Genomic DNA, 139,905 nt, shown 5'->3' on the forward strand with positions numbered 1-139,905 from the left:
CTGATTTTAATTGCAAAACATCTGAAGGAATATGTGAGTGCTGATATCCGCGCTGTTACATTGTACGATCAGCTGTTGTGATTATTGTGTCCACTTCCTGTGGGATGAACGGCTCGTACCCGTAGCTGGGACTGCAGCGAGCGCTGGGCCAGCATGCTCTGGATGACGTTGGTGCGGTCCAGACAGTCCATGCAGTTGCTCCTAAACGTTCCCTCCTGGGTCAACATCACCTTCCCATCTGCGTCCACCAGGAAATATCTGGAGACACAAACACACAATTACTTCTGCTACAGAGACAGATGTAGATATCTTCCTGGCGCCAGAGGTCAAATAAATACTCACCCAAATTCGTCCTGCATTTCAGCGACCATATCCACTAAGATCTGAAGGCGGTGCCACCTCATCCGGCTGCACTCTTTGTGGAAGTCAAAGGCTATGTATCTGCAGGAACATGTAGGCGTTTACCAAAACGTAGTGATGACTTTGAGCTCATTTCAGGTGGTGCTAACTTACTTGATCATGCCGTTTCCCAGGTTGGTCACCAACTTGTCGAAGGCCAGCTCCAGTGGCTGTTCTGAGCCCTTTTGGTTGATCTGACCAGTGAAACAAATACAAATCCTTTCTTATGAGGGTCTGGTCATTGGATTGAACGGTGTGGAATCAAAACCTAGCTGGCACATTTCATAAACCAAGTGACATCTTACCAGGTTCAAAATGACTTGTCTTCCGTACAGGATAATCTGAGAGTCAAAGTGTCTCTGAAATCCGTCCAACTACAAGAGATCAGTGAACAGTGAGAAACTTTGTGGGGGACAAAAGGAAAAGTGTTCATTGTGTTATAGAGGAGAGGCAGCTTACGTGGTTCACTGTTTTGCTGATCTGTGGTTTGGGCTTGTACTTGAGATTGGGCCGTTGGGACCAGTAGAAGGGGATGGAGCCTCTCGTCTACAAGGAGACAAAACAAGGGACGCACAGCCTTCAGTGTACGTTTCTGCAGCTCTTTGCATCCTTCTCCTTCAATAAGGAACAATCTAAAGGATGTTGGTGGTTGTATGGACGTCATGACATAACGACAGTCGCGGAGTGCAGTAGGTCTCTCCTGGAGCACCAATGCTTGGCTCACCTGAACAAACGAGGCCTTGGCGCTGTTGTACTGCACGATCTGCTCCGTTTCCACATAGTTAGCAGGATGGCCTTCTGAGTCGATGCCTGCGGACAATAAAAAAATTGTGTGTGCGATTTTGAACAGTCCGAGCATCGTAGAATGGATTTCAACAGTTTTTTTTGGCATTAGCTCCAAATGTGTTTAACACATTGCAAAACATTAGTTGAAGTGTCTGCGATGTTTGTGAAATCATTCCCCGTAGACGCGAGGGCAGTGGTGTTACCTCGGACATAGTAGCGCACTCCGGCTCTGAAGCAGCTCCTCCTGGAGATAATGATCCAATCAAAGACCTTTCCGCTGATGCAGCCCGACTTCATAGTGATGACTGGTCCGGAGACGGTTAAGAAAACCGACATGGAATAGTGAGGACTCAATGTAACGCAATTCAATAAAAATGTTAAATAATGATGTTGGGACGGCCCCGGTCTGGAGAAACAGAAAAGGGTAACAGCACTAGAGCAAATCGATGTACTGCCGTTATATTGATTTGCTTCGCTCTCTTAATCTAAACCACGTAGTGTGGGTTGTACAGAGAGTTCATGGGGGAGACGGGCCCGACGTGAAAGAGCTAACAAAACCAGCAAGGAAGGATACAGCCATGGACGACAGGAAACACAAACTTGTGTAACTGTAAAAGAAGACCAGTGTTGGGGTGAATAAATGCTTTACATTGCTACCATTATATCACGGGAAAAAGCACGTGGGTTCAGCCTCACCTCCGGCTGTGCGATAAATTCCCTCAGCAGGTGGCCGTTCCACACAAAGCGCTGATCTGCCTGGAGCAGGGACAGTTAGCACCAGTTAATGCACGCCAGTGGAAAAAATACTATTGTTAATTATTAATTCAGATTTAGGGTTGTTTTTTTATTCTACACACATAATAATCCAAACCACTATATTTCAATGTGAATTTGGCTAATTTCTCATTTTATGGGTATTTTATTCTGTGAGAGACTGTATATGCTATACAACACACTTCTTTTCACTAAAAGACAGCACACAAACGACTCTCTTTGGTTTTGAACGAGAGAAGGTTTATCTCACCCTCTCCAGGAGGCTCATCTCATGGAACTCGGGGCTGGTGTTGGCCAGGCGCTGCAGGGTGTGGGTCAGGTCGTAGTCCGTTGCAAAGTAGAAGCCTTCAGTGTGAAGCACGTTATTGATCATGGACAGGAAAGCCTTGTTGTCCTGCATCTGAAACAAAGACACAGACCGAGCTCAGGAGTTCAGAGAGGGCGCTGTAGGATATTAGAAATAGCCGTTTCATAAGTTATCTATTAATAAAATGCATTTAGTGTACACCAGAGAACAGCCATGATTGTGGAACCAAGTGATCAATAGACTAATGGGGGGGGGGGGTCCGCGTTCTAAATGACGGAAAACATGGACGGACGAGCCGGAAAAAAAGACAAAACTCCGCTGCATTACAAAAAGTCCCTTCAAAATAAAATCACAGGATGAAATTCGCGACCCACCAGTTGAGAAAAACTGATCTAAACCCTTTAACTTTGATGACCAGCACCCCAAGATTTTTTTTTAAAATCTGCCCCAAGTGCAATGAGGACCCACGAGACACCCACCTGGGTGTCCGTCAGGTGCAGTATCGTCTTCTTGTAGGAGACAATGTCAAAGTCCACGGCCTTCCACACAGTGTGGCCCAGCAGGTCCCCCACCTTCTTCTTCTTTGTGATGACGACCAGGTACATGCCTAACACAGACAAGTGGTGTGAGATGAGAGAGCCCTGCTGGCACCTGCCGACGGCTGCCCTGTGCACGCAACTCACCTGCCACCAGGCGGATGGTCCCCATGAGGCCGCATATCGGCCGGGTCTCCGCAGACGCAGGGATGTCCCTCCTCACTGAGGACCAGAGCAGCACACAGCCAGGGTTACACAACAGATCTCAACTAGGCTGCTGGTGAAGAACAAATTCAAACGAATCGAGGACAAAGTGACGCCTTAAAACCGTGATCATCCAAAAAAAAAAAAAAGTCTACGGTCATCTTTACTTCCTACACCGGAACTACCGGAACAACTATTTTTCTGTAGACCTACTTTTGAAAAATGAAAAAACAGCACTGCCAAAGTCAAAGCACATTTGTTTCATTTCATACAGAACCTAATATTGACTTGAAGAGTGAACCAGCCCTAGTAGAGATACACTTTGATAAGTCACAACTTTAACTTACCCATGGGCACTGAATAGATTTACACAAGATAAGCACTTAAATAAAAGATAAATGACAGGAAGTAATTTAATTTAGAAAGCATTGACAGACTTTATCCATTTTCAATGAGTTAAACAAATGGAACGTTACACAAGATAATTAACTAAATGATTTTTACCAAGATGCTGGTGCTCAAAATATTATTTCGTAATGGAGTGTTTCCCCCACCATTATATCTATCATTATATTGGGCCCCCGGCTCCTAAAAAAGTATTTTGTCCGTTCCCTCCCCACAGGTTCCTGTGGACGGTGGTTATATCTGATGGTGGCTACATCTGAGGTTGTTCCTGCAGTGGTCCTGCCTCACTACTCAATATTTGAATCATTTCTGTCGTATTAATTAAATGTACATCTTATATGTTGTTCAATCTTTACACATGGCATCCTTTGCATTCTGTCCGTCCCGGGAGAGGGATCCCTCCTCTGGCGTTGTATCCTTAGATATAATTTAGATTGCTTTTTCTTCTGGGTAGTTGTTTGGTTTAGGAACACAGGATGCCACATGTTTACAGCTTGTAAAGACCTTTGAGGTACATTTGTACTATACTTAATGAATTAAAAAGATGATGAGTTTGCAAAAGATAATTAATTGTTTTAAATCATCAACCAAGATTTCATTAAACATGGGTGTTCATTCGTTTTAACAAACTGTATCTAAACACTGGCTAATAGCGCAGGTCGTACTGAGAGTTCTCTGCGTCCTCGTTACGTCACGTGCTGAAGCAGGGCTCACCTGTGAGAGTTGTCTCGGTCGACACCCTGTCGATGGCCAGCACATCCTCGGATCCCTCATCAAGAGCCTCGACGTAGAACTTCTCTGGTGTGGTGCGCCTAGTGTGTGTGAGACAGACAGATGTTTAAACCCCACGAGCTCCTTACCCGCCGTCAGCTGCTGTGTGGCACCGTCACTCCAACAGAAACCTGCGGACTAGGGTCAAGTGGCCGAAGACTACGCAGCGAGCCGACAGGAGAGCCCCTGTTAGCTCTGTTAGCTCCGTTAGCTAACATTAATGAAGCCGTGTAGCCGACAAGAAGCAGCAAGAAGAGCCGACTCTCTTCTATCTAACGTTAGCTTCACCCGGCAGCACGGGCCTCCTGCTACACGACGCGCCGCTGTCATATCCAACACGATTAAATGAGCTCGTTAGTGGGTGAAAGTTTGTACGGAATCAGGTGCATGCAACGTTAGCATTGTTTGTAACACGACGCCTGCGCTGACGAGGTGCTCTAAAGACGCAAATCTGCTTCGTCGCTTGGCCGTGTCGTCAGTATGGCGTCCAGAAGGAGGCTGCTCGCCTCTTCACTCCGTCCGAACGAAACACAAAGCCACGGTGTGTTACGCTGTTGATCCGCAGCACTTACAAGTTGAAAATCTCGTAGGTGCTCGCCATCTTTCCTCCCGTCTGACCTCAGTGACGTGTCATAGACACACCGGCTACTTCCGTCGATAGCTGGGAGCGCTGCCGCAACGAGACGCCAGGTGGCGCTGTGGCGATGCGAGTCGCAGTAATCATTTCACATTTACACGTCTAAATTCTTGACTCAACCACCATCCCTCCTGACAACTCCAAGTCTACCTTGCATAGATATGTGTGACAATATGTGTGTTTTTGAAATATGGAATGTAACCTGTAATATTATTAAAATTTGATATCTGCGTAAAACACATGCTTTTCCTGCACGTCCCCGCCGGTCATACGCACGTCCTGTCTTCATGCATGTTTGCCCAATCCCCCCTAAACCCGAAACTCCCAGGGATTTAACTGACGTCACCTGGTAAGTGATGGAGGGTGAAATGAATGAACATAAAAATATAAATTACAATATTTTAATAATTTTATTTAAAATGATAATATGTTTTACTCCTTGATTCGAACATCTTTCAGGCTCATTTCTCATTAAATAGTGTTATTTTTGACATTATTTTATATTTTATTAATACATGCATGCATGTGAAGTCTTCAAATGGACTCCTCCCTTTTTTATTTGTTTCTGAGAATGCTTATGCCACTATTTGTTCTTTAAGTGTGTTTGAAAAATTTCAAATTTCCCTACTTGTGATGATCAACGGTAATGTGTAATGTTACATTTTTTATATTCAAATAAGGTAACCAGTATGGTATCTCACGGGTACAAGCGGCCGAATTGGGTTTCCTCAGGTGAGTGGCTGGCGTCTCCCTTACAGATAGGGTGAGAAGCTCAGCCATTCACGAGGAGCTCGGAGTAGAGCCGTTGCGTTGAAAGGAGCCAGTTGAGGTGGTTTGGGCATCTAGTAAGGATGCCCCCTGGACACCTCCCTTGGGTTTTCAGTCCAGGTATAGTCTGAAGGGGTGTGTCTTAGTTTGTGGCGAAAGATGTAGAGTCTCTGCGGTCCTGATGTCATCAGAGAGCTCATTCCACCATTTAGGAGCCAGGATAGCAAAGAGTTGTGATCTTGTCGAGTGTTTTGCTCTCAGAGAGGGAGGAAGAAGCGGTTTTGCAGATGCAGGGCGGAGTGTGGGGTTGGGATGTAGGGTTTGACCATGTCCTGGATGTAGAGTGGACCTGATCCATTTACAGCCTGGTATGTGAGCATCAAAGTTTTGAACTGGATGCGGGCAGCCACTGGTAACCAGTGAAGAGAACTGAGAAGTGGTGTGGGGGAATTTAGGATGAGCTGGGAGTCAGGGAGAGTTGGCTGTCAAGTGTCACACCGAGGTTCCTAGCAGTCAAAGTGGGGGTTAACACGGAGTTGCCAAAGTTGACATTCAGGTCCTGGGTGGGAGAGTCTTTTCCGGGGTAGAAAAGTAGTTCAGTCTTGTCGAGGTTGATCTTCAGGTGGTGAGTGGACATTCACCGAGAGATGTCAGTCAGACCGGCAGAGATCCGTTCCGCCACCTGAGTGTCAGAGTGAGGGAAGTAGTGAATTAGCTGGGTGTCATCGGCATAGTTGTGGTAGGTGAAACCATGCAAGCGAATGACGGATCCGAGAAAGTTGGTGTAGATAGAGAAGAGGAGGGGACCCAGGACGAATCCCTGAGGAACTCCAGTAGTAAGAAAACAAGGTTCTGACACAGATCCTCTCCAAGTTACCCGGTAGATGTGGTCACCAAGGTAGGATGAGAGAAGGGAGAGAGCAGAGCCTGAGACACCAAGTTCCTGAAGGGAGGAAATAAGGATCTGGTGGTTTACAGTGTCAAATACTGCAGAAATGTCCAGAAGGATGAGGACCGAGGAGAGAGAGGCGGCTCTAGCAGCGTGGAGTTGCTCTGAGACTGCAGTGGAATGGCCTGCCTTGAAGCCTGAATGGTTGGCGTCAAGGAGGTTGTTATGGTGGAGATAGGAGGAGAGTTGGTTAAAGATAGCACGTTCAAGAGTTTTGGACAAAAAGGGAAGAAGAGAGACTGGGTTTTTTTCAGATGGGTTGAGGGTTTGTTTCTTCAGGAGTGGGTTAACTCCTGCCTCCTTTAGAGAGTTGGGAAAACAGCCAGATAACAGAGAAGTGTTAATAAATCAAGAGAGGTTTATTAACAACTGGCATCAGGTATACCCACCACCAGATGTAACCGGTCAGAAAAGTCAGTAATGTTGGGGCTATAGCAGCTTCTCTAAGGGCTGATCCAGGCGTATCTGAGCCAGGCCTAAGCATTATCAAAGAAGAAAGTCTTTGTACTCCATTGAACTTACCCATGGCGCCAGACGTTTTATCTGTACAGACGATGAATGTAGCTGTGCTTTCTAAAAGCCGTGTAGAAGTCTTGACCCAAATGTTTAGTCGCACGCCGCACCAGTAGGTGGCGCAAACGTTGTCGGCGCTGTGATACACGACGCACCTCCAGCAGTGTGGAAGCAGTGAGTCAACGTGCAGCTGCACATGTGGTCACACTGCGTTGTTTCAGCGAGAGCAGCAGGAGCACAAGTGTCTCGTTGGTGCCACCAATAAACTGCGTTACAACATACAACATGAGGCCAGGTAAGTTACCACAGATGTGGTAGAGCTTTAAGTATATATATATTTAAAACAATTTCAGTGTTTACTTTGTTTAGCGGTCCTCGGTGTTTTTACAGTTGAATACGCAGATATGCGCTCGGCCTACCCCGCCACTTCAGTTATCCGCCCGATGAACGGTGTTAAACGGAGGAACCATGTCCTCCATATTTGTAGATGCGTGTTCTTTTAATTTACGTCCATGTAGCAGCTCAAATGTAGTGTTGTAATGTAATTACGGTCGCATGGGAGTTTAAAGCGGCAGCACGCCTTGCAGCGCTCACCAATCTTTTAACACACGTGTTGAGCCCCGGTGAGCGGCAGCAACCCTCGAACTTTGCAACGCCATCCACGTAATGGGGTCTATGGCTAAGATATTACACTCAGCCATAAATGCATTGTTTGTTTAAAAGCCCGAGACGTTGGATAAGCCTGTCTCTTTATGTATGTGTACCGCTGACACGAGGCTATAGCTAACCCTAGCCGAAGCTAACGGTAGCTCAAAGCTAACTCGCTAACAGCCCAGATTGGAACCTCGTGTGCGGACTGATATCCGACCCGTTCTTTAAAACTCACTCGGCGGTGAGACGTGGAAACGAGTTTGTTTGATAAACGCATTAAGAGCTCCACAATCTGGTCAATACAGACTGACTACATCAATGTGGGGAATCGTTCCCAGGTTTGTTTAGTAAAACAAAGTAACTTCAAGCGCTACGGTAATGTTAATCAACGACACTCTTAAGGGTTGTCCTCCAGTTGCTACTGGCAACCATTTTGAGAAAATGGGAACTCGTATCAACATGTCGAAAGTGAATTTAAAGCATAACCGTAACCCTAAAATAATAATGATAAATGATTTGCAATAAATATGGAAAGATCAACGCTAACTAGGTTTCCTCCTGAGAATAGTCTGGATTACAGACTGTCCACATGGTGCACACAGACCACCCCTGCTTACTTCAGAGTAACATGTGCAGCCGTCCTTTTAATGGCCACAGCATGTCGTGGCAATAAATGCACGTTCTTTGACACTGCAGTGAGAGGTGTGTTTTTGCAATAGACCGTCTAATATGTTTTATTTCATTTTAAGGGTTTACTCCTCGTGGGGACCGTGGAGGAAGAGGACGGGGAGGATTTGGTGACCGCGGTGGACGAGGCGGATTTGGTGACCGCGGAGGACGAGGAGGATTTGGTGACCGAGGACGCGGAGGCTTCAGAGGGAGAGGTGACAATAACTTAGTAATAAATTAGTGTTTTCCGGTGTTTATTCACTGAATCAATATACATTTTTAAGTAATGCCTCACGCACATAACACAAAGTTTTTCTTTTCTTAAGGTGGATCATTCCGGTCTCCCGATGGTGGAGGATTTCGGGGTCGAGGAGGTGGACGAGGTGGCCCAAGAGGGAGGGGTGGCAGAGGAGGCTTCGGTGCAGGGAGGAAGGTCACAGTTGAGCCACACAGACATGAAGGTTTGTATTAATGACCCATCTATCATATATAACTTGTCGGTCTGTATACTAGTCGTGGGTTTCATTAGGAAAGTTATGGCGTCAGACCAGTCTTTGCAACACCACGAACGGAAGCAGATCCCCCCCCCCATGACTAGATTTATCATAACATTTCTTATTGGCTTAGAGTGTTTGTCCCCTAGAAACTGACTCCTGTGTTTTCCCACTCAGGAGTGTTTATCTGCAGAGGGAAGGAGGATGCCCTGGTGACCAAGAACATGGTGGTGGGAGACTCGGTGTACGGAGAGAAGAGGATCAGTGTAGAAGTAAGATTGTGGTTCCTTGCAACCCAGATATCATAACCGCAGACCTTTTGGCCGGTTGGAAATTATAAGTTTCATAAGATCAACCCGGAGGAGTCCTTTTGTGGCCAGGCCTTTCTAAAGTTCTTTTCTGTCTGGTAGGAAGGAGAAGTGAAGATTGAGTACAGAGCCTGGAATCCGTTCCGCTCCAAGCTGGCTGCAGCCATCTTGGGCGGAGTGGACCAGATTCACATCAAGCCCGGTGCAAAGGTCATGTACCTGGGAGCAGCCTCTGGGACCACAGTGTCCCACGTCTCTGACATTGTTGGACCGGTGAGTACCTTAAACTCTCAGTCTCAAAACTAAGTTGTCTTTCATTCAACACAAGTGTTATAAAAGTTGTCTTTGCGTTACAGGAGGGGCTGGTTTACGCCGTGGAATTCTCCCATCGATCGGGGCGTGACCTTCTAAACGTAGCAAAGAAACGCACAAACATCATTCCAATCATTGAAGATGCCCGCCATCCACACAAATACCGAATGCTGGTTGGTAGGTAGTCCCGATTCGCACACAGTGAAGATGCCCCAAAAACATGGGAAAGCACTTATTTAGTATTATTGGTGCCTGGGACCTGAATTAATTAAATGTTGAAATAGGATTGATAATAAATTCAAAGAGTCTGCTACTCTTAATGTAGTCCATCTCATACATGGGTTCATTGCATTTTGATGAAACTCTTCTTTCTGGTGTAAACAAAAACTGAACCGTGAATCCTGTTCCATGACACAATGACTTTATAAAGCTTAATGTATGTCTTGTATTAACAGAAATGAGTGAACAGTCCGTAATGTTCTCCCTCTTTCTTTAGGCATGGTGGATGTGATTTTTGCTGATGTTGCCCAGCCCGACCAGACAAGAATTGTTGCTTTGAACGCTCACAACTTCTTGAAGAACGGGGGACACTTTGTTATCTCAATAAAGGTATGCTGATGTCCATCTTCTTAATAGAATGACCTTTAAGGTGGACCAGTGATTTTCCTTGATGTGGCACCTGACATCTGCATTTTATTTCCTTGAACTGTTTGACTGAATAGGTTACAATACAGTATTCTATGTAATCATTCATTTTGCGTGTTCAAAGTGGATGTGATATGTATACGTTTTTTATTCTTCAGGCTAACTGCATCGACTCGACGGCGCCCCCAGAGGTTGTATTTGCCTCAGAAGTGAAGAAGATGAGTGCTGAGAACATGAAGCCTCAGGAGCAGCTCACGCTGGAGCCCTATGAGAGAGACCACGCCGTGGTGGTTGGCATTTACAGGTAGGCCCACAACAGACTGCTCATTAACGCGGCCTACTTTGACTGATCAAAGTTCGCACTCCCCAATCCACACCTAAATGGTCTTTAATGAAGCTGGCTGGCTTTAGAAGTCTGCCAAATTTCTCGTAAATCCATTATGAATCTATTTTGCTTTTGAGCTATTGTTCAACCAGGCCTGCAACATGCGTTGGGGAGCCGCCTTTGAGATTCACTGCTAAATAATTTTCCCAATTTCAAATAGTTGATGGTCATGTTCGCCCAAGTTTGTTTCTGCAAGGAAATCAACAGGCTCGTATTGTGTAGATGAAAGTTGGTGACAATCAACAGTGAAGCAGTCTTATCTTTGTTTAATCCCTGCTCAAATTCATCTTAATTTGTAAGTTTTGCCCATTCCCACATCTCTATTTGATGGTTAAATTTGGACTAGTTAGTCTATATCAAGCTACTAAGTTGGCACAGCTCCATCTGGTGGACTGTTTAAAATGTTACATTTCTTTACACATGACCTAGTATTGGACCAACATCTATGGATAACTTGGCGTGTTTGTACTGAGAACGTTCAACCGGTGGTGTTAGCTGCCTCCCACACAGTCCCCTGTTCATGTTAAAAAACTCCTGTAGGGTTTTGAAGGGTCTGCATGCTGTGGCAATAGGTCTTTTTGAAAATTCATTCAAATAATCTGTCATATCAACCAATGCAGCTGAAGGTCGCTGCTTAAAGGAATTTCGTAGATTTTGTTTAAGTTCAAATCTTTGAAAAATACTTTTGGCCATAATTTCAATCAGATGTGAAGCACTCACCATTATTTTGCCTAAATCTGTGTAAATAACTGATGGGGTACAACAAACAACCATCCAGTGTCTCCTTCCCTTAAAATATGCGGGCCATGGCAGTTTTATCAGTAATCCTTTAAGTCGTTCTACAGTATCGGCAGGTAAACATTAATAGTATCAGGTACTACGGTACAATGAGGTGGGGAGTTTAAATGTCATTGTAGATTAGGAAAAACTGATGTGAACAAATAGTCCACAGCTCGACGAACAAGTCATTTGAAGAGTTTCACCTTTCCTACTAAAATGTTTTCCCAGAGATGAGTTGTATTGACTGGGTTGACACACATCCATATAGTGCTTCCCCCCCGACATTATGCTAACATGTTTCTTTTGTCTCATCAGACCGACGCCAAAGAAGAAGTGAGAGGCTCCGATGAAGGCTGTGGGATTTTCAACACCACCTGCTTTTTATTCTTTTTCTATTGCTCTCCTGTACTGTGAGGCCAGCAGCTGGGTCAAACATGTCTGGGTACCATTCTTTTCAGTTAACTGACCGAACATCCCACCGCTGGAGTCTCTATTGCCGACCAGGTTTGGGAGGACACTGCATAACATTTGTGTGCCAGATTGGAGTACGTCACGTTTTTGTAATGTGTGTAGCGCTTTACCACCCGGTAACACACCTGTGAAGTGTATGTATTGAACTGATGCCAATCTGTTTCTGTGTAACTGCGCATCAGGAAGACTAAACCAATGGCAAAAACATCCAGTCGTGTGTATTTGAGATCTCATTTGGTTTCTTGTTTGGTCAGTACTTTTATCACTTCTCTCATTCTAGTATAGAATATTTTCTTCCTCAGGACTTACTTTTATCTGGATGCTTCTGAATTTGGATAGCCCCATCCCACTTTGGTAGATTATTATCGACCCATAATACAGCTCAGGTGGCTAGTAGTATTGTTGGTGAACAATAAGTCAACTGTCATCACTTGTGTACAGGCTCAATGTTGTGTGTGCTAATTGCGCAACACCCACATTTTGTAGCTGATAAACCCTTAATGCTGATCTGTTTCGTGGCGAGGCGGTGATCGTGTGTACAGACAAATAGAGATGTGCCCTTTTCCTCTGACTTGTAGTTTGACGGCACAGTCCTTTGTGTTGGCAGAATACAACAGTTGTAATTTGCAACAATGTATGCGTTGAACAGTTTATATATTTGTTTTTTTGACATATAATGCCAACTTTGTTTTAATAAAATGTTTATGATTGCTATTTCCTTCTGATCTGACTCTACAAATTCCTGACTGTTTCATCATTTAAAAGCCTCAGCAGATGTCCGGGTCTTACGTTTCACTTGGACAGTGCAGCACAAGCATGTCCAGCGTAAACGACCTGTAAGGAACTAGTAAAAACTCATGTATGGCTTCAACCCACTAGTTTGAGAAGTTTAATGTAAATAAAAGCAGTTTAGTCACGCACAGTTAGACCAGCCGGCTCACCACCAAACGCGTGTTTCCTCAACCGGAGACGACTTCTGGTCGGTTTATTACTATATGAAAACCAACTAAACCACGTTAAATTTAAACTTTTTGGAAGTTAAGGGTGACCGTCCGCGGTGGATTTGTTTTGGCAGCCATTTTGTGGGAACGTTCCTCTGGAGCGCGCTGGGCCGTACTCGGCTGGTGTCGGGAGTGCGCGCTCAATGCAGCCCCTCTCCTTTGACCGATATTACCATCACGGAGGGGCTGGCCAGCACACAGCTAGCTGTAGCTGAGCCTGCTAAAATACGTTTAGTTCTTCGTAACGCCTGCCGGTACCGCGCAGCGGACCATCGGCTGGACGTTGCCCGACTAGCAGCCTGCAGTGTGCGGACTGTCTTCCTCTTAATTCCAATGGCAGTGTTTTATTAGACAGCTAGCATGCTAGCTTATGGCTAGCTAATGTTAGCTTCTTGCCTTTTTCAAATTAATTTGAGAAAAAAAAGTAGGCGGGCTTGTTACCCCTGCGGGCCTACGCACTAATGGCATGGTAGTATATTGCATATCTGAGAATAAATCTCGGAACAAGTAAATTGCGTTCGCGCAGTGGAAAGAAGACCGAGTTGCGGTGTCGGTGGTCGAGGCGGCGGGCTGCCCACCTCCCCTTAGGCACGGCTAGCTGTGCTGCGCCGGCAATCTGTCCCCATCCACCAGCCGCTCTCTGCGCTCCGGAGAATAACGCACTTTTACTGGACACCAATTTCACCGGGATTTTATCGGTAGACAATTCTGCCAAACACATTACTCGGATTTCGAAAGAGAGGCGACTGGCCCGGGGGAGGGGGCTCGGTTCGTGTGGACGGAGGAGATAGGGGTTCCGAACATGGCTGCTACGCGGGACTTGGTTCGACACACCGCCTGAGGTAAGAAATAGCCGGTTGTCTTTTCCCGTTCATGTATGCATTTGGGGCAAGTTGGTTCTTGACTCTTAATTTTAATGTTAGAGGCGTGACAGTCAATCAGGGGTAACGGGGCTCGGTAGCATAATGTCACCCCTTCCTACGTTATTCGCCCCTGTCACCCGGCCTCATGTCCCCGGTTCTCCGCCGTGCAGACGGCCAATGGGAGGCAGGCTGCGGCGATATTACGGGTTAATGTCTGCGTTGGACACTGTGTCGTGTTGAATAATTACGGCTTGTAGCGGAGACGTCCAGTACGATGATGGACCACATAACGTTACCCCCTTTTAGCAGCATGCAATGTCCTCTACGTCTATGAGTCTCCGGCCCCTGCCCGTTCACCGTGTGACCGTGCGTCTCACGTTTAACAATCTGCCCACCTCAAGGCTTGGGTTGGTCATGAAGACGCTAGCAATGTAAAGTGTGTGTCTTCGTGCGCGCGTGCGTGTGCGTGCGCGCAAGCTTCAGTAGCTTAGGTACCGCGACCTGCCCTGAGTCAACGCACGACATCAAACAGAATGGGCAAAAGGATGCCTGTTAATCATGCGGGGAGTGGGGGGGTGCAATGGATGCGTTGCTTCGTATATGAATCCTCTGGTTCACAGCAGGTGGTTTAACCCCGATGTGACATGTGGATGGCCAGCCGGCAACCCCCGTCTGTCCTCTGCAGATCTGCAGCAATCATCTGCTACGGCAGCTAAAGGCTAGCGGCTAGCTTAGCTACCGCATCAGCCCCAGCCCCTACCCTGCCCTGGAGTACAGGGACACAGGCGCTCAGTTGCCGGGAGATGGCTGGAAGACATCTTGACATCTCCTCTCGGTCTGCCTATACGGGGTCTCCTCTTTCTGTTAATGAATAACTGAAGACGCTGTGGTGTGACATTTTGCCGATTTTGATACCGTTTGTAACAAACAATGCCTCCACATATACACACATACAGAGACACACTTGCTGGAATTGGGGTTACCGTCTTTCCTCAGGTGAACACATCTCCATCTACCTTGGTTTTATTCCATTTATTCTTTATCTTCTCAAATAATTTCTTGTTATTGAACCACTAGTAAGCATGATTTTCCACATGTAAGCCGGTATGGAGTTTGTCCTCTACATTCATGCAGTTGCATTGTCATTTAGCTGTATGTGACTTACTTGGCAGGGAATACAAGTTCTGAAAATGTTCTTCCCTACCACAGGCTGCAATAAGTCTTGATGTTTGCAGATTGCTGCTAGGTTGTCGTGTCGACATCCCATCACAGAGGAACCAGTTAAAACATTCTGTTTCACCTCTGCTCATAGGGAAGCTGAACCTGCTGCTAAGTTTCAGTCATGTATAAGTGGAAAAGCACCTGCGTCTACTTTGCGGATTTGCGGATTGGACGGAAAAAGGCACAAAAGTACAATGTCGTGAATTTCTATTTTACAAGAATGCAAATGTTAAAGTAACTGACATTCTTGCCAGCTCTAACAACACTGAGGCCAGAATGTGCACATGGATTGTATTGACACAATGTTACCTCAATTCTGTGTCTTTTGGACCTTAAAAGCCAATTTGATTAGTCCCCTGACTGACAGCACAGATGTGACAACAGGCTTGGGGGGGGGGGGTGTGTGAGAGAGAGACAGACAGACAGGTAGCTTTGACCCACTCATTGAAACATTTAAAACGTAATCACCAATAGACTAACTCCACAAGTTAACAGGGAACTCTTGTGTCTCTTATTTTTCTCTTCATCCTCTGCTTTCGGTCATGGTCCTGTTCTGCCTGGCCCCTGGCTCTGCTGTTACTTGAGATTAAACTATTTTGACTCGAGCAGATGCATGTAGCTCTGCTGCCTGGTGTGAGTCGGTATCTATTTGCCTCTGTTTGCATCTGTCCGTTGACTAAATATGTGTTTGTGTTGATGTTCGATGACTTGGAATACAAACAATTTTTTGTTATCTGTTTGTTCGATTCATTGTATCTTTTTGCACCCAGGTCCATGGAGTCCCATGGCCTCACCCCTTTTAGTCACTTTGCTTCTCCCACAATCACAGATAATGTTAGCGTTGTGCCACATCTCTAGCGAAATTATCGTCTGATCACATGACGTCAGTTTAAGAAGCCGGCCAGTTAAACTTTAGACTTACAACATCTGAATGGCATCAGCCATGGTTCGGAGGAAGGAGCTTCTGAAGTATAGCATGCCACAGCTGTTATCTGAATTGGGCAGACACATTTAATTGACATTTTTTAAACTATGCTGCTCCTCTCCGTTTCTGCTTGCAGGTACTGTGCCTTGCCTGTCACTAAAAGGGGAAGCCAATAAAAGGACATTTGATGAATGGATTTAGATTCAATGACATGCAATCAGATCTCATTCCTGGACCGAGCATGTTGCAACTCCTGGAAGGATTCACATTATTGTTGATGTTAGTCTTTAGGAGGAGATTCCATCTTTCGGACTCGAGGCACGAGGCAAAGCAGACATGGTTCCCTCTTGCTGCTCGGGCAGACGCCCTGTTTGGGGGTTTTCATGTAGATCAAAGATCTATGTATTAAACCTGCAGGACGAATAGGCCAATTATCACTATTCATTCTGTTCAATAGGACCCCAAAGTGTGTTCTACAGTCAAGCCTATAAAAAGGTCCACCAGCCTTCCAAAATGAAATGGATGAGGCCTCTTTTTCTTTTCTCCACATTACATTTTTAACATTTCTTCGGTCTCTAAGTAACCCGATGATAGTAGCCCGTGCATCCATGGCTACAGGAAGTGCTATAGCTAATTTGAAATACTTTTAATGGTGCCGAAAACAGACTAAAAATATTCCTGCACCTAATTAACTGACTCTTTCGCAACTTCATACTTCCATGTTATATCCACCATGTGATGGAAACCATAGTTCCAAAATGAAGAGCATCTCATCTCCACACAACCAAAGAAAAGAATGTGTGCATCCATGTCATAGTCATAGCCAGATATAGCCCACTGGAAGGTGGTGGAGGTCGGACCAGCTGACGTAGTTCCCTCCGCTAACATAGGACGCTGCAACTCAAGAAAGGCTGGTCAATAAAGAATAGAACTAACAAGTATGAATTTAAGTGAGGTATAAGCAGAACTCTTCACAAGGTTTCCCTGTCCTGTAATGACCAAGCTGGTCAACAGGACAGCCTTCTAGGGCTCCCCCTCCCTTAGTAAGGTTAACACTAATAGCAATCAGAATGGAGGTGGACTATTAGACAAACACACTCAGTCCTCAAGAGACACGCAGCGTGTCCAAGGATCTGTTCACAGAGCGGGGACGCTGAGATAGCTCAAATTTGTTTGTATGTTCCTAACAGAATATATATTTTTCTGTGTTCCAAACGTTTACCGCGTCCCATGTGCTGGTGACCCCACCGTGAATCATTTTTGCCTAACGTGTGCTTGAAAACCTGTAGCCAGAGGACACCTGTGTGAGGCGTCCCCTCAGCTAACTTCACAGAGTGACTGTCACGAGTCTTTCTCCGGCTGTCCGTGCTCCAGAGGTTGGGTCATGGGGATTTTCATCTGGATGTGGTTCCACACAGAAGACCACACAGTGTTTTTATCACAACTTGGGTTGGATGAAGGAATTCCTGCTTCCACGCGTTATTTTCGGAGACATTTTGTTTCGTTAATCTCTATTTACTCCTTTCTTTCCATCAACGTCCTTCTCCCCCCATGCACACTGATGTGTATGTTTCGACACAGTAAAACCATAGTATTGCTTTAATTTAGGGGAGGTTAAGCCTTGATTTTGAAACCACCTTAAGGGGAGGTCTCACGTGATGTTGACTTATGTTTCGTATGGGATGTCTGTTGACACTTAACTAAATTGTAGCAAATGAATGAATGTCTCATCACACTAAAGAAAAACCTATCATGTAGCATCTGTGCAGTTCAGCAGCTTCATTCTGTTTCGTTAGCAAAAGAAGACAATATGGAAGAAAACTTCTTCTCAGCAAACGACGGCCGATGCCTTTCCTCTCATGCCTGAGATAACGGAGGAGCCCTGCATGTGTTACAGGTGTGCCTGGCTACAGGCAGGGCCTGCTGTGGGAGCCTTCACATCCTCCATGTTGGCCATGCTTGTACATGATAAGATAAGGATGTTACACACCTCCATAATATGGATAAGAGGATGTGCGTGCTACTGAGGTGGAGATTTTCGGTCTGGGACCAAATTCATTTTGGACAAACGACCATTGAAAGACATGTACTGTCCTGTTGAGAGATTTTCAGGTGAACAAAGTTAACATTTAAAAAAAACAAAAACACATGCATTAAACTTCCCCCGAGGATTACTTGCACAAAGACAATTATTTTGAATTTGCTAATGTGGCATAAAAAGTGTAGTCATTTTGGATGTTTTGAGGCCAGGTTATGAATGCAAAATTGATCTGTGCAATAAAAAAAATATTTTTGTCAGAGCAGTAAGTTGTGTTGTCATTGTACCACAACTTCCCAGAACATTTGATTAAAATTACAATTGAAGACTTTTTTGTTTTTTTGTTGGTGATGACATCGGCAGCATTGCATTGCCAAAGAGATGCATAGATTGAATTGTGAGCTATTCCGCAATTCAAAAGAGGAAAAAGCCGCGATGGATGTGGGTTGTCTGTGGTGGAGCTTTCTCTGATATATGTGTAGATGAGTGTTTCTCCATGGTGCACAACTTAGGGGGGTCGACTAGTTGTCGTCTGCTGGTGCTCTGTGTCTGCAGACACATGTATGTGCACGTGTTGGGAAGGCAAAACAATAATCTTTTTTGTAATTTCCAAACTTTTCTAGGGAGGGGTGGGGGAGGGGGCTCATTGGTAGATTAAACAGCAGAATATAGGATGTGGTTGTATCTATAAGAAGAGATAACTGCTGAGGAGGAATATAAGATGTGGTGAAGAGCGCCAGTAGAACGCGTGTTAGTGCACGTTAGATGGAGTTAAGAGGGTTTACATCGTGCTCTCTGCTCAGACCTCTCGGCTTGTTTCTCCTTTCTGGCCCCTCCCTCTCTCTCTCGTTCTCTGTGTGGTGGTAATTTGGGAAAGGGGGTTGTTGCATGTGACCCTTCCACCTGTCCTTACTGGGACTCTATTTCTGGGTATCACACTGAACCTGACTGTCTCGCCTGGCAACAGTGCCTGCATGTGTGTGTGTGTGAAGATATTTATGTGTGGATGCACGCTGTGTGGGTGTGTACATGTGTTATTCAAGTCTTGACTTCAGCTGGACCAAAAGCTGTATGGGCTCATATGGACCGGCTGTAACAGCAGAACTGTGACCCGTTTTAACCCTTCAGCTATCAACAGGGATGGAGCTGGTTTCTGCACCATGTTTTTTAGTGAGCGGGAATTGTTGTCGACATGAGATAGGGTGGTGAATCTAAAAATGTTTTTTTGAAGATAAAAAAAAAATAGCATAATTATACCTTGTGAAACTTGCAGGATCGGGTTTGATCCAGGAATGAAGGCTTTTCTAAGCTATTAACCCTATTTGGTCAGCCAAGCTATTAGAGTATTAGAGTTATTTTTTTTCTGGAGAACAGTTACTTAAAATGAGTTTGATAAACATGATAAAAAACTCCACACCTTGACAAGCCACAGATAAGACGTCATGCACAGTGACATCAAGTCCATTTCCTTTAAAAAAATGCATACTGTCTACAAATGTAGTGTAAAACTGGCTCTCCCATTCACGTCAATTGATGGTCATGTGACTGATGGAGGTAAGAATGCCCCAAGAAGAACACCCATTATTAGAATTAGCCACATTGGATATGAGGAGGAACCAAAGAAATAAAGCTGTGGGCAGCGAAACCAAAGAGCCGTGGGCTAGAAGAGTCTCTACGGATCCGAGTTGATCACTGCCATACACCTTTGTTATTAGGCTCCACGGTGGCCTTTGATCTCTTGTTCAAATGGAAATATGAACGACTGCTGTTTGAAGTCTGAGCACAGCTGAAAGGCAGGTAACCGATCAGCAGCTGTTCACGCTGTCATAATCCCCCAGAAATCCACCCATCACATGGAAATTGCGCCACAGAAGCAACATCAGATATTTATTACCATAATCATAAATGTGATTGACATGTTATTATCATGCCAAAATCGCTAACTTCGGGAAGTTAAAGCCTTGTTTTTGACGAAAAGTAATGTTTCTCGAGCAGAGTCACTGTATGTTCACAAACCTCATCTTGGGCCAAATGTTGTGTGTTGATTTATCTTTGAAGATCTCCATGCAGAATTGTTCGTAGCGTGACAGAGCAGCAAAGGAAAATCAAAGCTGGTCAGTCTCCTTGGACCAAACCCAGCCACGGTCAGAAGTCCTGTAGCAGGAGTCTGTAGGAAGCCGGTGGAAGACGAGGAGCCACATTAACACCCAAGGCCAGAGACCATCAGTGGTCTCCAACCAGCTGCCATCATGTGACCTAAGTCTATTGTATGAAGACTGGGATGGGGTAGGCGAGTCAGTGGGTCAGCGGCGCTCCCAAGGAGAAAGTTGTTTCTGGAAGAGTGTGTCCATTATTCTTAGATGATCGTAAATGCTACGTTGACTCTTGACTAGAGATTCTATGTTTGTGACATCACTAGGGGTGCAGATTGCTTCGTTGAGAGTTTTACACTTGCACAATGCAGCAAAGACAGTAATGCCGCACACACTGTGGTGTCACAGTTATAGCATTTTTAACATGTAATATTACTAATTAGGACATGTCAAGTTATCAAGAAAAAAATGAACAAAACATGAGGTGTCTTTTGTAAAATGTAATATTTGGTCAGAAACCTGAATAAAGAGTAGCACTAAGAAGCTTATATGACATCATTAACACTTCATTTACTCAAATCAATGCTATAATTTACTTACTAATGATTAAAATTGTGTTTTTTTTGTGTAAATACCACAGAACAGTTATACATGATTTGGAATTGATGCGTCTTGAGTAAATGCACATTTAGCGATGCATTGGAGGTATGAGGTATCTCTTTATCTTCTATTCCCTCTGCTGTACTGGTTTGAATTTGTTGTGTTTTATCATCTTTTGACCCTGTAAGGTGAATATTAAAGATACATGTATCAACATCAGAACAGGGAGGGCGAGGTCAGGACAAAGGGAAGCGGACCGTGAGAGGATCAAAGCTCACAGCATCTTCCAGCCAAAAATGATAAAAAACTGTTCCCCCATAATTATGCAAGTTTATGCTTACCTCGCCCTTCACTGGTTGAGCTTAATTTGAATGTACGGTTAGCATATGTTAGGATATCTAGGAATCATGGTTAAAACCACCCAAAGTAAAACTAAGGATAAAACAACAATTCATCTGAACTTGATCAAAATTACAATTTAGCTTTGTGTAATATCCAAATTTCAGATGCAATCTTTGGTGTGTCGCAGAAACCGTCCCTGCATACAACAATTTTTATTTTGTAAGTTTATGAAACTTTACAAATAAACGTGGCTTAAGTAAAGAAGTTGGCCCCGGCGATGTCCTACAATGTTTGTACAATTTACTTTTTTATCATGATGTAAGCAATTTCTTAGTTAACAGAGTGACATATATGTGATTGTTATAGGTTATGGAAAACTGCATCTGCTGTTATGCACTAGAGCTGTGATGGGTCATGGTTTGGAAGAATTGATGCTAAAAGGACGTTTGTTTTGTGATGCTGTCGTAGTTATGTTTTGTGCTCCCGTCACAATCATGACAAAGGGAAAGCCCCGAGCCACAGTAAATGGTAATTGAGTAAGCATCATCGAAGGATCGGAGTGCACCGGGTCTGATTTTGTCCGACGCCCTTTTTCTCGCAGTCGGCCCAGTACGGAATGACCTCTTTCCTCTGCACTGGGGGCAAGCAGACCGCTGCACGCCTGCCTTGATCCATTGGGAGTCAGCAGCCACTTATTCCCACTGATCACTGACGATGTTCAACAGGAGGGTGTGTAATGTGTGTGTGTTCACATCGTGGTGAGAGTAGCTGGGAAGAAAACACTGCGTAACTATATACTGTACACACACACACACACTGTGTATGGTGTGATACAGGGATGTCAGCGAACTGCATGAGTCCTGGCACAGACCAACGCAATGAGAGCGGCAGTTGTCATTCTTTTGTATTAGCTTTCTCCGCTGTCGATAAAGTGGTATTTTAATTAAAAGGCAAATACACAGGCTTCACTCAAAATGTGTCATTTTCAACAAGCTCCATTTGAATCCCAATAAAACAAAACTCAAAAGAGCAGGACAACATGAGAATTTGCTGCTGGGCTTGTTAGAGTCTTCGGGTCGTGAAACATAGGACTTTTTGGTCTGAAATTGTTTGCTTACTGAAAACGATCATTGGACACAAACGGCATGAACAGGGACCTCGAAGGAATTGAACCTCCATTAAAAAAAATACAACAGGACCATATGAGCAAGCAAACAGTACTGTACAACGTGGATCACAATGGCTTCTTATAGCCGACTTAAGCTGCTCACTATCTATTAACTACAGACCTTTTCCAAGTCCTTTTTAATTTATTATAATATTTAAACCATTTTGCTGTTCATTTTTCATGTTTTATTTACATTAGTAGGCTTTTATTGTGTATTTGGTTTGGTTTTAGTGTGGAGGCAGCATTATAATAAACTCCCTTTTTAAATAATCATTTCAGTAAATCAGATGACTGAAGAAAAAAGTAATAGCAAATAGGTTGTTCGTTACTTGCTAGCTTCATGTGACGTTACATTAATGGCATGTGTACGTGTGGAACAATGGGAGCACAGTTCCCACAGGCTTTCACCCACTCTTTTTTTATTGTATTGCACTTTGTGGATGTCATACCCGCTTCGCTTTGGGGTTTTTTGTCTCTCTGGCACCGCCAAGTGAGAAGGGTGTCTCCGAGTGCGAAGCGCTCCCCGCTCTGCTCCTCGCTGAAATCACCCTGCAGTAGCAGCATGGCATTTCTGCTCCTCTATCTTTCCTCTGCATCATGTTTACCTAGCAACAAGCATCACCCGCGGCTGGCCATCTCATTGGTCATTTGAAAACGCGCCGGAGACCAATGGCAGGGCTGTTGCCATGGTACAGCGTATAGTTGCCGGGTGGAATTTTGCTGCAAGGCACGTGAGTCTAGAGTCTGCTTGCCTCCTCGTGCTGCCGCTGTAATCTCCGCTGTCTATGTCTGGTCGTTAGTACAGCTGAACGTGATATGGTGGAAGCTTGTCAGTAATTGTGTGAAGGGAAATACGTATGGGTAATACAGGCATTTCAGAACCAGCAACAGACAGGAGGGAAAGAAGCCGTTTACGCAGACCACAGGAAACGGCTGCATCTAATTCCACAGCGCTTTTGAGAAGCAGCTTTGCTTTTTTTTTCGGCCAGTGCAATATGCTGTATCACTACCCAACAATGTACTGAAGCAGGATGTGAGGTTTTTACCAGAATGGTGAATCAAACAAAGTAAATCATCAATATAAGTACAGTAATAAAAGATAAACTGAGGTTAAACTGCTGTTTAGAAAAGAAGAAAAAAGACCAAGACAAGAAAATTACTGATGATTTTGTTTGTAAAACCTGCACCAAAAAAATAACCTATTCTTCATATGGTCCAATTTCCTATTACTGCAATAGTTGTAGTAGTAGTAATAGTAGTAAATGTATACACCGATCCGCAAAAAGTTTTTAACTGTGGATTTCAGCAATTATGTCAAATTATTTCTGTTGTGGACTCCGATAATAGAACAAGTTATTTTATGCAGGACATTGGGTCAACAAGTACAGCACCGTATAAATACATCTGATAATTGCCAACATATTAGTTCTATGATTTCAACCCTGGATATAAAGAGTGCTTTGTTCTTTTCCACCATTTCTGTACTATTTATGTTCTTTTTATCATTTGTGTTGGAGGGCCTTTGCCTGTTAACAAGTTATTGTTTCGTACGAACTGCTTTATACTCAATAAAGAAACTAATCAACTGTGTGCAGGTCAGCCATTGTGTGTTTTTGTACTATACGAATGTGCGGTCATCCCCAAGACACACACACTAGTTCACCTGTTGCTTGTCAGTCTGTAATTGTGGAGCTGGTATAATTGTGGGCGACAGAAATGTGATTCTCCTTAGTGCAAAGAAAGCATCCGCACAGTAAGCCGGCGAAAAAGTGCCAGAGAGTAGTTTTAAGTCTTTTTATCTTTATGTGCCCAGCCACCTTCTTGCGTCCCATTGGCCGTGTATCGGACCGCGGGTCTGTCCATTCAGAGCACAGGTGAAACGGCCTGTTTGTGGCCGAAGATGATGTGTCAAATTGACACTGAAAAATCAGTCAGAGATTCACTTCTAGAACTGTTCGCTTCCATTTTTTGTGCACCTCAGAACATCCTTTTCTGCATGTCCTTGGAACCACATATTTTACAGTTTATGTCATTTGTTTACATTGTATTCCCGGCGTACAATTCATGCAATGTGTTTTTGGAAAGGCTATAGTACCAACATTCTATTTTTACTTGTCTAATTTGAAAATTTCAGTCATGAAATCAACAATTTTTTACTATTACTACTTTATTATGTCACTCTATGGTGTACAGTCAAGTGTACACCGTAGGTTTTTGTACACCTTTCTGTATGTATGTATGTATGTAAGTATGAAGATCAGCCATTTTTTAATAAGACAGAACTATAGGTACTGAAGTTAAGCCTGTATACTATGTAACCTCATTTTGGGGCATAAATCAACTTAGTAGTTGTATTTGTGTTTTGACTGTTTGTTGTGATGCTGAATGAAATGGGAGTGATTGTGTTTCATGAATACAAGGGATGGTAGATTCTAGTTTAAGGCAGGTCATGGTTCATGCGTCTAATGTGGTTTTAGAGTAACCCTCCATCCTGTCTCCCTGTTTGGTTAAGGGTAGAAAACCGTCTCCTTCTCTGTAATTTCATTTAATTTATAGCACTCCTTTACCATATTGTGGATTTTGTTTTGGGGATTTATTTATTATGTCCGCCAGTCCCTCGGAGTGTGCAAAGTCCAATTTTAGAGGGACATAGAGTGACCTCTAGATCTGATGATCATACTGGCATTTGCACTCAGCGTTGGTACGTCGGTATGTCAGTTTGATACTATTTGGGTCATAGCGGAGCTCCTTGTGGGCCAATCACACAGAAAGTCTCTACAAACGCAGCACCATCCATTGTCTTTCCAAGTGTGGCAACACGGGCTTCCAACTCGAAAAGAAAACATTCACACTATGCTTTTTTAAAGCAGACCACCTGTAGCAATGCATCTGCATGTGATTAACTTTATTATTGTACCTGGCCCCCATGCTGTATTGCTCTATAATTTCACTTCCTGCTTGGTTATAGCTTATCTCTTAATGCAAGGCCTATCATTATAGTATGTTATTAGGCCACCCTATCTTATTTTAGCTGTGACTGGTCAGCTGTTTTGTCGGGGTGCGATGATTTGAACCATGGGTTCTGGAGCCTTGACCTCGAGTAGATTACCATGGAAAGCTGCAAGACCTGGAGTCTATATGGGACATTATAAATACAGAATTCAGTAAAAACATGGTTTCGCTTGGAATTAAATTACATTTTGCAAACTATACTTGTTCATGTAGATTAAAGATGTTTTTTTGGAACAGTTATTAAAACATATCTAGACAAATTGTTGTATTTGTTGTACATTGTACAATACCATTATATTACTTTATGTGCAGTATTAGTGTATTACGGCTCATATACTGTTATTGAAGTCGTACTGCTGTTTCAGTCTGATGTGCATAACTAGAGGATTACCATGGGAGACTTTACCTTTGTACAGTAATAACACTAAGCAAGCGGGATTTTATGAAATATTACTGAGTGATTCATCTGCGCAAGTTGAAGCTAATAAAAAAATGACATTAAAAATAACTGGTGACACATTTCTCTGTGCAGTGTTAGTTGCGTTCGAGGGTACATTCTCCTTTAAGGAGAGTCAGCTGGTTTATGACACGGTTCGTGTGCAAAGCTGTTCCCAGGCAGCATTGTGCCGGATTTAGCCGTAATGGTTGGATAGCAACAGTAACAACTTTTAGCTTTGGCCGGTTCGAGAGGAAGGAGAAGTCGCACATCTCAGCTGTAGAGAGTCACTCAGTGACCATGTGCTCATGGAAGCCTTTCGCCCCGCTCTCTCCCCCGCTCCCCGGGCTATATCTCCACCCATACCCCGTCGTTCTCCCTCCCTCTCTTTCCATTTCCACCTGACATCTTCTAACTATTTCCGCGTCATTCCTGCCTCGCGCCGTTTGAAGAGAGACTGGGAAACTAAGCCGACTGCCCCTCCCACAGACTCGTCCGCTATCCAATCACGGCCAAGGATGGGACTTTCTTTAGCCAATGGCGTTACAGCTGCCACCGCGTCGGGTAGCAACAGAGCGCATAGCGGGCGCGTGCTGAGCGAGGGTAGAGGCTGCGTTTACCCGAGCACAGTAGAGTTCAAACATTTTCAAACACTGAATGGACCGAATGTGTCTTTTGTTTGATACACTGCGGCAATGATAGATCAGAGCTATCCTCTAATTATTATAGAAGGTCTGTCGTCTTTGCCTGAGTCACATAAAATGTTATCACAACAGCCTTCGGCGTATATCTATTGTCTTAAACTTCACTATAAACTAGCTCTTTCTTTTCCAAATATTTTGCAATTAAAAAGGCATTCTTATTTATTATATTATATTAGGTATGATTGTTTGTCAATCAGGCCTTTGTCCTCTTGTCCTTTTCTCCACTCCCTTAAACCCAGGTCTCCTTATAAATATTGCACAACGCCCATGCTTCTGATCACACCAGAATGTATATATTCTGGATCACGCTGTATTTTGCTTAACTTTATGTAGTGTATTCAATGTACTTTAGAATATACTTCTGCCTTGGATTGAATTAATACCTATTGTTGGGCTGTAGGAAGTGGTCATGTAAGTATGTAGCAACGCGTTTTTTTACCAGAGCTGTATCCACAAAACTGATAACGGGTTTAAGTAAAGGTTGTCTATGTATGTGTGAATATAAAGTTCCAGTATATATATCGCGCTGTTACTATAAATGGCCAGGACAGCAGAGGTCTGTTCGGAACAGACTACTGTGGTCTGAGGGAAGGTTACTGTCCCGCTTATTCACGTCGGTCTTTGATACGTGCAATAAAGTCTGCGTGAGCAATGGTCAATGGGAAATACCACGCGAAATGTCCCTAAAGTCGCGTTTTCGTCCCCTATGCATATCTGCCCTGGTCTCACCAGGACTACGCGAAGCTGCGCCAGACAGGCCGGCTTCGACCCCCACCACGGGCACATGGTACAGTCCCCATCGCAGGGTGGGGGAGCTGTGTGGGAGAAGGAGCACAGATTCCGTCTAACGGAGAAGCACGGAAAGGGAAACGGGCGAGAAACATGAGTCGAAATCGCCCTTGTGAAGGTTTCCACCTTGAAGGAATAAAACATTTCCCGCAATTCTAAGAAGGACGCGTACAAGAAGACATTGAATGTGAGAGAAAAGAGAGCGGAAGCAGACGGAAGAAGAGGCGCGTCAAAGGCGTCTGACAGCAAGCTCAGGAACTTCACTGGATCTGGGTTCTCTACTTTTGAGACGTGTCTTAAGTTTTGGTTCGGTGGCGTTTGGACGTTGTTTGTGATTTTTCGGGGGTGTTTTTATTTCGCCGAGATTACCTCAGAGGCTCGAGTTCTTCCTGGATCGTGTTACGCTTTGGTAAACAGAAGGCACCGTCGGAGTTTGGAAGTACGATGCAGGCCGCCCGCGGCTGGTCCTCTGCATTTCTTCAACACGGGGAAACATTTGGCATCTAACCCTGAACACCGGAACTAAACTTTTGTTGGGGCTTTGCCCCGAAAAAGTGAAGGAGGTGTGCAGTTAAGGCGCAGTGTCCCTGCTTGTAATGGTGCGTCACGCTGTTCCCGCAAACCGCCCCGGCGGCCCGTGAGTTGTGGATATCCGGTTGGCGGAACCCCTCCGCCCTCCTCGGAGCTGTACGTCTGCGTGGAATCAACACGTCGCGGCGGACTGGTTTGTTTACAGGCGTTTGTGTAAACTGCTCGTCGTCCCGGAGACGGCCCCTGCGCAGTGTACGGGGACTTCGCTATTGTCTGGCTTTTCTAAAAAGGGCTCCTTTTCACCCTGGCAGAGGCCAGCCACCTTCTGCTGTAGGCGGGTGAAGGGGAGCTGAGGCCTCGCGGAGCTGTGGCTGTCCAGGCCCTGTGACATTACCAGCAGGAGGGCCGCGTGTGTCCGTGTCACTGGGATTAATTCGAGCTGTGGCATCATTCCCCACTGGGTCCAGTGACGGGTCCACCCCCAGAAAGCGCCTGTAATCGGAGCTATATTTAGCGTAAGGGATGGGGTAAAAGCAGGCAGCTGGAAACCCAACTCCCCTCCACCTCCTTCTCTTGCCCCCCTTCTGTCACACTACCTCGCTCAGCCCCCCTGGCAGCATGCTGGGCGAGCCTGGTTAGCACAGACTTGACTTGCAGCTAGTTAATGTGTTTTCAGAAGTAGGGTGGAATGATAACAACAATTGGATGAACGTATCTGTTTGAACCATGCTGACCATGGTGTCTTGTTAACCTGGGAATACTAGCCGCACTGTATTCTACTGGTCAAGGCTGCACTGGACACACAAAACCCTGTACTGGATTACGAATAAGATGTCTGAAGAACTATTTGCTGTGTACTTTTGGTTCACAAGCAAGTAGAGTCTATGATCAAACTCTTACTCAGAGTAACCAACCATTCATTACCATACAAAGAAAGAAAAGGCCTACTTTTTTGACTAATTCAAAATATCAGTCACCAGCGCTCTGGAGCAGTACTAATCTCCAGCACACAGAAAGAATGCATGAAACTGCCGAAACCAACGAAATAAAAAAGCTAACCTGAATAACCAAATATTCTATCTTCCCAGACTCCCCATACCCACAGAGAAACATATATATGTAGAATGACAGATCTATATCTATAGTGTAACTCCACCGAAGACAGAGATTACATCCTTTTATATTTTTACTCCAGAGAGACAAGCTGCCTGTACACCAGTTGGTTGCCTTAGAAACCACAGTCACAAATAAAGGAAAAGAAAGAAGCCAGAGAAGAAGGTGCCTTTTGATTGGTCGGTCGGTTTCCCACCATTTCAAGATTCATTGATTCAGTTGGATGTAAACTGTTGAAGCGAACTCGGGGATTGAAGAAAGGCATCTCATGACAGACTGAAACTCCCTTCACAAGCCCCACCCACCCGTCAAAGCATTTGATTGACAGTGTTTCCCTGCTGGATTGATTGCTTGTCGAGCATCTCCATGGTGATCACATCATCATCATCCGTGGAGGACAAGCCCGTGCCCTCTCTCAGGATGGTCCAAACCGAACCCTGGATTGCCTCTGCCCTGCTCCGCAAGAACAAGAGTCAGTACACACACACACACACACACACACAATCCCATAGATAAAATCTTTCTTTCTTTTACATCCACAAGTGTGTGTGACTACTGTCATGGCTATCTTCGTGGTGATACCTGTGTGTGGGGGGGAGGGAGGTTATAATCTAGTTTCTCGCAGTAATGTAAATAGGTGCAATGGGTTTTAGTTGGCATTTTACAATGGTGTTCTGTGAGTCATAAGTCATGTTTCGCGGCGCTGTGCGTTTGTTGCCCGTTGAGTCGTAGTGCTGGAATTTTTAGTTTGACAGTTGGCCTGCCCGTCAACATTTATTCAGTCCAAAATGTAACAACCAGAACCCGGGGTGCTCTGGGTGTGGATAGGCCAGTGGATAGGCCAGTGGATAGGCCTGTGGTCCACGCCTGCGGTTGGAAGCACCCTCGTCGTCAGTTTGCAGTCAGTCAGTCAACAACACTTCCATTTACCTGTTGCATGAAGCTTCCCTACTTTGAATTGTGGATGAAATAAGACCCTCTACAGATCAGGGAAACATGGCGGATGGAAACATTTGACAACAAATTATGGAAGAAAAAAACAGAAAAGGTAAGCATAAATCAAATGGTCGCAAGAATCAAAAAGTTCTGTGTAAGCAGTTGAAAGGATTAACTAGAAGTGAGATGCACATACAACGAGCTGGCTCAAGGTAATTGCTCAATAGTTGAAATTGTAAGATACAAGTACACATAAAGGGTAAACTTGTTGAAATACTAGCAAAAAGGTAAGCAAAAAGCCAGACCAACAGCAGAGAATGTTAGCTTAATGTTAGCTCAACATAACGGGTCAACTTTTGGTATAGCTAGTTCAAAATTAGCTAAAAGTAGTAGTTGGCTAAATTGAGGTAAAAGTAATAGTTAAAGAGTTGAAGTAGCTTATTAAAAGTGGCAGATAAACAGTAGATATGATTAGCTCAAATGAATGGGTTAACAGTATAAGTAGTTTGCTAAAGGTTAGCTAAAAGTAACCAATACATAGTTGACCTTGAAAGCTAACTGACCAAACCGATTGTTGCCCTCACAACAAAGATCCAATTTTCATTAAGTCAGTCTTAATGAAAATATTTATGCAACAGAGCTGATAACTACACCAGTATAATGTGACAATCTGAGAAAAGTCTAAGGCTTTAGCTAGTCCTAAATTAATCCAACATTGTCCAGCCCTGTGGCACATAGGCCCAGATGATGTATTGCATTTTGACAAACTCATTCTCATATTTCTCAGGGATTCAAATTATTCTTGCCCTTTTTTAAATAAATCGGGGAGCTTTGTTGACGTGAAGCTGTGATCACAGAGTGTTAAGTGAATGAAACGGTCCGTCAAAAAGTCGTACAATTTCAAGCAGCACTCAGAACTTTGTTGTCGTCAGTAGCACTTACCAACAGGTTGTGCGTGAGCCCGTCTCCGCTACATCGCCTCTGTTCTGCACACCTGGCATGGCAGAGAAGGCTTGGTGTTCATCAACCGAGGGGTTTTTAAGGGACAGACGGGTGATTTTATCAGGGAAAACAGTGGGAGTCATTCAACTAATTTAGCGGATATCAATAGTGCAAAAGGTCCGCCTAAATCTTCATAGAGAACGTGAACGCGGGTCAATTCAGTAGCTGTTGTGGATCTGTCGATCATACCACATGATCTTCATTGAGAGACTGCGTTTTGGTAGTAGGCATGTTTGACATTTCTTTTGGTTTGTTTACAGCACCCAATGAAATAGGCCGCATTAATTGTTGTAGGAAGCACTACTATATTGAAATGTAAATTGTTTAATTCCTTCTGTTTTTGTTTAGTTCTGAATCACAGGGTAAAACACTATTGTCCAGTAGTTTGATTTAATTTCACTTAAAACCCTTAATAAACGGCACTCGTTTCCTCTGGTGTTATTTCAATTCCTAGTTGAACTCTCATTGGCATTCTTAGTGATCGTTGTGGAAAAACTATTTCACTTAATGTCGGTACTTGTTGCTCAATATTTCTCACTTTCTATTTTACCACAGAACCTCCTGATACACATCCCAGTTAGCCTCCCTTACTTATCTTTCACTGGTCTTTGTTTGGTTTCCACATTTGCAGTAAATACCCCTCTTGTGAATTTTAGATAAGCTTTTACTCCGCTTTCCAGTCCGTAATAAGCCGACACCACACTTGTTTAAGCATCTTTGCGCGGCTTTATTGTACACAGCGAGATAGGTTTATGCTGTCAGTTAAAAAACATTTACTTTGGAGAGCTGCCTGTCAGACCCGCTGTTACACCTTTTAAAGTTCAGCCCGCTTTGAGCGCGCCGGACCCATGGCTTACTTTGGGGCTAACCCCGCTCACTTTAATCGCAGGTGGAAAGTACACAGGAACTAAAGGTTGGTTTTGAGGAGTATTCAATAAACGATTCCTTAAGAACAAGAGTGCATAGAAAAAAGGCCCACTTTGTTTGAGTAGTGAGAGTAAGTTCAATCTGATGCTGTGTGGACTCTGATGGAGGACTGGAGCTGCTGCTGTGCTAACAGACACAATGTTAGCCTCCCTCCATACAAGCTGCTATCAACTTCCCCCAATTATGTTTTTGGGATAGTTTGTGCCACGGCATAAAAATGGACTGTGAGCATTGCCTCCATGCTGTTTGGAGTAGCCTTCGCTCAGTGCGGGGCGGTTCAGACTCGGTTGCAGGTTGTGTTGTTCTGAATGGCTCCATTAAAGTGCTCTTTCTCCCTTTACATACACAGACAATGAAATATCGCATTGTGCGGCTGCTCTATCTTTGTTTTACATATACACTCAGTAGCAGGTTTATCAGCTACACAAACCAAAATTGAGGCAGCCTAATACAGCGGTCTGGTAATAAATCCTCCATCGGGGCTTGACTGGAAATAATTGAATGTGTGCTGGTTAACTCCAACGCTAATTTGGGTCTGAGAGTAGCAGTTGGTTTTTACCATGACTGTTTTTATGGCTGTTTTAAAATGTTATTAATTGTAATTAAGAGCACAGGCTTTGACCTGTATTCCTCACAGTTTTTCAGTAATGGTAAAGCATTTCTTGTGTCAAGACATTAAATGATTCAATCCAAACTTCCTTCCTTATATATTTGACTTTGTGACCACATATTGGTTGCGGTTTCTTAATCATTGTAATGTGTATTAAGCTGGTGTGAGTGTCTGCACAGTTGGCTTTGGCACAAGTGGGAACCTTTTAGTGAAGTTAAAATGTTTTTAAAGCTCAGTTGCATTTTGATGTTAGTCCAAACACATTGTGTATCATTTTGCACTCGGATCTTTGTTTTGACTTTTCACCGCTTGGTCTCATTACATCTCTAGATCGAAGCTCTATGTCACTGTTTAGGATCCAGAATATTTCAATCAAGTGATTAGACCAATCCCCTGCTTTTATCTGCCATCCATGCTCAAGAAACACTACGAACTCTAGCCACTGACGGCTCCATATCAATGTGCGTTTAACCATTGAGCTTTTGTAAATGTATGTTAAGGTTTCCAACATTTATGCTCCTGGTTTTCATCTTATTCGGTATGGATAATTCTTTCTCTGTATACAAGACTCAAAAAGACATTGTAATGCAATTTTCTTTTGGTTTACTCCAGCTAACAAATCCATTTTCCCGATATCAAGTCAGCGTTAACACATAACCCGGGATACTCCTAAAACCTGATCCCAGCCATGATACGTGTGTACATTTAAACACGCTCACTAGAGACGGAAAGTACTCCATTTAGTTTAATGGTTTAGGTGGCTTTTGATATTGATAGTCACAGATATAGGTCACTATATGTGAATCAAGTTTTTTTTCAATACATGCTGAGCTTAAATGGCATAAACCAATAGCAAAGTTTTTAGACCAGAAACAAAGAACCCTCAGTCCAATCAATGCTGCCTTCTTTGCTGAGTTGCGATCACGATTTGCGAAATGCTTCGATTTCTGCAGGAACAGCAACATCTGAGTTGAACTGTATCCAGCTATAATATTCTGTCAGTTGTTGGATCTGTGTTCAACCATTCTGCAAAATACTGACACTTGTCTGTGGCTTGAGTGGTGTTGACTAAAGTGGTGCAGAAATAGATTTGTGTGTACACACTAGTGGCAACGAGACCCCTCCTTAAGCCAACAACAATTGGCCCAGTATTGTTTCGTCTCATCCAACAACTTGGGGTTAACCAGGACTCCTCTGGTTTTAATGTACATTGTTGCCTTTCTGCTTGGAGTGACTCCTAGCAGGTGCCATACATATTGTTAGGTGACTGTGCATCAACACAATCTGCAGTCTGCAGTAAAACAATGAAAATGTGGCACCTGATTGAAGCCGAAAAGGGTTGGAAGATGGGAGTGAGAGATGACGGGCGGGTAAATGGAGGAGAGAAATCCTATTCAAAGGTAGAGAAGGTTTGAGTGAGCAGGAAGGATGATGTAGGAAAGGGGGAGGAGAGAGCGGCTGGTAGGGTGGGTTGGGTTGCTAGGGGAGAGTATGTCAGACTGCTGCCGCTGAGAGCCTGGCCTGCTATTGGAAGCTACTTGCTTAGCAGGAGAGAGGCGGAAGAGGAGAGAGAAGTAGCTAATGAGTATTGTAGGTTGGTTGCTGAGACAGCACTGGGTTTATTTATAGAGCGCTGGCCAGCCAGCCCTTAGATACCAACAGCGAATCAGCTGACAGAGAAAGAGGGGGCCCCAGCCAATGGCAGCTCAAGAAGGGGGATGCCAGATTGAGGAAGTGCTGTGAGTGCCTCTCAGTCTCTTAAAGAGACGGTGCGGATTTCTCAGCACTAGGCAGATATTCTCTCCCTCGCTGTAGCAGTGTCATATCTGTAAGCAGGCCAGGACCTGGAGCGCCACAACAGTCCCAGTGACGGTGATTGGATTACTTTCCCCACCTTATCGCAGAGCCGAGCCCAAGTACGGCACACACACAGTTCAACATCACAGGTTCAAAGAGTTTAAAAAGAAAAATGTATTTCACAAATAGGTCCTCGTCTATCCACAGAAATCTATTAGAAACAAAGAGCCATTTGGAAGAAGATTTTGAGCGCTGAATAGAAAATCTCTACACCGTGTAAGGAAGATGATAATGGCAAGGAACCTATAATTACTGAAGTTAGGCTATTCTTACACCTTCACAGAAAATGTCTGTCCCGAAAAACAGACCTAATTTTGCGGGCCTGAAATATCTTTAGCTGTGAGTGCTTACAGAGAGCAGTGGTAGCTCAGCATTACAAACAGGGTTTTCCCTGTTTATGTAAATCCATAGCCATCAAATTCCCAGGGAGCCATTCCAGCCTGCTTTCCCCCCTCTGATGTGCAGTATTATCAACCATTGTGTCTGGGATGAACTGATTGGGTCAACACTTCTCATAAGATTTGCACAATTAATCAAATATGAATTCAAATCACGTTTCTTCCCCCCCCCCACAAACTATGGAACAGGATCAACTGCAATATTGATGTTTAAAATGCTTCCTGAACCAACAGCCAGCCACCAGGGGGCGTTCAAGATGTTCAACCTCCCTCTTTTTGTAAGCCGTCATGCTGCTGCAAGTGCACCAAACAGCACCAGCGTGTGAAAGGTGTTCCTGAATATCTGGAGGCTGTTCAGAGCAGAAGAGTAACATACTGCTAATTTGTTTGGAAAAATTCACAGGATCTAAATTCAAGTGAAGAAGAAATGTATTTTATGTCTTTATTTGATGCAAAGCTTTGCATGTTAGCAAAAATGTAGCACAACATGAAAGTGAAACCTCTGTTCATCTAAATGTGCATCAAAATATTGTTTCCCAAAAATAAATGTTATGATAGCAATTAAATATAATGGATCAATACAATTGTGAGTATCATTTTGGCCATTATGATGCAGTCCTAGTGGACATGCGAGTGAATATAGAAACAGCAGCATTTCTAAAAGTCTGGCTGTGTTCAGCTCAGTACAACTCTTTTCTAATATAACATATTTGTTTTAGATGTTTTGGTACGTTATTTAGCAAATACAAATGATGAGATCAGTTCTTCCCCAAATGAACATAGTTGTATATATTATAGAGCACACACTAATGCAAGATCGCTATGTCTGAAAGAAGACTTTATTATTAAACTATTCAGGCATTTTTAAGAGTGAGTTACAGCTCCTGTTGATATTTTCATGAATATTCACATATTGGGTACAAATCCAAACAAATACTTTTTTCTCTTCTTTGCATAAAAAGCTGGCTAAAATCACATTGATGCATACTTGCCTTCCATTGTGCGGTTGACATTTCCCACCCGACGTGGGCGCCGCGCTCTAAAGTAACTCCACTAGTTGCCCATTGGGAGAGAGGCCGTCGCATACTAAGAGCCACGCTCCGTCCATTGTAAATCAATTAATTATGCAGTAAAGCCTGGTTTTGTTCTCTAGGTGCCTAGCCTAGCTTGCTAGACTTAACTATAGATGATTTGACCAGAATTATGTAACAAAAGGGCATGTCACGAAGCCCTCAGATATCCATTAAGGACCGTAGAAGAAGAGCGAGGCTTTCTCGCTCCCGACAAACCTTTATTAATTTGCTCAAAGACAGAAAGCCAATGGGGGGGAAAGGTTTTACATTCTCCTGCCAGGTACGCCTTTGTGGGAACTGTTAGCTTAGCATTTGCTGACTTGCTAGTGGGAAGAAAGATTCAGAAACGTTTGCTTTACGGGAGGAGACGCACCGATGCGAAACTCAAGCGCCGTCATGGCGGCGTGCCGACCACCAGCTGTAGCTCTGGAGGTGTGTGTGGTCCACATCTCAGCCAATGGAGCCGCTGAACTGCAACACGCAGAAGTCGTGGAAGGAGCTGCTGAATCACCAACTGATGCTTTTAGTGCAGTTTCTCTTTACCTTTTCTTTTTTGTTGTCAACTGATGATGTCATGAAGAAATTAAAAGTCTTCTGTGGCGTGCCGGTTGCACATTGTAGCATAATTTTGGCAGCCAGCCGACTGAGTGGTTGCCTTTGTGGGTTGTACAGCTTTCAACTGACACAATTTTCATCTGTATTTACCTTCCACCTAGTAGGGCTGCAGGATTAATTGAAATGCAATCTCATCATCTTAATTCAGGCCTGTATGCCTTCTCATTGTTACTGAACAGCGATACACAGACAACAATGACAGTGGAGCCAGCAAAAGTAACGGCGCAGCTTTGTTCAGGCAAATCAAACCGTTATAAAAGGCCCCTGAGAATTCCCCTCACCCAGACATCCACCGCCTTAAAAAAAGACTCATTACCTAAGTTGGCTGCAGATACGTCTCTATTCAACACTGCAAAACAAAGGAGGACTGGTCTGGACAAAGCACTATAAGCCTTCTTACAACGGTTCTCCGTGTTGTTGTTCCTGCTCAAATGTTAAACACACAGGCTTCATCTGGCTACGTCTCAGCTGTGTTTTGGGTTTGTTTAAACACACTGGGAAAAGTGAATAGGCCGCAGACTTGGTGGTGTACAAAAAGTTATTTTGAAATCAATATTGGCCTCCTCAGGATTAGATAGTCATTGTGAAGGAAATGTCAAAGGCATGTTTGAGGTTGATTACTTATATCATTTTATATAATGGTTTATATAAAATATTCTGTCCATTTTCAGGCTTAAAAGTGGTAGTGCTAGGCTGACACCTAGAAATCAGCTTTGGGTTTCCCAAACTGAAAATATGGTCACTTTATAGGTGAACCGATTAATGTACAATGCAGATCTATATGTAAGCTTAATAATGGAAAATATAAGAATTTTACCCCTGTACCCAAACAAAACACTGCAATCTGATGCTAATCGATGAAATAGAAGTAAATTAAGCACTTGGTAAATAAAGACTGCTTCTCCACATAGACATAGTTGGTTGATAGCAATATGGAAACCACCAATCGGTGACTGTGCTGCTGTGGATTTGGGATCTGGGATCAATTGGGATTCCTTCGTTGCCATGTTTGACCAACGATGGAGGCTAGGGACGGATTAGAGTGTTGGGGTTTCCCTCTCATCATCTCTCTCCCTCTTTCTCTCTCCCCAGGTGTAAGCAGCTCAGGATGTCCGCCCACCTCCTCCTCCTCCTCTTCCTCCTCCTCCTCCTCCACTGCCCAGGGCTTCTCCCTCGCTGAGCCAGCCATGACCAGCCAGCACACGCATACACACCCCTCCTTCAGCTCCATCCACTCCATGGCCGAGCAGCAGCAGGTAACACACACACAGGAAGTGATTTATAGTTTGCCTGTTTCACTTGTTGATTGTCGCAGCAGTGCTGCAACACCAGAGAGGTGTGTCAATTCACTTTTTTTATATATGCTAAAAGAATGTCTTCTGTAAAAACCACCGACAATGAGACTGGAAAAATGGAGAAGTGCCATTGAGGACTTCTCTAGATCATAAAATATAATTACATAAGGTTATTGAAAAGGAATAGAGTACTTGTTTGTTTCTCAGAAACCCACAAACAAAAATGTAGGATTATAAAGAGCACGAGACAAAATTGTATTAAACATTTAAAAAAAAAACGCGATTCAACATTCACTCCAAAATTGATCCATATTACTAGTTTGATACAAACCTCCTGCAGTTATTGAGTTCACCATTGGGCTTAAGTGTACAGTTCATCAGTTGAATATTTTATGAAATATCCATAAAATCGGTCACTTATAGAAACGAGATCCCTTACGGAAAAAGTGTGAGAACAACAGGGTTAACAAACTGCATGATATTTTTATAGCCATTATGTCCTTCATAGAAAGCGGCGTTTCCTTTCAAATGTTAAAGCATCAGCACGCCAATGCTCCACCTTGCCCCTCTCCTCAGGGAACACTCGAGGTGCTTTTAGAGAGCGAGCGGTCGCCATGTCAACATCGCTCTACAGTGAGGACATTTGCTATTTGATTACTATTCTAACAAATGCTTTAAACCGGAGCGCCAGTCGAGGCGTTTTCACTAATGTCAGTGCTCCTTTCTGATATCAAAGAAAAAATAGTGTTGAACACTCCGATCCAGGGGGTACAAGGCCTGGTTTTCAACCTTTCCACCCTCGCAAAGACAATCAAGCGATAATATATCACTATCAGTTTAAGTACGCGCTCCGTTTATCAACATGGCAGTTCCCTTGGCTTTCGTCAACACCTCAAGACCCTATTGACAAAAACTGCAATTTAGCCACAGCGAAGACCAGGGTTTCTTGTCCGCCGCCGCTTTGTGTGGTGGTTTTTGTGCAGTGTGACTTTGCTTAATCCCAACCAGCCAAAGTCACACAATCAAACCAACCAATCAACTAACAGATTCACAGTTTCCTGTGACATCAGATGACTGTTTTAGTCGATGGACCTAGGTACAGACATGTTTTAGGTGCTAGAGGATGGACTGACTATTGACTGACTCTGGTGGTAGAAAAGGGAACTGCAGGATGAGAGATCTGAAGTTGATGCACAATGTTTCCGGTCATTAACAAATGTGTTGGCAATGACCTGAAGTCCCCGAAAGGTTTTATAGATCCTTGTGTGCTTGAGACATGTGTGTGACGTGCGGTCGCTCTCTGCAGGTGCTGTCTGATATGACCATACTCCAGCGGAGGATCCCCCCTAGTTTCAGAGACCCTGCCAGCGCCCCACTGAGGAAACTCTCTGTTGACCTCATCAAAACTTACAAGCACATCAATGAGGTATGCCGCATGCTGTACCACACACACACACACACACACTTGTGTGTGTATTTATTTATATATTTATGTTGGTACACACGTTGCCTTTATGATTGGATGAAAATTACAGGTCCGTCTTCACATGAAAGGGATGTCAACCCGCCTGGCTTAGCAGAGCCGGGAACAGGTTTTGAATGTTTCTCTGATCCACAGGTGTACTATACTAAGAAGAAGCGGCGGGCCCAGCAGGTCCCTCCAGAGGACAGCAGCACCAAGAAGGAGAGGAAAGTCTACAACGACGGCTATGACGACGACAACTACGACTACATTGTCAAAAACGGAGAAAAGTGGCTGGACCGCTATGAGATAGACTCACTGATTGGGAAGGGCTCCTTCGGACAGGTATGAAAACCAAACACACATTCAGTGCTAGTTCATGAAATCTTCTTGCATTATTATTATTATGTATAATATATAACAAAGCCAAACCAGCGTTCTGACAGCCTGGGACATATGCGTTTGTCCCCATAAGTAATCCTGGAGCTAGTGTTGTTGTTATCATCACAAGAGATGACACGGTTGTTAATGTTTGTCTGCAGGTGGTGAAGGCCTACGACCACCATGAGCAGGAATGGGTCGCCATTAAGATCATTAAGAACAAGAAGGCATTTCTAAACCAGGCACAGATTGAACTACGCCTGCTGGAGCTCATGAACAAGCATGATACTGAGATGAAATATTACATAGGTAAGAATACCCTTACACACACTTACACACACGCATACATTACAGTGGGGTGTGAGAGTATAGGGGTCGGCTGTCAAGGCTACGCTCAGCTTATGCCACTTCTTGTCTTCAAAGTTGTGAATGAGACATTGACTCACACGGCTCTCAACATGGCGGCCATGAGCGCTGTGCAGTGTCAGCCGGAAGGCGGGACTCGCATGCACTAACATGGATGTGGACAAAGCTGACAACACGCACACAAAGTGACTTCATCCTCTGCTCAGGAGGACATTACTCCACCAGGGCTTTACATAGTTAAGTTAAAAATAGTACACAAAGGCAAGGTAAAGTCACAGGAGATGGTTCTGTTGTCATTAACATACTTTGCTCACATGCTGCAAAAGAAAAAGCTAGTCACATCAAATTCAGCCGCTGTATTGGGACAACATAAACCATGATGATGACCTCTCTGCTCTAATATTTGGGAACATAAATGGCACTTAGTTCTGAAAGCCAAGACTCGTAAGTGGGGAATTTTTAAAGAGCAATTGACAGGAAATGATTTTAATGTTGTCAAGTAGTCCTGCCTGACCACATTCTTTTCCCTGTGTATCTCTTAACCTATTTCCTTTTCTCCCTTTGTGTGTGTGTGTGTGTGTCTGTCTGTCTGTCTGTCTGTCCACCTGTGTCCGTGCAGTCCACCTGAAGCGTCACTTTATGTTTAGGAACCATCTCTGTTTGGTGTTTGAGTTGTTGAGCTACAACCTGTACGATCTGCTGAGGAACACCAACTTCAGAGGAGTCTCCCTCAACCTCACCAGGAAGTTTGCACAGCAGCTCTGTACAGGTGGGCCCACGGAAACACCAAGCAGGTCTCTTTCAGTGTAGCTTGTCGTGGTCTGCCTCCTAGTGGACGAATAGAAAAGAGGAGGAATGCAGTTTAAAATCATCTGCAAATCAGGGAGGAACAACATTGCCTTCAGTATGAGAAAGGCCTTTTGATTGACTTTTTTATTTTGAGGGATGTATTTAAGCAACAAATGCAGCCTGTAGCTGCTATAACAACAAGAAGCATGTGATATGTATAGATCCTCTTAAAATAGGTTCCTAAACATACAAAACAAATCATGCGAAAACAATATATATATATAAAAAAAGACTATTGACTGACAGATTTCATTTTCCTCTGACTGGAATATGTTAAATATAATTTATTATGTCTTATGTATTTTGTAGCAGCAACACATTTGATTTAATTCATATTTCTTAATGTTTCTTGTCTTTTTTTAAATATTCATGTTTCAAAAGATTCTTAATGTGCACTAATGTGTGCAAAAACAAATTGATAAAAAAATGTATTCATAATAGTACATATTATTTTGTGTAATTACATAAATATAGTTTAGTTTATTAATTGAATTTTTATATACATTTTTCAATTAAATTATATTTAAAGTTTAATGAAATCAATACTTTAAAAAGATAATGCAACATTTTAATAATTGCATGATGTTTCCAAAGTTAATGCATTAGTTAATCCCGATGTCATGACCAAAAACAGATGATTATGATCATGAGCAGCCCTATTAAGGCCAATGTCTCTTCTTGTCCACAGCGTTACTATTCCTGGCTACTCCAGAGCTGTCAATCATCCACTGCGACCTGAAACCAGAGAACATCCTGCTGTGTAACCCCAAAAGATCGGCCATCAAGATTGTGGACTTTGGGTCCTCCTGCCAGCTGGGACAAAGGGTGAGCCGCATCCACACACGCATTAAAACGCTCACACACAAACCTCTCTAATAGGACGGTTTCAGTAAAATGATTCATGATAGATGCCTCCGCCTGTGACACTGATCATTAGGGTTTGAAAACCAAATGAATGAGCGCTGGAGAAATTATTCTCACGTGTTCCAGTTAAGGCGGTAATTGGGGATTTTATATAACGTCTTTTGATCTTTTTAGACTCAACGTAATACGTTCTGCATTAAGTCTTAGTTTGAGTTAACCATTTGTATGAAGGGCACATTCCCTGAACGCTCTGTGAGGAGAATGTCATTGTACTTTAAACAAAGTGTGTTCCCGGGTCGCCGACAATGACAGCAGAGGTTGTTGGAGACTGAACAGAATGTCCTGTCGCCCTCTCAGATCTACCAGTACATCCAGAGCAGGTTCTACCGCTCCCCTGAGGTCCTGTTGGGAATGCCGTATGACCTGGCCATCGACATGTGGTCTCTGGGATGCATCCTGGTGGAGATGCACACAGGAGAGCCTCTCTTCAGCGGCTCCAACGAGGTAAAAGCAGCTGGCCGATGACTCTGCGCCATCTCATCCACATTCATGTTTGATTCAGCTACCTATGAGTGTGTGTGTGTTGGTTTAGGTTGATCAGATGAATAAGATTGTGGAGGTTCTGGGGGTCCCACCCAGCCACATGCTGGATGCAGCTCCTAAAGCCAGGAAGTACTTTGACAAGCTGTCAGACGGCCTGTGGACAGTGAAGAAGAACAAGGACATCAAGAAGGTATTTGGGACAGCTTCCCCGTTTCAGCCTTGTGACACAATGGGGGGGGATCTTATTAAATATGTGCTAGTTTACAAACCTTTCCAGTTAGAGAACATAGGTTTTACAATTCTTGTTTTATTTTTTTTATATATTTAAGTCAGGTTAAGTCAGTCTCTTTTTTCTTTCCTTTTTTGTAATAAACTTTTCCATAAACATGACTATGGAGGATGTCTGAATTCTATAAAACCTTCAGAATATAGTTGGCAATGTATCTGGAACACTTGGTAGAATCAAGAGATTTATCAATCTGTTTAAGAAGAAGATATTTTAGAGAAATGATATACAGGGGACTGGGGTGTATAACTATCTCTATAAAACCTCCCCAGATAACTTGCATTCAACAGTGTATTATTTTTATTTGAATTACAGCTTTTCTTAGATTTAATGTTTTAAATATGCCACTGGGGCAAAACACCTAAATGTTTATTTTGAATGGTTTCTTTTCCACAAATCTCAAAGAGGAAATGGTCTGAAATCCCTAAATGATCCAGTGCATGAAAAGCCTTTAGCTTGCCTGTATTGTCCCACCTTAACCAATAGGTGGCAGCAGGTGAATAAAGTCACTGGGAAGCACATTCGGATGTTGTCCTTTTAATATGTTAGATTGTGGACTGAATTTTTTGTCAGGAACTACTTTTTTCTGAAGGGAAATAATGAGAACATCCTCAGACAAGTCTTTGGATGATTAGGACAGTGGTGGTTGTGGATTTTTATTCACCAGATCTCAGCTAAAGTTAAAAGCAAATATATACACGTAATGTTAGAAACATTATGCAATGTTTTGTAAATGCAAATATCGGTATGTTTTAAGCTACCTGCTTGTGTACGTGGGGTAGAGCTGATTCGTATTTCTCTGTTTAAATATGTGTGTTTGTGTGTGTTCCAGGAGTATAAGCCCCCAGCCACTCGGCGTCTTCATGAGATTTTGGGTGTAGAGACTGGGGGCCCAGGAGGTCGAAGGGCAGGGGAGCCAGGACACGCTCCCTGTGACTACCTGAAGTTCAAAGGTAAACCAACACTTTGGATTCATCTGATAGGCCTGTTGAGTTCAGACTTATATTTTACAAAATGTCTTTCTATCATATTTTTAAAAACATCCAATATGGCAGTGATGAATTCCATATAAATGTAATGGCGATGGTTTATTGAGCATGCCGACATGTTATTGATAGCTAGCTTATTCATCCTGCAAAGAGTTAAAACAGAACCGCTGTTGTTTGTCCTCTTGCAGACCTGATCCTGCGCATGCTGGACTACGACCCGAAAAGCCGCATCACGCCATTCTACGCCCTGCAGCACAATTTCTTCAAGAAGACGACAGATGAAGGAACCAACACCAGTTCATCTACATCCACCTCTCCTGCCATGGACCACTCCCATTCAACCTCCACTACTAGCTCCGTTTCTAGCTCTGGTAAAGGAAATGACTCTCTACATCTCAGAGGGGGGAGATGGTGCTTGGACTACATTGTGTAAACCACGTTAGGGGGGGGGGGGAGACAAAAGAAAGTGATTCACAGAAGAAGCAAGTTGTGAATTGATTTGCAACTTCTGAAAATGTTACTTTGATGTTTTATTGAAGCATTATCGTGTGATTGGTTGAATAATAACCGTTTCACGGATTTATGAGTCCGTCCTTGTCCCTCTTGATCAGACTGTGAGGCACATTTCAAAGCCACAAAAAGCCATCAGCAGCGTGGGTGTGATGCCGCTCTGTTGTGTTTCCAGGTGGCTCCAGTGGTTCTTCCAATGACAACCGCAACTACCGCTACAGTAACCGCTACTACAACTCTGCTGTTACACATTCGGACTATGAGATGACCAGCCCTCAGGTACGCACAACGTGGGGGCTGTATAATGAGAAATGAGTAGGGTCCACATTCTCTCCTGACAACAGAGACGTGCTGTGTTTCCTCTTCAGAGCACGTCTGTCGCTGTGAAGGCATCTCACCTCTGTGTGTCCCCCCTCCCCCCTCTCCCACCCCACCAGGCTCCCTCCCAGCAGCAGATGAGGATGTGGCCAGGCAGTGATGGTGGAGGTGGGGGTCAGGACCCAGCATACACCCAGTTGCTGCTCCACAAGCCGGCTGCCTCCCAACAGCACCAGCGCCACTTCCTGGACCCGCCCCACCACCCACACCCGACCTACTCCCACCACGGGAACGGCGGGCGCGGCCTGCGGCAGAGCGGACAGACGGGCATCGGCGGAGGGGGGGGGCAGCAGGGCTCCTCGCCCCAGATGAGTGACAGCATGGATGTGGGCGTGTCCCTAGGGCTGCACCACCTGGGGGCGGTGTCTTCCATGGAGGCCTCTCAGTTCGGCTCGGCCTCCCTGCCCCTCGCTCTGCCAATTGGACTGTCTGCCTTCCGGACTCGGACGGCCCCCACCGCCCCAGGGCCACAAGCCCCGCCCCCTGAGGACTACTACCCTGCCTCCAACAACAATAACCCCGCTGCGGGGGGCAGAGGGAGGCCGGACTCAGACGAGGGGCCAGCCAACTCTTGATAAAACCTGAACCATGCCCTAAAGCCATACAATTTTAACTACAACTACTACAACTACACACATACAGCCAGAGTTCAGAGACAAAGAGGTGAACTTTGTGCTGAAGAAGACAGTTTGTACTGCATGAGAGGAGGAGGAGGAGGAGGAGGAGGAGAGAGGAGGAGGAGGAGGAGGAGGAGGTGGAGGAGGAAGATGATGCTGGGAAAAACTCTTCCTTTTATCCCGTTTTAGTTTGTTGTCCTTCTGTTGCGACTGTAATTGGAAAGGAATGATTGTGACGAGTTTGTTTTTATTAATATTATTATTATTGTTGTTTAATATTATTTGATTTTTTTCGGGTTTGAGGAGTTGCGTGTTCTACTTGGTTGTTGTTTAAGCCTGGAGAGGAGGAGGAGGAAACAGAGAGGAGCCATGCTTTTCAATTTTACTTCATATTCAGGCTGCAAGTGGAAGATCACATGTTCACGGTCACGCTGGTTAGTTCTGACTTTAGTGAATTCATATTTACAGTCCAGAGAGACGAGCAGTCTTAACACACACACACACACACATTTAGTGCTGCATCAAGAAGACAGAAGCTGGTTTCAAAGGGAGAAAACGTCAACCTGTGTGTGCTTCAGGACTCCTGTCTGTGTTAAACTCACTTCTTCTTTGAGTTTTCGCATCCTCCCTCCGTCGCTCTCCACCTCGTCGTGACGCCGTACAGAGGGAGGGAGGTGGAGGTGGAGGGAAGAGAAGGTGGCAGGACACTGATGCCTTCCTGGCGCTCATAGGGATCTCCTCCTCATCCTCTTCCTTCCCTTGCTCTCTTCTTCCTCTCCTCCTCCTCCTCCTCCTGTTGTGTTTCTCCTCCAGACAGCTCCTCCTCTCTGTGCTGCTAATCACCATGACAACTGGTCCGGATTGCTGCTAAAGATCCAACACAGATCAATAAAGAAATAAAAAGAAATAGAAACAGAAATAAAAAAAATAAAAAAAACTTTTTAACCCTTCTGCTTAAGAGAAAAGGATAAAGTAAGAACCACTGCATCTCAATGTATTTATTACTATTTAACAAGAAAAAACAAACTGAAAGTAACCCTTTTTTCTGCTCTTCTTTGTTTGGTTGCCTTCTTTCTGCAGGTGAGCTCTGATTGGCTATTGTAACAGTGACAGTAACTGGTGACATGGGAATGCCACCAGTTGTGGGGGCTGGGTGGAGGGGAGGGGTTTGGGGCAAAATAAAGTTGGATATATAATAAGAATAAAGAGTATACTTTTGCACACCAAAGTCAAACAAACATGGGATCTCCGCTTTTCTTCCTACTGATGTGATCCAACACCTCATGACCTCTCGTCTTGTCAGGAGGGGGCTCCTTTGCACCTCCTACGGGACCCAAGGCCGGAACTAACGTGGTCCTTATTCCGTAAATATGTGAACCGCAAGTAAAATAATAGCATGGCTGTTGTTTGATGGACAAAAAACGGATTTAAAAAAATGTATTTTGAAATAAAGCAAAAAAGAAACTGATCACACAGTTCAAGGAAGAAATTATGAGCTGAGCTTTAAAAATGAATTTGATTCATTAACCTTTTTTTAATTATACCTTAGTCATAGTGGTCAAATATAAAAAAGGTGGATTTCTGCAACAGCTGTAATAACTAATCTATTGTTTGCATTTGTCAGATTGCAGGTTTTATTTTGGAAAGTATTATTAGCTTGGGGAGGGGGGGGGGCGACAATGCGAGAGATTTCACTTTGCAGCTTCAAGCCAAAAGCCCCCAACACAGGGTTCATCCCGCCGCCGTCAACAAGGAATCGGATTCCAGATTCCAAACCGCCGGCTTGCACCATGTCTCAGAGTGAGAGGTGTCTGCTCAGAGCCGTCATTATTCATGAAACCATTAGCCGAGACATGTTTTGTGAGCAGGTCTTCAGAAGGAAGCCACTGACCTAAATACAAGTGTTGCATGTTAAAATGGCCGATGCCAAACGCTCCACATCTACAAGAAGGTCAGAGGCTTTGGTTTCTGTGTGTTATGTGATCAAAACAATGCCACACTACAATACAATAGCCATGCGGACCAGGCCAGATCGCCATGGTAACCTGCTGCAGACCAGGGGCCGGTACCGGGAAGCAGATGCAAAGGGCTCTAATTTCCCTCCATAAGTAAATTCATCACTACAGGATCCGGACCGGGACCAAGTTTCCAAGAGATCTCCATCAAACAGAGCTTCTAACGGACGGAACGGAGTGAGATTAGCATGTGAAAAAAGGATGTCCTTTACTAGAAAACAAGCAACGTGTGTCACATACTCAGCAGTGTGTTTATTATGAAACAAAAACATACAAATACTTTCACTATTATAATGAAAGTGATAATTCCAGCTTTCTCCAACCCCTTTAAACAAGCCCACAACATACTAGAATGTCGGGTTGCTTCTCCTTTTTTTATATCTGTCTTTGTAGTTGTTTTGAGTCTCTTTGAGGTTGTTTCCCGTGTTTAGTTTCTTTGGTTTGCCTGCGTCACGCTTGTTGTCAGCGTTGGTGTCTCTTCGTGGTCGTTGCTGTACGTTAACAGAGGATCATGGGCTGATTGTTCATGCATTAATTGGCGAAGGCTTCTGTACAGAACTAGATGTTGAGAAAGTGGGGGCAAATACAAAAGGAGTTTCAAAGGTTGAGGGAAAACCTTCCTTCCTTAAACTACAGCCCTGGTTGAAAAAAGTAAATCAAAAAGACATTTATAACTGACTAATGTGTGGAAGGTGAGTCCACATCCTGTTGGTTATAAAAGGGCAAACTCTTCACCTCCCAGTGCTAATTCTAACTAAGTAACCCTACATTTCCTACATGTGTATTACACTCATGTCATGTGTTTTTTCTGAAAACTGCCACTCGTGTTCCATGTGAAGGTGGACGGTTTTATTTGTCCGCAGCCTGAATAGATGACATCTGAGGAGCAGACAAGTGTTAAACAGACCAACACAGGCCTTCTCTGTTATTCAGACGTCATTCATTGGGATTCACAAGTCATTGTTGCAGGTGTCCGGAACTTCAGAGTCCATGAGGCTTAAATCCAAGCTCATTCGTCCCCTTTTTGGTGAGGAGAGAAAAATACTGCAGTTATTGGGGAGGAGGACCTGAAGAACACTGCCATCTCTTCACATCTGGGAACTTGACTTCATTATTTGAATGGTTGTTTGTCTTTAATGGGTTTGTTTTTTCGTCTCAGTTCTGCAGAAGAACTGGCGGAGCATTTGCAGAAGCCTGGGGGAGCTCATCAGAAAGAGCTGAGAAGACCAGATGTAAGATGTATCCAGAGGATGCTTGTCAAACTCAGAGAAAAGAAGGTCGTGGTATGGAAAGGGGAAAAAGTGATGGACAAGTCAAAGCATGTTTAGAATAGTATGTTGTTGACTGTGTATGTGACCCAGTACACGGACATACACACAGGACACAGAGGATCACGTCAAGTAACTTAATGTGCGTTCGCTAGATCTCTCGGGGTGAAGGCCGAGCCACGTTGCCTCGTAGGAGTCAGTAGGATCTGCCACTGGAGGGTGAACAGCCAGCGTCTAAATGCTGCCGGGAATCATGGCACGAGGAAGAATCCAACACACGGGATGGGGAAACAGGCAGCTGACCCACAACGTATGTTGCAAAAAGTCATGCTAAAGGATGTAACAAAATGTCATTAAAAAGTCCGCTACAGGAGGAAAAAGTCAATGTCCTAAAATAGGTGCCTTATGCCAAAGTATAGTATCGATAAAAAGTCCTAACTTATGTTGCCAAGTCTAACTACAATATAACTAAAATAGTCATAGAATAGCATGTAAAAAAAAGGTGTCAAAGAAAATGATGACAAAATGTAATAGCACCACCTTGGATTTGTATCAATATTATGACCTTAACTCTGCCGGCGTACCATCACATACTGTATTACCTGATGATTTTGTTCTTAAAAGGTTTCCTTGTTAGCATTTTCATGGAGAAACAATTTACTTGCTATCTTCATTCCAACATTGAACTGCTCACAACAAGGTGTGGCTAACAATTTGGTGACAACTTTCACATCACTGTTGGGACTTTCATACCTTTGTGAAACTATTATATGAACCCTATAAATAATAACTTTAAACACACAACAATTACTGCAGGAAAAATGTATTTAAGGAAAAATGTAATTTCAATTGTGTAATTACTTACTAATGTATTAATAAAGAATTCATTCACACAGACCAGAGAATATCCAGACTTTCCAATGTAAAATTTAAAACGGCCCACCACTACAGGGCCACTCCATACCAGTAGGTGGCAACAACGTGCCCAGTCATTGTTGCTGCAACAATCCTTCAATCACCAGAAAGAGATTGTGCTTTTATTCTGAAGGAGTGAGGTCGGAAGTTGTGTCCGTTGGTGTTACAACAGAACAGGGCCGTCTGCTGAATGAGGCGGGAGCTCTCTGAACCGGGACCCCGCGCGCACTAACAGAGGTAACGCCGGTACCCACACGTCGCTAGTTTCATCCTCATGGAGTTAACGAACTTCTGTTAGTCAAAACCAAGTCAGGGTCACGTGTCCGTGGCAAGTGAGTGTTGATGCCGGCGGTCTGTGAACGTGACACCGCGAGCCTCCGGTAGCTTCAGTGCGTTAAGTAAGTGACAGAAGTTCAAGTGTAGTTGGTAGCTGCTCTTCTCTCCGCATCCGGGTACTTTCCCCTGTCTTTTAACACCAACAGCTGAGTGTCCTTCTGGTGGTTTCATCAGTGTATTAAGTATTTTTGTTATTTATATACTTACCCGTATGTTCTTATACATTAATAACGCTGTGCTAAAAACATGAATAAGTATATACAAAGTAAACGTTTCATTTAAGTAATGCTAGCAGGATGAGAAGCAAATAGCAATTTAGTGCAGATAGAGACAAAAGAAAGACTCAGATATAACCTCCTTTAGTTAGTTAGTGAGTTAATATTAGGGAACAGAGAACATTGAAAAATAAATTAAACTTATAGGCAAGAGAGAAGATGGACAAGCAGCTACAACTTATTTCTGCATTTTATTTAAAAAACAAAACCCCAAACTGCATCAAACACCTGCATAGCTCTTGGTCTGAAGCAGAGATGGACAGTTGGTCCGGCATCTGGGCGACGGAGTGAGATGCCTGATAAAGCGTGTACCGTATCAGTGTATCAACAGGCCTCATGTTGCAGACACACCCTGTCACAGCACACACACACACACAGTCCACATCCACACTGCATCCCCCCCCTCACCGCCCCTCTCTCTGTGCTGCTTTGTGCCACTCTTTCAGCCAATGACAACGGTTGCAGTCCTCGGAGGAGGGATTGGGGGTCTGGCAGCATCCTACTACCTGTGCAAGAGCCCCCAGGTTACCAAGGTAACGCAGACACACAGACATACGCTGTTATGTGGTAATCCCAGCAGATGTTTCTACTAGAGACAGAGCCCATAGCAGAGACTCCAGAGCAGATGCAGCTGAGTGGGTGTTTTCTCTCCATCGGCCACAGGAGGCAGATGAAGATGCACATGACAACATATTTGTAGAAGCCAATCATAACTAACCATTTTATAAAACTCTACTATTTTGAATAGTAATTAATTCATCAATAGATTTGATTTTTTAATTGTTTTCAACATTCACTTCAGTTTCAACAACATGAAACAAAAAGCCTGTCCACACCTTGATCCCCTCCACCCACCTTTCTTTCCTCCAGGTCATCGTGTTGGAGTCCAGCAGCCGCTTGGGAGGTTGGCTGTGGTCCACCCGCAGGTCCGATGGGGCGGTGTTTGAACACGGACCCAGAGGGATCCGACCTGCTGGGGCAGTGGGACGCAACACACTCAACATGGTGAGTTCAGAAGCAGCGATGCATCGTTTTAAGATAAGATTAAAGCTCATTCAGTGAAATTCGTATCGTTCTCACTGCGGATGATGGTGCACCATAAATTATGAGCTTACCTCGCAGACAGATTTGAAAGGTTATCCAAGATCCAAGCTCCATTATACAAGCAGACTTGGACTTAAGGAGAACATGGGGCGGAGGTAACAGGCGCTAACCACCTGAGGTCTGAGGCAAAGGGCTCCTCCAGCAGGAACTTAAAAGTGAAGAGATTACCTGTAGATTTTTCCAGAGGAAAACGAGAAGGAACTGATTATGGAGAAGTTCCCTTTCCATCCACCTTTTGGAGAGCTGCAGCCTCTCAGACGGGGGACGGCGCACGGAAATCTGTGCTGAGACGCACAGGACCTCACAACGCCAAGCAGGATGCCCTAAACATCCGTTACTGGACACATTCAAAGTCACTTCATCATTAAAACCTGTGTGTGTGTGTGTGTGTGTGTGTGTGTGTGTGTGTGTCTTTGCAGGTGGAGGACCTGGGTCTCGAGGGGGAGATTCTGCCAGTCACCTACAGCCACGTGGCCTCAAAGAACAGATATGTGTACGTCAACAGGCGACTCCACAGGATGCCTTCAGGAATGAGGTCCGCTGGTCCACTGGTCCGCTGTGAGCGCTGCACGACCTCCCACAGGACGCTCGGCCGGGCACTAACATTCCCTCTTTTGTCTCCTCTCCGTCTTGGCAGTGGACTTCTGCGCACCGTGCCGCCCTTCTCTCGTCCCCTCCTGCTGAGCGTTGCCGGGGAGATACTGGTGAGGAAGGGCAAGGGCGAAGACGAGTCCATCCACTCGTTTGTCTCCAGGAGGCTGGGGAAGGAGGTGAGGGGGGTCAGAAAGTTACCAACATAGAGAGTGTAACCTTGTGCGGATGAAATCAGATCCACTCTATTGATCTGTCCCCCTGTAACTCACTTTGTATTACATGTTCTTCCCCTGTGTGTGTGTGTGTGTGTGTGTGTGTGCAGCTGGCGGACATAGCTGTGGACAGTTTGTGTCGTGGCGTGTTTGCAGGGGACTGCAGGATGTTGAGCGTGCGCTCTTGTTTTCCCGCCTTGTACCATGCAGAGCAGCGCAGAGGCTCTCTGACGCTCGGCATGCTGCTGGACTCAGGTGCGCTTCATTGGTTGCTCTTTTTCCGGTTGGGTTCTGTGCACTCATACAGTGAGGGCACAGACCGAATGAACCCCGCCCAGGTCAGTTCTTGTGATGTCACAGAGACAAAAAGTTCAAAAGTAAAAATGGCCACCCAACAGTCAGCATTCAGAAGCTGCACACAGATGTAATCAAAGATCTGTTTTGAGGCCCAGGATCACTCCTCCAGTGGCCTGTCTGTAACCTGTGAGCTTTACTCAGGTCCAGCTCCGGTGGTCCCCCCTGGTCCTCTGGCTCAAAGGTCTGTTGATGAGTCGTGGGCCCAGTGGTCCCTGAGGCGGGGAGTGGAGTCCCTCCCAGAGTCCATCGGCGAGTACCTGCAACACAGTGGCAGAGTGCAGCTTCACAGAGAGGCAGCGGTTCAACAGATCAGTCCTTCGCCGTCCGGCTGGAAGGTCAGTGAGGGCACCGCCTGCTGCGCTGACCTGGTTGGGGCGTCCAGGCGGGAGGTTAGGGGGTTCAGCATGGCCAGTTATTCCCCCGGCCTGTAGGTTTAGTTAGTGATGCTAATCATTTTTATAACAATACATTTTGAAGTATGCAATGCACCGAGGAGAAGCTGCTCTTTAAATGGGAGACATTCTATGGGAGACAATATATATCTATATATATATATATATATATATAGATATATATATATAAAAACATGCTTGAATTCTAGCATTCTTAGATTCTGGCTGCTCCAATAACATGTTTATGTGTGTGTGTGTAGATCACACTGGAGGATGGAGTCGTGTCAGCTGACCACATCATCTCTGCACTGCCTGCTAAAGGTGCTTCACTGTTATGTGTTGTGTTGCATGATGGTAATGGAGAGGAAGCACTCTTGATGACATCAGTCCTCTCCCCTCGTGTCCTCTGATTCGCAGAAGGAACCAGGTTTATGTCAGCAACGTGTGCCATAAGTGTATAAATAAATAAATATTCCAAACTTGTTATTGAGCCAATTCTAGCACAAGAAAAACAACCAATTAAAAAAATAAAATAAATCCTTTTCTTGCCTTTATTCCTCTCTCTCCCCTCAGCCCTCTCCTCGATCCTGCCCTCCTCCTGTCAACCCCTCATCCAGCTGCTGCAGGACATCGCCACGGTAACAGTTGCTGTGGTGAATCTGGAGTACGAGGGTTCAGTCCTGCCTGTAGAGGTGAGAGCTGCAGTCGGACACAGAAAATTCTGAATGTGGCTTTTGAATTGAAACGTGGTCGATGTATTTAAACAAAATGAATCCCACTTTGCTCAGGCAGAGCACGTTGTATTTCCTCTTCACACACACACACACACTTGTGTTGTTTTGTTGACAGGGGTTTGGCCACCTGCTGCCATCGTCAGAGGACAGGGGTGTACTGGGGGTGGTCTACGACTCTGTCCCCTTCCCCCAACACAACAGACCGGAAGGACAGACGACCAGACTGACGGTCTGTAGACTCACTCACATGTTGATCCACCTGGTGAATCACATGACCTTCTGCTCTGTGGTTGCACTAAAACGAATGCACCATCCTCAGGCTCAATCCTAATCCCCCCCCCCCTACCATGACATCATCAAAATAAGATTTAGAATTTAGGGTATGTATTTAATACGTTTTACTCTTATTCAAACATCTTTCAGGCTCTTTCCTCATAAAATGAGAAGTACTTTTCAATAAGGTTTTACTGTTTGTCAAAATTGCATCTGACAATTTTTTTTAATGAATAAGTTAATAAATTGTCTGGTTTTGTTTCTCTTTCTCCATCTTTTATCCGGTTTTAAATGTATATATTTTAATGTCTGAACACACGTGTGGCGTTCATTTTTTAATTTTTAAATGTTTTTACATCTCCGGGTTTCACTGGTTATCCCGTCGCTAACGTCACATTGCAATGACATGTGGGGAATTCCCTTCCTATCCAATGCAGACTTACCGAAGAAAAACACTGAAACAAACAATTAGACAATGGGACAGAGCGTAAAGCTGCCATCGGCACAGCAACGTGTGTGGGGGGGCAGATTGGGATTGTGTGTCAAATCAGCGATGGCGTCAGACTGAGCAGTAACTCTGGTCCATTTCAGTCCACACCTCTGACCTCTGACCTGGACGTGTCTCCTAGGTGATGATGGGCGGCGCCTGGTTCCAGGAAGTGTTCGGGGACCCCGGGGCGGTGACACAGGAGGCTCTTTTAGCTAAAGCCACCGAGGCAGTGAGCTGCCAGCTGGGAGTCAGCACCGCGCCCAGCTGGAGTCGGGTGACTCTACAGAAGGTAGGACGGGGCAGTGCACAGACGTGGTACCCTACGTCGAATACTACCACCGCATCGTTATTAGTGAGTCTCTGTTTTCCCCCTCGTCAGGACTGTATACCTCAGTACTACCAAGGACACTACCGCAGAGTGGGTGAGTAGACGCTCCGTCTGAAACGGGCCTCATTCCCAGCGCGCAGTGATGCCTCCTTTAAAATGTGGGTCCGTCTGCCTTTCAGAGTCCATGCGCAGCTTCATAAGGGACAAAAGCCTCTCGCTGTCTCTGATTGGCTCCTCCTATGACGGTGTGTCGGTCAACGACGTCATCTTCAGTGGACGAACTGCTGCACAGGAGCTGTTGGGTTCAGTTTGACAGCAGGTGGATCCGTGTGTGTTTCCAGAGTCAAGTATTTATATGTAAAACATCTTATATTTTTCTGCCTTCCCTGAAAATATTGACTATTTTCTTCAGCACAAATGTGTACAACCCATGTTGAATTGTAATATTATAGTGTCTTAATATAAAGGTTTGGGTTGTAATACATCATATTATTGCTTTGGGTGCTTTGGATTTTCCTACCGATAGTACAATATCCCATATATCATGTCCTGCTGTTATGGACATGTGTTAAACACATTTTGATCAAACATTGTGATATCTTGGTGTATACATGAAAAAGTTAAAACTGAGAATCCCAAAGTAGACACTGTTTCCCCTGCCATTCAATTAGGCCCCAACAAAGTATTTTTTTAAACGTTTACAATTATCAACAAGGATTAAGCTTTTCATGCCCAATAATAACAATAATTGACTACATCATTGCTTTCAGGGTTTGATATATTGTACATATGTAAAGCCCTCATGAATAATAGTTGAGTTAATGCCATTTGTTATTAACAAATACCTACTTGTAAAATACCTTCACCTCTCATTTTCATAAAAAGGTTGGAAACCACTAATAATAAATAAAGTGAAGTCAGTTCTTGTAGAATTACTGCTGCAAAATGTATTCTGGTAAACATCGTGTCAAATGAACAGTGACCATAGCAACTAAGAAATGATGGTTTTATTTAAGGAAGAACAAAAAAAGACGACACGTCTTCCAATTAGACAAATCCGAATAAGAGTCAGGCTCTCACGCAATGATGTCAGTCCACTGGGCTGCAACACACACGCACACACATACAAACGCACACACAAACACACATATACACACACGCTATCTGAGGCCCAGCTTCTTCTTCTCTTTCTGCTTCTTGCGCACCACTTCCATGTTGCGGTCCTTCCACATGCTCTTTCTCAGTTTGATGGGTCGACTGCCAACGTACTTTCCTGGATAGAGTGGGAGCAGGTTACTGACCAGCCCCGTACGTAGAGCTGTGTGTGTGTGTGTGTGTGTGTGTACTGACCATTCATCTCTCGCATGGCTCTGACGTAGTCATTTGGATCTTTGAAGCTGACAAAGCCGTAGCCTTTGGTCTTTCCTGTGCGCTTGTCTCTCACCACCTGATGAGTACATCTCTCATGAGGATTTCTTTTGTCCAGGACGCACACAGTGAGACGGATATAATGATTATACGTAATGATGTTTTCAGCAAATAAAATTCCCGTTCTGTTATCGTATGCATGACCCAAAAGTCTACTTTAAAATCAATAAATTGTTGTACAAATAAATCACAGCGCTTAGTGTGTGCCTTCCTAAAACATGTCCAGTCGGCTGAAAATAGCAGGGTGGGTGTAATGGCAAAGGCTGTGAATACATATTATACTTTGGTTCTCTATTTTTAATAGATTTTAAAATATTTTGCAAAAACGTTTTTCACTTTGCCTTTTTGGAATAAGGCTGTGACAAATATATATGTGTAACAGTGTGTATGTGTGTGTGGATCACACTGCACAAAGCAAATGAAAAATTGAATGAAATGATTCATCAAAGTGGAAAGAGGACCTTAGCTTTGAGGAAAGACGGGTATCTGCTGAACGCACGGGCCAGGATGTCATCGTTCACCTCGTTGCCAAGGTCACCGCAGAATATACGGAAATCATCTGCAACCAGGAGAGAAGAGCACATCAGGGGGGATGTAAAGAGCATCGGGACAAACTCGGACAGCGTTACCGCAAATAAAACAAGCGATATTCCATCAAATGACTCCTTTTTGTTCCAGGCAGAAGCTAAGTGACCAAGGTGTCCACACAGCTTCGGTACCTTTCTCTGCATAGGCACACATCACACAAAGCGCACTTTCATCCACGGGCTCGTCTCACTCCTCAAACTAGAACTGTGAAAGACTTTGTACCCGATTCCCACTCCAACAGACTGGCGTCCTCCCAGCTGGTCCCCGCTGCAGTGCGGATACACTTCCTCACTTTCTCCGACCGGGATCTCTTTCTGTCCTCTGATGCACTTTCCACGGGCTGCGAGACACAAACCTCGTTAGAAATTGAGCTTCCGAAGCGGCACACAGATCCTCCAGGTGCAATCAAAGCAGGTAATAATATAACCAACTGATAATTGATTACATCATTACCTGCTTTGATTGGTCCGTCCACTATCACACATCTTTGTTCACATAAAGTCCACTCAGCCCCCCTTGCTGAATCCTTTCCCGGTTGCTGCTGCTGTCACATGTACCTCGGTGTGGGCGGGTTCGGGCTCAGGCATTTTGGGCCCGATGGCCTTGCCGCTGTCTTCGCTCTCCTTCTTGTCCAGCAGACCTGCCGCTATCACGGCTGCCTGCTGCTCGGCGACGCGCGCTGCCAGCTCCTCCTGGAACACACACGCGACACACACTGGATCATGGTATGACTGTCTCTCTGCTGGTGGGTCACCCGTTTAGACAAAGGCCGATTCGATGACCGGTTGTCTGACTGGAGTCTGGCGGCTTTGAGGAGATCGGATTCCGTTAATGTTTTGTATGTTTGGAGAAAAATCGGAATTGTCCCAAATCCCTGATTCATCACATACCTCCACACACTAAAAAAAGGCCAAAAGTCAGGATGTCCAGCGGCCAGTCGGGTTTACATCATTGTCGATCAGAGTTTTTTTATTTTAGACTTTCCCACTGAAGCCAAATGTCCTTAAGTACATCTCTTTTAAAAACCCTCTCTGCGTACATACCATTCTGGCTTGTCTCTGAGCACGAACGTCAACTCTTTTGTGTCCAGACGGGGCGGGAGGAGCAGAGTAGACGGTCGGTGCCGCTTGGAAGATCGATGGCATCTGTTTGGCAGAGGGCGGCGGTCCCTGTCTTGTGGGCGGGCTCGACACCATGGAGCCCATATTGCGGACCTGGGCGAGACACAGAGAAGACACGGCGAGCATGTGAGACAGGTTGTGGCATAACTAGAACAAGGCCGATGGCAAGAGAGCAGTAGAGATGACCCCCGTTTTCTTTGTGTTGATTGCAAGATTAACCGAGGGACGTCACGACAGTCGCTCTTTTGCTTCTGTGAGCTCTGACCTGAGGCGGGCCGCCCATGTGCTGGACAGGCTGAGAGGAACCCTGAAGCGTCTGTCCCTGCATGGAAGGTGGGAGCATCATGGGAGGGGGTGGAGGAGGCCGGGGCAGAGGAGGAGCCATTGGAGGACCACGCATCATCTGCATCCTCGGCCCAACTATCAACAACGAACAAACGACAGCGGAGAATCAAGCAGGGATGGCGGAGGAAAGAAAAGGTCATTCTTACATCTCATGAGTGCTCTAGAAAGAACCTTACCAGGTCTCTGCAGGATATGAGGGACAAAGGCTGGTCTCAGCAAGGGAGGACGTACTGGAGGGACTGGGACGGACACAAGTCACACAGTTAGTGGAAAGGAGACGTTTGAGTATATATATATATATGTATATAAAAGCAATGAGGTGTGAGAGGCTGTACTTTATCATCCAATAATGAAACAGTTTGAGTTGTGTGGTTGTGAAGGCTCCCGGTGTCTGAAAACAATCATTTGGGGGATTTCTGTTTTTCGGCTAAAAGCTAAAATGTCAACTAACGGTCGCACAACATCTAAGGTGTTACTTTGAGTGCGCAGTGACATGGAACGCTCGGGTCAATGTGAACACCAACTGTACATCATCACTGAATAATGCACCCCCCATGACTCACACTGGACCAATCAGAGTGCTGGATTTCATCTACCAGTGTATAAATATATATTTACTAGGGCTGTCAAAGTTAACACGTTGTTTCCATAGGTTTCCAACTTCAGGGTAAAAACGAAATTGAATAAAATCACAATCATCGGCTTTATTACTGTGAGACCCGCGCTAGTGTTTATGTACTGCATTCATGTTCACCTGGTCCTGCAAAGACCGGTGGTGGAGGTCCAACGAAGCTAGCAGCTCTGGCATCCAATGTCTGCTGAACCTAAAAGAAAGGCAGCAAAACCAAATTAGAAGACAGATGTTGATCACAAAGAATAGAAAAAATAGTTTCTCCATCAGCAGCTCTATTTTGCCATTAAGAAACAGGAAGTCCATGGGTTTCTTTACATGTATGACTCAACAATGAGCAATCTGGGTAGTACATCACTATCCAGACAAGACCAGAAGGGTACATACCTGTCTGTAGGTGTTCGTGCCTATAATGGGCCGCACCATTTGAAGAGCCGGGGCAGAGAGCGCCATGGGTACTCCATCCATCACAGGTGAGCTGCCTAACACTGCAGGACCTCCAAGAACCTCCTGCTCAAAACTATAGAGACAGACCGGTATTCATACAAGAGGGGAGGAGGTCACAACACGAGAAAATTCCCTTTAGGAGACGTTCTATCTGGGCTGATTGACTGCGTGACCTCGACTGCAAATAGAATCATGGAGGTGGTTTTAGTCGCTGAGGGTTTGAAATATTTTCTTCTGAAAGCGGTGACACCAAATTCAGTTTGTACTGATTTCTAAAGAGAGATGTGCTGCATTAATGTCTTGTCTGGAGTTATTGATATTGTGCATCAATCAAAACCCGTGTCTAAGTAAAAGAACATTTGTGATGCAATCAGTTACTCTGGTCTAAAAACAATCTAAGATTATTAAGGCAGAAAAGTCATCTTTTGATGGGAGCAGTAGAGCAACGAAGAGATTCTTCTAATCTCCATGATTCAGACCATCATTTAACGTCAATAATAACCTCAGGGTCTTGGAGCTACCCGATGTTCTATATGTACTTGCAATGAGTTGCTATGTAGCGCTTGGAATAAGTAAAAACGTATTGAGGGTGATCTCATCATCAAAGAGAAGTGATACTTACAGAGCCATCTCAGCCTCCATCTCTTTCAGACGCTCCTCTCCTGATTTCAGCGCCATGCTGTGAGACAACAACGTTGATCATAGAGCAGCCAAACAATCTCTCAATCTACGTGCACAACAATTAAAACTACTTCAGGCTAAATACATTGAATAAGTCTTTACTAGTTAATAGTCGATAGCTTTTAGAATAGTGCCTGTTTCAATCGCTGTACTGCAGGCCGTAGTTTGATTTTGAATCCATCGTTATTTATGAACATTCGCGAATGTTATCAACTATTGTGTCTTAATTTATCTTTAAACGTTACACGCTTAAAGCTAGGTAGCATTAGCTAACAGAAGCTAACTAGGCTAGCACAGAACCAGCTAACTAACCTTACAGTTAAGCACTAATGTCAAGGCTAAGCATGTATCTTATTTCTTTCTACACTAGCTAACCTTGCAGTAATATACATGTTTAAATGGGGATAAATATGATAGATTACATGAAGAACGGGCTGTGGATAAACTTCAACGACGGTAGCTTTCTTCCTCGCGTTTTTCTTCTTCTTCTTGGTTGGTGACGTTTGGTTGTATTACTGCGGTCAGTGTATTCCGCTCTCTACCATTGACGGTCATTAGCGCCACTTGCTGCTTCGGATGGCGCATTACACGCGTGCCCTTGATAACAAAGCACCCAGTTTTGATGTGTATTAGCTAGCTAGATGATCAAATAAGTAAAAAAAGAATTCATATCGATTTGAAAGGGCTGAAATAACCATTGGATGACACCGATTCTATGAGTTATTTTGCAGGGGAGGTTTTGAATGAAAATCTCTCTTTGTGACGTCATCGTGTCTTTTCTCCCTTCACTTTCTATTTGTGCGTCTTTTCTGTGAATCCTGATGGTCTGCTTATGGTGCAGACATTTAAATGTTTACAAGGGCCATTGCAATTTTACATTTAAGGATACACAGGGAAGTCCTAGTTGTACATTTTATATTGACGAAATGAATAATTATGAGCAAAATGTTCAGTATGAAATGTGTTATGGGGAAATAGGAACGCGTCAGTTATACAACTTTCACATCTGAACAAATTCTGAAAGTAGGTGGCGCGGGAGACGACAAACTGGAGAACAGAAAAGTGTTATTGCCCTTTTTAAAGTTGGATCAACTTTGGATCAAAGTTGAAACCACCACGGAAATGAACAAAAAAACGTGATGAAAATAGTTCTTGGAGGTGAACTTTGCCACTCAGACTGACGTAGCGAATGGTGAACAAGCCTGAGGCCTAGCCCCGCCCCCTACACCCCCCGCCCCCTTCCCCACAGGCGGAACGCAGGTTTTAAGAGTTGCGTTCGGCTGCAGGAATTAATCAACCATCATGATCCGCACGGTGATTTCTCGGACACTTCCCGGACTGAGCCGACCGCCGGCGTGCCACTACTCTGCCGCCGCAATCCCTGCACCCAACACCCGCCCGGAGGTCCACTATAACAAGGTAAGCCGAGCTACGGCTAGCCGCAGCGGACACCCCGGGGATCGGTCGAGACGTTGGCAGCCAACAAGTGCGTGTCGTGTACGCGCTGGACGCAACTGAAACGCGTAGAGCCACGTGATGTAACGCGGAGGGTGTCATGTCCATCTGTTAAAGTAACGTCTGAGGCTGGATCAGCCTCGAGCTCTGGTCCAGGATCCACGTGCACTAAGTTTCTATTAAACTCTTTTCTATGTCGAATGAAGCGTTGCAACCAGAGCAGCCTTCAGATGAGGGTCAGGTGGTATTCTAGAACCTGCATGTTGCGTAACTCTGTGGGAGAGATTAGTTTCCCTTCCTGAGGTTATTCACATTCATACAGCTTTAATTATTAACAGTGGCAATAGTATAGGAATAACAGGAAAAAACAGGGAAAAAAAGGCTAAATACAATCAAAGTCTGTAATGGGCTACTAAATATAGGTACACCAGGGGTTGGTCGTTCAGATTTAAATCTTCCGTTTGTCCCAAACTGTCAATACAGCACATTATAATAATTCATTTTTATATTTTTAATAACCTTTAAATGCATTTTCATTAAGCATTGTGCACCATTGTAAGTAGACTTTAGCGGCTACTCCAGCTGTATCAAGTGAGAAGTACATTTTCTAATGGACATAAAATACAATCCGATTTCTTTGCAACCAGCGAGACGCCAACTACTGGCCATTAGAAAGAATGCAGGTTCAAGGCAATACAGCATTGGCTTCATTTTTTAGGGATATTGACTTTTAAATTTCTGGTATTGTTTTTCTGTGCATATATATTATTTGAATTATGTTTGTTTTTCCAGAATCCGTGTACCTATTGCATTGTAGAATCTGGCAAAAGCCTGCAGAGAGTGGATAAACTTTATGCAAAAATATTTTTGGGAAGAGTGTCAGATGTGTTTTGGGTCACTGCTATTGCTTATCTGTTAGTCAGCGACTGTACCACATAAAACGTCCTTATTTGGTTGTGTCCGCATCAATAAGCCATTCTTATGTCCCTAAAGACACACATTAAAAGAACTCCCTGATACACTATCTCCCTTATCATATCAAATGGAACATTTGAGGAGTGGCAATTTTAAGATAATCTCCCCTACTTATGTGGAAGGAGGTCTGACTCAAAGTCGCAAAAGGTGTGCCCATTTGCCCGATAAAAAAAATAAAATAAATCGAAGGGCTGCTGATGCACGGTGAGTTTGTGGTTCACACATCAAGAAGCATTCACTGTCTATAAAGGAGGCTGATTTTCTCACAATTTATTCAACCAATAAAAACAAATAATTAAAGAATCACCTGTTGCCGCTCTGATAAAAATTAAGAAACCCAGGCCCACACCAGTGCTGCTGCTTCTAAATACTAACATCAAATAAGCAGCTCCTACAACAAGACCTTTGATTCAGAGGGACGTTGTGTAAAACAGACACATTTATTTTGTCATTTATAATTTAGTTTCTTATTCTCAATCAGTGAGCCATTTATTTGTTCCAATATAAATGCTGACGTTTAATAATACATTTGAACTTTTCAGCTCTTTATTAACAACCAGTGGCAGGATGCTGCGAGTGGGAAAACTTTCCCCACCATCAACCCAGCGACTGGCGAAGTCATCTGTCAAGTCGCTGAGGCGGACAAGGTAGACTCATTTCATTTACACATACGGACTGATTCATTTAGGGTTCAGTGATAAGTAATAACGCAAAGCTGTCATGGAACTTGGTGTCCAACTGCATCTGCTGCATAGAGCAGATCTGCCGTTTCGGGGAAAAAGGATTTTTAAAATGAGAATAAACTCAAAATTGAGTTTTGTCATCCAAATATACATTTTCACAGCAGTATGTTTTTAAATCTCACCAAGTCAATGGTTTCATATTTTCAGGCAGATGTGGACAAGGCGGTGAAAGCCGCACGTGATGCCTTCAGGTTGGGGTCACCGTGGCGACGGATGGACGCCTCTCACCGTGGCCTTCTACTCAACCGATTGGCCGACGCCATTGAGAGGGATGCCGCCTACCTCGCTGTGAGTCGTTGGTAAAGGTCAAATGAAAGTAACTTGTTTTAAAAAATCCCAGATTAGACCAGGATAGATTTTCTAACATATTGTTATTATTATTATTGTGCATTCTTAGTCATTGCTTAAAAAAATCTTCAGCATTTAATTACTCCTGTGCAGAATTCAGAAGAGAAAACAGGTAAAGTAAAAACTGTTTTGCTACACTGGTTTGGATTGTATATTTTATTCCCATGGTTATTGTTATTTTCACAAAATTATTTTGACATTATAGATTTTTTTTATTACTTTGGCTTCATCACTGCTGTTTGCTGACCGCTGAATGGGCATTTTTATTTGAAAACCCACTCCAGCTAAAATAACAGCATTCTGTGTATATTATGATATAACAGATCTTATCACGCGATACTACGCAGCTCAACTGTGTATGTTGCCGTTTGCACAGGAACTGGAGACCCTTGACAATGGGAAGCCGTACGCCATCTCCTACGCCGTGGACGTGCCCACCGTGGTGAAATGTTTAAGGTGACCATAATGCGACATGGACTCATGACTGAGTTCCATGCAGCTCTTTGGTGTAAACTCACAGGGGAGAACTGAGAAGAAGTAGCTCTGCTTCATTGAACTATTTGACTGAGCTGGGTGGAAACCTGTTGTGTTCAGGTACTACGCAGGCTGGGCGGACAAATGGGAGGGAAAGACCATCCCCATCGACGGGGATTATTTCTGCTACACCCGACATGAGCCCATCGGAGTCTGTGGACAGATCATACCGGTGAGGGAGGAACGGTTTCTAATCTGTGTGCATCCCTCTGCAAAGAGAGGGTTCAGATATACCGCAGTTTTCGGGGATTTTCTTTCACAGAGGCAGCGGTCAGACGTTGTGTGTTTGTGTTTGGGTTCGTGGGAAGTTCTGTCAAACAGAAATATTAGGCCCTCTCTGCTCATTTGTCAAGTTTCTGTGGGATCAAAAAGGCAAGGTACCCGCCCATATGATTTAAAGGCTCCGGTAAGAACAAACCCAAATGGGGGGGGGGGGGATGACTTCATTCTCTTATCAGGCAGATCACCAAATATTTATTTGTTTGCTATATTAATAATTAATTGAATGTCATTTATAGGGTGTTGTGTGCAGCTGTTATCAGATGCCCAAACATTGCACGGGATACGGCTCACGTTGCACAATAATCTACCAGTTATTAGCTCGCATTTATGTTTTTGCCGTTGCAGCAAAAGTTGAGACTAGTTCTGCTGTTTTTTTTTTTTCCTCCCCCCCCCCCCACGTTGTTGACGCCACCACCATGTTTTTTTAACGCAGACTGTAACGCAAGTCCAATAACGCAAGTCATTGAGGGTGTTTCTGTGTTTCTCTCCTTCTCCTCCTGCAGTGGAACTTCCCTCTGTTGATGCAGGCCTGGAAGATCGCCCCCGCTCTGGCCACCGGTAACACTGTGGTGATGAAAGTGGCAGAGCAGACGCCACTCACAGCACTCTATGTGGCCAGCCTGATTAAAGAGGTACCGCGGTACTTTTTACCGTAGTAACACACCATCGCCATCAACAAATCTCCACTAATTTGGTGTAGAACGGATTCTCCTCTAAATTTTTTTTAAAGCTTTTATTGTGAAGCAACAAAATCAGAACAAGCACCAGCTTAAACCAGTTTTCTTTATTTATTTGAAACTTTAAGCTTAACAGGTGAACTATTGGAACATTTCCCTCCAGGACACTTGTCATGAATGCAGATATTAAATACACCAAAACCCTTGTTTTGTACCAAGCTGTAAACATGTTTATTTGTGCATTTTCACACTGTGGTTGAGTAATTGAACTTCTTTAGGAGCAAGCCTCAAGTGGCCTTTTGATTAACTAAATTTCAGCTTTGGCTTCATTTTCATCCTCTGAGGTTGCCACCTAAATCCCCTAAACCCTGGTCCAAGTGGGCCAACTCAACACATCCTACTCATTGTGCCTTAAGGAACCATTCGCATGACCTCTTCTAGATTGAGCAGTGCCTGAAGGAACCATTCACATGACCTCTTCTAGATTGAGCAGTGTCTTATGGAACCATTCACATGACCTCTTCTAGATTGAGCAGTGCCTTATGGAACCATTCACATGACCTCTTCTAGATTGAGCAGTGCCTTAAGGAACCATTCACATGACCTCTTGTAGATTGAGCAGTGCCTGAAGGAACCATTCACATGACCTCTTCTAGATTGAGCAGTGCCTGAAGGAACCATTCACATGACCTCTTCTAGATTGAGCAGTGCCTGAAGGAACCATTCGCATGACCTCTTCTAGATTGAGCAGTGCCTTATGGAACCATTCACATGACCTCTTCTAGATTGAGCAGTGTCTTATGGAACCATTCACATGACCTCTTCTAGATTGAGCAGTGCCTTATGGAACCATTCACATGACCTCTTCTAGATTGAGCAGTGCCTTAAGGAACCATTCACATGACCTCTTCTAGATTGAGCAGTGCCTGAAGGAACCATTCACATGACCTCTTCTAGATTGAGCAGTGCCTGAAGGAACCATTCGCATGACCTCTTCTAGATTGAGCAGTGCCTTATGGAACCATTCACATGACCTCTTCTAGATTGAGCAGTGTCTTATGGAACCATTCACATGACCTCTTCTAGATTGAGCAGTGCCTTATGGAACCATTCACATGACCTCTTCTAGATTGAGCAGTGCCTTAAGGAACCATTCACATGACCTCTTCTAGATTGAGCAGTGCCTGAAGGAACCATTCACTTGACCTCTTCTAGATTGAGCAGTAGTTCTCAAACTTTGGTTGACATGGCTCTTTATCCAGGTGGGCTTTCCTGAAGGTGTTGTTAATATCTTGGCGGGCATGGGACCGTCAGCTGGCGCTGCCATTGCAGGGCACATGGATGTTGACAAGTTGGCCTTCACCGGATCTACTGAGGTAGGACAACTTGCCTTTTATTCATAGTTTGCAGCACTTTGTCTAATAGCCTGTGGCTTAGGTTTTGAACAGACTCATCACAAGAGATTGAAACCTGATTTACTGATTGAAAGAGTAGTTCAACCGATTGTTGTTATACCGTACATATTGTATACCATATAACAACCTCCTGCGCATCTGTGTCCATCAGGTCGGGCATCTTATCCAGCAGGCGTCAGGCAGCAGTAACCTGAAGAAAGTCACCCTGGAGCTGGGAGGAAAGAGTCCTAATATCATCCTCTCTGACGCCAACAGTGTGTATTCCTTAAACTCCTGTGTTTGTACACGTTACAGATATAACTGCCACAAATCTCTGATGTCAATACGTCTCTGATGGGACTAAAAAAAAAACACAAAGTTAATTGTTTGTTAAGTCCCGCCCTCGGACACAGACTGACAACTCAAAGCCTTGAATTAGCCGCTTGTGACCAGTCGGACTAATGTCTGCTGTCTAAACTGATTCTAATTTTCTTAGTCCATCATCGTAGTGACCAACCAATTACTCAGAAGATTTACACCATAAAAAATGTACGTCTATATGTAAAAACCTTTGCAGCAAATCCTTAACTAGCATTAGCACGACAATGCTACGCTAGCTACTACATGTATACTTGAGCTGTGTCTCATTTGGTGTGCTGCAGCCTCATGAGGCAGCAGTCTTTGCAGTCCACCTGGGCTGGGTCCTCCAACGGCCGCATTGGCTGAACCGAGCGGCCCTTGACATGGGACGGTCTGGCCCACCGGGGGGTCTTCCTGCTCGCGTCGTCAGCTTTTACGCTCCTGTTGCCTAGTAACCGGTTGCCCTTGACAGTAAAAGCCTTAAACCCCCAAAACGTATAAAATACAGGTAGAGAAAGGTAATCTTATTTCATTTAATTTAGGAAGATATGCTTCACTACCGGAGCAAGATACATTTCAGACTGAGACGGTTTCAGCATGACTGCATTATGTGTATTTAAAAACACAACATTGGTTACCAAAGTCACCTAAATGAGGCATTTACAAGATGTGATGTTGTATATTATAAGATTTAGATCATTGGATATTATTGGGCGATGGTGGCGTAGTGTGATGTGTTCTGAGCCGCAAGGTTGGCGGGTCGAATTCCGGCTGCTTCGTGTGCCATATCGAAGACCTCTAACACCTAATTGCTCCCCAGGAAAAATGTAAGCTAAATGACAGGTCATGTAAAGATATTTGACTGAATTATGTAAGCTACATTTAAAAGTGGACTCTGTCTTCCCCTGCTGCCGGCTCACCTGCAGCCGTCCTGAATAAATGTAATCCTCGTCGGCCCACAATGCATGCTGGGATATGGTGCGCCGCAGAGGATAGACCAGATGTGTCGCCTGGAGGGCTGCGTCCCTCTAATGAGCCGACAGAACAGCCCAAGTGACGTATCCGTCCTGCAACCCTTTAATAAATATAGAGGTGGGACAAATGAAACCAGGGTTGTCCCCTTGCTCTTAAAAGATGGGGCAAAACCTGAAGAAGACTGAAAAGGTGTTTTTTGTATCAATTACATTTTAAGAAGACTTTCATGGTGAACGGGTGTCTTTGTCATTTCCTCGTTCAGTGGAAGACGCAGTGGAGCAGTCCCACTTTGGGCTGTTTTTCAACCAAGGCCAGTGTTGCTGCGCCGGCTCCCGGACCTTTGTCCAAGCGGACATCTACGACGAGTTCGTGGAGCGCAGCGTAGAGCGAGCTCGTCGTCGAGTGGTGGGAAACCCCTTCGACTTGAAGACTGAGCAGGGACCTCAGGTGACACACACTCCCCTACTGTTAGGCTCTATTATACAGTTTCATTGTCTTTTATTTTTTACTTTTCAGTTACATCAACTGTAAAACAAGGACAACTCCCAGACCGAACAATGCCCTAGTGGTGACCTGTCAATCGCCACGAAGGCCGGTCCTAAGCATACCCTGCTTTGACTCTGAATGGACCATCATTTACTAAATAAACCTCATACTGTATTGAAGAAGAATTGAAACTAGAGATTGAGGCCATAAAATCCCCCACTCCCCCATGGGGACCCCTGGTAAATTGTTATAGTTGAGTAGGTAGTCTATAATCCTATAGATATGTCTGTTTGTTAGGTCCACTTTAATCACCTCCCATATATGGCCAAACAGAGTCATTTAATCTAATCTTTGTATTTAGTGATACGGCTGTGTAAGTGTGCGTACTCTTTCGCACATTCAATGCGGTTTCCTCTGCGATGACCCGTCCAGGTAGATCAGGAGCAGTTCAACAAGGTTCTGGGCTACATCAGCACCGGCAAGAGAGAGGGCGCCAAGCTGATGTGCGGAGGAGGAGTGGCTGCGGACAAAGGCTACTTCATCCAACCTACGGTTTTCGGAGACGTCCAGGACAACATGACCATTGCCAGGGAGGAGGTAAGGTAGTATGGAAGGTTTAAAATATTTGCAGTTGCCATCAAGTCTTTTTAAGAACTGATCATAGAAATCCAAATATCTTGGGATCTGCGCATAATTGCCGACAGCAGGAACAACTCAAACAGCCAGGATCGCCTGCATGCACATTAGGTGCAGCAGCTAAAGGCTATGGTACTAGCATTTGATGCATATTCAGCCATTTAAAACAGGAGGTCCACCTCTAAACGTGCATCAGCGTGTTTGGGCCTTTTTAGCGTTGGCTTAAAGCCTTTCAATGTCATGGCTGAACATTTAGCTGACTTCAATGTGGCTGCAACACAGGACTTAAGAACAAGACTTCTTGAGCGCTACTTACCTGTAATGTTGCCAGATGCCTCCGTTAACAACCTGAGCCTTGGTGGACGTACATTGAGGACGAGGTGTGATTCCATTTAGTCTGCAGCATTCTCCTTCAATATTAGACCATTTATAAAACCGGTTGTAAACACAAAAGCATGGGATATAAGGTCCTGATGTCAATTAATGGTCAAAGACATTTCCAACAGTAAATACAGATATTTTATAGAATAGTAAGAAAGGAAAATGTTTATTAAATGGATTGCTTGTGTGTTATTGCTAGAACGTAGTGCTTCATTGTCTTTTTGTTCCTTGTTCCGCCATGTTTTCTCTCTCAGATCTTTGGTCCGGTGATGCAGATCCTAAAGTTTAACACACTGGAGGAGGTGGTGACCAGAGCCAACGACACTATATATGGTCTGGCCGCGGCTGTGTTCACTAAGGACATCGATAAGGCCAGCTATGTCTCCAACGGCCTCCGTGCTGGAACAGTCTGGTAGGGGTGTTGATACTAAAATGATTACTATGTAAACCTTCTCTCTGAGCTGCAGACATTCATGGCCAATCCCCAAATGCTGTAGCCTTTGTATCTATGTATATAGATTTATATAGCAAATCTCCCATTCCACCACATCTCAAAGTAGCTTTATTGGATTGAGATCTGGTGACTGTGGAGGACTTCAGGAAACTTGTTGTAATGTTCAAGAAAGTAGTTTGAGATGATATGAGCTTATATCAGGCAGGAAGTAGCCATCAGAAGAAGGGCTGGACATGGCCAGCAACAATACTCAGGTAGACTGAGACATTTAAACTATGCTGAATTGGTACTAAAGGGCACAAAATGTCCAAACCACCACCAGCAGCAGCCTGAAGCGTTGATACAAGGCAGGATGGATGCTTTCATGTTGTTTCAAATTCTGACACAGCTCAAATCGAGACTCAGCCATTGTCTGTAAAGCCTAGAGATGGCTGTGCGTGAGAATCCCAGTAGATCAGCAGTTTGTGACGTAGTCAGACCAATCACATGTCCTACATGGGAGGGTTGCAAGAAGGAAGAACAAAGCCGCCCATTTTAACTTTGCCAGAGAGCACTGGACTTACTTGTGGCCTTTATGAAGTCTGTTCTCTGGCCAGATGAGTCCAAGATAGAATTATTGGGCCACATTCCAAACCGCTTTGTTTAGAGAAAAGCAGACTGCATATCAGGAAAAGAACCTTCTCCCACCAGTGGAGCACGGTGGTGGAAATGTGACGGTCTGGGCTGCTTTTCTGCTTCCGAAATGAGTCCATATGATCCAGGCAAACATCAATTCTCGGGCCGATCAGCAAATACTTGATCAGAATCTTCAGCCAGCAAAACTACCAAGGAATGGCTTAAAAGAACGAGGATTCGTGCTCTGGATTGGTCGAATGTTAGAAATGTTATGGCTTGGCCTGCAGCGGGCGGCACATGTCACATGTCCATCCAACCTGTCTCAACTGGCTGAGTTCTGCAAGGAGGAGTGGGCAAAAGTGTCACATTTTGTAAGATAAACCCCTTTTGAATAAATAATGAGACATGTGTATTTGTTTATTATTTAGAAAGTCTGCTTTAGAAATGGAATGACCCGGTCTGGAGGGTTCACAAACCTGTGTGCGTGCATAGATGTGTATTATGTGTCTGTTTGTGTCCCCCCTGCAGGGTTAACTGTTATGACGTGTTTGCCGCTCAAGCTCCGTTCGGAGGTTACAAGGCTTCCGGCAACGGCAGAGAGCTTGGAGAGTACGGCCTGGACAACTACACTGAAGTCAAAACGGTAATTGCCAAAAAAGTACATCATTTTTACATTTATTTAGCTCTCATCAGGACTTCCTGAAGTATTAAGCTTTTTCTACAAAGCTAATGCTGAGAAATAAACCTGACTAATAAATCTTTAAACTGTCTCTTGTCAGGTGATCACCAAGGTACCACAGAAGAATTCCTAGACCTGTGCAGTGAGCACAGTCCACGCCACTCTGTTCTTTAACTTTTACAGCGTAGTCATAGAGCTATAAAGAGGAAAAGCGATTTGTAATCTGACATTAATACATACAATAAATTCATTCAAGGTGTTTGAACGGACTCCTGTCTTTGTTTTATATGAAGGGCATGTTAAATAGACATATGCAACATGTCACATACGGCCGGATCAGATGGCCGGGGGTCGCCTTGTGAACACAACACGGGGTTGATTTATCAGTCACTGAATGTCAGTCAAACCGATGTGATACAGCAGCCATGCAGTGGCTCAGCTTCGTGTGTGTAATGAAAACACTGCAAAGAGTTTAGGTGATAGCTCAGTTTATTGTCAAACCATCTCCATAGGAACAGCCAGCTGATGACCAGGCACCATCACTATTTTGTTCAGCTCTGGTATTAACAGGTGGGCCTCCTCCATGTGAGTGAGAGAGGAGTTCTGCAGCAGTGGTCCTTCAGATGAACCGACTGTGCTAGAGGAGGGAGGGCCCATTTTGTCTTCACTGATGCTACGTTTACAGATTAAAGTCATGACCCCACTGTGACAGTCAACTACTCCTCAGGCACAACTTTGCATTCTGTATATGGAAATTCCCTCAAATGAACCCCAATGTAATACAATAAAACTGATCAGTAGGTTATTTTGTGAGCTACTTGGGACCAATTACTAAAAAGACCGATGACAATTCTTCACTTGGACTCTTGTTGTCCCACTACTGCCTCCTCTTTAATAGAAGTCATGTCTCCTCTGCTGGCCTCTCTACCACAAACCCTAAGGTCTGCATGCCCCATCCAAGCGCCCCCTCCACACGGCCCTCAGAGCCCTGCCCTGCATTGGTGATGGTGACCATGGCAGAGTGACTGGGTTTGTAAGTTTCCTCCGAACCAACAGAACCAGAACCCTCATCTTCAATTATAGGATCAAACTGGAAGTATCCGATTAACCAGTCAGTGAAGTCTACTGGCTGAACATGGGACTGGTCCCATTCAATCCCTCTGGTCTTCAGACTCTGAAGCGTAGTGTCATAACCATGTGGTCCTTTGCTGTAAAAAGAATCTCCTGCTTGGCCTTGTGACTCGATGGCCTGGGTACCTACGACAGACTGGGCATGTTGTCCTGCTGTATTAGTGGTGGCCGTACAACTTGTTTGATTATCTTCAGTACAAAGGTTCATGTTAGGAATTACAGCGCTAGGATTATTTTCATCAGTACTGAGATTACTTGAATTATATGTAATACTTAGACTGGAATTTCTTCTACTAATAATGGTGACAGAACCAACTTTTGATGCCTTAGTTTTACTATTGACAGTGGGCAAACTACTCAAAGAACCATATCTAGTAACACAGACCTGTTCTGGCCCATTTTGGTCCGACTCAATGCAATCGTTTAGTTGCAATTCTTTTTCCCTCGCCACCTCTTCCCTTTCTCCCCTCTCCAGCAGGCTGACCTCAGCGCTGTGCTTCCATTTAGTTTCCTCTGCATTTCTCTCAGGGAGGTCTTCAGCATTTGCCTCCTGAGGGCCAAACCCTTTCCCCTGTGAAAAAGCCTGGGCTTTTTGATCTTCTCTTTCGTGGCTCTTCTCTTTGCTAGCCCACTCTCTTCCTCCCTCTGCTTGAGAAGAGGACTCAGCCATCTGAGAGTTCTGTTCATTCGTTTGTCCGATGTGCCAGCCTGGACTGCTGACTATGTTCTTGACAGCTGGAGTAAAAAAAAAAGCAAACATTTTGTACTGACCATTTCTATATGTATGCTATTTGTAAATTAACAGTTTACCTACCCCCCAACCCCCCCCCCAAAAAAAGCTTAACCTGCAATACCATCACTAAGAGATCAGACATATGTAGAATGTGGGATAATCCAGAACCAAGAGTCCAAATTATTTTATCACATCTGATTACGGTCATGTTTTTACTTTAGTTACCAGCCGGTGTGGTCATTTGTTCAGTTAAACGGCGTTCGCCACTTACAATCATGAACGTGGCACATGGAATCACAGCAGGAGCATACTGGGTCTTTGGCCTCCAGCTCCTCCCACCTACACACACACACAACACAAGAAAGGGTCATGCCCAATAATAGAAACAGTTCTCTTCGCTCATACAACCTTTCTAAAAAATGATTTCCATGATTGTGTTTCATATGATCCAACTGTCACTTATTCGGTGTCACACCTGTGAAGAAGGTTATTGTGATAACATTGGTTGCTTACCTGCTAGCAGCCTTGTTGTAATTGCAGGACTTTGCGGTTGGGGAAGGGATGAGACCGATTGACATTGAACAGTGGAGGTACAGCACCTATACACAGAGAAGCCTTAACACTCACCAACAATGCCGGTTTATTCTGTAATGGCCGTTGTATCAAATGTTTGGGTTTTAAGAGTATCTTTAACTTGGCAGAGTAATATATAATGGCTGAAGTTAAACTACAAAATTGTTTTTTTTTAAACATGTATGACAATATATGCCAAAACTTAAAAAATCCCCAATCAAGGTAAAGGTTTTATTAGGTCATGCAGCAGATGTATCTGTTGACTCTTAGGTTAAAAACCACTGGAATAAGCTTTAGAATGACAAAAATGCCCTTACTTTTGAGACTGCTCTGAAGAGAAAGGCATCCACAGAGAACTTGACCACATTGCCCCCTCTTCTCAGGAAACGAGAGCTGCTGCCCTCCCGCCTGCTGTCTGTCATGCAGCTGCAATCAGAAATCAGCAGGAGCACATGAAATCAATCATCACTGTAAATGGACGAACCAAAATACCATTTGTTCTCGCTAGAGACATACCCGTAGTTAGAAATGATATCCACTTTGAGCGTGCTGTTTGGGTCCTTGGAGCTTGTGGCATAGCAAGAGTTCACATAAAGCGTCTCCCCAGCTAACAGAACTTCTGCCTGGGCTACGAAGTACACCGGCTCCCCTAAATGGAACCAGTGGTCTGGAGGGACAGGCTGCCCCTTGGCTAGTAACACAGTTAGTACAATTACATTTGACTTTATTGTACATATTTGTCTAAATCATTGCTTGACCCACAACACAGATTTATGCTGTCAAATATTTGGCTCTCAGTTCACCTTGCACCCACAACGCAGGAGTAGTAAGTGTCATATCTAAAGAAAAATCCTTAAAAAAGGATGTTGATTAGCGTGTAGACTTTCAACATTTAATGTTCTGAATCCTGAAGTTCTAGATTTGGCTGAAACAATACGCAATGAAAATTTAATGTGAAGCAATGCTACACATTTTACATATAACCCGGGGCAAATTAACTCAAAATTAAAAAAACAGTACGGAAACCGTACTGTCAAAGCGTTACCATTGAAGACTGCGAGGATGTACTTGAGTTTACTCCTGATGCTCTTCACAAAGGTTGTGGGCCAAACTTGAGGTTTGAAGCCAACTTGATAGGAGTAATGAAATCTGAGACAGGGAAAAATAAATTAAATCAAAAAGGGACACAAATTACATTGACTGTATACCACAAAACCCCTAAGTCTAGTCTAAAAAAAGCAACACAGGTCACATTTAAACAGAGACAGAAGAAAGCCCGTCACCAAGACTGAGCCCAATGGAGATACGAGAGACGTATATACACACCTGTTGTAATGGCAATGGATGGGAAGGCTAAGTGGTAGCACTCTGATGACGTTGCCTTGGGGTGGTGGAATATAACGCAGTATATACGTATACACCAGCTGACCACCGACAACCTGAGGGATGTTAGAACAGAATTGGTAAAAACACAAAGACTTGCTGCATGTGCAGAACAGGAGTCCTACAATGTGTGAATAGGATTTTTACTCCTCCGGATTCCTTCATCTCTGAGTTGATGTATTTTGGTCAGTGGTGGTGAGCACACTGGCATGAATTCTGCCAAGGCAACACCATTACCCCGTCACGTGCCTGGTAATTATACTTAGAATATCTTGGGGACAACTTTCATTTGGTTGAGGCTTCGTAATTAACTTAACGTTCATATGAAACTCTGGGTAACAATTACGTTCAAGAAAAGGGAACTCCATATCCAAAAGGTGGACGACATCAGTTTGTTGTTAGCTTCATGTTTCTGCTACTTCAATCGACCACATTTACGGTTTAAAAATAAAGATATATCATTTATGAAACTTATCCTAATCATTTTGTGAAATAGTCCCATCGTTTTTGGGGATGGTAACTTCCGGGTGGGCCTCCAGAAACACCTGTAGCGTTCCACCCCGCCCCCCTCACCCCTCACCGTGGGCTCCGCGCCGCACTGCGTCAGGCGGTAGTGGAAGAACAGGGCGCCCGGGCCGACTTGGCTGGCCTGGCACGAGCCCAAGTAGAACAGTGACGGAGCGGTCCACGCGCGCAGCTGAGAGCGGTCCACGCGCACAGACACTCTATCCGCGCCGCAGAAGACCTGCACGGCACGCGCCCAAGCGACCTGGACGCGCTGCTCTGCCGCCTCTTCGGTCGGGTTCAGCAGCTCGGTGAGTTCGGCGGGAAACGGACTCCTGTGAGGAACCGGCCGCAGCAGCTCTGCTGACACGAGAGGCCCAGGTGAGTGCAGGAACATGGGCAGACGGTGGGACGGAGGGCGTGGGGCTCCGTCCACATCGGTCTTCACTGGATTTACTCCAAGCTCCAACCACGTCCCGCGCTGAACTGGACCCCCCAATGCACCGCGAAACAGTGCCCAAATAAACCACCACAACAGCGGCATGACTGAAAGACGGCGGCAGCAGAAGTCCGGGCTCATTCTGCCGCTCTCAGCGTCATTATCACACCTGCCGCGGACCCCACTGATTGAGCAGCTGGTAAGAATAGTAACGCTGTTCATCAGTACTGTTAAATGACGTCACTAATATTTTAAAATGTGCTTACATTTCCATAAGCACAGACTGATTTTGACACGCTGTCTTCTCAGTCAGTGACCTAACTCAAACTACAGGGACATTTCTAAATGAATGTCTAAAGCCTTTTGTTCAATCCCAGGAGCAGTTGGACGAGATTAAAAAGATACATTCCCTTTATTTCAAGACGCTATGTTGTAGAAAGTTAGAAATCACAGTTCATAAAAGGTACTTCTCTGCATGGGATTTGCATATAAATGAGGAGGCGGGTCCATGACGCGGCGCACCTGTCACTTTTCGATCTCAGCGGTACTGAATACGTCGCCATTTAAACCACCATAATAATATTTTGCACTAATAAGTGGCGTGAATGGATTGCGTGAATGGATTTTTTTACACTTTTTACTAATAAAGTAACGGTTGCGCATTTACTACAAAAAAATTATATGTTTGACTAAATTCCACTAAAGCAATACACATCTCAAATTGACATTGACATCTAGTATTGTAACGGTTTCCCCTTAGTTTATTTTGTATTTAAAATATATATTTTTACTATGTTTGTGTTTTGTTAAAAAGAATGCAGTTTGGCTTTATATCAATTCGTTTTGGACGGGCATCCTGTGCAGCGTGTACCGTAACTGCGTGAATAAACGCGCGCCAGAATATTACCGTCGCCTGGAATTAACCGTGTGTTTTAAGGCGCGACCTGTCTAAATGGTGACGCTGCGACCGAGGGACTGGCAAGTATACAATCCAGCGATTGGCATTAATAAATCACAACCCCTGGGATGATGGACCTCTGTCGATTTCCGCGTCACGTGACTGAGGCACAATCTGCGAACTGGAAGTCCCTGGTCTGAACCGACCGTAAATAAAACAATAGAGGCGCACCAAAATACACGCAGGCCTCGGTTGGGGAACGGTGGCTCACATGACCGCAGCGGTGCTGCCTCCCTGCGCTCGACCCGCCGTGCAGGTGCCGAGTCCAAATCGGCACACCGGGACTCACGGCTCCGCGACGGGGAACAACGGCACACCGGAGGCGCTCGGATATTTCTACGTGATCCGTTTAAAAAAGTGTGAGTGGGTCCGGCTGCCGTTCGCTTAGGTTGTCGCCGGTGTGCTCGCTGTGTAGGCCGGTAATCCTGCTGGAGGTGGGTGATCGATTATTGTTCGGTACTTGCTTTGTTTTAAGGACTAATATGAGTAGAATAAAGACGTCCCGTCAAATGCACCGCCAGGCGTCTTTTACGATGTGCAGGCTGGCCGGGTCGTGGCACTAAGACAGTAATGTGGTTCTGCCAGCCACTCTATCACACCCTGTACCCACAGAGATGTATCCATTTAAAGGCTTAAGAGCTGGCTGCAAGCACCTGTAATCCTGCTCTAGGTGAATTCACGCTCATTGTTGTACATTAGGTTTGTTCATGACAAGTTGAAATCCCCCAGCTGTAATGTCATCTTCATTGTAACACGTCCTGACTGATGCAGATGGTACACACACACACACACCCCATCCCTCCAACCATGTGCCTTTGAGCATTATCCGTTAAATGGCAGTTCTGATTGTGAAGGTGTGGTAGGTTGTCATGGATGGGAGCAAACAGTACGCCTCATTACAGGAAGAAATGCTGTTGATACACGGTTTTTAGTGGAAGCTTTTCCTAATGGCAAATTCAGTGACTGGTTTAGAACAATTTTAACAAAAGTTTATACTTCCTATTTTGAATCAGTCTAATTCAGGTTGGGGTTTAATATTAGTATACAGATATGAGACGGCACCTTAGATTACTCTGTATGTACATGTTTGTCGATGTAGTCTTTTTAAAATGGGGGGGGAAGTTGTTTTGTTGTCACAGTAACAGCTATAGAACAGCTTTGACTGAATCAAATTCAACATTCTAAAGATAAATCTATTTTCTAAATCACAAAACATGATGGCAGCTCATGTCAGCCAAGTTTCCAAAATACAAACTGTCTGTTGAACTCTGCAGATCATTTTGATAATTTACTGCCAGTGTAATTATAGTAGAAGACTGTGTATACAACTCATTAATTGGATTTGCATTAGTAACCTGGGTTATTATTTTGGACCATCCCTCAAATAAAAATAACATTTTAAGAGATAAAAGGCTCCTCTATATTTACATGTTGTTTCTTTTCTAGGACAGAGCGGTCAGAATCTACGTTTTCCCACCTGCAGAGAAAGTATAGCGGAGAAGTCCAAATCAAGAGACGCAGGCCTCTGTTATTTATGTGCCTGTCAGCGTCTTCTTGGCAAGATGAGTACGGACAGACCCAAACGAAATATCATCAAAAAGAAATATGTAAGTGAAATGTCTTTCATCTCTTTAGTTCCTGTTTGTTCAGATGGCCAATTTATTTATTTACTCAACACAGACGTACAAAAACTAGTCTGGTGTAATGGTGGAGTACTTTACTGTAATTATTTGTGCAGAAGGTTCCAACTGTGATCACAGAATGGCGCCTGATGATCAGTCAGGAGATTACTTGAGTCACTACGGTTCATCCTCCGGGGACTGTGCATGTTTATTGTCAGCTTATCTCAGTCCAGTTCATTATGTGTTTTAACTCCAATTTGAGCATTTCTAGATGATCCTGTGTGCTCGCGTGCGTGCGCGTGTGTGTGTGTATGTGCTCGTGTGTGTGTATGCTTTTGCAGGACATCGGTGACGGGATGCCTTGGTGTGAAGAACGTCTGGTCCGCAAAGTTCTTTTCCTCTCTCTCAGGGAATTCAGAGACACGCACCGCGCCGTGCACACACACTCGCACAGACACACACGCGTGTCGGAAAACACACGCTTACAGCGAAAGACAAAGGAGCTGCCGAAAACGACGCGCGCAAGACAGAGTGCGCACGTGCCCCAGCAGAGGGCCGCACAAAGGCCCCCGAACCCGCACGCACAGAAAGCCACATCCAACACGCACACTGCAAAACGCCTACAAGGCCAAGTGCAAAGAAACAACTCGTCTCAGGACTCGCACACGCCACAAAGGAAATGCACTCACACACTACAGAACGTGCAAACGCAATCAAAAACGAGTGCAAGGAAAATGAAGCGCGCTGTCCAGCACGCACACCTACGGGAAAGTACACACGCCTTCCGGAAGAGTTCAGCATCGACCAGGACGCTGCGCTCGCACAAAAAACCAAACGCACGAACGCTACCGAGCTCCAGACACCCAGAAGGCGCAAAACGAGCGCACGCGCCTCAGCAGAAGCACTCGGGGAAAAGCCCCGGTGCACCCGGGAACACGCGGACGCTGCTGAGCCCCCCCGTCACCGCCCGCGCGCTGCGGTCACATGCTCCCACGAGCCTCAAAGGTCAGTGGGGTTGCTTCCCATGAATCGCTGTATCATTAAGTCATTCTGTCAGTGGCATTGAAACAGGAGACGTTCCTCCACACTCTGTTTGAAGTAACTCAAGTTGTAACTGTTGTCTTAAGGCTCCCGGGTGAACGGCCTCAGCCGGTGTCGCTCCGTCCTGTCGGCGAGCTGGAGCTGGTCTTTACCAGCGCGCCCTCAAGAGCGGCGCCATGCTGGCATCCATCGCCTCAAGGACGACCCCGCCAGCAGAAGGTCAGCCGCTCCGCTGTGTGTGGAGAAAAGGTGTACAGAGCTGCCTTCACACTGGCCTTAATTTCCGGGTGGATTTTATTTGCCGAAATGGAGTATAACATTCATAACTATGGTTTCATTATTTCATAGTAACCCAATAATAACAACAATCTTTGTGACAGACCACGGGTGCAAGCGCAGAGGAAGTTTGCCCAGTCCCCTCCCAGCTCTCCAGGACCAGCTTTTTTGAGGACACCAACACGAAGCAACCACGTCCACAACCTGTCTGTGGTCACCTGTCTTACCCGACGCCAGCCCAAGACCGAGGACTTCCTGTCTTTCCTCTGTCTGAGAGGTGAGCGTCAACGTTTGACAATGGGCTTTAGTCTCAGTTAAAACATTAAGCAAAGGAAAAGGACATTTAAAAACAATTAAGTAGTTGCAGTGCTGCATCAAACAGAAAAGTACTTAGTCTTAATGTGGAACAGCTTTCTGGGAGTTAGTTCCCGATATGTGGAGCAGAAAAACAGAATATGGCTGAAAAGAACTTTAATGAAACGGGCTGCATGGGAATCCTAAAGTTCTTTGTGTGTATCTGCCCCGGAATCAACAATGGCATTTCCTCTTCCACTTCAGATTCAGCGGCGTTGCCTAGCAACATGGCCTTCTTAGCGAGCGGACGAGCGAAGGAGCCATCTGGCGCTCAGCATCTCACCTCCTGTCTCTCCACCAATCACAGGACTGCCGCTGAGGGGAAGACCATGACCAGCAGAACCACAGGTATTCCTTTACTTATCCGTCTGTGAAGAGTGCCATTTGGTTCAGTGTGCATTTGTTTACTTAAGAATATAAATCATATTATCACACATTGAATTGTACACAGCACACAGCAACGCTGTTCTTCCACCGGCAGTGCCAAAATGAACCCACAATGAAAGTAACGTAAAAATACGGTTATTTCAGCCTTTCGAGTGTGGTATATCTTTTAAATGTAAAACATTTATACATCACACTAAATGAAATGATTTGAAATCATATTGTTGTCAATCAAATGTTTCGCTTGTCTTTTGCTCTTTGCCTAACTAAATCTTATCTTTTTCTCTGTCCTGCTGTCAAACAGCCCAGCGAGACTTTAAGTCTCTGCGAGGGAGGCCTGGAGGCTCTGCAGTGGTCGGCTCCTTCTGCCCTCCCACTGCCCGCACAATAAGGAGGCGCGAGAGGGAGAGGAGAGAGGAGGAGGAGGAGGAGCAGCAGCAGCAGCAGAGGAGGAGAGAGGGGACGGAGGAGGACAAAAGAGAAGGAGCTGAAAGCCACTTGCTGAGGCCTCGCCACCTCTCCCTACATGTCAGGAGGACCGACAAGGTCTGATCATCCGTTCTTCACACTTGTTTGTGCACCAAGCCGTAACTATGGTTTTAGACGTTGGGGAGTGGGGGGGGGGGGGGGGGGGAAATGACTACCCTTCCCTATATGTATATATATATATATTTTTTAAAGGCGGATATTGGGCAGGTGTGTTGTAACATGTGATCCGTGTTCTCCTCTGGTCGGGCACTTAATACACTGTTTGAACTTATGAAGTTCATGGCAGAGGTTTCCTTTGTTAAAGTCCCCAAGGACAGTAACCAAGGAGTCCGGATTGGTCCGCTCCACACCCGCCGTCATCAACCACAGGACTAGCACAATACTCATATTACACATGGGTGAAGTACATCCAAAGTGTCAATCCCAAGAAGCTTCTTTTGTCATACCATCCTTTCCATCCCTGTCCTCGTGGCAGTTCAATATGTCCAATGTCCTGGGATAGAATAGAAGAGATGGGCTGTATAAATTCATTGAAATGAGGACAGGCTGGTTAACCTCATTGTCCATGATGAAACAAAGCGTTATTCTCTCATATTACTCGCATTCCTGCAGCACCCATTTCCCGGGGCCTCAATTCTGAGTTATCATGACCCCTTTCCGTTGCAGGTTGCCATGGTGACTGGACTCTGTGAAAAAACAACCTTCTGCATCGGGTCACTTCCTACATTACAGCCAAGCCCTGAAATGGAGAGCAGACGCTGCCCAAGACCATGCAATATGCAGGGCGACACCTGTACACCACAGACCCAGGACACCAACAACAAACACCTTGCCCGGCACAGCAGACACCAGCTGCCTCGCAATCAGCACCACCCGCTCCACCAACGTGCCGTCTCCGACTACTATAGCAACCCCATGACCTTCGGCAGTCTCCAGAACGCAGGAAGACACTCGGAGAGGACTCTGACCAACGGCCCCGTTAAGAGGACGGCCAGTGAGAAGCCGGGGGTCCTGCGGTCGTCCAGGAGAAGGCGGGGTCTCCCACCGGACACCACCCTACTGAATGGGGTTCTTCCGGGCGGCAGCTCGTCAAAGAAGCGCAGGACAGTGCCACTCAGCAATGTCCCGTCGGAGAGCGAGATCCCACATAGGGAAGACGGCTGCGATAAAGATGTGAATCACATCGGTGGAACCCCCCGCCGCCACGAGGACGAACTGAAACGAGACTCACGTGGCCGTGTTGGAGAGACCGGAGCAGAGAGGGACCAACGGGGGGAAGTAAACATAGAAGAGTTCACTTTGACCAGCGTCTCTGCTCAGGAGCCCTCTGAAGAAAGGGTCTACCTAGCAGACACCGGCACGCACTGTGACCTCAGCCATGTCGGTGAGGATCCGCGCAGACATGCAAGAGACGAAAGGCTCCAGAGACATCGGAGCCCTTCATTCACAACCCCGACTGCTGACCCCAGGCTTGTTTCAAGAGCTGCTGCTGCTGCTGCTAGGACTACAATGATTAAAGCTGCTCTCAACTCTGTGACAACTGACCCCCCAGACAGTCTTTCTGCCATGCACACTCCAAAAGGTACAAGCAAGAACGTTGCCAAGTGCGCTCCACCAGCCAGCAGGTACACTATCCATGATTCCAAAGGTGCAGCGAAAGACTCTTCCAAAGGGCCCACCGAGGGCCCGACAGAGGACAGGGCCCCTGTCACTAGCTGTCCCAGCACTTCCAAGGGCCTCACCCAGACCAGGTCGACTACCTCAGCTATTAAGACCAGGACCAGCCCCAGAACTCTTCTGAGGCGCTGACACACACTTGTGCTTCGCCTAAAAACCTTCCTGAATTTACTAAATCAAGAATTGATGTTAAAAACTACTAATGAAGGGTTTTTATTTTATTTTGTAAAAGCATGGGATACATCTGTTCATGATGATGTTTGTTGGCTGGTCAGATACCGACGCAGTGACTGTACTGTTTCGGACATTTGTCAATGATGTGGGATCGTTTTAATGCTGCGTGGGTGAAATAAATAATTTAAAGGTAGGAACTGCTGCGTGTTGTAGTTTAGTCAGTTTTCAGATGCTTCCCTGCTGTATTTGGAATAATAACTTGATATTTTTCTAACCCTAACCCTTATTAGGATGAAAAAGGCAGTGTGTGTCTAAAGAAACACTTAATTAAAGCAACGAGTTTAACTCATTTTTTGCTGTAGAGTTTTCAGTAGTCTGTGTAGAGAAAGCCGTTGTGCACGTTGCTACCTGCCAACGCTGTGGTGCTTTTTGGTCGTCAGGTCACAAGACAATCCTTCCTTTTCATTTAAACAGAAACGTCTGTTCAGGATGATCTACATCACTAACATAAAGCGTTTATCACTCATAACCCTCACATGTTTTAGGGTGTATTCAAGTTTTTTCTCAAAAGGAAACATTTTTCATTCCTGTTCATAATCTACAATAAGATTCTTTCCAAAGTTTATAATAATAATCCATAATGGGAGATGTGTTCCCACTCTGGATATCCTTGATATTAGTTATATCCTTCTGATGTTTCTATCAGGTGCTATTTATTGGTCTACTGATTTAGGGGAAGTTCAATAGAAAAGGTGCTAAAATGTCATGTATTCATTAAAATAAAACGCGTTAATATCTTGTTCAGTATTGCACATTTCTAAACCCAAAAGTTTATACAACATTAAAGTGTGATTTCATGTATCATTTATGGTTCTTTGATGAGGTAAGTTAATTATTTTACCCCAATGAACACGTCAAAGGACAAATATTTGACCAACAATATCTAAGCAAACAGTAAAATAAAAGCTGTACGAATGTGAATCTTTTGTAAGACAATTTTCAATCAAATCACTTTGTTCCTTTCATCCAGTGGATAAATATGCAATCTTAAAATAACCCTTACACTTCACACAGGAAATAACCAATTGGTTATAAATTACGCACCCAGTGTTGCTTTTAAATTCATAAGAAATAATTAGTTTTTCTCACATGTTTAGGGGGAATGAATGGTAAATGGATTTGTACAGTGCTTTTCTAGTCTTCTGACCACTCAAAGCGCTTCAACACTAAATGACATCCTTCACCCATTCATACACTGATAACAGGACCTAGCATACACAGTGGCACCTGCCCATCAGCCAACATTCACACACTGTAGTTGCAGCTAGAGGAGCAATGTCTTGCCCAAGGACACATCGACATGCAGGTTGGCCGAGCCTGGGATCAAGCAGCCAACCCTCTGATTGGAGGACGACTTTGCGCCCCACTCACCCACAGTCGCCCTGAAGAAGAATGATGGAAGAGTTGGATGATGAAGAGGCCCTGCTATTGCTTTATAAGATGTAAAAAACCATGCACCCCCTGCTCTGTTGTCCAAATATGAGCATGCATGCAGCTGTTCTCGGTGCTGGTTTTATGAGGGGCTTTCCTTCCAATTGCAATTTATCTCTTAACAAGTACCATGTTTGACCCACATAAAAAATGTGGATACAAAAATATGAAGAAATCATGTAATTTAAGCAGGGGAACAGACAAGAACAGCTGGGTAAGCATATCGTTTTTTTCCTATAAAATGCTGCGCTTCTGTCCATTAACTGGGGACAACCGTGGTCCATTTACCAGATAAGATGCAGCTCTGGGAATTTAACAAGGGAGAAATCAAAAAAGATCACGACCGAACCCTGACAGAGGAGTGTGAGGCTTTGCCGGGGACAGAGGGGGCGCTGTGGTGCCGCCAGTACAAATATCGGCCCTTTAAACAGCAAAGAAGACAACGTTTTGTTTTCCCCGAGTTCGGCCTGTCAGGCAGATTTTCTGCTCAGGCAGTGATTCTTTGCCTTCCTAAACTTGATTCAGTTTGACATAACTCCACCACATAGGGATTATAACGTGTTGCATAAGTTGCCAGGTGTCAATCGTATTGGAATCTCTGCACACGAAATATTTTAAGAAAAAGGAGGAGTTGCCTGAAAGACCAGGCTGAGGACAAAATATGAGGAAGAGTACGGGTACCAGACCTAGTTTACAGCTATAAACTGACCAGTGCATCTGTAGTATTGACAGACAGCTTTGAGCCAAAACGTTTTGTAGATGTCAAAGAAACCGGAACTGAGAGGAATCATGTTTGAAAACTTCAGAGAAAGACTTCACATGGTCCAGCAGGATTTCACCACGGGGTTAGTCTGCTTCCCGACATATCTCTACTCTAGCTAGCTGATAACCTCCCACCTCGGATGTCATTAGCATGTCTGATTAGCTTAGCTGACGTTACATGATGTGTGCAGACCTCTTGGCAGAGTGTAGCATGCACAGAAAAAATACATAATAACAATTGACATGGGATTAGCTGCCGTGCTAGATGACGATATTACATTATATCACGGCCGTAGTTCGGCTTTTGAAACATTTCACTCATAGGTTAGAACTGTATTGTTATGTAGTATTCTATGTTTTATGTAGTATACAAGTGAAAGGACGTGATAAAATGATTTCAGTTCGGGGTTGTTATCGTCCTGGCTAGCTTAGCTTTAGATAATGCGCTCAGCTGACCGTCATGTGACGACTTTCATTTTCTACTGCGAGGGGAAGCTGAAGGCTACATCGCATCACCAGGTTCTGCAATAAAAGTCTCAATAATGACGAATTTAACGTCATATCGACACATAATGGACCTACGGGACTACAAATAACTCATTTCCAACAAAAAAAACCTTTATACAAATGACTGTAATCAAGCTCCATTGAATTTGCTTTTTTAAAAGCAGCCATGCATCCTATTGCTGTTGTTTTGGGTCGCAGCCACATTTGAAATCTACTTTTGAAATCCTCTTCGTGGACCTGGGCTGTATCTGTCAGTCTGTCCTGTATATCAAATGGACATTAAACCCCAGTTACTAGTTGAAGAAGTGCCTTGGATGCTCGCTTGCTGCTGTCTGGGTGGACACATTTGCATGGTTGGCATATTGTTTCGCGCTTCTGCTCAAGCCGCCATGCAAACGGACCCCCGTGTTCCTGTACTACGTTCTTAGCTCGGTGTCCAAAGGCAAAATTGTTCTTCATCCTTGCTGGATTGTTTTTTCTCCCTTTCTGTCCTCCATCCAGATTCAAGACCCTTGGAGACAAATCCAGAGAACCCAAAATCAGGAGGAAGCCCCGGTGAGCACGCTTGTGTTTTTAACTGTGATCTAAAGGTCAAACTCTTGAGCACAAGTGACAATTCAGCTTTGTGTGTGTGTGTAGGGAGGGAGGGAGGGGGGGGGGGGGAGGGGTGCTGCATTTAAATTGACCTGCTAAATATCTCAACTGTCAGTGACTTCACCTACCAGAGTGGCATGGGGAAACCCTGACTCGCTTCTCCAATGGTCTGCAATGAAAGATGGTTTATTTTATGAAGGCTAGTATTATTTATTCATTATTCCACAACGTGTCATTCTCCTGTCTGTTCAGGTTGGAAGAAAGCCTTCCTCATTTCAGCGCAGGACTGGACATCCTCAGCAGGTCTCCATGCACGCACAAACACACACACACACACACACACACACACACACACACACACACACACACACACACACACACACACACACACACACACACACACACACACACACATGCCCTGTTCTTCTGCCTTTAAGAGGGCACTTAAATAATGCACTCCCTAGTCCCTTACAGTCATGAATACATTTTTGGGCCTAAATTTAACAAAGTTATTTTTTTATTGAGGCCTGGCAAAAATGTCCTCACTATGTAACAAGAACAGACACACACAGTCAATTTCCAAAGAATCAAATGTATGTGGTGTTCGTGTTTACAATTTCTCTAGGTATGAGGAGAGCTGGTTTCTGCTCCATAAAAGAACCAAAGACTGTGCTCAGACTGCAGAGGTAGGACCGCCACGCTGTTCAATACTTTTTTTAATTGATCCACTCAAAGGGCTGTCTTATTTATTTTTTCACAGACGTGCTTAGATTTTTCTTAGTGTCACATATTCACATTTGACAAAGCAAGAATTATGGAAACCGTAAGAAACAAACAAACCAGATCAGGGCGAAAGGTGAAAAAACATTTTTCATCATTTCTTTGTAGTGTTTTCCCCTAATTGTGTTGTGTGTGTGTGTGTGTGTGTGTGTGTGTGTGTGTGTGTGTGTGTGTGTGTGTGTGTGTGTGTGTGTGTGTGTGTGTGTGTGTGTGTGTGTGTGTGTGTGTGTGTGTGTGTGTGTGTGTGTGTGTGTGTGTGTGTGTGTGTGTGTGTGTGTGCTTGCGTGTTTTAGGCAGTAGATGGGGACATAGTGATGCTCTCAGCACACTGGGAGAAAAGAAGAACAGCTCTGACTCAATTACAAGAACAGCTGCAAAGCTTGCCGACCTTCATCAGTGATCTAGACGCCATCACTGCTAACATAGGTATGGAGTCGGTTTCACTCTGGCTGCCATGTTGTTGCTGCCTGTGTAGTTTTACTCTCCACTCTTCACAGTATTCAAATCCTGTACCGTGTTTCTTTCCTTCCCTGTCAAATAGTAGTCATCCAGAAATAGTTAAATACACTACACGCTAAATCACACACTTTTTAGCCGATTGTGATGATATGCAAAGTGTGGCTGATGTGCTTGTTATGATCACGTGTGTCTGCAGCTCATATGGAAGGGGACTTTGAGGAGATGGAGAGCCAATTGATCTACCTGGAGACTCTGTGTTGTCAATGTGAACAGCAGAAGGTCAAACAACATCATGTCAACCAACTAGAAGTCTATAAGAAAAAGAAAAGGTAGAAGACGATTTTCTGAATGTGTAATGTTTTCGGAGGACCGGCCGAATAGTGTTTTTTTTTTAAACCCACTGTGAAGGTGCTTAAAACTGTGTGGGGCTTCATTGCTGAGTCACATCTTTATTTGGATTGTCTGTGTTCTTACTCAAGATACTATTAAATCACTTTGTAGTGTGTTATAGCCAAATCTGTTTTGTTTAGAGATAATCGTTTTGATGAGAAAACTGACCCCCTGACATATCTTGTATGTGCACTGATTCTGAAATGATTGCCTGTAATCCTACACATTGGCCCATTTTTTTGCCAACAAATAACCAGTCAAAATGAATTATGGACAAACTATATGATTCTTTCAAGTAACCTAATGCGAACTTTGTCTTGAAACAGGAAGGAGATGGAGGCGCTGGAAGGTGAGCTGCTGAACTCTCATTATTTAACGCCATAGTCACGTTACTGGACAATAAAGGCTACTTTACTACCCCATTACAATATTGTAAAGCATTGACCTCCTTTGTAATGTCTCTATTTCATGCCTGTTTGTCACAGTTAACGGCATGTATACAAAATAAGAGTTGCCCATCACCCGTGTGAAGGACATTTTACCTGTAGCATCAGCAGGTTGGCCGTTGGATGAAGTCTTTTGGTTTCATTAACTCATGACAAGTTGTTTTACAAATGACAGAAACCCTCATTGTTTTATAAATAACCGTGAACCTGTTGATCGTGTGAACAGCAGACACACTCACACGCTAACACTGCTCACAACGGTATGATGTAAATAGTCTGGAGTTTCACCTTCTATGGCCCCTTAAACACCGTCGTACAGCAGGAGTTGGAAGATGTTCTCCTGTTTTTTAGTGGCACTGGGGGCCGAGCATGCTCAGAAGGCGGCAGAAGTGGAGCAGGCCGCGCAGCAGAAACTGCGAGAACGACAGAAAGTCTACGAGGAGGCCTTCAACCAAGACATGCAGCAGTACCTCTCCACTGGATTCCTGCAGCACAGAGGTGAGGCTGTCGGTGCCTTCTACCGTCGGTTCATTCTAAAAATAAAATCACTGGTTGAAATAGAGATGAATGGTTAAAGTTCCAAGGATATGCAGACCATTTCCACACTGTATTCAATCACACTAAATTGCTGCTTTAAAAAAAACAGCAAAGATTGGTACCTTAAAAGTAGTAAAACTACCTAAGTAAAACTTAGAAATGCCTGTCCCTCTTCTTTTTTTTTTTTCTTCTTCTCCGCTGCATTTCTATTAGATGGGACTATAACCCACATCACTTCAGGTAAGGAAGTGAACAAGTGACCTTTTATTCATGGTCAGTTGTTGTGGTCATCAGCTGCGTACACAACAGCACAACATGCCAGTCCCTTTTTTTCTGCAATATTGTTGTTTTCGAACAAACAAAAGAAATTATTTTTTCTTTTTGTCACCTCTCTTGTATTTATATATAATTATTATATATTTCCTAAATACACATCAGATATGCATGATACATTAATATTAGTAGATCTATTATTCTAATGTTTTGTCTAGATAGTCCTGAATGATGTAGGTCTTTAAATGAAACTTTTCCAATCAACAATTTGAGGGACATTAAAAGCACTTTCTAGTTTAGTTGCACCTTTCTTCAGCTATGAGAAGTGTCAACAGTTAGTCATGTTATTATTTGTTCATTGTTGAATTCATTGGGGTTGATTTAGCATTATACATCAAAGCATTTGATAAAATGCATGAAGCTCTTCAACATATGTCTTTTGGATTGTAGGTTATTAAGTAACCCTTTAGCCTAATTCTCATTCACTGCATAAAGCTACATCTATTGAGCTTGTCCACAGAGAATGTGGAATATTCTAATATGCTGGTACAAACCCCCAACGATTTGAGTTTTACATTTATTTATTAGCCACAGTGCGTTCCGAGCAGATTAGAGTTTGTTCTAATGAAACAATTGTTTGCTGTGTGGGAAATGGTTCCCTTCACTCTGTGGAGCGGGGAAGTATGGTAATACTTTGGGAGGTGTGTCATGTACTTCAGTTGTGTGTGTGTGTGTGTGTGTGTGTGTGTGTGTGTGTGCAGAGCCAACAGAAGCTGATGTGCGTGTTCTGGATCAGATGACAGTAACTAACATATCGGACCAGGAGGCTCTGGATGTCTTTCTTAACTCCACTGGGGACGATGACATCAGCACGGGATCATCACTGACCTCAGGTAGGCCCTACTCATGTAATGGGATGGATATCACCACAATTATCAAGGTCTCTGGGAAAGCTTTAGTTACTTAGCGAAGTAACAGTTAACTACTCCAACAGGTCCAGACCTCGAGTCCTGCTCTTCTGAATCTTCAAAAAGCCCATCAACCCAAGCCCCTCCCACAACCATCCAAGTGCCCAATCAGGTCGCAGAGTATGAAGAGGAAGAGGAAGTGGCCAGTGAGGAGAGCGATGAGCCTCTGGTGCAGTCTGACGAAGAGGACGTCCAGCCGGACATGTCGTTGGTCGGCTTACAGGATGTTGGCACAAGAAGCGGCTCCGATGAGAGCGACCCTGCAGGGGAACTAACATCCGGGTAACCTAGCAACCAGGCCCTTAAACACTCACAAACACTAACCACTGTTACCCTCCTGGTCCCTCTTGATTTGCCATATCTTTCCCACATGGGCAGCTGGAATAGGAAAAAAATAGTAATATTCTGATATCATTTTTTCCTTCACGATTGCAATATCTGAACTTTTAGTTCATGCAGTGCCAATTACCGATCAGATATTAGTGCATTAAAAACAAAAAAGGTCCTAAGTGACTCTCAAATACCAATTTAATGTTTTCATACAACTGTATTTGTTCAGGTTTCTCAGTAAGGACTACAATTTAGGTTATTATATCTGAACATGCTAACAGCGCTAACATTAACTAGCTCTCCTCCAGCCGATCTCCACACAGATTTGTTGTTTACAATGTAGCGTTGTCGAAGAGAAAATGGGGGTTAGTGCTACTTTGGGGGCGTGATCGGGACGTGGGAATCAGGTAGCAATAACAGAAGTTATAGTTGTTGGTGTTCATCTGTTGCCTAAATGAGATGATAACGTTGTGACCTTCGTACTTGCCAATACCTGATCCAACATTTTAAGCAGTATTGGAGGCATCTTTGATACTTTTATCAAAATTGAACATGACCAATGCCACAGCCAAATAATTCACATGTACAGTATCCTCTTACCTTTAGGTCCAGGCCAACTTATGTGTACCTTGTTTAACTATTAAAGTCCTCAAGATAAAGCTTTTTTGTGTTGCATTTCTCCTGGTCCGCCCTAATAGTCAAGAAGCAGTTGGCCTCGGCCGTGGGGAGGGAACGGCTTATGTCCGTTGGGTCTCGATGGACATGAGTCTTTTAGGACCCAAATGAACAGTTCCTAAATTCTAAGCCTGGTGATATTTATGCAAACAAGAAAGTAAAGGCTCCTAAAAACAAGCATTGACAGTGCAGGAGTTATTTTTCGGGTTACTTTGTCAGCAGGTTTAAGGCAAAGCTGTTTATAACACAGTCAGGGTTTTGAACTGATGAGCTTTTGTTTCGTAATGTGGAATAAATGCTTTGTGTTAAATATACTGCAGCAGTGACAAGTACACTTCTGTCTGAATTGTAGGAAAGCACAATGTACCTTGTTGCACTGCAGGTGTCTCCATCACACAGTCGAGCTGCTCCGTGATCAACGTGTATCATTTACAAAATAGTGTAGACATTATGCAAGTGGGTCAATCACAGGCACAACAGGCGGGGGATGTTGCTGACACGTGTTTAATGATCACAGAAGGATTGATTAGTTAGGTCTGAAATGTACTGTGTGAGTAGTGATTTACAAACATTACATACTGTTATCACCCACAGCCCACAACAATCCCTGTTACATACTATACGATTACATTAAAGCAGAATTAAAAAGAAAGTGGTTTTAGTTGTAACAGTAAGTTATAACCTGGAATACATTTTTAGGGAAATAAGGTTTTGAAAGCACCAGTAATTACTGCTCTTATTTCATAGATTCATGATGTGTTACACATTTCAGTAAGTGCTGGCCGATCATTTGGTTGCAAATAAAATAAAGGCTTCAAGAAGCCTTTATTTAGAGACGCCACCAAACACGTACTTAGGCGTGACAGCCCTGGACTCCGTTCACCACGCCGCACTTCTCTCCGGGTCCACAGCCCGCCCGCTTGCATTTCACCTTCTGGGTTGCTGCGTCGCACACACATTTCTCCTCACACAGCGCGTTGGACCAGAACGTGGCTCCTGGCGGGTAGTAACGTTTGCCGCGGCTACAGCCGCAGCCCTCCTCCTTGACAACACACCTGACAAAAGCAAAGGGGTTTTGTTTAATTACAAAATAGAAAGATAAAAAAACATCAGAGCAGGGAGGAGTTTGGACAAGAGGACATTAGTCCGGAAAGGGGGGGGAGGTTGTTGCACTCACTCTTTCCCACTGAGCACGAATCCCGGGTCACAGAAGCAGCCTTCCACACACACTTTGGGGCAAACGGCCGGCGGGGGGCCACAGGTGGGGGGACACGCCGAGCCGCACAGCTTGTATTGGCTGTGGGCTGGACACGGAACAGCTGGAGGCACAACAGCAAGAGCTTTAGCAGGTGGACGTACTGCAGTTTATATAAATGTGCTGTGATTAAACTCACAGCAGTTGCCCAGTTGTCTCCATGGCGACACAGACGCCCCAGCCTCCTGGCACTTTGCGAGGTAGCTGCTCAGCGCCTCACACAGTACTTCTCGCTGCCCTCCACTGATGCAGACGTCGTACAAACAGTCCGACACGATCTCGGCTATGGGCACGCTGCCATGGCAACCAGAGAAAGGCCCATTCTTGTCACTCAAGATCCCACAGTACTTTGGACCAGAGTACCTGAGGAGGAGCAAAGGGCTTTACAATCAGCTCACGAACGTGCACACCAAAATTACTACATTCACACGGGCTTTTCTGCTGGACTAAAATATAGAGGTACGCGTATTTGAAAATGAAAATGTCAATGCTACCGTAAACCGTCTCTAGTACTACTGTCGGGGTATAGTGACAGGTTTTTAATCCGCAACACTAACAGTTTCTTCCCATCGGCAGTCGAGCCCATATTATGGCAATAAATGTTTCCTGAAATAATTGCTTTTAAAAAAAAGCGTAGCTTTAATGCATAACTTATAATAATCCAATCATACTATGTATCATTCATCAACAACCATTCTGCATAAGGTTTAGTTTTGTGACAAAGTAGATTTTGATACTTGTATACTTGAAGTAATATTTGGAAAAGCAGGACTTTTGGATTCGTATCAGAGTAATCACTCTGATATTTCTATTAGCCTCGGCTGTGCTTTGGGTTCAATGGTAATTAAATGTTAAGGGGATATTTTGTACCCCTTCCCCATATGATTCTCTGAAACATATTTTTAAATAATTGGTTAAACAGTGACATCTTAACTGGACCTTCTTAATAATCAAAAAAAGAAATCTAATTTTCAACAAAATGAGACGTTTTAGTTGCTATAGTAGCTAACGTTACATAACATTACCTTATGCGGTCCTCCTCCGAGCACTGAGGACACTTGTCTTCACAGTAATGGTAGCAGAATGGGTCGTGGTCCTCGATGCTCCACGACCCCGCCCACTGCGTCAAGTTAACAGCCGGAAGGCCGCTTGCCGTTGTAAGTTCATCCTTCTTTTTGCCGTTGTAGTTTCCGCAGAGTCCAGCAACGTTACCGAAGTAGCTGCTGCTGAGGGACACCATGACAAGTGTGACCCAATCAAAAGTAACTTCGACGCCGATATCAGTCTGGATTATCGCTTTAATTCCAGATTGTGTTATGGAAATGCTGCCTCCTTCAAGAACCACGGGAAGCTCCGTCTTAATACCGTCAACCTGAAGAGGAAATGGGTTTATAATGTTTATACAATGACAATTTAGCACTGACTTTAGGTATGTTCGAAATATTCTGGCATCCTTGGGTCTTAAAAATAAATGTCAATAAAACTAAAGTGGAGCTATTTACTTGCAGATAAATATTGTGGTTTATTGGATGACTGATTGACTGGGTAATACTGTGAGCACGTGGAGGTTATTTAAGGGCACAGCCAGTTATGGGACCAGCATGCACCTGGGATCCAGAGCAACTCAGCAAAGGAAAGGCAGCCAAATCAAATTGTATGTATTGTATGAATTTGTTGCCTTCTGTGGAATAAATGAGACTAAAAAGGAAAAGATGGCCTGGACAATCCGCTGCGTGAAAGAAACAAACCAGTAGGTGCAGCCAGTGGCCCTTTAATGATTTGTTGGTCCCAAGGACAAATGGCCACTACAGGGGCCTTATGTTTTCATTCTGTTGGTTCACGCCTTTGTTCTCACTATCGCTCGTCCCTCTCTTCATGCCCTCTGTAGCTCGCTAAACCTTAATCTAGCCCAATGTCGTGCCTAAAGTGAATTGTTGTGTGGTTAATTTCATTGAAAAGTACAATGTCATCATTACTTACAGCAATGATGGCTGACACATTCAAATATGTTTTAAAATACCGAGATGTTCTTGTATTTGTGTGACAAAGAATGAATGAAAGACTGTGGCAGCCCATGTGGTGAAGTGAGACCCACCAATAGGACACGGCCGCCGGTGTTTGGGATGGTTATTTGATGGCCCAACATCTCCACAGTGGCTGAACGCACAAAGGAACCTTTGAGGTTCCCTCGGAGCTCATTCTTAGTGGTCACAGTTACTTTTGGCAGGGAGGGGTCAAGACCTGAGAAAGTCGGAATGATTCATGTTAACGCTGCAAGAATACGTGTTTCTAACAGGACATTTTTTTTACACACCATAACTTCCTTCTCTGATAAAAGGGGTAACTGAAGCTCCACTCCCAACAGAGCTATCTCAAAAAAGTCAACGATAACCATCACACTAAAAGCTCTTATGAGGAACCTTCTTGTTATGTTGGTCTGTCCCTGAGGTCTCAGTGCACCAGACTCCCTTTAAGAAAGCTCTCATTCCTCATTGGATCCAATGTTGAAGCTAAAATGATTTCATTTATGGGTCAGGCAAAATGTTTATGAAAGCCTGGTCTCTTAATTTAATTTAATTTAACTTAAAATAAAGTGTCTGCCAACACCCTCCTCCTGTGCTTCATGGTTTTGGACAGCGTGGACATGCATCTAATGGTTTCTTTGCTGTGTGAGCTCAGAGCAGATGAAACTAATCGACATCTCATTGTTAATGTACTGTAGTTGCAAACCTGTGGTGTTGACGAGGACGTAGCTGCAGGTTCCCTGGAAGGAGTAGCTGAAACCGTCGAATGTCTCGTAGTGCGGATCGCCGAAACACCAGCACAGGGCCTTGGAATCAGGAACACACACTCCTTGGCCTTCTGACACCTCACAGTGCTCCTTCACCCTGCACTCAACCTCGGCACAAGGGTCTGGAACACATGCAGGGTCATCATTGGTCATTATTATCCGTAACTGGGTCTGTAAAGGGGATTTTTCTCAGGTTGCGGTGCAGATTAAAGGAAGTAATCCATGATATTAGAGAGAAGGCTACTGAAGTTAACTCCAACACTGCATGGATGAATAGTGCTACATATAGAAGAAAGGAACATATTTCAGATTTTATTAACCCTTTTTTCTTGTGAGAACATTTCATTTATTCATTGCTGATGGATCAAAATTATTTTTGAGAACAAGCATAAGAAGATCACAGCCATTCAGCGAGAATTTGACCTTTGGAGAGGCAGCCGAGGGTTCCGTTGTTGTTGCGACATTCCTCGTCCGGTTTGCAGCTCGTGGCGCTGCAGCTGAAGATTCCAGACTGGCAGACACAAGTCTCCGAACAGTCCTCCTGTACTATTGATTTACCCGCCTGAAAAGAGTCAGTTAGGGATATGACACAATGAATATCCACTTGTATGGTCGGGATCCTTGAACCTTGGTTTTCTGCATTAGTGGACTAGATTCAAGCCCGAAAAGGCGTTGCAATTGAAGAAGCTGACATGGGCGATGGTGTTTACCCCGTAATATTGTCCATCCACCACGCAGCCACATTCTTCAACAGGAACACAGCGGACTCCATCGGACATGAGGTCACCGTCACACTGGCAGCCTTCCTGGCACGCCAGGCAGGGCCCCGTCTCCTCCAGAGAGGCGCATGTGGAGGAGCAGGAAGAGGAGCACAGCTCATAGTGACTCCTTTCTGGACACTTCATAGCTGCGAGGAGAAGAAGAAGAAGAAGAAAAAAAAACAAAGCCAAGAGGCTGAGTATTGAGGACATTACTGTAGATTCAATGGAAACGGATAGCAGGCTGCAGCGAGCCGGTGGGCTCAAAGTTCTTTTAGGGATCTTTCAGCAGAATCCAGCCCTGCTGTTTCAAGACACTGGTTCCTGGGCCTCGGACTACCTCGGTATCTCAGAGCGCATGGCTGTGCCTCCGAGGAGGAGATAAGAAACATCGGAGCACCTCACTTCACAAAGTCTTTCATCATATGTTGTTGGACTTGGCACAAAACAGCAAAAGCCACATTTAGCAGCGACCAATCGGATCAGACTTACGACAGAAAGAGTCGTTCCTCCATTTGCTTATCGTGGTGCCAGCAAGTTGACAGGCTGTGACATAATTCTGGATGTGACGACACAAGGTGTCTGCGCCCCCTTTTTCTGTGGACATCTCCCTGGAAACAAAGTTTAGTTTAATTACAGGAAGAACCTGAAACATTCATTTAACGTTAATGATCGTTCCTGTATTGGATCTTATTTTTGCAGTTGGGCCTCACATTTCTATCGTAATGATGATATCCCCAACTGTCATATTATGGGACAGCAAATAAATAAATAATCCAGATTAAAAAAAGCCAATTTCATTGCAGCTAAAATGGAAAGTCAGTGCAAATGAATAACTCCACATCCAAAACTGTGCTAGGGTAGGTCAAAGTTTGAAGTGGACATTTATGAAATTGTTAGTCAATAATTGTTATGGTTTCCTTAAAGTACAATAGGAAACGTGCAAATATTCGCAAAACCAATGCAGAGATGCTGCACTCAGATCACTGGTTGTTACTTTCCTGCAGTGAAAAAGGAGAGTTAACTGGTAACTAAAGACCTAGGACTACGTACTGAGTCGCGGTAACTTCAAGCTGGAAACAAGGTTAAGGCTTTTACACAAAAACACCAACATGCAAAATACTCTCATGCAAATACTTTATACCAGTATCAATGCAAATTTCATTTACTTACCTAAGTTCTTAAAGCCGAGCTACTGTAAGCTATTTAAATGAGTTTTCTTTTAGTGAAAAGCCCCTGGGAAATGCTTGATTATATTAAGGAATTTTATTGTGAAAGGCAGGAAGAGAAGGGCGTGATTTAGTCCACGTTGCCTTGATAGAATTTATTAAATTTACTCCCTTTACTCAGACTACGGTGCGTTTATGTTGTTGTACACAGTGTATGTTTCAAATTGGTCACTATCTCACATTGTGATTGATGCCTTTATTTGGGAAAACTGGGAAATTTTCTTCACCCGGAATTTTTTTTTTTTCTGCGTAAACATATTCGAGAACTTTAACTAAAAAAATGTTTGAAGAGGGAATCATTTGCATGACAAAAATGCGTATGATCCAACACTCGGACCTAAGAGACATTTCCTTGCCTGACACACGCATCGTAGTTGGGAGTCGGGGACACTGTTGAGTGGCAACCTGCAAATGGGCCCTGCTGGGCCTTGATGATGTCACAGGCCTTTTTAGCTTCCGGCACCTTCAGTTCATCTGGTTTAGGGCAGGAACCGGCGCCACAGCTCGTGTCACAAGGGCTACTGTTGTTGGCTACAGCCCAAGCTGCCGATGGGTCCCCTGGCTCCTTGCCTGCCGCGGGTGGCAGGTCGTCGGATGGCTTGCCGTTGTAGTTGCCGCAGAGACCACGTGGCAAGCCGCTATAGGTGGATGGGATTTGTAGGATCACACCCGCAAGACTGTCGTAGGTCAGCTTTAGATCAAAGTCAGTTTCAATTATGATGTGGATGCCGTTTTGATTTGCTCGCACTCGTCTGTCAGCCAGTGACACGGGAAGGGCAACTATGATGTCATCAACCTGAGACAAAGAGGGGAACAAAGTATTTCATCTCTAGCCGCTGGTTACTCTAGCTATGTTACTAACCCATAGCTTTAGTTTTTAGCGTACTAACCCATAGCTTATATTTTATATTTTATTATACTTTTATTTTATTCTTATTTTATTTGCACTATGTTGTCTTTATTGTACTGTCCTCATGCACCTTCCGCCAAGACAATTTCCATGTATGTACAACATATTATGGCAATAAACATTTCCTGATTCCTGATTCCTGGTACATAAGCTCTGTCCCACCTTTGGAGACCTTCCACATAATGAATGTGGCTTAGATGCTAAAAGATGGAGTTCTCAAAATGAGAGATGAGATTCCAGAAGCATCATGGCTAGAGCCTCTCTGAAATAGGATATTGTGGACAAAAGCGCTAGTGATTCAGAGCACCAGAATCCCTTTTTTTAGAGTCATTTTACTGCATCAGGGTTTGAGTCTGCCCCACACAAGCCTGGTTCCCCGTGCCTCTCTTCCCTCGGATCTCCGGCAGATAAAAAGGGATGTTTATTTGAAATACCAGAGATCTACATTCAATAATACCAATAACAAAGTTACCAGATGAAGTTCAGCATTTTTAGAGAAATGTTGAACCATAGCATATTGTTGGACAGTGTTTTCTAAGACTGCTCAATCATACCTTGATTTCCCAAACAGCCCCACTCTCCATAGTGATTTCTATGCCGTAAACCTGGAGCGCCACACTGCGATAAACTGTGCCGTCCTTGTTGGTTTGCTGCTCTACAAACACAGAGAAGGCTTCCATCCCTCCATCCTCCTCCTCCACCTCTGCCAATTTGAACAAGCAGTTCCCCCACAGAGGAGACACCTGAAACAGAAGATGTTCAAGGTGATGCTCAAACTCAGTAGAATGCAACAAGGTCAACGAGGGGTTTAAAAACCCACATACAAAGGAATTCGTTATTGATATGTTAGCTGGGCATAACATACCAACTACGGGCATGTTTAACACTAATATATGTCTGCAATAAGCTTATATCAGCTGATTTGGATCTTACAACAGTTTTAACATGACATGACATTGAACATTTCTCCTAAAACAACCAAAGGAAGCGTGGAAGATAAAACAATGACTCATCACTGTTAGATTTGGACCTATTTTAAACATGACATTACACAACCGAGTCTTACATTACATCTCTTGCCACCTTTTATGATGGAGGACCCACATTAAACACCTACTTTAGATAATGATGGAACGATCATCTATACAAACAAAACATTAAAAAAGAAAAGAAATGTCCTTTACCTGTCCGTCAAAGGATCTGACGTTTCTGACCCCGCTCACAGAACAGGACCCGATGCTCTTGGGAGAACAGGAGGCCACGCCCCCTTTCACAACACACACCTCATTGGCCGAACAGCTGAATTTCGGATCACACTGTACTTGCCCACCCTCTGAACACACACACCGGGTGTCACATGACTCTTGTGGGTAGAACACCTGAGAACAGAGGAGACACATCCGTAGTGGTGACAGTGGTGATGGAAGGCAGAGGAGGTAACGGCGTTCACGCAGGCGCCATCTTACGTACCTGTCCATTTTGATAATACTGTCCCTCGTACTGACAGCCACACTCGGCTAGTGGTACACACTTGTCGTGACTCAGCATGAATCCGTCGTCGCACACACAGCCTTCTGTGCAGGGCGCCTTCTCGTCACAGCCAGCTGGCGGCGTCGGGCCGCTGCAGGTCAGCTGGCAGGCGGGGGCACAAACCTCGTAGTGACTGTTCTCCCCACACGACGGAGCTGGGAAAGAGGTCAAGTCAGTCAGTTTAAAATGCACGTGATTGTTCTCCTCACAAACATTCCAGACATACTTGGGACTTCATTAGGACGTTTGGATAAAGACTCAGTTACAAACAACACTGACATTCAGGGCTAAGATAATCATCAAATTCATCTCTACATCCAGTCCCGACTGAGATTAAGACTGCATCGCGCTGCGGATGATGATTGAGACTCTCTCAGTAGACAATGAAATACAAAGATGAACCTTGTTCCCAAGTTTTTTTTACTTCAGCATCACTCGGTAATTATGTGATAATGTACTATTGTGTAATTTCTTTCCCCACAACAATACTAATCCTAATGTCAGACCTGGCATCCATTTTTAGAAAGTCATACACATTGTCTCTCATGCTGTTTCTGTCTTGTTGTTATACAATAACATGTATGACTTTATCATCTCATCATACAATGTCTTATTTTTCCAGCTTAGTGCATTTATTGAAGTTACTCTAAAGGAGGGATGAGCAGTTTAGTTCTCAATTTCCACAGAGAGTGAGGGTGTGTTTGTGCGCATCTTACGACAGAATTGTTTGGTTCTCCAACTCTCCACTTTGGCTCCCGCCTCTTGACACGAGGTGCTGAAAGTTGATAGGCTGTTGCACAGGGCGGAGGCATGGCCTTGATACATGCACAAATCAAAAACGCAGTCTGTGAGGTAGGAGGTGTGGTCCAGTTTACTGTGACACTGTCTGTGTGGGCAGAGACAGAGAAGGGGACAATCTGCATTGATATCATTTAATAAGAAATATGCTGTATTTCACTGAACATTATTTATATCTGACCTCAACTAGTTGTTGCTTGGTACTAAGCACATGCCCAGCAGCATGCGGTACCTACCCAAACGGTCCCAGCTTGTCAGCGATGATGCCGCAGTAGCGCGGCTTTTGGTAACGTAATATCAGCGCCGGCTCACACTCTGGACATTTACCAGCAGGACAGTCACTGGTGCAGCCAGGGTCTCCTCCTGCCTACGCTCAAAGACAAACAAGTTTTTTTTTTCCATTTTGCCCCACCTTATCTTCACTATTGGATATTTGATGGATAGCCTCCCACTCATCAAGTCTTTCTGAACATAATTCTTGTACATGTGCACACATGTTTACTAACTGTGAGACTGTCCCCCTGGTTGGATCTGCAGTCTTGAGCTGGAGAAGTCGCCATGCACTTAATGTGTACAACTGTGGCTGCTTTGTGATATTCAATGTTTTCAATGGTTTGTTTTTAAGGGCAATTTTACTCAGAAGGATCTTTAATCTCACCTTCCAGCTGTCTCCAAAGGCGTTCACTTGTGTAGTCTGGGTGCCATCAGGTTTCTGTAAGTCATCGCCAGGTTTTCCATTGTAGTTTCCACACAAGCCTGATACAGAGAAACAAGCAACAGCCGCAGCAGTCACAGTTAGAGCATTTAGTTAATACACCATATGTGCAATAGTTAAGAGGAGGCTGTTAGAGCTTAGAGGTCTTTGTTTACTTCCAACAATTGTTAGATATTGGCCTGAGACGCAGTGAAGGAATAATATTTAGCATGCTTTGGAGCTAATATGTGGAGCGTTCTAAGAGCGGAGTCATCAAAGGCAAGTATAACCGTAGCTTCACATTTGTTGCAATAAATGGATGAAAGTCCTCAACAAGTATTCTCGACTTAAAGAGTGTTTCCCCACTGCATTGTTTGCCTTCTAACCAAAGTGCTGCCATATATTCACTGCTTAAACATATTCTAGCTAATTGAACAACCTCCCTACTTACCACCAGTAGCAGAAGAGTATGAACTTGGTAAAGTCAAGCTGACGTGGCTGTTCCAGTTGAATTTGAGCGTCAGTCCGAAATTTGTGGTGACAAAGCCGAAGTAGCCTCGCTGGAACAGGGAGAGCTTTCCATCTTCAGTGGAGTAAGGCAGGTTCACAGGGCGGCTGTTCACCTGAGCGCATGGACACATGTACAGAATCACTGTGTACAGATACATATATAGATCATATATATGAGATAAACAGGCTTGGTTATATTAATACTACGCTAAAACACTATGTGAGTATTTTTAGTTTGTCTAAAATCTTAGCATTAAATTATCATTAGTGTGTGAATTGTATACTACATCCAGCAAAATATTAGAGAACGCCAATACTGGAAACTACACACATCCCACAATGCAATTTGACAATGAGGGAAATGTTCGCAATAGACAATTGTGTTTGAGTGTAAGCATCATATTTCCCTCTGATCTCAGACCTCACAGATCATACTGTGGTTTGGTTATGTTTGGCATAGATCACCACAGTAATGATGGTAATGCGGCTCCAACCGGTGGCTCTAAGAAAGTGACGTGGTAATTACAGCTCAGTGTCCAAAAAATATATAAAATAGTTCACTGTTCATTGATACAAAATCTATAATGTTGAATGATAGTACAGTATGTACTGCATGGTGTGTTATTTCGAAAGCACCAATTCTTCAACCAATAAACCTTCACCAGGTAAATGGTGTCGCCATGAGCTGTGTGGAGACAACAGATACGCTCTGTGATTGCTGGTTATGATGAATGAACAAAAACATTTGTTCTGTGAAAATGTGCTTTGGAGTATCTAATGTCTAGAAGTGACTAGTTTTGGATGAAAATCTGTTTGAATTGTTTTCTCTTTGTGAAAAATGTGAGAATTAGAATTGAATATATATTCCCAAACACTTTTTGGGGCAGTGGGCTACAGTAACTACAGTGTTAGTGAGGAGGACTACCAGTAAGTTCTGTAAGCAGACCAATCTTACCACCATTCTCCCCACATCGGCTCGACTCATGCTGACAGTGAGGTTACCCAACGCGGTAAGAGAGACGGACTTGGTGAAAGCCACAGCCTTGTTACGGCCTCTGTTCTCATTTTGGACCAGAACTTGAAACGGCTCCAGGTCCTGGTCTAATCCCTTGGTGACTTGAGACAGGATGTAGGTGCAAGTGCCCTGGAAATTAAACCGCCGTCCGTCAAAGCTTTGGTAGTGGGGGTCTCCAGAGCCTTGGCATGTCGCGTAGGATGTCGGGTAGCAGTCCCTGACTCCGCCCTCCAAGGCACAGTGCTCAGTCTTCTTACACGTGGCTGGTTTGCACTATGGCAGGATGTGATGACACAACATCAGATCACAGTGAAGGAGACAACAACAACACTTAGTAATTGTGATGGCGCAGATGTCTACACACACACACACACACACACACACACACACACACACACACACACACACACACACACACACACACACACACACACACACACACACACACACACACACACACACACACACAGGATTATCTAGAAATGCTCAAATTAGAGTAAAAACCAACCTTGGCCTTCCCTCCAAGGCATATACACTTGGTGGTGCAAGTGTTATCACCCCAGAAAGTGGAGGCTGCTGGGTAATATCTGCCCTCATACTGACATCCGCAGCTACTCAGAGGAACACATCTAGAACACACAAACACAATTATTAAATCAACAGTACATACAATGGACATCAACTATAGCAGGGGTCTCAAACTCGCGGCACCCTATCTCTAAGGGAGATGCCAGCCACTCTCCTGAGGAAAACCATTTGACCGCATGTACTCGTGACCTAGTTCTTTCGGTCATGACCCATCCTTCATGACCAGAGGTGAGGGTATTAATGAAGACTGACCGGTAGATTGAGAGCTTTGCCTTTCGGCTCAGCTCTCTTTTTGTCACAGCGGTGCGGTAAAGCGAGCGCAAAACCACCCCCGCTGCTCCGATTCTCCGAGCCAGGCTCACACTCCATCTTCCCCTCACTCGAGAACAAGACCCCGAGGTACTTGAACTCCTTCACTTGGGGTAAGGACACACTCCCTACCTGGATTAGGCAATCCATTGGTTTCCTGCTGAGAACCATGGCCTCAGATCTGGAGGTGCTAATCCTCATCCCAACCGCTTCACACTCGGCTGCTAACCGCTCCAGTGAGAGTTGGAGGCCCCAGACCGAGGATGCCATCAGGACCACATCGTCTGCAAAAAGCAGCGATGAAATCCGCAGCCCCCCGAGCTGTAGACTCTCCTCTCCCCTGACTACGCCTCCCTTGTAGCAGCGCACCCAACCACATCGGTTTCCTCCACAGGTGGTGAGCCCATGAGGGTTAGAATCTTGGGATGCCAGGTCACTCCTTCGGGCCATGCCCGGCCACCAGACGCTCTCTGTCGGGCCCTCCATCTGAGCCTGGCTCCAAATGGGGGCTTCCTCCGGGCCGGAAGCTCCTTTCCTCTTCCGTTTATTCATAGGGTCTTTTGTACCAAAACTGCACAGGATTTTAGAACGTGCAATATTTTACAAATGGCACCCCATACACCACGGCTCCTTTAGGCACACGCTGCGCTGTAAGGTTTTTTAAGATTCTTTACGCAGATGGATTATTACTAAACCGCAGCAGAAATAACACGTCATTGAGTAACAACACGCCGTGGTCACACAATGAGCCTCATATAGTCCTCTCCTCTCCCTCTTTGGGCTCTGCACTGTGCACTGGAGGGCGTCAAAGCGCAGATGCACAGCTCATACCGACTCAGATCCCCGTGCTTTGAACAGAGAAGCAGCCGTGTGTCTGCCTGTGACTGGGGTGTGGGGACGAGATCTGATGGGAACGCATTACCCCCCCCCATCTACAGAACCGTTCATGTTCTTCAATATTCTATTCATGTTCAGAAGGACCCATTGAAGTTAAATAACTGTTAGTAATGCCAGGAATACCTGATGCGGCCTCACCCTCACAAAGATACTGCCTCCAGTGGCCCCCAGGTCATTTGAGTTTGAGACCCCTGAACTAAAGGGTTTTAATTAGAAAGATACCATAAAATAAAACAAAAGCATTGGTCTTTCATTGTTTAGGTTTGCTAATTAACATGCTTCAGTTTGTAATGTTAAAATCCGGTAGGTTATTCTACTGGATTTACTAACAGGCTATTATTGTAATGCATTGACACAAGGAGTACTTTTAATATCACAATGGATAACTTTTGCAATTTGTAAATGCATGGTTAACTTTGCAAGTGCACGGTTTGACTCCAGATAAAGACATTTGTGACGTTTTGTCACTTAACTTAATTGTGACCTTACTGTATGTTCGGCAGAATGGTTTATCCATTAGGTTCTTAGTAGTGGCCTCATAGATATGTTACCTGTCTCCACTTAGCACCAGTCCTTTATCACACCGGCACCCCTCCACACAGGGGCCTTTACACAGCTTCTCCGAGTCCGGGGACACACAGGAGGCAGGGCAGGGGGACCCACAGGCCTCATAATGGCTACCTTTGGGACAGGAAAGTACTGGGGGGAGGGGTGGGGGAATATTAGAGGGTCTGGGGCTTAATGGATCTAAGGCAGAAATCACCATCCATTTTGACATGGAAATCTTTTGAATCTGTCTGGAGTATTAACATTTAGGCAAACATTACGTTTATTCATTAAACCACGTATTTTAAAGTTTTAAATATTTTTCTACCTCAATCAGCATATTGTAAGCACTCCACAAGAAAACCAACCAACCTTCCAGATTGCTTAATAAATATTCTTAAAACATTCTGGACAGAAGCCAACAAGAACGTATAACATCAATATATCAATATAACTACCACAATAAATAAGCGCCTTATGCCAATTGTTGTTGAATAAGATAATGCAATAAGCATAAGATGAGGGGGCCGTGAACGCTTAACGCCCCCCCCCCGCTGTCGCACACTTAATGCTCATGTACTGTTGGTTGAGCTGTCCTCCGTTTCCTTGGTAAACAAACACAGCTTTTGTTCCACCTTTGCGGTCACTCACTCCTTTTGCTGTAGCTTTCTACTGTCCCACTCCTCACAACCGATAACATGATAAGTTAGAGCATCCGAATCTTACAGCATTTGGTGATCATTCTCCACTGAGGGTTGACCTTCACATCCTCTGACATGCAGGCATCAGCATAACTCTTCACGTTATCACAGAGAATCTGTTTGGCACCTGGACAAAACACAAACATCTCAGTATCACAGGAAGTGATGACGACACAGAACGGCTTGACTTTTCATTTCCTCTAGTTTTTTTAACGTCATATTTTTGGGGGACATTCGGCCTTAAACAAAATGAAAAAACAAATACTTGCTCACCTTTGTTGACACAGACATCGTACACACAGTTGTCCAGATACATAGAGGGGTCGACCTTATCGTGGCAGGCTGAAAATGGCCCATCTGTCTTTGTCAGAATCCCACAGAAGTTGGGACGGGTGAAGTGGGCCTGCTGCTTGTCTGAACACTCAGGACAGTCACCGGCACAGTTATCGTGACAGAAGAGGTCGGACGTATTGGTCTTCCACTTCTGGATCATGCTCAGCACAGCAGATACACTGGAGCCTGTGAGATGACAGAAAACAATATGTTATGCAATATGGAAAAACAATGGGTGAGGTGGCAATTTAAGGAATGGCGTTCTTCTGGGCTCAAAAACATTGGATTTAAATCATTTGTGCAGGATTTCTTTTAAATGTTTTCTGATCATTGTAAGAAAAGAAAGGACATTTCTTTGTTGCAACAAAGCTAGCTTCTTGGCAATAAAGCCTCCTCATCCAATGTCAAACCGCTAATTCTGCCATTGACTCTTGGTCAATTTTGGTGTTGTCGATTGTGGCTGACAAAAAACAACATGGCGGATGGTCTCTGGCTCCTCTCTCTTCTTGAAAGAAAGTGTACTTTCCACTTATGTCCGATATTGACTGTTTCATTTTGGTCACATTGGGCAACTTGTTGCACCCAAACATCTCTCCTCCTAAAGCGTCATCCCTTTATGTCCCCGTCCTTACCTTTTGGTTCGGGTAGGTCGTCGCTCCTGTCTCCATTGTAGTTTCCACACAGGCCTCCAAGGTGTTGATAGTAGGAAGATGGCACTGTGATGTACAGTTGCATGTTCCAGTCATACTTGACACTCAGCCCAAAGTCTGTGGTGAGTGAAGCATAGATCCCACTCTGCTTTATGGAGACCTTGCCGTCCATCAAACTGACTGGCAAGTACTGAAGCTCTCCATTCACCTGGACAACGATTAGAACAAAGGGTAAACTCACATGAACGGTATCTAGTTCAATAAATAGCATAACAAGTCAGATGAACAATATCTATTTAGGATTTCTCGGGTGAACTGCCTGAGGTAGTATTGTATGAATATGTAGTATAGTTTGTAACTCTCATAAAGATTGCCTTAAAGGAGACATTTCATGCTTATTTTAACTTCACCTTAACCCGTTCACATGCTTTAATGTTAAAAAAGCATACAATTTTGTCTGAAACAATTCCAATGTCTGAAACAATTCCAATTTAGCGCCTTTTCTTTAAGCGTTTGGGGGTTGGTTGACATGCCAGACAGCCACATTAACACTATCAAAGTGGAATTTTCATAACGTGTCCCCTTTAATAACTGAACATGAATTGACCATTCCAATGGATGACAGCAGATCTGTTACCTGTACTTGTCCTCTTTGACTGCCGATGACTATGGTCTGTTTTTGAACACTGACAGTAACGCTCCTCACAAATGCAACTCGGGTGTTGCCACGGTGGTTGTTTGTGGTTGTCACAGTGAAAGGCAGAAGGTCGGATGTGGTCTTCACAACTGTTGTCATAACGTAACTGCAGGTACCCTGAAAGAAAGGATGAATTTGATTGGACAACTGAAGCAAAGACAATGTGAGTTTTGAGATATGTCTGATAGCCTATTGCTATCTATGACATATTGCTTTGACATGACATTCAAATTGCATTCCAATGCAACGATGAAACATTGTTTAAATGTACCGATTGGTTGGGTTTGAAACCCAACCAATTGGTACATTTAAACAATGTGATTGGCACAAATAGTGTTCACGGCACATTGACAGGGGTCCAACACGACCTGTTGAGGTGGATTGAGTTGGTAGTTCACATCAAACCAAACAAACCGCATCCAGAGTTAAAGGTTCACCTGACTAAACAAGGCTGGTGTGAAGACTCATAACCACTTTCATTATCTCTTCAAATGTTTACCCCAGGGCTGGCACAGATGTATATGTATGTGTGTACCAAAACTGCACCACAGATACATCTACACAGTGATGTGTATTTTGGCGTCGGCCATTGTATTGTTGATAATTTAATACAATTGGTTAGTTTCTAGGTGTGATGTGTGCTTTAGTGCCTACCAACCTATAAATAAGCTCACAATACATGTCATATTGTCCTAATCCTCAATAAAAATAAGCAGCCTGATTCAATTGTGCTTTTGTTTGCGCGTTAAGGAACGCTGCTTCTGCTGCGCAGTTACAAAGATGATTCATGCCACATTTTATGAGGTCATGAGAGTTGGTCTCTGTTGACCTCACCAGATTGATAATAGTATAACAATAACAATAATAATAGAGATATACTCTATAGTGGAATATCTGGTGATGGCTTACGCTGTTCCAACCCTACCTGGAAATTAAAGCGTCGGCCATCAAATGTCAAGTAGTGGGGGTCACCGACCGCATGGCATGTTGCCGTAGAAACATAGACGCATTTGCCCTTCACACAACTTTCTTTTTTACCACATTTGACCTGTTCACAGGGATCCGTGGGTGTTGGAGGGAGGAGCGTCTCTACAGGAAAGAAAAACCGATCATTTAGAAATACATGCAAGACCATTAAATGTATTACTTTATGTCTTCACATTTAGCCACAAATGAACTGACAAATATGTGAAGAATGTGTCTAAACACTTAAATACATTCATCTTAAGTGTGTGTATACCTTCAGAACAAACTCCAGCAATGCCATATGCATGGCGATGTTTACCACCATAGGCGTAGACTGCCATACGGGTGTCCCCTTCCACTGTCACGTGACTCTGAAGAGTCCCCACTGCAACGTTGGACCACACCCACTTCTTATCTGACAAGAGGTTTTGCCACTTAGGTGAGTGGCACTGTCCCTCCTTTACACAGACTTTCACACTGCCGGCCCCCTCCTTCTCTGACAGGATAACAACAGTGCTGGGAAGTCCACCCATTGTCTCGACCGCCCAACCAGTGGCAAATTTGTCGGTAGGGGTCAACGTTATTAGAAAAGGGTCAAATGGCCGGTTGTTGCTGAGAAGAAGCACCATAACTTTCTTGTCACTCTTGACAACCAGTGACTCTGTTGATAACAGTTTAATAATGGTGACGACCCCAGCGGTCTGTAGCCTCCTGTTGGTGGAAACCCGTTGATTAGTAAGAAAAAAAGAGAGAAGAGAAGAATAGTTCAAGATTTGTTGAACTAAGGAAAAACATTGACAGTGTAATGATTGGGAAGGGAAGGGGGGGGGCAGAGACAGCCAGTAATAGCCTTGGCTGTAGCTTCAGCAGTGTATATACTGTATATTGTGTAATATTAATATTCCACTCAACTGTTTGCTCGAGTGCAGGGACCTCTGCAGCGTCACCACGGTGTTGTCTTCAACTGCTACTATCACTGCAAAGTTTGTGGCCCTACCATTGCTGGCCCTGGGTACTATATATTCCATACCCAGGCTTGCAACAGTGGGGAGCTGTTCATACACGTGTTCACACCTCCCACCCAGCGACAGACACTGGTGGCCCGCCAGGACAGCCACAGGCTGCTGGGAGCGAATCTGTGTGCCTGTCAAAGAGTTTCGACTCCTTACCAGGTAGGAGGCATAGGGTGCAAGGACAATGGTCACCGCCGTCCCCCGCTGCCACCTGGTCCCTCCTGTTAGCCTTACATTGGCATCAGGTATGATGGTGATCTGGTTCTGGTTATTGCCATTGACGATAGCAAACACACTGTCCATGCCGTTGCTGTGTGCTGGCGGTGTGAACACAAAGTAGTCAGTACCCAGCTCTTTGGTTGGGGAAACCACCGCGCCATCTCCTGTGGCGATGCGGCGGTTGAAAGAGACCACAGAGATCGCGGTACTGGAGGAGATTCGAACCGCGGAGTTGGCATTGACAAATTCACTCTGCAGCTCGGATCCACTAGGCAGAGAAACCCAACGGCTTTCACCTGGCGAGAGGGTCAGCTGCTTGTTGAACGCTATCGAAGCCACCTACAGAGCAATACATCATATTAAAACAGACTGAACCTTGTCCCTATTTTGGACTGTTACCCTTCCTTGAATTGACCTGATTCTAACCTGTATGTGAACATCGGCTTCAGAGCCCAGAGCAGTCAGAACCACATGGAGACTATGGTCATTTTGACCATCACTCCTTGCGTTGGGAAGAAATGTGGTGATGAACTCCTTTCCTGTAGAACAGCCATGACACACTGGAGAAAAGAGATTATTGCTTACATGAAATAAAGAGTAAAGAACAAGACTTAATATTGCCTGCAACACTACGATATTACCTGCCAAGAGTACAGCACAGACAGCCAAACACAATGGCTTTATTTCCATAGCTGATAGAGAAAGAGAAACATCCAAAATGTTGATAAGCACAATTTTACATATTTAGGACTCAAGAGTATAAGTAATTACATTTGATTCATTCTGTCTAAAGCTGGTACCAAAATTGCTGGAATGGACTGCTGCAAAAAGGATGCAGAAGAATTTCAACATCACGCCGCAATAATCAGATTGATGTTTGCATCTATTTTAACATGCTACGAGCTGTCGTAGCTACTATGGAGCCCACACTGCCAAAATCTGCACTCATTGAACAAGTTTCATTAGAGGAATACCACATTAACATCTTGAACAGACGGTAATTATAGATACATTATGGTGAGTCCAATAGCAGCTCAGGCTGCAGTAGTGGCGTGCATCATTTGTAGCAGCTGGTAGTAGGCAAGTAGGGTACTACAAGCAGTACGGACAGTAACACGACCACGGAGGGCTCTTTTACAGAAAAACAAAAACATGCACAAAGGATACCTGATGGAATTTAAAGTTTCTATGAATATGCGTGAGATTTCACTGAAAGTAATGATTTTAACAGTCAGATGAATGTGACGGTTGATGAAAGAAACAAATCATTCCATTTTATTAATGTCATGTAGAGGTAAGGTCAGGAGCAGCAGTTAAAATGCGCCAGCTGTCCTATTTTATCTTTACTACAGCTGTACCCGGCTTACAGGGTACGCCAAATAGATACATGCCAGGTCCAGAATACCGCAAATACGTCCTGAAAAATGTCACCAAATTTCCAAAGATACTGAAAAATAATGATAAAGAACTGGCTATTACCTCAGATACCATAAACATTTACCCCATTAACCCACTCAGTAAAGGAGCCCACACTGTACCTGCAGTCGACTGCGCGTGTTTCCAGGTGAATCAGATTGGAGGGACAGATATATATATCAGTCAGGCAGAGACACAGATAGGTGAAGAGAAACTATGATCCGTTCTGCATGAACAATAAGCATATTTAATATTTGTCTGCTTGTGTTTGTTGTTTGGGCTGGTTATTGGGATAACAGCCAGCTCGGGAGTGGTCGGCGCCTGAGGTGATGGGCTTGACCCTTTCATTTAAACATCCAAACGGTAAACAAACAGACGTCATGTCTTCATATAGACACGTTCCCATCCTCCTGTCGCTCCGTATGTTCTTTGCTCGGTTTGCATTTGTTATTATACAGGCCAGTCAAACAAAGTTGACATATAATTTCATCAACTGCCTATTTCAAACTTACCCAACCTCTTCTTTTTAGAAGCATAACTTAAAGACACGAAAGCCCAAATAATCGTTTAATTGTTCTGCATTAAATGAAATTTTAATGAGGCATGGTAAATTTATTTGTTTAGCACAATTAAACAATTAGGCAATTCATAGTGCTTAATAAACTAAAATAAAAAATAAGAGGAAACATTTAAAAACGAGTAGGAACACGTTGCTTTGCACTTGGTGAAACAAACAGTAGTAAAAAAACACAAATGTAGGAAAAGTCTTACTTAGGACAGTTTTTTAGGTTCTCAGAACCAAGTTTCCACCCTAACCTTTCCTTAGTTCCCTGAACTAAACGCTTTGAAAAAGCTTCATCCTTGAATCTGGTTCAAATAAAGACAGCAGCAGACAGAAAAGTCCTCAGTCTCCATTTAAAGCAGCTGAGAGTCTCAGGGGACCGAGCTTGTTCCAGATACGTGGGGCGGAAAAAATGTACGCTGCTCCTGACTCTGGGAGCCGGAAGGAGACCCGTCTCAGATGGTTCGTTGGCAGCAGCAGGTCAGATATGGATTTTGGCACTCAACCATTCAGAGCTGTATAAACCAACAGCAGGATTTTAAAGCCAATTCTTTGAATGACAGGAGGCCAGTGTAAAGACCTCAGAACTGGAGTGGTATGATTCACTCTCTTGGTGTTAGTGAGGACTCGAGATGCAGCACCCCGAATCAGCTGCAGTCATCGGATTGACTGAAATCTGGAAATTCACGTTTTTGATTTAATTCCTGTGAGTCTCCTAACTCCTGACATCAATCACCACGGGAACAGAGACAGTACTTTCCTTTGTTTGTCAATGTTCTTTCATGTTCATCACACGCATGGTGTGAGTTCACTGCCTCTAAAACTAACATGTACTGAAGGCGGAGCTGGGTGAAGCCACAACCTGTGTACACTAGTTCATTAGCTAATCCACTTGTCACATATATATGATAATATGGGCTGGCTACAGTGTCAGTGTCACATGGATGAAAGGGGATAATTGCTCTGCCATCCCAGCTGCAAAAATGTGGGATAGTGATGGAAACAAAGCCAAATGTGCTGTTTAGTTGTTGCTACTGTAACAGTTTCTTGTACATCGTCCTTTAGAATTAGGCCATATGAGACATTTGCTTTGCACCATAGCATTTTACCAACATCTTCTCATCTTGGCCCTTTGACCTCTTTGTTCTAACCGTTGGATGTAGGATTGACGTGTGACAAATACACCAAAGGGACCAAATGTCTCTATTAGCTGTCATAATGTATTGCTTCCTGCTCACTCCTCCGTGACATAGCACTACATGATGTATTAAACTATTGATTCAAATGAATCAATAGTAAATAAATAAATAAATAAATATTAAATAAACAGCATTTATGACGTTCTCCCTAAGGTTTCTTCCCTTTTTTCCCCATTGAAGGGTTTTTTCATATTTTGGGGAGTTTTTCCTGTGCCGATGTGAGGGTTTCGGGACAGAGGATGTTGCATGTGTACAGACTGTAAAGCCCTCTGAGGCAAATTTGTAATTTGCGATTTTGGGCTATACAAAATAAAATGAATTGAATTGAATTGAAATGCATCTGTCCCAATAACCAAGATAATTAATAAAGACACAAGTAAATATAATGAAATCTATGGTTTACATTGAACTACACTGCTGTCTACTGGTAGAGATGGGGAACACCGTCACTCTGCATCCATCTTTGCTCTGTTCAATACGTGGAAAGTAAATATCATTGCCAACAGCAACAATGTATATAATGAACCCTCTGTGACACACTGTTGCCCTCAGGCAACTAATTATTTAACTAACTTATAAACTCGAACATTAACCCTACCTCCGAACCCTTAGAAAATAAAAATAATGTATATAATGTCACCAGATATGTCCAATCAAAAGAGAGGGACATTTTCTCTTTTCCACATATCAGTGAGAGAAATCTAACTCGTTAACCTGTTTTACTTAAAATAACTTTAGAAAACAATTGCATAAGTGTTATTTTGAGCTGTGGTTCTTTGTCCGTTGCCTCAAGGCGACATGTGCAGTTAGCCCACTTAAACGTAGAGTAGAAGCAAAGTACCAGGATGCTCAGGTACGGCAAGAGCCAAGGGCCAGAAATGCTCCACGTGCACCAACTACTCCTTCCTGAAGTTCCACCCAGAATGGGAGCGTTGTTCTTTGTCACGGACTCAAACCCTAACCCACACAAACACAAAGTCAAACACACTGAATCCATCTCACCCGGCCTCACCTCGGCAAGTCTTTGGTGGAATGTGCCGCTGGTCTTTTGTCTCCATAGCAGTTAAACATCATATAATTCACCCAGAGTGAAGATTAACATGTAATTTGTTGTCACAGTCATTAAGTTAGTTTCAGAGTTCAAATTCATTACTTTGATTTAATTTAATGTTGATTACTTGTGACTGAATTGTTTGGTTGTCTCTATCTATAATGTGTAGGCTTGTTGTACTGTATATCATTGTGCATTATGACTAACTTATAATTTAATTAAAGGACCTTTGGGGAGACCCAGTGTCATTGAGAGACTGTAAACCAGTGGTAGGACATTCTTGTAACCTTAAGCACTATGAGGTTAATAACTTATAATGTCACCCATCTAACTGTAGCCCCATTGATCGCTGTATCGTTGACATTAAATACTATTACGTTATGCACTAATGTTGTCCCCATCTAACTGTATGTATTCTCCCTGATCGTTGTATTATAGACATTAAATACTATGAGGTAATCCTTAATGATGTAGGGGCACAATGAGGTTCAATTTCATTTATAGTGACCTCTGTAGATTAAACTGAACAAGGGCTACCACACTGATTATCGTAGGTGTGCATGTGGAAGGCAACACAGACTGTAGACCAGCCACCGTGGTGACGTCATCAAGTCTGCTGCTGTTCCAATTGCAGAAAGACCATCCTCCTGTCTTCCTGTCCCCGGGAGTACTCCTGAGTCCATTCTCCTGAGAACACAAGTCCCTTCTTGGCAATCCAGATGTGCAGAAAACAAAGAATGACTGGAAATGCTCATCCACTGACCCAGTCACTCTGTAATGAAATATCAGACTTGTTCACGTCTTAGTTTTCCCAGCTTCGAAGCTGCTGATGACCCATGGTGGGAATCAAAGGTGTTACAATGTCACAATATTTGTGTCATATCCCGTATGCTTAAATACAAAATAATTCATAAGCAACATTCAAGTTGAAAAAAAGGCAAAAAGATGATGATTTGGTTTCGCGAGTTTGGTTTTGTTTTTCTGCACTTGGTCCCAGTTTATTTATCTTGTGATCCAAACCCTACATTAGGAAGCACCGGTAATCCATAAAATCCTGTGTCTTTTTGCGACCGGCCCCTTCCCCCACTCTCACTCTTTAGCTGTGAGAGACTTTGATCTAGCCATTTGTGACATGTCTCACAATGGGACACGGAGGATAATTTATCCAATGAACATGAAGAGGTGATGGGATTAAATATTTTGAGACAAACCTTTCTTCGGAATGCTTACAGGTAGCTCAACGGGACAGTGGGGGGTTGCTTGGAGACTCCAAAACACAAACAATGGGAATTTGTTCATTTCCCTACGCCGCTTTTGTCCCCGCTGAACCCCGCAGTGGATTTCTGGATTAGGATCAATAGATTAGGTGTACTTATTGTGCTTGTCAGCGGAAAAATTAAATGAATTTGTCAGCAGTCTTGGCACGGCGTCAGGAAATGTTTGACTGGATGACCTCTGGGGCTCTGGAGCACCGAGGGGAGGGTGTATAAAGGTGCAGGCGTAGATACGGGGGCCACATTCAGCCTGCGGTGGGAGACTGTCCCACTAACACCTCCAGCAGAGACACGGTAAGACAAAAGCCCTTTACTTACATCTTCAGACTGAATGTCCTTAAACGCAGGCGCGTCGCAGTCGTTTTAGACGTTTAAAGACGTAACCGTAGAAGTCCGATAAATTGAGATATATATTTTACAAAACAATTTATAAACTAACAAACAAACATTTGAACGTTTTTAATAGTGTTGAGTGGTGGAGAGAATATGTTAGGTGGGATGGCGTAGACGTTGAGGTTTGCTTTGGGGAGGGGGGGGGGGGGTCTAGACTCCTGACCTGAGTGTTTCTACAGCTCTGCACATGTTTACTTTACCGGGGGGACTCTTCTGTTATCAGATGCACTCTGATGAGGTAAAGCAGCTGTCTGCTCTGTCAATAATTCATCTTGACTCCCCATGAAGATGAATGTTCCAGCTCTGGCCTGCGTGCTGATGGTCATCTCCACGGTCCATGCCTTCCAGTATGAGGAGCTGGCGCGGTACGTTGACAGCCATCAAGAGGAATACGTGGAGGTAGAATATAATTCTTCTTCTTCCTTGAGCAGTACATTGAAGAGTCCAGGCCCAGAACTTTCGGTCAAAGAACTAACGATGTCAAATTTAAACCGCAAGGTTTGTTTGTCCAATAGATGAACCAGATGTTGGTGCATTGATGTTAAACAAGACAATGGTTAGATCATGTGTTAGCTATCTGTGACACGGGGCTGTACTAATATCACAGACGTGACTAATTACCAACATAAGTGCCTAAAGTGAACTCCGGGGATTTTGTAGGTGTGAAAAATAATTATTGGGGTTTTCACTATTAACACAGGAACATCTCTTGTTTACTACTTCATAGAAAACCTTCTTTTCTTTCACAAAAGTAAAAAATGATCAAAGTAAAATAAAGCAGGGGAGACACTTTTTTGAATATAACAATCACCTTTTTAACATTTCAATCTCACTAGACTGCAGGTGAGGCGCAACCTGTATGCATGTTTACACGCTTTAATCTGAAAAACACATTATTTGTCTCCCTGAATATACCTGCGTGTCTTCCAGGCTCTGCGGGACTGGGTTGCAATCGAAAGCGACTCCAGCAACGTCTTTAGGAGACCAGACCTGCACCGCATGATGGACGTGGTGGCTCAGAAGCTGCGGCTCATGGGAGGGACTGTCGAGCTGGTGGACATCGGAGAGCAAGAAGTCAGTGCCAATTCTGCCCTTTAGTGAGATATTAGAGCTTTGCAATGTACATGTATTGCAAAATTGAAAAACCTCTGGAGAATGACCTGATGACCTCCACGTAGCCAATGCATTCTGATGGGATGTCTCATGTATACTTAAACCATAGCACCGACGAGTCCCGGGTGCTGCGCTAATGGGAATAACTAATGATAATACCATAATACCTAAAGACATGTGTATCTCTCATTGTAGGGTTAGGGTTATCTCTCAAAAACTAAAATAATTATAATTAGTGTGTTTATACTAAACATTTCTGCTTCTCAAATAGCTTCTCTTGATGTTTTGAGGTATCTCCTATATTCACAAAATCTTAGACATATGTACACAGAGGTGAAGATGTGCAGAGAATGTAGCTCCTTGAGTACAGGTCAGGTGGAACACAGCGGTTGAAAACCTCGCTGCTTTGCAGAAAGGGGGGGACACCGCAGTGCTGACGCTAAACGTACCCTTAAATTCTCTGCAGCTTCCCAACGGGCAGAAGTTAGCTTTGCCAAAGGTGGTGACGGCTTTGTTTGGCAGTGACCCAAGCAAACGCACGGTGTGCATCTACGGCCACGTGGACGTCCAGCCGGCGAAGCTGGAGGACGGCTGGGCGACGGAGCCCTACAACCTGACTGACATCAATGGTAACAGCCTCTGATGGAGCTCCTCAGCACACACCACCAGCAGCTCTTGCTGGGAAGCCGCGCATTGAACAAACCCGCAGATGTCATGGCGTAGTGTTGTGAAAGTCCTAAGTAATCATAGACTTACTCATCTACTGGCATTTATTTAGGGCGAGATATTCCTGAGCTGCTCGGCCTTTCTCGCCATCCAGCAGCTATCTTGATTTTTAAAAACTGTGTTGCGGTTACAGCGGGCGGCCATTAGGTGGCAGTGTCTGGCTTTATGTGGTAATTTATTTAAGATTCTGCTGTGCTGCTTTGGCCATCAAAACAAGAAAAGACTACAGATGTTCCTTTTTGTCAGCAGGAGATTGTTTTTTCAGTGAAATGATTCAGTTTTCTTCATTTGACCTGCGTATGATTATATTTCCTTTGATATCAGATTTTGGTTTATTGTATAAGGCAAACCTTGTCTATCATCTATAACTAAACAGAAACTTTTCAATATTTAAAAGCAGCTGTGAATTAATACATTTCTACATGTCTCTACTTTATTTAACGCAAGCACATTTGAAACCCACTTAAACTTGTGAGGATTCTTGTGTGTGCAGGTAACCTGTATGGAAGAGGAGCATCTGACAACAAGGCCCCGGTTTTAGCATGGATGCACGCTGTGGGGGCCTACCAGGCCCTCAGTCTGGTGAGAGAGAATTCACAACACCCTTGTTGTACCTGCTTGGTTTTGCAATATATGAGTGCGGTTGGAGCAGCAGCAGTGAAACCTCGAGTCAAACCAAAGTACACATTGAGAGCTCCTTTGCGAATCCCCTTTACTTTGCAATACAGTCAATTGAAAGCAGTGAAAAAGCAACTGTAGGTATAAGAACAGTAACACTTATATCTATAATACATTAAATCTGCTCATAGCAGCGTATTATTATTATAGTTGTAAGCACTCATGGAAATACATGCATTGTGACTATATGACATGGTCAGAACACATTAAAATTTTAACTTTCAGGTCAAGTATTATTAAAGCGATATTCATCGCTGACTTTTTTTGCAGTTTTAAATTTCTCCTCGTTTGTTATTTAAAAAAAAATCCTAATTATCAGTTTTAATGCAATTTAATGTGATTATGAGTCACTACTACTACTATTATGAGTGTTTGAAGTAATCTGATAAAAGTCAAAACAACACACATAGTTTAAAACAATGATTCTCAACTGGTGAGGGCATTGTTGAAAATAAAACGTGTTGCAGACAAAGACTGTACACAAGAACTGGACCTAGTCATTGTGTCTCCCCCAACTGGTTGGTTGCTGCCGCCACTTGAAGCCTCGAGTGCCGTGGCCATTTTGGACCTAAGACGCCACCATTTTGTCGCCTTGTTCCCCCTGCTGATCAGTAGAGAGAATACAAGTTTCAGATCGGCAGGTTTGGTGCCTGAGATTGCAGATGAGATTCTCCTCCAACAGCTGGTCTGTCCTGTGTGTCCACCAGGAGCTGCCGGTAAACGTGAAGTTCGTCATCGAGGGCATGGAGGAGACGGGCTCTAATGGCCTGGACGCCATGATCCTGGCGCAGAGGGACTCCTTCTTTTCTGACGTGGATTACATCATCATCTCGGACTGCGGCTGGCTCAGCAGACGGCCTGCCCTCACCTACGGCACCAGGGGCAACTGCTACTTCTTTGCTGAGGTCCCAATTGCATCAAACACACAAGCGCACACTGACGCACACAAAAACAATCGATCCAAATGGAAACGTTTGGTCTCATATACGTATTTGCTAACTCTTTGTCACTCTTTTGTGGTACGTTTGCAGGTTGAAGGACCCAAACAGGACTTGCATTCCGGTGTTTACGGAGGCACTGTGATTGAACCGATGACTGACCTTATTGGCATTCTTGGTGAGATTCGTATTCTTCAAACCATTCAAACGGTTTATGACTTGCAGTGAGACCTGTCCAAAGAAACAGGATAAGGCATTTTTTGCATCTTACAAAAAAAAGATAATGTTAGCCCGCCTCTCGTCACTTTCTGACCCCTTCCTTGTTCTATACATGTTTTTAGATCACTAATGTTCTGAGAAGAAATAAGCAAAAATTTTCCTTCTTGGTTGTTAATGATTGGGGTTCCCAGTCGCTATGTACATTTTGGCTGGATGAGGGTTAAATCCACATAAAACTTGTCGTTGTAGACACACTGATCAGCCCCAGCGGTACGATCCTGATTCCAGGGATCAGGGAGGCTGTGGCTCCACTCTCTGATGAGGAATGGAGAATGTATCAGGACATTCAATTTGACTTGGACCACTACAAGACCAAGATTGGTGTGAGCCAGCTCATGTACACCAATAAGGTCAGACATTGTAAACGCTGTATAAACGATCTGGGTTAAAGGCAAGGTGGAAACAAGAAGACATGTGAGAGACATTGTGTGTATTCTGCAGGTGGACTTGTTGGCCCACATGTGGCGTTACCCCACCGTAACCATCCACGGCATTGAGGGGGCCTTCTCTGACCCTGGCACAAAGACCGTCATCCCTGCTAAGGTCACCGCTAAGTTCTCCATTAGACAGGTTCCTGACATGGACCCCGCTGCGGTTAAGAAGCAGGTAAAACTAGATAGGAATTCCATGCTTTGAATTAAAAGTTCAGAACAAGCTATCTTTTTTGCATACATTTCTCCTCATATGTTGTCAATTTGATGGTCTAGGTAACAGATTACCTTCACTCGGTGTTTGCCAAGCGAAAGAGTCCCAATAAACTGAAAGTCACAATGGTGATCGGGGCGAAGCCTTGGCTGGCTGACACACAGCATCCTCTCTATGAGGCTGGGAAGGCTGCTGTAAAGAGAGGTATGGAACACACCCAGAATCCTCTTAGCCTCCTTCACCTGTCATATATTATGGTGCTGTAACGGAAGATTGGTGTAAAAGTCTTAATCTGGCATCCTGGTGGATGCATCTCAGCCATCAGTCTCACATTGAGACATCTCAGTTGGAAGTGTCTCAATTTACTGGTATCATGATTGTAGACTTTCACTTTTGTCTCTTGTCCGGTTCCATACCTGGTAAGGTAGCTCTCCAAAGGCTGCATAGGTCTTGACACTTATGTTAACTTTATCATGAACATACAATAGCATAAGACTCCTTCCAAGGTGTATCACCTTGTCATTTCCAACGATAGTGTAGGGATTTCCAGGAGCAGCTTACTGAATACGTCTTTGTGTAGAGAAGCAGCCCGTACTGGTCTGAAGTTCATCCTTAGTTGTCAGTCGGAGAAGAATCATCAGGAGACAAGCCTACTCACATAGTGAACACCTCCACAATGGGTTTGGCTTCACACTTAATGCTTTTCTCTTTTGTGACGCCTACATTGCTTTTATATTTGGTTTTATATGCTTCTGCAGTTACATTTCCAGTCCTTTGCTTTGTTTGAATCTGTGGTTAACCTAGTCATGGCCATTGCACTATAACATAAAATGTCCTATCATCCCCAGTTTTTGACATGGATGCTGATCTGATACGTGAAGGTGGGACCATTCCTATCGCCAGAACCTTCCAGGATGTAACCGGGAAAAGCATCATCATGATGCCTATTGGAGGCTTTGATGATGGGCTGCACTCCCAAAATGAGAAAATGAGCAGGTCTAAAATATATATTTTTCCATTTCAGTTTTACAGATTTTATCAGTTCATCTTGTCTTTTGGAGTTTTAATATGAGCACAAGCTGCAGGAGAGAAGGTGTGATTATAATCAGAAGGTAAGATGCAGGCGTGTGGAGCTGCAGGGCTCACGCATCTTATCTTCTGTTAATCATCCACATGGAATGAAATAATCCGATCACTTAATATTCAACGTTATAACTGCAAGATCATAGGGATCCTAGGATGAAATTAATCTAATTAAAGGCCAACAAAAATGACAAAAGCAGAACAGGGATCAAAATGGTGATTCGTCCAACAATATGCATAGCAACGCCATTTTGATCCCTGATCAAGTGAGACTGCATGTTGTTCTGTATACAGTGTGTCACTGTGAGTGTCCCCGTCAATGGTCCTGTCCAACATTTGGATGTTCCACTGTAAGAACTTTACTTTTTATTTTACTTTACTTTACTACGTGTCTTCCTTTTTCTTTGCAGGTACAACTATATTGAGGGAACCAAGTTATTCATCTCCTACCTGAATGAAGTATCCCAAATTAAGAAGACGAGTGTGTGATGTTTTATTTTTTAATTAAATGAACCATTAAAACCTTCCAGCTGCATGTGAGCTCCAAGTGACACAGTGTCACTTTGCCTTTTATTCATCCATTTTTCTGTGATAGCAGGCTTTTATTTATCTGAAAGTTTCTGTCTATCTATCTATCTATCTATCTATCTATCTATCTATCTATCTATCTATCTATCTATCTATCTATCTATCTATCTATCTATCTATCTATCTATCTATCTATCTATCTATCTATCTATCTATCTATATTAAAAGCTGTTCAAAGCAACAATTGTGTCCTCTTCTAAATTCTAGAGTACAAAGTACAAAAGGTGGCTTGCAGATATTGTTCTTCAGTCACAACATGTTTATTTACCACTCAAACATTTACAGAACTAAAGATGCTTGAAGGAAAAGAGATTTCAGAGCCAAAACAGAAAATGTAGGCAGACGGTACGGACGGATGTGCTGCTCTTTGCCGTTTTGGACAGAATTCAACCATTGTCTGATGCTGGACTCTTCCAAGACAAAGCCCTGTTCATCCAATGTGGTTTGCTATGCATTGGACCGTCCACATTGTACATGTCAACAAGTAATATAATCTCTACATTAATACTAAACATCTGCTGACAGTGCGTGACATCATTGGTGTTTTAAAAAAGAAAGACAATCCGCTTTACAAAAAGATGTTTCTACATGGAATCAAACGAGTTAGCAGTTATGGCACATGGAGAAGCCAAAGGCACAGAGCCAATACATATAAACAAAATCCACTTCTTCAAATGGAGCCACTTTGCAGGTGGCAGCTACTTACGTGTCGTAGTTGCGATGAACCAGAGCAGGAGGCGGTGAGGAGGAACCCTGGTGTTGTGAAGAAGCCGTGTCTCGACACCTCAGCGGCCTGATTCACAACACCAGCTGACCCTCACACACCAGGAGGGAGTTCATCCTCCGTGACAGAAACAAGCCGCTGAAAGACACCATCCAGTGGTAACAGGTACACCCGTCTCCTCTGCTAACTGAGTGGGGGTGGTGGGCGTGGGGGGTGGGGGTGGGATGGCTGCAGTACACAAAGTCTCCACTTGAGGGAAGTGAGAAAACAGCAGCAGTTCTTCAGCGCTCACTGAATGAAGCAATGCAGGCTGGTCTCACACACCTGCAGAAAAACTGAGAATTCAATAGAAAATTAGCTTTTCAAGTAAATATGCTTTTGGAAAACCAGGTTTTACAAACTGCAACCCTAAACCTAACTGCAAAAAATGACAGTAAACACAAAAGCATCACTGAAAAAGGTTGTGTGATTATCTTGAGCCTCTTTGCACGACACAAGGCTCCAGCGCTCAGATGTAACAGTGCCCTATTTAATAGCCTATTTATAAAGTCCTTTGGTATTGAGGACAGGGCCGGGATGGGACTGAGAATAACTTCAGTTCCACAGCGGCAAGCCTTTATCCACTTTGAAGCAACCTGCTGTGTATTTAACACTGAAATGGAGTCGAGGTATTGTGGCTTTATCACCCGAGGACACGCACTAATAACTAGTTAACATACAATGTGGTAGTTTAGTGGAAGCAATTCTTTGTAGTATTTTGTCCAGTAAATGTAGGGCTGATGGCCTCTGCTGATGGAAGAACACCCACCTGGTAAGATAACCAGGGGTCCCCAACGCCGCAGAGAAAGACAAAAAAGCATCGTATTCTTTTTCATTTGACTGTTGTGTCTGAAAAATATTTTATTTTGGAAAATGTCTCTCTCTAACATGAAATGGGTCCGGGAGGCAGAAAAGCGTTGGGGACCCCTGAATTACACTGTAATCTACATTGGAAAACCAACTTGAAACCCCTCAGCTGCCTGTGTTACTTTCTTAATTTCCACTTAAATGGCAAAGTCAATTAGCAATCCCCCTCACCCAGAATGCACTTGTGAACCAAGCTGTGACCAATTAGGTCACTTATGAATCAGAGCTTGAGAACATTCCGGTTGGCTCTGAGGTGAGATTAACGATGGAGATGTGGGTAACGGCAAAACACTGTATTCTGTCTACAGTTTGATGCATTAACTGTGTACATGTCCCTTTCAGTTATACTAACCATCAACACTGTTAAGTAGTATTCAGAATAAACATTTTACAAATGATTTTAGGGAAATAGAATTTCCGAAGAATACATAATAGTTCTTTTATTCTTCCAGGAGCTCAGCAATGTGCCTTTGGCACGAGGATGGAGTGGTTTGGTGTCTGGTTGCAAAACTACAATTTTTTAAAAAAACCAAATAAGCCAAAGAAATCCTAGTTATAGGAATTTTTTTTTCCAATCAATTGTAAAATTCCGTTAAGCGTTAAGCTGCATTAATAGATATTTTACTGCTTAGGGGAAACGGAACACATATAAAGGATTACAGATCGAAGATCCAGCAGACACAGAGCTATTATTTTATTTGTGTTTAAGTTCAAACACTTTTGAATTCAGCAAATTGTAATTCATAGACTCAACCTGACAAAAAAATACACAGAAAATAGGATATAAATATATATATAAGTATCTTCCACGTCCCCTGTGGTGTTTTAAGTATAACCCTCAGAGCACTCCATCAATCATTGGTTTGTCATCTGTCTGACCCACCCAGGACGATCCAGGCCTTTACTAATTCCACCACAAACTGCCCCTTCACACTCAACATCACATCCCCTGCCACGCATTCCTCCTAATCTCTTCTTTTCAGGTCAGTCGGCCTCTCTGGTTGAGCTTGTGTGCCAAAAGAAAATCCTCTACCCTGTTTCAATTTAACGGCTGGTGCCGGCCCAGCGGAAGCTCTCGGCTGAGCGCCAGTGTCCTTCAGACAAAGAATGTCACTTGCCATAATGGCCAGAAACACTTGAGCCAGGAAAAGTAGAACGTGGGGACCCTAGCATGGCTCTGAAGTACAAACGAGGGCTGCAAACAAAAAAAAACACGTCAGCATTTATTGAGCGGCTTCCTCGCCGTCGGATCGGATCGACTGTGTGCCAAGCGTACTTATGATTTGTGAAGGGGGGGCGCCGACTTTGAATAGTTAGGATGAGCGTAGCCCGTCAGTCAGGTAATCAATAATCGGGTTAACAGTACCTTGGTGAGTATTAATGACACCTACTAATCTCTGGCAGAGATAAGATCTACGCAGAACCAACGTTACTCGGTGCCTTGCTGCACATCGTTGCCTCTCTGTGCATCATTTATGTTTCAGTTCAGAGTTCGATGGTCTTTGGGTTGTTTCCATCGCCTTATCATGTAAATCATGCCTATCTGTCCCATGAGCGTCATGATCCATTTCACCAATATTATTTATCAATGGAGGTTGTTTATGCTTTAGAACCTGTTGCTCACCCATTATATGGACAATTAGAATGGAGAACATGGTCTTTAATCATGTGCAGAACTGCCAGACAACCTCCCGGGGGTGTAAGGCTATCTGTTACCTCCTGAACTGACCCAACTCGTCATTTGCATGTTACTGTACATACATTTTCTGTTAAAGCAGAGAGTTCCAGACACCGAAGCAACGGCACAGACTTTCTGCACGCCGGCGTGGCGGAAACATCAACTCATGTGCCGCCAAGGAGCTGAGACAATCCAGCTCATTTCAGAGCCAAGTTTTTTTTCAATATTTCTTTCTTGTGGGAAAGAGCACAACCGTTTTAGTAACAATCAAGGGATTGCGATCTGGAGCAGGCTGTGTGTGTTTTTGGGGGAGTCGAAACAGAGAGTTGTTTGAAGAAGTGAATCACGGTTTCACAAAAGGTGAAAGCTGTCCAGGATCTGAGCTTTAAGCTTTCGGGCAACGGCTTATTTAAAGTTGATTATTGATTTCCATTGTGCTGGAATTTTGTATTTACTTCCGGTGAGCCTGGTTTTTCCTTGTTGATGCATGAGTAATGTAAGTGTCATTTATGGAAAGCAATGGAGGGAGAAAACAACAACAACAACAACCCATTCTCACTCCCAACATAGAACGAAGAAGCATTGATCACCAAGCCGACTGCTCACTTTCTGTTTTGCCTTTGAGTAAAACGTGTAATACTACTGACGCTTCTTATCGATGAGGCAAAGAAAGACCATAATAAGTTGGCACCTGATCTGATATTGATTTTAGCCTGATAGTCAATTACGGTCATCCTAAATATGTTTACCTATAGCCTGTGTTAGACTGAGCATTCAGTTTGGTTAGGAAATGTTGACTTTAACGCTTTAAGTCTCGCATCTGGACTGGATTCCGAATGCAAGACTTTGACTCATAGCGTAATCATTTTAGGTTGAGATACCGTCTTTAGAACCGGGAGCAGAAGGTTTCCCACTTGGAGTGGCCATGACACACCCTGGGGTCCTCGACCCTCCTCTCAGAGTCGTCCATCCTTCTTGCTGCTGTGCTTATTCCTCACAACCCAGCAGAGAGAGAGGGAGAAGGACAAGAGCTGGTTCTGCCAGTCGCTTGATAAAAGCAAGCTTTTTGTTTCCTAATGGTACTGTGCCCGTTTTATTCAGATCAGTCATTCAGACGGCGCCTACCGCTGGCATCATCGATTTAACGTCATTCATTTCACGAGGCGGAAGAGGAAAACGAGGAGATGAAGGTTGCTGACACCTCCCACATACGAGGATGCAGGATGCAGGATGCAGGATGCAGGGATCATTTAAGTGCCAAACCAAAGGTACGCTCGATCAAATGATCATCTAGCACCATCTTAAGTTCCCTTCACTGCTTCATTGCAATCTTCTTCTCTTTGTTCAAATCAATTCTGACTCAAATTTGATATGGGAGCTGTTCCAGTTAAAGCAGGAAATGTGGCACGGCGACAGAAAAGAGATTGACAAAGAAGCTGGATGAGCCTTGGCCCCGAGGAGGACGGGCTGCGGTTGGCGAGCAGGCGGACTGGTGGACAGCCAGATAGAGTCCAGTACTGTCAGGCCCAGAACTAACTCCGGTCTTATCGCAGGAGGAGCAGCTGGCTGCCGAAGCAGGAGAGGAGACAGAGAGGATGCTGACAGCAGCCCTGGCCTGCCAATCCAATGTCTCTCTCAATCCGGAGGAGGAGGGGGGTGGGGGGAAGCGCTACACCGACCAATGATAGATATTTCAAAGGAGCTGCACACTGAAAGTAGCGGTCATCCTAAAGTCAGAGCGGGGAACTTCAGCTGATTTTGGAGATATGGGTTTGTCACGTTTGCAAAATGTTCACAAGGTGTGTAACCTTGAGAAAGGCGCCAGGATTGGAATGATTGACAGATACAATATGCTTCGGATCAAAGGACAGAGCCCCATCTCTGACAAAATTAGTTGGACTTTAATGAATTTGCATTTTACTTGCTCCGATTCTAAATTCCTTTATACTTTTCCCAAATACAATTTATTCCCAAACTTAAATGTCTGGTTTCCATGTGAGCTGAAGGTTTCATGTTTAACAAATTGACTGTGTTTGTTTTTCGCCCAGCCATCAACTTCCTCCTCCTTCCTTGTCAGGGATCTGTTTGTGAAATACATCTGTAATATGGGCTGAAATATTGTTTTTTAAGCCACTAAATAGTCCTTCTCATAACAAAAGGTTTTTGGTTTCCAGATTTAACTAAATTGTGGTTAATGTAGAGTCATGTTGAATTTCACCTTAGCAAATAATCAATTCAATAATCTGCACATTAGTTGGTGAAATTCATTAGTTGCATCCTTAATTACAAACAACACATATTGTCTGCGGGCCGTGTTTCAAGTATCGGTGAATCAGCAGGGGAAGAATACGCATTCACTTTCCAAAGTGAAGATGACAGTATGTGCAGGTCCATCCGGACTGTGGCAGAGCCGCAGGAGGAATCATTAATGTCTGTAAACACAAGGTGTCTCTTTCTGGGATGGTAGATAGTCCAAACTTGAACCAGCTTCACCACACTCTATCTGAACGCAAATGAGAAAATAAAAAAAGAGAACTTTTCTTCGAGCTCCGTATTTCCTTAACTTTCTTGTGTAACAAGGCACCTTTTTGCGTTTAATTACTTGTGAAGATATTGTAGTGCCAGCTCCAAAGCAGGGTCCCCATGGTAGACCAGCAGCAGTCTGCTCATTAGGAGAAGCCAGTGGTCTGTGTCTGTCGCTCTGCTTGGGCTGCTGTTTAACTCTCTATGGCTTTGAGGAAGCTCGGGACACACTATATTTTTCTTAGAATTTCACATACGGAAGTAACAAAACCCAAACTTCTCTCTGGAAAAGCAGATGTTAAGTACATCACTGTGGAAAATAGTCCCCAACAATGCACAATTTACCTCAGCCAAGTGGCGAGTGCGTTTTTGCAGAATCACATTATATGAAGTGACTGTTCCTCGAGACAATGCATTTCCATATATGTAGATTGTGCAGGTATATTTCTATTCAAATTAGATAAAAAATAAGTATATACATAATATGAGAGAAGACAAGTGAAGAAATGTGGGGCATGACAATAAATTGCATATATGCTATAAATATCTACATTCTGGGGGAGAAAATGAATTATGCATTAAGCATGTATGTAGTAAATACTTTAACGGCTATACTGATGTTATTACTTCGTGAATTTAAATATGCTTATGTCTATAATGATAAGGGAGTGTTTGTGCTGCAAAGAGAGGAGGGAAAAAAGGGAAAGGGAGAGAGGAGTGGTGACTGTAGACCCGCTCGCCGGTTCAGACCGGATGTTTGGCAGGCGCGGCAGGCTGCGGCAGCACTGAACCAGCTGGCATCCAAAGACTGACAGGACAGAAGACGACTAGGAGACAGATGAAGGAGGGGTTGAAAGATAGAAATAAAGTGGAAAAAAAATCTGATATCCCGCCTAAACTGAAAAACATGGCTCTGTAGGTGATGCTGCTGAGCGTCCCATCAATGTAGGTGTGCTTGTGTGTGTGTGTGTGTGTGTAAAAGGACCAAATGAAGTCATCATACGCTGAGCCAGTGGTACCAACGCCTATTAAATGTCGTACTTTGCCTAATTAGCTTGCATGTGTGTCAAAGTGTGTTGCTAATACTAACTACAATCATTTAAATGGGAGCTGAGTACCTCAGGGCTACGCCATGGCTCAAGCCATTTCCAGGCCATATTAAATGATAGGATCTGTAATAAGATTGCAATATAGTGCCGTTGATTGAGCCAGGTGACAGAATAAAGCTCTCGCTATATTAATGTGGAAAGGATGGAAGAAGGGGGGAAATTGGATGGCGATTAAATGATTAATTCCACATGGAGTTGGATGCCTGCGTTGCTCAACTAAAATCATATTGGTGCTTTATGTAATTTGCTTAAATACTTCAAGGCGTTCAAATTGAATACAGTGAGTCATGGCTGCTAAGAAGGTCCACGCAAATAGAGGCAGGATTATCAGGTTGAGTCCAGCCCAGAAGGCTATAAAGTAATTAGAAATCATTTCTTTCTTTGTGGAGGAGTTTGTTGGACATTTGGAGGGGATGTTGACAAAAAATATGAACTTTTAGTAATACCAACTAAAGCAAAATTTTGCTTTTTTTGTTATGGGAATAAGAAGGCATCCTTTCAGTCAACCTTCTTTTTACCTCTACTTATATGTACCTGTGTATCTAACATCTAGCAAGTTCCCAAAGGACTGCTTGGGTGTGTGTGTTTGTGTGTGTTTCGGGGACACACATATGTACACAGCTACGCTATGGGGACTTTCATTTCTTTAGTGTACAGAACGCGATGAGAAACAAAACCTGATATATTATTTTAGTGGAGAGGCTTTCATTCTTAATGAAATTTGAAAAGAAGATGTCTATGTCTCCACAGGCTTGATGTAATCAGGCAGCAGAATGGCAGGACACGTTTCATTTGCACTTGTTCCTCACCTCTCAGCCGATTCCAGGGGAGCCGACGGCCGGCCTGCAGGAAAAAAGAAAAAAATCAACTTAGTTTGTTAAGCTACAAGATTATTGCTGTGTGTTTTACACGATGAACTGAGACTTGTATGACCATCGTAGTTCGGAACGTTACTGCCATTAATATTCGCTAACTACAATCCTTACCCTTAATTTTCCTTATATTACATTAAATGTCATTTAGCTGATGCTTTTATCCAAAGCGACTTACAATAAGTGCATTTCAACCGTGGAGATACAAACTCAGAAGAACTAGTAACAAGAAAGTACAATTTTCACCAAAAGAAAGAAAGCTATTCCTAACCTGAAGCTCACAGCCAAGTCTAAACCCTCATACAGGAATAAGTGAGGACTTTACAAAAATTCTCTCGTTAAACACTTGATCCGGTCCTCATTATGTAGCAAGTACAAGAACATGCACAAACACATGCATCAAATGTAAAAATTGAATACAGGCATTCACCTGCAAAAAAGAGTTGCAAGTGAATGCGTGTATGCATTCGATGCATGCGTGTTGTTGTTGGTTCTGCGTTCATTACTTGAGTGTCTGTTGCTTCATTGCAGCCTGCTATCTGTGCCTTCAACATCCACTGGATCACTCCCAGGTGATGCAGCTGTGACAAGGTCCTCTCCGTGTTGATAATAAGCTCATTTATCATGCGGCCACACGGCCCCCAGCTCTACGTCAATATCTCTGCTATGATTATCCACATTGATTGGCTTGGGAGAAAGCAGCCGCTGCTGGTGAGCCAATAGAAGCAGAGAGTGTTTGGTGCGAGAGCAGACCAATAGAGGCTATTGATTTAAACATTAAAGGAGACCGAATGGAATCCCAATGTTGAGACGAGGTGACACCGCCGTAGATATCACCACAAAAAAAGGACGGAATGCAGGTTTTTTCAGAATGGTAACTGTTCAACAATATAATTATTCCAAATGACCCTCCGAAGATGACCGTCAAGCACATGGGTACAGCATAGTGGTGATGTGTGTTATTATAAAATAATAATTCATGGCTTTGACATAAGCTGGGTCTAAAAAAATGGCAAAATCTTATTCTTTGAATCCTTGCTGAAAGGACAGCAAATTTATTATTCATGGGTTTGCTTAACTATATCTATTTTACATTTTAAGAATTGCCTTTCCAATTGTGCTCATTAATTGTCCGCAATGAGCTTTAACAAACTGAAAACTGAATTGAAATAAGATCAAAAATATATATATATATATATTGTTATTTAAATGCATAGGATTTTAATATAATTACCTATTAGTCTACTGTTTCCATATGTTGTGCTTTAATTAAGACCTAGAATACATTTGGATTAGAAAATACAAGGAGTTACCTAATTTTCCAGTTTAAGTCCATATATACAGCATTTATGAATAGTTTATTACCTGAAAATGGCCCCATAATATCAGTTTAAATTCAGAAGAGTCACTGCCAGGATGCAAAGGCAGGGAATGGAGTTAATATCCCAGTTGGCATGCAATCCAGTTTTAACAGGAAATCCCCCCAAAACATATGTATATCATTGATCTATCCGAGCGGCATCTCTTGGGGGTACATGGAAAAGTAAATTCATTCAAAATATCCATTTGATGAGAAAACAAGTTTATTCAGATATTTAGGGGAACCGACTCTTTAAGCCCTGTGAAACTGATCCAGGAACCAAATAAAGGCCTAATATGCTGCATTTTGAGGTGCAAATGTATCTCTGGAGAGGTCATGCCGAATGCTGCACTGTACAACAACTCCTTACCTCCTCCACAAGAAATGAGGAAATGGAATCAGCGCAGTCTAAAAAAGAGATAGATAGGAATAGAAAGACGGCGGGCTGTGTCTGCAGCTCTGGTCAAAATGACCTCAGTGGGCTCCTCATATGACAGCAAATCACAGCTCAACCAAAAGCACCAGTCAAGTGCTGCTCAGTGTGCACAGGACATGTACACACATGCACGTAACCTCTATGTCCAGATATGAGCCAGAAATACAGGCCGGAAAGTCTTAAGTCTCACAGAGGCTCAGCAGCAAGGTCCTCACTTTCCATAAAAAGTCCTCATTCATGTCACGCTCTCCCCTGTGGAGCAGCTACAACACACACACACACACACACACACACACACACACACACTTTGAATAGCACACCGCATAGTTTTGAAGTGACAGAGGATTTCTGTACTGACTCGATTCAGGCATCATACATATTCTTCTATAAAATGAGAGCTTGTTCTGCTTTTCACAAACTGTGTAAGAATCAGTGAACCTTGACAGAAATAATTCAAGTCTTTAGAAACAAGGGCCATTGATCTGTAAAAAGCCCGTCCACCCTTTTTTTTCCAATTGCCCGGATTTCAAGTCTCTGTCGGGATCAAGAGGCTTTTGAGGCAGCGTAGGCGCCAGCGCTGTGGGTGTGACCCTCGAGCCTCCCACGGGACACCAAAAGGGGGGGGGGAAACCTGAACCGGAGCGACGGAGAAGGAGGGGAGGACTTGCGAAGAATCCTCTCTCTCAAACACGTGCACACACGATGAAAGCCACCGCTGTCACTCAAATAGTGTCTCGGTTTATCTGGCTTTAACACACCTGCCATCCTCAGCTGGAATTAATGCCTCATCTCTTCCTGCCCGCCCCCCATCGCCTAAGAAACTAAGCAGAGAGTGTGGGATTAGGTGCTGTGGAAATAACTTCCATTTAAAAAAATGCAAGATTGGGCTTCTGCCTGTTCAGAAAGAGCTTTTTAAATGGAATTGCCTCACACCTATAACATCCACCTCCAGACTGGAACCGTAATCATCAGTTGTATGTATCGTGCTTAAACACCAGCATGCTGTTTCTTTATGACAAGATTGCTAGTATTTTTATATATCTTTTTACGTTCTAGATGCCGGGCAGAGCTAATGCCTTAAACTGTCTCGTACAGGGTTTTCTGCAGTGTTTCGCAGTTGAATTGGCAGATTTGAAAGTGCTGACATTCCAGTGGCAGATATTGCTCTCTTGCCCGCCAGCGCCCTAAATCCCCTGTTAAGAGGAGCACGGCGTGAAATCCATTTACAACAGATTCCAGCAGGAAGCTTGTCATCTCATTGAAAAAGATCCCCCTGAAATATGGGCGACGCCTTCACCGGAGATGTAACAAAAACAACAGAAATGTTCTTCTCTTGCCATATTTCATTCCTGTCTTTTCCAGTTCAGTCTGTTTCTTTGTCTCTTGTTCAAGTCCCTGTGAGAACGAAGTGTCTCCCGGCACTAAACAAAGATGGCTGCTCCGTCACAGAGGGGTTAATCTCTCATGAAAGGTGTCGGAAGCCTCTACGCACCCTGGTCCCCGGGGCATGGGAACACTGAGGAGCGCATGTGAGGAGTTTATCGGGTTTGTTAAATTTTTCAGCACGAGTACAGCAGCTGCTGCACTCTGGCCCTGGCAATGCACCAAGCATTTAACCTATGACTGACCTGATCAAAAAACACACGCTTGGGCATCAATTCCATTACTCTGCTCTCACTCGGAACCAAATCACGACCAAACCTTTTGCAATTGTCCAGGTCTCCAAACTCTGAATCTATTCACATCATATTCTTTTTCCTTTTTTTTTCTTTCTTCCCGCTTTGCAACCAACGCTCTGGCTCCAATTTCTGAATACCAAAGTGAAAAACATCAAATTGATTGCGGCAACGACTCATACCATGTCTCTAAAAGACTCCCGAAGACACTCGACTCGCTTGTGGAGTCGATAGCAGGTCTTTTGTCTGAGGAGAAAGGTCCCAACACATCTGCTCCTGGAAGCAGCCGCATCCCAGCGGATGCCAAAAGTGTCTCTTTTGTCATCACGGAGGTAATTGACAAATTAACTATTTAACCGAAATCGTTATCGTGTTCCCCCGGCCTCGGCATCGAGCCGGCAGTGCTAACCAATCAGAAGTGGTCCTGATGAGAGTGTGTGTGTGTGTGTGAGCTTGCCTCGTCTCTCCAGCGCTATTTGAGCTCGGCTTGCCTTTGTGTGCGGCTACATGTCAAACAAAGGGGCCGCTACGCGGAGGGGGGTGGGGGGTGGGGGGGGGGGGGCGACAGAGATGCGGCTCTGTGTATAGATTGGAGAGTGTGTGGGGGAGGGGGGGGGGGGGAGGGTTGTGTGCAGAAAGCAACCAGGCGTATGAAAAATCTCCTCCTCTCCGTTCTGACTCCTTTGTGCTCTTGTCTTTCAATCCTCTGTCCTTTTGCTTCTGTTTTTATTCGCTTGTTTCAACTCCATGACCCTCTCACGCTCTCCTCTTTGCAACCCCCTCCTCTTCTTCACGCTCTCGCTGTCTCTCACATGTCCTCCCAGCTCCCATCACACAGCCAGCGGCTAACATTAGCCCATAATAAGTTTACCACCCATTGTAACTGCTTTTGGAGACAATCTTTGATATGGAGATGTTGCCACCAACACGTGTGATGCATACGTATGTGATGCATTGATGCTCAGGGTGTACAGTGCTGTGTGTGTGTGTGTGTGTGTATTTGAGCAGAGCGTGGGAAGACAATGAAGAATGAAGGGTTGTATCCTGAGGGAACTCTGTCATAAACCGCTTTTGACAAATTGGGACCGAGGGCATGTTGTCTCCGGGGGTTTGTAATAGCCCAGGGCGAACACACACACACACACACATCGAACTGACACATGACAAACGGTAGGTGTGGATGATGGAACTGCTATGAGCCAATAAGCTCCTTAAGCCACACTAAGTACCAAAGTGCTCAAAGTAAAGAGTGGTTAGCGGGGCGCTAAGCACAAGGCAGGCGACTGGAACAAAGAAAAATGAGCGTAATCATCCATCACTTTGATTCTTAGGATTTTTCTATTTCCAACAGTTAGTGGAAGAAGAAATACAAGTATTTTAAAAAATGTACACTAGTGTCAGATTTAAATAAAGCCAATAACTAAAGGAATCCAGCGACAGGGACAAAGAAAAAGAAAAAGGCTTACCTTTCAGTTGCACAGTCACATGTGTGAGTCCACTGCTTTTCCCACACACACACACACACACACACACACACACACACACACACACACACAGACACACACACACACACACACACACACACACACACACACACAGACACACACACTCACGCTCACACACGGACACAAAATATGCGCTGCGATGTGCTCACACACACTGTGTGCCAACAGGGAGAAACGAGAACCCATCATTGTTCTCATAACCCCTCCCATGCGATTATGTAGCTGTGTCTGGATGGAAACATGTAGGAGTACACACACACACACACACACACTCACACACGTACAGAAATATTCTTACAGCGCCTGGATAAAAAAAAACATGCAGCATCGACAGTCTGCCTTGTTGCAGCCTCCCTTTTCTCTGTAAATTCCAACACACACACACACACACACACACACACACACAAATTGACGCACACACACATCCTCCACTCCTATATGCTCACGGCACACAAAGACTCCCACTCACAGAGCGTGTGATCATGTGATGCGCGAGACATGCATGTGAGAGCATGTGGTCGGAGCATGTCTCTCCACTGCCTGTTCCTCATCAGCTGTTCTCTGCGTACTGTAATGTCTGATGAGTCGTCTCTGCATTTCTGTGTGTACATTTGTACTATATTTGTACATATGCAGAATGTGAATGTGTGTGTCTTTCCATCCCGTTCTCACTCCCAACCCGTCACACATCTTTCAACCAACTCACAATGTAAGAACAAAAAGGTCCGTTTGTGTCTGAGGATAAGGCGAGGTTAGGACAAACACAAATATTGACTGGAAAAAATCAATATTGACTTGTTTTTACTGTGCTTTTATTACGTAACTTATTTAACTAATGTTGAGTCTTGGCTAAAAAAAAATCCAAACCATTAAGTTAAAAACCTACTGTGGAAGCTTATTTTAAAAATGCTCCTTATCTGCGCTTGGAGCACACATTGCTTTTCCTTTGATTCAGGTAGTTTTTTGAAATGATACACACATGTAAGGAGAGAAACTCATGCATCAGTTCTGGATGAGTTGGTATTTTCAGGGGGGGGGCGGGGGTTAAGGGTCAGGATAATCAAACGGGGACCTTTACAACCTCTCTGCATGGCCGTCCGTTCTATTAGTCCCATGGGGGATGTGCTGCCACATTTGCTTTACACCCTGTGCATTATTGATGGCTGGTAATGGGACCATTACAGCAGAGAAGCAAGCTGTTGGATGGTTTAACACAGGGCTCCCTAAAAAAGCAGGGGGTGTTTTATGAAGGTGTAATGAATATACTATTTGTGTGATGTCAAAGGGCCAAACACTGGAGCAGGCTATTTTCTATGAGATATAAGCTAATGCATGTTGTAGGAGGGCACTGTATGAGAGGTCATGCTGACCGGAGTGGTTCTTTCCACCTGACTGCAGTGTTTCACCAATTTAGCTGAGACTATGTCCTGTTTACTGTTTATTGAGCTAATACATTCAGTTCTCATAGAAATCATTACAATCTGTGTTATTTTTGCAACCAAAGGACTCGCCCCCTGGACACACACACACACACACACACACTTACGCTTTCTATTTTGTTCTCTACGAATACACACCATACAAACATGTTCAATTGCCATTTTAGGGTTTTATCACCCAGGTCTATCGGGGAAAAATATTTCTCTTATATATCCCCACCTGCATCGTTTTAATTGTATTTTTTAATTATTTGTCTTAATTAATCAAAGTCCCATCTGATATGCTTTCACACCACCCGTAATGGTTTTGTTGAACAACATCTCAAATGAAATGTCATCCATTATAATAAAAGGGTGAAAATCATGTCCCATTTGTGAATAATGAATAATGAATTAAAATTAAAACAACTTTTACAACATTTTTTGTTGAGCGCTGAAGCAATTTGAGTGATGAGTGATGTGTTATAATGCTCATTAAAAATCTTGTTAAACTGGACTGTCTTTGTTATTGACTCTGTGATAAAGAACAAAGGACGTAAACGTCTTCTAAGTGACACACACATGTGTCCGATGTGTGCGTTATATTGCTGCAGAAGGGTAATTATATGCCTTTTAAATAGTAAATGCACCATGTCTTGTCCCTTTTACAGTCATTTTACTTATATTAATATAAATCACTGTGCGGGTAAAAAAGTATTAAATGCCGCATTAAACATTCCGCTGTCATTACCCGGTGCTTCTGCCACCTTCAGCTGCTCCTGAACTTGAAGGCGCTTATTTTACTCATATGTACCCTTGTATTTGTACTTGGTTTTAAAACAATAGCCCAGCCGTCTTTGTCCCAATAGGCCAGACTGAACAACTGGTTACGACAATAGAGAAACGTATAAGCTACAAATAGGCGGTAAAAAAGGATCTTGTCGATTTCAAACAGTTCATAATTAAAGTAGCATTTCACATTAAGTAGCTAATGTGGAGTTCATGCACTGTCTTAGTATTGTATCTTTCTTAAAGACAAAATATTTTCACACTGATAGAAATTAATTGAAAACTAAAAATAGAAAACATAATGACATTATTTCTCTATGCTTATTCTCACATATTGAGTATGTGATGTGAGGAAGGTTTTGTCTAAAACAGGAAATGTTACTTTTGGTGAGGAATATACTTAATAGGTTCTCAGAACGTCTCCATGCAGCCCTCAACATGGCGACGGCTGAGCAGGCCATTTCCCACCCTGCACCAAATATCGACATAAACGACACAAAACAGGAAATTAACTATATGCAATTGTTGAAAATAAATGACCTTGAAACACAAAGTACACGACCATCACCAAAAGAATATGCGAGATGAAAATTATAATTCTCTATTTTTAATAAAGTACGTCAGCAGAGCCAAGATTACGGACTGTTTCCAGACAATTGAACTAATTTAACTTAACAATATTGTTACAAGTATTTGTGGCAAGACTGGATTGATTTTGAGGAAATCTTACTTGAATGATATGTATTCAACAAACCAAGATTGTTTTCTAATTAATGTAACATAGGAGATCAAACACCTTGCTATACAGTGAGTGCCACACCCAACAGGCCTTTTACTCACGCACGCTACACGTGCACGCTACACCCCACTCCTTCCACGGCCAGCTCACGATCGGCCACAAGGTAAAACCTGGGATGGCTGTGACGCCTGCTGGATCCTCGCGTGATTCACTGCCGACAGAAACCTTCCCCGTCTCCGCGAGGCGGATGAGCGAGTGTTTACAGGCAATGGCCCACGAGCAAATCGGACTACACTCATTTAATGAGCAACGTCTATTTCATTTGTTCGATGGCTTCTATGACATCCGCTATTTTTTTATTTTCGTGATTCCGACTTGAATTCACGTCCGGCATTTAATAAAAGTCAGAGTGCAGATGTGCATTCATGCAGATCTGGATGCAGCAGCAGAAAAAAACAACTCATGAGATATTCAAATTAATTACAATGTGAGTTTGTGTTGATAAGCTTTCAAAGCTTCGGCCAGTGGTTAACACAAAAGAAGCTGTTAAATTGGAGGGGGGGGGGGGGTATCCAGACCTTCTGGCTTGCTAATAGGCTGCAACTAACACACACATAATATCAGATCTGATAGTTATGTCTAAATCTGCACCTTCCTCTTTTGAGGAAAAGCTCAGCCACACGCTACCACAAAGCACCTCATTCTAGTTAAACGGTGGGAACACTTTTTTTTTGCATTTTGTAAAAAAAAAAATTACCCCGCCTTCTTTTCTGCATCTAATTACCTGTTTTATGGCGGAGTGACTATTTTCTTTTGCTGTGCGACACTCGTAAGGATGTAAAAAAACAAACAGAAAACAGCTGCAGTTGGAAAATGACCGCAATGGTCCCTTTAGACCAGGTGAGCACCATTCGCAGGGGTCCCCCGCAGTCTCTATGGCAACCACTTGCCATGGCCCCCGACCCCCCTTCCCCCCTCTCTCACCACGACGACCTCTGTCACCCAGCTGTCCCCCTTGAGACCTGTAACGAAGCTAATGTGGCCGCTGCCAAGCCCCCCCCCCATCCTGAGGGGGTTAAACCGACTAAACCTGAGGAAGTGCCTTTTCAATCGGACAATAAAACCCGCTCCACCCTCTCGCTCGCTCCCCCGTGAAGCGACCTTTCGCCTGCCGACACAGTAAATCAATTGGGTCTAAAGTGCTGCTGATCATCACCCTAACATTTCCCCTGGAACTGGAGCTTCTCTCTCTCTCTCTCTCTCTCTCTCTCTCTTCTAGCCCGGAGAAAACTCTCCACTCTTCAAAGACAATTCCTGGAATGGCCGCAGTGACCTGGTTAAGAGCCGTTTGCGTTGGTTGGACGCAGAAATGAGAGGGCGATCGTGCGCCAACCCAAACCCCCAGAGGGACGCACGCAAACGCAAAAGCATCTCTTTGTCTTCTGGGGGTGGGGGTTGCCTAATGATTCCATGACAGCCTGTCAGACATGATATGAAATTGATTCCGCACGAGCCGACAAACTCCCCTCTCCCTCCCTACGCCCTTACCCGCATCCCGTGAGGATCCCGTCCTCTCTTACCGCCTGCTCGGGACCATCCAAGGGGTCCAGCAAAGTAAAGTGCCAACACAGGCGGGAGATGTTAAAAGTGTAGAGAAAAAAGGTTGTGGTGACTACCTTTGGAGCAGAAGACCAGAAGGTCTTTCTCTAAAAAGCCTTTGACCTGCAGCTTTGCCCAGATCAGAGCAGCTCTACCACCATCATCGTCGTCCAGACACACTTCTGCTGCACTTTGGTGGTCCAAAGTGTCCGCTGCGTGTTGCCCTTTGGCCTCTAGGTCTCGCAGAGGGGGGTCCAGTGGATATACATTGGCACGACTTAGCAGGTAAATGCATGAATGAGTGTGTGAGTATTAAGCGCACATGCATGTCTGGTGGAGTGAAGTGTGACTTACCACCCTCCCCCCCCAGTGACCGTCCCTGGGGCTGGACGTGCTCCGACAGCGCCGGTGCTTCACGGCGTCCTGGTTTTATCTAAAGGCTATCGCTCAAAACTCTCCTCCAAGACTCTTTCTGTCTGCCTGTGCCTTCGTCTTTCTCCATACTCTCTTGCATATGCTATTACTTAAAAAAAAAAAACTTTCTCCCTCTCTTTTTCTTATCTCCTTCTCTCCCTCTATCATCCCTTTCTTCTCCTCCATCCTCCTCCTCCTCCTCCTCCTCCTCCTCCTCTCCGTCGCCGTCACCAGCGCTCTGAGGGTGGAGCTCGGTGTTGCTCGTCTCTCGGATGGCACTGAGAGCAGGCAGACACATGGGAGGGCTGTTTTGTAATCCTGCAGGTCGTACCACCCTGGCAAAGGGAACGGAGGGAGGGGCTAGGGGGGGGGAAGGACTCCAGCAGGCCCCATACCGCTACCTTCTAACCATATACCTTTTGCTGCGTCCCCCTCCGTCTGCGTTGCCGATGGTCTCTCCCTTTTTTCCCACCGACGACGGGAGGTCTCGCCTTGCTACATCCTCCCCTGCACGTTGAGGCTTTAGGAAAAGATCACGGCAGGGGAGGAAGGAAGGGAGCGAGGAAGCGAGCGAGGAAGGAGGGAGAGAATGAAAATGGGAAGTGTGGGAAAGGAAGGGAGGATGAGCAGAGGATGTCTAGGAGCAGGCGGGGGGTTGCGCCTTGAAGGGATGCGTACCGAATCAATGAAGCCTCTTAGCTTCAGGGAAATATGTTGAAAGTATAAAAATAATTAAACAGATGATCAAAAATGAACAAAGAGCCCGGTCATGAATTTGTGATGCTGTACACTTTAGGTTACAACCCAGTTGGCACCGAGGAGTGTATGTGAGTGTGTCTCTTTACAGAGAGCCAGAAAAAGATGGAGGTTAGGTCTCAGGGTGGACGACTGGCCAGCTCGCTCTTTCTTACAGATGGTCAATCAGCCGTCCTCACTTTTAACTCAGCCGTATGAGACGTGAGAGGTTCCCTCAACCCTATTGACACAAACAATGTTGGTATGGGAGGTTTCTACAACAATCCAGATTGTGGCAACTATTGCTTGGCTCAAGACACTCAAAGTAACCCATAAAGACAACCTTTTGATTTTAAAACTGGAAATATGCTTACATTTAAGTATTGTTTTGTATTTCTTGACTCCTCTTGTGCATAGATTTCCTACAAATGTCCAGCAACACAATCAGTCCATTTGGAGTCGAATAGCCCATATCATAGAGTATGCTTCGTGATACTATAATTAGGCTCCAAGGCGGCAGTCTGTAAACCATAAATGATCTCTGCACCCATTCCCACCCAATCCCATGTGAGAGACGAATAGGGCGAGGTTTTCATACACTGATGATCTGTTTTCAGTATTGAACCCTTGACCAACCCACTTTGTTGAGGCAGATTATAATATAATGTACACAAAAAATACACTTATTCATACCACTTCAAATTGTTGGGTTTGGACATAAAACACGATTTCAATACCATATATTTACATTTAGATCCATTACACAATATTCTACATTTTTACCCACACGTTGCAGGACGCTGCTTCTAAATGGTATGCTGACGTGGTGTGTCCATGTACTCATGTGTATGTATGTGTGTTTGAAGAGTGAAGGAAGTCTGATAGAAGTGAACATCAACTGAACCATGAAGGAAGGTGAGCTGAAGGTGTGTGTGTGTGTCTGCGGTGGTGGAAGCACAACACATTCTCCATAAATGTATCCAGAGACTTTTTGTTTCTATGTTGCAAACAATTTCGCCTTCAGTTGCTCGC

General features: G+C 44.0%; 11 protein-coding genes across 17 annotated transcripts in view; 7 read left to right on the top strand and 4 right to left on the bottom strand.

Annotated features, from left to right (window-relative positions):
- The window catches only part of sacm1lb (SAC1 like phosphatidylinositide phosphatase b), an 8,857-nt gene extending 3,953 nt beyond the window's left edge, over positions 1-4,904 (bottom strand). Inside the window, exons 1-14 of the mRNA XM_037454199.2 lie at positions 4,755-4,904; positions 4,126-4,223; positions 2,950-3,024; positions 2,746-2,873; positions 2,210-2,359; positions 1,882-1,941; positions 1,760-1,793; positions 1,389-1,490; positions 1,124-1,209; positions 859-945; positions 705-773; positions 514-593; positions 343-441; positions 120-258 (exon numbers count right to left, since the gene is read on the bottom strand). Coding sequence (XP_037310096.1) covers positions 120-258; positions 343-441; positions 514-593; positions 705-773; positions 859-945; positions 1,124-1,209; positions 1,389-1,490; positions 1,760-1,793; positions 1,882-1,941; positions 2,210-2,359; positions 2,746-2,873; positions 2,950-3,024; positions 4,126-4,223; positions 4,755-4,783 — 1,236 coding nt within the window. The 5' untranslated portion in view covers positions 4,784-4,904. The remainder of the gene's footprint in view (positions 1-119; positions 259-342; positions 442-513; positions 594-704; positions 774-858; positions 946-1,123; positions 1,210-1,388; positions 1,491-1,759; positions 1,794-1,881; positions 1,942-2,209; positions 2,360-2,745; positions 2,874-2,949; positions 3,025-4,125; positions 4,224-4,754) is intronic.
- A 2,293-nt stretch (positions 4,905-7,197) lies between these two features.
- On the top strand, positions 7,198-12,489 carry fbl (fibrillarin). Its single transcript, XM_037454224.2, has 9 exons — positions 7,198-7,344; positions 8,450-8,584; positions 8,696-8,830; positions 9,041-9,135; positions 9,274-9,444; positions 9,528-9,660; positions 9,980-10,092; positions 10,287-10,432; positions 11,609-12,489. Exons 1-9 carry the CDS (start codon positions 7,335-7,337, stop codon positions 11,628-11,630), a joined length of 960 nt encoding a protein of 319 aa, XP_037310121.2. The 5' UTR covers positions 7,198-7,334; the 3' UTR covers positions 11,631-12,489.
- A 405-nt stretch (positions 12,490-12,894) lies between these two features.
- Positions 12,895-45,895, top strand: dyrk1b (dual-specificity tyrosine-(Y)-phosphorylation regulated kinase 1B). 2 transcript variants are annotated; one of them, XM_037454193.2, is made up of 13 exons: positions 12,895-13,607; positions 37,111-37,274; positions 38,620-38,739; positions 38,932-39,120; positions 39,318-39,465; positions 40,142-40,291; positions 41,060-41,196; positions 41,593-41,739; positions 41,828-41,968; positions 42,897-43,017; positions 43,242-43,424; positions 43,739-43,842; positions 44,001-45,895. In XM_037454193.2, exons 2-13 carry the CDS (start codon positions 37,206-37,208, stop codon positions 44,514-44,516), a joined length of 2,025 nt encoding a protein of 674 aa, XP_037310090.1. In that variant the 5' UTR covers positions 12,895-13,607; positions 37,111-37,205; the 3' UTR covers positions 44,517-45,895. The 2 variants fall into 2 exon arrangements, with proteins under 2 accessions (XP_037310090.1, XP_037310089.2); XM_037454192.2 differs by lacking the exon at positions 12,895-13,607 and adding an exon at positions 26,973-29,072.
- A 3,001-nt stretch (positions 45,896-48,896) lies between these two features.
- ppox (protoporphyrinogen oxidase) lies at positions 48,897-54,771 on the top strand. 2 transcript variants are annotated; one of them, XM_037454205.2, is made up of 13 exons: positions 48,897-48,993; positions 49,814-49,900; positions 50,238-50,372; positions 50,891-51,006; positions 51,109-51,241; positions 51,388-51,532; positions 51,776-51,969; positions 52,287-52,347; positions 52,600-52,718; positions 52,876-52,989; positions 53,663-53,812; positions 53,903-53,945; positions 54,031-54,771. In XM_037454205.2, the coding sequence occupies exons 2-13, from the start codon at positions 49,817-49,819 to the stop codon at positions 54,162-54,164; spliced, it is 1,428 nt and encodes a 475-aa protein (XP_037310102.2). In that variant the 5' UTR covers positions 48,897-48,993; positions 49,814-49,816; the 3' UTR covers positions 54,165-54,771. The 2 variants fall into 2 exon arrangements, with proteins under 2 accessions (XP_037310102.2, XP_037310103.2); XM_037454206.2 differs by lacking the exon at positions 48,897-48,993 and adding an exon at positions 49,006-49,154.
- Positions 54,772-54,843: 72 nt separating this feature from the next.
- Positions 54,844-59,646, bottom strand: rbm42 (RNA binding motif protein 42). The gene is made up of 12 exons (XM_037454210.2): positions 59,515-59,646; positions 59,034-59,090; positions 58,352-58,484; positions 58,088-58,157; positions 57,510-57,572; positions 57,254-57,408; positions 56,911-57,081; positions 56,425-56,559; positions 56,090-56,207; positions 55,741-55,838; positions 55,202-55,298; positions 54,844-55,124 (listed from the first exon to the last, which is right to left on the bottom strand). The coding sequence occupies exons 2-12, from the start codon at positions 59,087-59,089 to the stop codon at positions 55,012-55,014; spliced, it is 1,209 nt and encodes a 402-aa protein (XP_037310107.2). The 5' UTR covers position 59,090; positions 59,515-59,646; the 3' UTR covers positions 54,844-55,011.
- Positions 59,647-60,319: 673 nt separating this feature from the next.
- On the top strand, positions 60,320-70,351 carry LOC119197682 (aldehyde dehydrogenase, mitochondrial-like). Its single transcript, XM_037454203.2, has 13 exons — positions 60,320-60,511; positions 62,065-62,169; positions 62,413-62,553; positions 62,990-63,069; positions 63,208-63,319; positions 63,933-64,061; positions 65,369-65,482; positions 65,673-65,775; positions 67,098-67,282; positions 67,754-67,918; positions 68,593-68,750; positions 69,936-70,050; positions 70,187-70,351. The coding sequence occupies exons 1-13, from the start codon at positions 60,395-60,397 to the stop codon at positions 70,217-70,219; spliced, it is 1,557 nt and encodes a 518-aa protein (XP_037310100.1). The 5' UTR covers positions 60,320-60,394; the 3' UTR covers positions 70,220-70,351.
- Positions 70,352-70,568: 217 nt separating this feature from the next.
- Positions 70,569-74,990, bottom strand: zp3d.1 (zona pellucida glycoprotein 3d tandem duplicate 1). The gene is made up of 8 exons (XM_037454194.2): positions 74,487-74,990; positions 73,850-73,962; positions 73,569-73,672; positions 73,040-73,214; positions 72,841-72,949; positions 72,464-72,549; positions 72,222-72,289; positions 70,569-71,952 (listed from the first exon to the last, which is right to left on the bottom strand). The coding sequence occupies exons 1-8, from the start codon at positions 74,988-74,990 to the stop codon at positions 70,988-70,990; spliced, it is 2,124 nt and encodes a 707-aa protein (XP_037310091.2). The 3' UTR covers positions 70,569-70,987.
- Positions 74,917-82,017, top strand: LOC119197669 (uncharacterized). Of its 4 annotated transcripts, none has more exons than XM_037454184.2 (8): positions 74,917-75,048; positions 77,254-77,414; positions 77,771-78,434; positions 78,557-78,719; positions 78,851-79,023; positions 79,305-79,448; positions 79,789-80,030; positions 80,640-82,017. In XM_037454184.2, exons 2-8 carry the CDS (start codon positions 77,370-77,372, stop codon positions 81,780-81,782), a joined length of 2,574 nt encoding a protein of 857 aa, XP_037310081.2. In that variant the 5' UTR covers positions 74,917-75,048; positions 77,254-77,369; the 3' UTR covers positions 81,783-82,017. The 4 variants fall into 4 exon arrangements, with proteins under 4 accessions (XP_037310081.2, XP_037310080.2, XP_062421341.1 ...); XM_037454183.2 differs by lacking the exon at positions 74,917-75,048 and adding an exon at positions 75,994-76,241; XM_062565357.1 differs by lacking the exon at positions 74,917-75,048 and adding an exon at positions 75,994-76,241 and having other exon boundaries at positions 78,557-78,689.
- A 1,851-nt stretch (positions 82,018-83,868) lies between these two features.
- Positions 83,869-90,020, top strand: LOC119197690 (dysbindin-A-like). 2 transcript variants are annotated; one of them, XM_037454216.2, is made up of 11 exons: positions 83,869-84,160; positions 85,086-85,139; positions 85,431-85,481; positions 85,804-85,864; positions 86,252-86,384; positions 86,614-86,746; positions 87,134-87,156; positions 87,605-87,751; positions 88,004-88,030; positions 88,825-88,956; positions 89,058-90,020. In XM_037454216.2, exons 1-11 carry the CDS (start codon positions 84,075-84,077, stop codon positions 89,315-89,317), a joined length of 1,107 nt encoding a protein of 368 aa, XP_037310113.2. In that variant the 5' UTR covers positions 83,869-84,074; the 3' UTR covers positions 89,318-90,020. The 2 variants fall into 2 exon arrangements, with proteins under 2 accessions (XP_037310113.2, XP_037310114.2); XM_037454217.2 differs by lacking the exon at positions 88,004-88,030 and having other exon boundaries at positions 83,870-84,160.
- A 507-nt stretch (positions 90,021-90,527) lies between these two features.
- Positions 90,528-110,059, bottom strand: LOC119197668 (IgGFc-binding protein). The gene is made up of 30 exons (XM_037454181.2): positions 109,984-110,059; positions 109,087-109,137; positions 108,872-109,005; positions 108,126-108,784; positions 107,488-107,924; positions 107,173-107,336; positions 106,188-106,364; positions 105,533-105,758; positions 104,841-105,086; positions 104,593-104,694; positions 103,872-104,019; positions 102,035-102,155; positions 101,467-101,799; positions 100,453-100,624; positions 99,966-100,063; positions 99,544-99,674; positions 99,226-99,395; positions 98,450-98,664; positions 98,164-98,358; positions 97,534-97,722; positions 96,426-96,865; positions 95,333-95,451; positions 94,793-94,989; positions 94,506-94,644; positions 94,022-94,204; positions 93,387-93,532; positions 92,317-92,663; positions 91,431-91,654; positions 91,214-91,355; positions 90,528-91,091 (listed from the first exon to the last, which is right to left on the bottom strand). Exons 2-30 carry the CDS (start codon positions 109,133-109,135, stop codon positions 90,890-90,892), a joined length of 6,105 nt encoding a protein of 2,034 aa, XP_037310078.2. The 5' UTR covers positions 109,136-109,137; positions 109,984-110,059; the 3' UTR covers positions 90,528-90,889.
- Positions 110,060-114,143: 4,084 nt separating this feature from the next.
- cndp1 (carnosine dipeptidase 1) lies at positions 114,144-120,521 on the top strand. Its single transcript, XM_037454204.2, has 12 exons — positions 114,144-114,241; positions 114,629-114,739; positions 115,271-115,414; positions 115,920-116,082; positions 116,673-116,761; positions 117,565-117,762; positions 117,889-117,973; positions 118,264-118,424; positions 118,516-118,680; positions 118,782-118,923; positions 119,568-119,715; positions 120,213-120,521. The coding sequence occupies exons 2-12, from the start codon at positions 114,629-114,631 to the stop codon at positions 120,289-120,291; spliced, it is 1,485 nt and encodes a 494-aa protein (XP_037310101.1). The 5' UTR covers positions 114,144-114,241; the 3' UTR covers positions 120,292-120,521.
- The last annotated feature ends 19,384 nt before the right edge of the window (positions 120,522-139,905 follow it).

Source organism: Pungitius pungitius, chromosome 11 (genome assembly GCF_949316345.1).
Source record: "Pungitius pungitius chromosome 11, fPunPun2.1, whole genome shotgun sequence".
Lineage (NCBI taxonomy): Eukaryota > Metazoa > Chordata > Actinopteri > Perciformes > Gasterosteidae > Pungitius > Pungitius pungitius.

What these genes read in the sequence shown, in the direction of transcription:
- fbl (XM_037454224.2), top strand. An exon ending in CGGAGGCTTCAGAGGGAGAG is followed by an intron (nt 8,585 to 8,695) that starts GTGACAATAACT and finishes TCTTTTCTTAAG; the next exon opens with GTGGATCATTCCGGTCTCCC. An exon ending in GTGGTGGTTGGCATTTACAG is followed by an intron (nt 10,433 to 11,608) that starts GTAGGCCCACAA and finishes TTGTCTCATCAG; the next exon opens with ACCGACGCCAAAGAAGAAGT.
- dyrk1b (XM_037454192.2), top strand. Translation starts at nt 28,967, where the DNA reads ATGGTGATCACATCATCATCATCCGTGGAGGACAAGCCCGTGCCCTCT. An exon ending in CCTGCCAGCTGGGACAAAGG is followed by an intron (nt 41,197 to 41,592) that starts GTGAGCCGCATC and finishes TCGCCCTCTCAG; the next exon opens with ATCTACCAGTACATCCAGAG. An exon ending in TCTTCAGCGGCTCCAACGAG is followed by an intron (nt 41,740 to 41,827) that starts GTAAAAGCAGCT and finishes GTGTTGGTTTAG; the next exon opens with GTTGATCAGATGAATAAGAT.
- ppox (XM_037454205.2), top strand. Translation starts at nt 49,817, where the DNA reads ATGACAACGGTTGCAGTCCTCGGAGGAGGGATTGGGGGTCTGGCAGCA. An exon ending in CTTCGCCGTCCGGCTGGAAG is followed by an intron (nt 51,970 to 52,286) that starts GTCAGTGAGGGC and finishes GTGTGTGTGTAG; the next exon opens with ATCACACTGGAGGATGGAGT. An exon ending in GACAGACGACCAGACTGACG is followed by an intron (nt 52,990 to 53,662) that starts GTCTGTAGACTC and finishes CGTGTCTCCTAG; the next exon opens with GTGATGATGGGCGGCGCCTG.
- rbm42 (XM_037454210.2), bottom strand. Translation starts at nt 59,089, where the DNA reads ATGGCGCTGAAATCAGGAGAGGAGCGTCTGAAAGAGATGGAGGCTGAG. An exon ending in CTCAGAGACAAGCCAGAATG is followed by an intron (nt 56,560 to 56,910) that starts GTATGTACGCAG and finishes TGTGTGTTCCAG; the next exon opens with GAGGAGCTGGCAGCGCGCGT. An exon ending in TCTGTTGGAGTGGGAATCGG is followed by an intron (nt 55,839 to 56,089) that starts GTACAAAGTCTT and finishes TCCTGGTTGCAG; the next exon opens with ATGATTTCCGTATATTCTGC.
- LOC119197682 (XM_037454203.2), top strand. Translation starts at nt 60,395, where the DNA reads ATGATCCGCACGGTGATTTCTCGGACACTTCCCGGACTGAGCCGACCG. An exon ending in ACCGTGGTGAAATGTTTAAG is followed by an intron (nt 63,070 to 63,207) that starts GTGACCATAATG and finishes TGTTGTGTTCAG; the next exon opens with GTACTACGCAGGCTGGGCGG. An exon ending in ACTACACTGAAGTCAAAACG is followed by an intron (nt 70,051 to 70,186) that starts GTAATTGCCAAA and finishes GTCTCTTGTCAG; the next exon opens with GTGATCACCAAGGTACCACA.
- zp3d.1 (XM_037454194.2), bottom strand. Translation starts at nt 74,990, where the DNA reads ATGAGCCCGGACTTCTGCTGCCGCCGTCTTTCAGTCATGCCGCTGTTG. An exon ending in ATCCATTGCCATTACAACAG is followed by an intron (nt 73,673 to 73,849) that starts GTGTGTATATAC and finishes TCCCTGTCTCAG; the next exon opens with ATTTCATTACTCCTATCAAG. An exon ending in TACAACAAGGCTGCTAGCAG is followed by an intron (nt 72,290 to 72,463) that starts GTAAGCAACCAA and finishes GTGTGTGTGTAG; the next exon opens with GTGGGAGGAGCTGGAGGCCA.
- LOC119197669 (XM_037454184.2), top strand. Translation starts at nt 77,370, where the DNA reads ATGAGTACGGACAGACCCAAACGAAATATCATCAAAAAGAAATAT. An exon ending in GTCTTTCCTCTGTCTGAGAG is followed by an intron (nt 79,024 to 79,304) that starts GTGAGCGTCAAC and finishes CTTCCACTTCAG; the next exon opens with ATTCAGCGGCGTTGCCTAGC. An exon ending in CATGACCAGCAGAACCACAG is followed by an intron (nt 79,449 to 79,788) that starts GTATTCCTTTAC and finishes GCTGTCAAACAG; the next exon opens with CCCAGCGAGACTTTAAGTCT.
- LOC119197690 (XM_037454216.2), top strand. Translation starts at nt 84,075, where the DNA reads ATGTCAAAGAAACCGGAACTGAGAGGAATCATGTTTGAAAACTTCAGA. An exon ending in TGGATTCCTGCAGCACAGAG is followed by an intron (nt 87,752 to 88,003) that starts GTGAGGCTGTCG and finishes CATTTCTATTAG; the next exon opens with ATGGGACTATAACCCACATC. An exon ending in TATAACCCACATCACTTCAG is followed by an intron (nt 88,031 to 88,824) that starts GTAAGGAAGTGA and finishes GTGTGTGTGCAG; the next exon opens with AGCCAACAGAAGCTGATGTG.
- LOC119197668 (XM_037454181.2), bottom strand. Translation starts at nt 109,135, where the DNA reads ATGGAAATAAAGCCATTGTGTTTGGCTGTCTGTGCTGTACTCTTGGCA. An exon ending in CCGATGTGGGGAGAATGGTG is followed by an intron (nt 100,625 to 101,466) that starts GTAAGATTGGTC and finishes CCATGCGCTCAG; the next exon opens with GTGAACAGCCGCCCTGTGAA. An exon ending in GAGGAACGACTCTTTCTGTC is followed by an intron (nt 94,990 to 95,332) that starts GTAAGTCTGATC and finishes TTCTCCTCGCAG; the next exon opens with CTATGAAGTGTCCAGAAAGG.
- cndp1 (XM_037454204.2), top strand. Translation starts at nt 114,629, where the DNA reads ATGAATGTTCCAGCTCTGGCCTGCGTGCTGATGGTCATCTCCACGGTC. An exon ending in CAACCTGACTGACATCAATG is followed by an intron (nt 116,083 to 116,672) that starts GTAACAGCCTCT and finishes TTGTGTGTGCAG; the next exon opens with GTAACCTGTATGGAAGAGGA. An exon ending in CCGCTGCGGTTAAGAAGCAG is followed by an intron (nt 118,681 to 118,781) that starts GTAAAACTAGAT and finishes TTGATGGTCTAG; the next exon opens with GTAACAGATTACCTTCACTC.